Genomic DNA, 144,179 nt, shown 5'->3' on the forward strand with positions numbered 1-144,179 from the left:
TTGGAGAGTTATTTGTTGTCATAAACTTGCCAATTGTGCCATGTTGTGAAGGCATGGTTGGATTTTGTATCCAAGCGTCAAAGTCCTTCTTGATCTTCTCTTCTGTGAATGACGCGATTACTTTGTTCATCTCCAAAGCAAACTTTCCAAGGCCTCCATCTCCAACTAAGTCTCTTACTTTCATCGTCACAGTAGTGTATTGCACAGCGTTTCCAAAATAGTTGTCTGGTATTGGTGGGTGATAAATTCTGGATCTAGCAGCTATGAGGAATCTGTAAGTGACTTCTTCTTCTGGATCAAGATTCTGAATTCTGATCACAGACCTCCAAACATGGCCTAGAACAGCTTGCAAGGACGAGATTTTGCTGATCATGACCCCACCATCCTGTACCTCTGTGTTAGCTTTTGCTTTGAGTTCTGCAATTTTTTCCCTTTTAAAGTGAAAGATCCTCCTAGAGAATGAAGGCAGCTGAACCGAATTACCAGACCCCTTACTGTAATTCTCTATCATTTCTTTGAATGGGATTCGTATAGGACGTTCAATATTATCGTGAGGAAACCATCGCTCAAATGAAGCGAACTTTGAATCTGAAGCAATGTGGTTTAAACCATTTCGTGAGATCTCTGCCCATGCATTCCAGAAATCCCAAGCCGGCTTCACATCAAACAGACAATGGTTCATCGAGCAAGCGACGAAGATGCCGTCCACTAGCTCTGTAACTTGAACAGCCATTAATGGAACCTGAGTTCCTTCAAAGTTCTTGAAATTTCCAAGTGGGAAGAAGGAGTGGAGAATTGAAGGAACATAAGTGGGTTCGATGATGTGAGCAATTGATGTGTTCTCTGCAACTGCATGAACAAAGCTTACTCCGGCGTTGTTGCAAGTGATGAAGACGGAGGATGTGTCATCATCGTCGTGGTGGACGACGGTAAGACGGCCGGCAACGGGTGGGAAGAGGTCAACGGCAAGAGAAAACGAGTCCTTCAAGTGAAGGATCAATGTCTCTGTGTGTTTGAAAGATGATGATGATGAGGGTTTGTGAAAAAGAAGACCCTTCCGAGCATACTCATTTGCTAGAAACTGAAGATCCCATGGATTCAAGTCGATTTGTTTTGGTGAGTCACCATTATTAACGTCACTTCGTGCCTGGACTGAAGCTCTGGAGATTACTCGGATGGCTTCCATGGTATGATTGATGTGGTTTGGTTTCTTCTTTTCCTCTACAATTGCTTTATCTATGTCTGAGTATGTGTGTGTAATTTAACCAAACAAGACACACGCTTACACATCAAAATGAATAAAATATCTACTTGACTATTCCTTTCATTAATTATGGCCAACGGTATCAAGGCCCAGTAGATTTCTTTTAGATAAAGATCAGGCGTGAACAGTGTCAATTTCAAGGCCTGGTTGAATTTTTTGGCCGGCATGATTAATGATTTTTTCCCAGTTTCATATTATAAGATATTTTTAATTAAATTATATTTTTAATAAATTAGTTAGTTATGTTTAAAATTATATATTCTTTCTATATTTATTCTTATTATTTAATTGAATGTCTCAATTGAAAAATATTATTAATTACACCATTAATTAAGTTTATTTTTGAAAAAAGTCTTATTAGTTACGTTGCACCTTAAAATACAAAATACTTTATATTTTTTAACATTAAAATTTTAAATAAATATCTTATAATATTAAATGAAGGGAGTATTTATGTAAAAAAAATAACTTTAGTAGGGTCTAATTTTTTAAATTTAAAAAAATTAACCTTTTTTATATTATGTTTAGAACTGTTGGGCTTTATAAAAACAGTTTTGATTCATGATTTAATAGCAGTGCAACTCTAGTTAAACCTGACTCAATCATAAAATTGATTTTTTGGATATAAATCAAGTCGTTAACAGTTCAGATCGATGGTTCAACTGATTTGATTGTCCGGTTCTTAAAACAGTATTTGATCGCATCCTTTGTACCAATGGCTTGAGCATTTTTCACCATATTTCCAATTGGTGATTCTAGTGATTCCTTTTACCTCAACCAGAAAGAATTCAAATACCGCACCTCCTCGTTTCTTGCATTTTTATATTAATTGTTGAAATTAAATGGTCTCCATCACCTATCATATTTGGCTATATACCCTCCATTTTTATTTGTAAAAAAAAATATCAGTTTTTACTTTTTTCATATCAGCAAAATCACATATTTTAATAAGCATTTGTTACACATTTCTAAATCGTCCCTCATAATTTATATTAACAAGAAATAATTAACACATGTTTATGTTGATTAATATAGGGTATTTTAGTTTAGTTTTTTTTTCAGACATAATTATTATAGTTAACTAACTTCCTTAAATTATGTGGATAGTTTTTTTTCTTTTATATATAAAAATGGAAGAAGTACTATCAATATTTAATATAAGACAAAATTAACTAACTTCACTCTTACTAAGAAACGTTAGTTATAATCTTGAAATTGTAAAAAATATATATGCAATTTTATGTTTTTACTCTTCTTTGCAATAATAGCCATAATGAATTGTTGTACAAGAATTCAAATGACAATAATTAAACAAGGGATAAAATTGAAAAAAATTAAATACTATAAGTTTGTCTTATATTAAGGATAAAAAAAATCAAACTTCATCTTATATTAACAACATGAGGGAGTGTAAAATAGTATTTGAGAGAAAATGAAATGTGAAAATGGTAAGGTTCTCTCTTCCTATGTTTGTTTTTTTATCGCAATACGGGTGTTTGAATCCTAAGCTTTTATATACTTTTCAGTTTTATCTATAAGTTACTTTATCATGTTTTACCAAAACAAAACAAAAAAAAGCCTTAATTAAATCCTAGAGAAAACATAGCTGTTGATGGCCCCTGTAGTTTAAATGTTTTGGCATAAGTCCTGTAGTTTTTTCACTACTTCAAATTCCTTTACTTTATTCCACCTGTAATGTTAGTCCTTTTATTTTTAAATATGTACAAAAGAATGATGAGGTGACACTAATAATATCAAATATGCTGACATGCATGTTACTAACATCATTAATCTATGTTTAAGTACAATTTTAATTCAACAAATTGAATGGGGTGGACAATACCATTAATCAGCTTAATCATAATTCCACCTCAGCACAGATTAATAGCATTAGTCATATTTCATATATATTTAACATTGTTATTGCAATCTCATCATCTTATTGGCTTATTAAAAAAATATAGGAACTAACATTGCGGATGGGATAGACTAAAGGAATCTATAACAATGAGAAAAACAAACTTTAGGGACTTGTATAACAAAATACATTAAAAGTAGTTTACCATAAATTTATTTAGTTTACCATAAAATACATTAAAAGTAGAGGGACTAATACTTATATTTTTCCTAAAGCTTATCAACTTTGCCAAAGAAATTAATAAGTTTTTAACTTCATTCCTAATATATATATCTCTAACCAACATTTAATGCATGGGAGATAAAAATAGTTGAGAAACTTGTGATAAAAAGTTAATAACATAACTCATAAATATGATCAACAAAATTCTTATCTTTACTTTATAAATAGAAATGGATATATGGATGGGTACATAGCAACTCGACTTGCCATCTAAACTTAATTCAAGTGGCCTGAATTGTCGTTGTCCTCTATAAATGCATCATATTATTTGAGGTTGTTGAAATAAGATATAAATCTCACTCAGAAATTTGTGTGAATCAAACCATGAAAAGTCAGTGATTGGAAAATTGTCGACAAGATGTTAATTGGGAGTATGAGGAATGATCTTATAGGCACTAAAGAAAAAGGAATGATCTCAGTTTTCATGATATAATGAGCTGGATCAATAATGAATTAGTAATGTAATAATTAAGTAAAATTAAATAAAAAATAATATTATATGCATATAATATATAAAAGAAATAAATGTATAATATGTCTAGTTGTTAATGAAATTGTAATTTTATAACATATCAAATATATGTGAATTTTAATTAAATTAGGTGTAATTAAACTTAAAAGCACATATCTTTGCATCCATAATTGTCAACTTTTTCCTAAAAAAAATAGTCTCAAATCATATCATATACATATAAAGGGTCCAAAAATAATGTTATCTTTTAGTAGGGGTTTACTTTTTGAAGTTTTCTGATTTTTTTAAATTTTTAAGCTTTTTATATTATATTTATACGTATCTAGTTTTCTAAAAATTATTCCAATTTCCAAGTCAATATAGTGGCTAGAAATTTTCTTGGTCCAAATAGAGCCATTAATGACTTTGATCAATGGTTCAACAAGTCTGATAATCTGGTCATTGAAACAATGCAATTAGTATTAGTATAATTTTCATATATCATTATATAAATGTATATAATATGAGCTAAATTTCGTTTCAATTTGAAAGGTTATATAATTTTCTCCACTTTTGAGTAATGTGGCTTGTCTTAATTCATTTATGCTATGATCAATCTAAAATATAAAATAATAAGTCATAATAATCACAAGCCATGAATAGTAGTATGACTTATTTTGTCGTGTTAATGTAGTATGGAACTCAATTTTAATTATAAATATTCACCTCTAAAAGCAATTTTTTTAATAAATGGAGTACAAAAGTAGCTCTAAGATAGATATTTTCATTCTTAAAAGGACATCAAGGAATGCTGAAATTGTGAAAGAACTTTTAAATTATTTTGTTCAATCATAATCATGCCATGGTTGAGACTTCAAAGAAATTAACTTGAAAGGTTACATGTGGCCTATCTCATTTTGAGCACAAGCTGAAAAATTCAGCCCATGCCTATATCAGGCCATTTTTAACTCAAAAATGGGTTGGGCCAGTCCATATGGGCCCAAATGGGTTGGGTTACTCCATTTGTTTTATCCTGTCCTATTTATAAGGTGCCTAGGACATCTTTTTCATGATTTAAGAAAATTTATCATATTTTGCTTTTGTTAACTTTTATTCCAACTTTTTAATTATACTCTCATTAATAAAAATGAATATGAAAATGAATATGATACTGCCACCTAATTATAATATGTGCAATACCTTCTTACTAGAAATTATTTTGTGTAAAATGAAAAGTTTTAATTAGCTAAACATCTTATAAATAGGTTCCAACTTTTTGTCCAACATCTTATAACAAAGACCATTATTTTGTGTTAGCAAAACATCTTATAAATAGGTTGGAGTACACTAGAAATTAACTTTCGTTTTAAGAATAGCATTTGAGACCACGAACCAACTAACAAACCATGAACCAGATGGATCCATGGGGGACAAGCAAAATTTCTCTTAAAATGTTTTATTTTGTGTTTGTAAAAAAATAAATGTTTTGCTCCCCAACTTTCATGTAGAATTTTATTTTGGCCCCCCTTGAATGAGTTTCTGGATCCATCCCTGTGAGCCACTATCTCGACTAGTTTTGATTTTCATAACATTGGTTAATTAAATGGCCATAATCATAAATTCCATGACTAAATTAAATTAATTATTATGGGTATTGATAGTTTTAATTGGCTAAATCAATGATATATTACTTACTACTTGGATTGCTGTAAGTTTAACAGTAGGCCAAGCAGTAGTATTGGGCTTTTAAATTTCTGTGCTTGGATTGAGTAATCACTTTCCCTTTAGGCGTAATTACTTAAATAGGTTTCCATTGCTAATCCTTGGTTGTGCCCCTTACCTAAAGCTACTAAGCTACTTTTCTCCAGTTTTTCGCTTTTTGTAATACCTTGGTGATGAATCTTGTTAATGACCTTGATTTGTTTTCCAATTTTCTGAATTTTCAAAATTAATTTTAATTATAATTATTTTAAGGCTTTTCTGTTGGGCGTTAAAGAAATAAGGAATAAGGTTTAAGCAGCAGTATTTTAGGAACCCATTTGTCTATTTTGTTTTCATTTTTGTCTGTCTTAAACCTGTGAGGATGTTTTGTTTCCCCAAAAAAATCAGAAAGGAAGTGTCGAGCTTATGAACTTACCATGATAACTTGATGTTTTATTCCCATGAAATGCAAAAGAAAAGTAACAATTTAAAAGTTTCTTCAAGATTATACTTATTTTATTTCATTTAAACTCTATTAAAATGTACAGAAAAAACATTGACAAAATAAAATATAAGTACACGGAGTTTTAAAAAAATGTATGTAAAGAAAAAAAAATTGAAGTACACTTTTAGTCTTCTACTTTTTGCACAAGATTTTATTTTAATCATTTAATTTTAAAAAATTTATTTTTTAGTTCTTTAACATTAACACTGATAGTTTTATTATAAATTTTTATATTAAACTTTTAAATATTAACAAAATATTTTCAAATTTTGACTTATTAAGTTTAGTTTTTTTTAAATAATAATAATTGATATAAAAATAATAATTTAAAACTAACAATGTTAAGTTAAAGGACTAAAAATATACTTTATAAAATTAATAAACTAAATTAAAATATTATATAAAGTTGAGAATTAAAACTATACTTTAATCAAAGAAAAATTAAAAAATATCACATAGATTTGAAAATAGTCATATTACTCATGATTCAAGTAAATTTTGTGTTCGGCAAGACTTGTGCACTTCTTATATATTTAATATATTTTTATTCAATTAAAACAAAATAAGTGAATTTTAATATGTCAATAATATTAATAAAAAATTTGACATAGAAGAAATAATTTATAAAAGATCTCCACATGTATCTTGAATTAATTAAAAACAAGAACTTTAAGTATAAGTATTTAATTTTTTCCTATTTTTATTTTATACTTCATTCATTAGGTCATGTATTTATTTTAATTAATCAATTATATTTTTATGTTTAAAAAATGTACAAAGTAGCCCAACGATAAGGGCTATGTTTAAAGCCCACAAGCTTATGCATTAAGCCCAAGCCCATAGTTAATCCATCCAGCTCATATAAACCATTAAAAAGAAAAAAAAAAAACTATGTTCGATCTTGAATAAAAGGCACAAATATCTGCCTTCCAATATATACTAATAAAATTTATTAAATTAATTAAATTTATAAAAAATATAATTTTCCCTATTTACCTTTAATTATTAATAGTGGACATTCTTTCTTGTAAATACCAGATTTAATGAGAGGGTTTTAAATATAAACCCCAAAGAATTCTTCATATTGGATTAATATTCGATCGTTAGGGTTTGACAAACAATCTATGGTTTTAAATTATGGGTGGAGCTTCTAGTTTATGTGACGCATTATTATTTAATAATTTCTTAAGAATATAAAGACGCAATGAACGATTATTGTAAATAATTAAAGGTGGATCACTAACTTTTTTTCAATGAAAAAGAGAATAAAAGAAATGAAGAGTGGTTTGAGGAATATAAAATGGAATGTCAATGACCTATAGCCCTTGCAGATGGCAAATCAAAAAGCAGTGCCAAGCGTCCAAAGTATTTTGGAAACGGAATCTCTCCATTTTTTTATTATCATTTTCCTAATTATAATTAGTTATCAAATCTATAGTTAAAATAAATTGCGTGATCATATAAAAAAAATGGAGAAATTTTTGGTCACATTTTATACACACACGCACACTTGTGTGTGTTTGAACCATGGTGGAGACTTTGTTTTTGGTAAATCATTGTGGAAAATTTATTCATTCTTTTGGAATTCCTGCCTCATTGGCTCTCCTTGGCATAATACATTTACAACTGGTAATTTAGACGGATCGAGCTGATTGTGACCGAACTTAAAGTATCTTAACCTATTAAAAAAACTCATATAACTAAGTTTAACCTATTAAGCTTAGTCAAAATTACCCACTTTATATATACATATAGTTAAAAATTTTAAGGGTAAGACTTATTCAAGTCGAGTTCAATTTGGATTAGATTTAAAAGTATTATACCCCCTTAAAATATCCATATAGCTAAGCCCGACACTGATTTTTTTCAGGTGAGATCGGGTTTGATTTGAATTACCGACTTAAAGTACAATATATATTTTAAAAGAAAAAACAGTTAAATTATATATAACTTTCCTGAAGATTGGGTCAATTGTAAGACCCTCATGTTTCTTTTTACTTTCTTTTTTTTTTTTTTTTTTTTTTCCCTGCCTGTTAACACGCCTACTATTAAGGTTGTTAATTTAACATTCGTTTCATTTAGCTATTTTCCTTTAAAAAACATTATATATCATATCAGTTCAATTAAAAAAAAAAAACACACGGTAAGTCAGCTGGATTATGAATATTTTAATTATTTTATTTAGTCCCAAAAAACCGCTCAAGTTATTTTCCACGTGCATCCGAAAGCCCTTTCAATCATTTTTTGGTGAAGGAGTGACTAGAACAAATCAGCAATTTTCTCTCAAACAAAAATTCCCTGTCAAAAAAAAAAAACTCTCATTTGGACTCTCTCTTATATTTTCCCTCAAAATAATTATCAATGAGCAATTTTAAAAGAAAAGCTGAGAAAACTTGAAGAGCCACGTCCTGACAAGAAATGTTTCTCTCAAAATATTTCGTAATAAAAGCTTGACAAAAGTAAAAATTTAGAAGATAAAATTAATTAAAATATTATTATATGATCTTTCCCTTGAATTTTTTTAGAGAAACTTTCTCTCATAAATTTTTGAGGAAAGTTTGGTAATTTCTCTCAAAAAGTTATGAGATAGTTTTCTCTCAAATATAAATGATACATATGCCTTAATTTAATAGAAAACAAGCACTTCAAGCATATAGGATTAAGTATATAAATTTTGCCCACAAATATAAATTTTGCCCACAATTAAAATATTCAAAATTCCATATCATATGCCAAGTGTTTTTAATTGGAGTGAAATGGTATAAACTGGAAAATTAAACAACAACTTTAATGTTAAGGTAAGGCGGCCAGTTGTCAAAACATAAAACATTAGGGTCTTAGTGCTTGTTTGGTTTTTTATTGGCTAAAAGTCAATTTGTCAAAAGTTCATTTAATAAAAATTAATTTAATAAAAATAAATTGTTATAATAAAATTTATATTTAGATACATTTTTTTAAATGTCAGTTTAGTAAATTGAAAGCTGTTTAGATTATATATATAGTGAAATATGCTTTTAAATATACAAGCATTAAAAAGAACATTGATTTGTAATTATTTTTAATTTTTGCTATACAAATATAATATATTATAAATTTTTAAAAAATATAAAGAAAATCTTAAATAACATAAAATTTGATATGTTAAATAATAAGAATAAAAAATATAAAAATAAAATTCAATATATCAATGTTATTTTTTACTCATATAAAAGACCAAAATATCATCTTAACCAAATACTTTGACTCGTTAATTTAGCAGATAAGGATTATTTTGTAATCAATTTTTATTTTAAAATTTTCTTTTATTTAAAACCAAAAACAACATTGGACTTTTCAAAAGTACAAACCTACTTTTCAAACGTGGAACGTAGAGTATCCAAATGAACCCTTAATTTTAAACTTTTAAATATCAAGGAAGTTATGTAGAACTAGCTTAAAGTTTGGCCTAATAATATGTTTTTTAGCCAAAAAAATTGCAAGACTGTGTGACTAATCAACATAAGGAAATTAAGAAGATAAATGAAACGTTTAATTAACCTTGTCTTCAAATTGAAGAAGCTGATTCACAAGGCTGGACACAGATTCCCTATAATGAATTACCTATATATATATATATATATGAAACAAGATGATATGGTACAGATGGATGATGATGAATAATATTCTGCTTTTGAAGTACAACAGTGTCGTATATGAGGAGAAAAGTGAGAGGGGTGAGATAGCATTCACTGAATTGGGGAGATATGAATGCATTTCAGGGAACAGTGTGGGAAATGAAAGAGAGATTTAAGTGTCCGCAAATTTGGAAGCTTTATGTTTGTCTTCCTTACTTTATATATATATATATGTATGTATATATATCATTCACTCTGAATGCTAAACCATTATTATTTATGGTGCCACTCTTCACAACTGGCCATTCTAGTAGGACCTACCATTCTTTTCATTGCATGCATGGCTCATACATTATTACAACTTGTAAGCCACGTTCAGTGAAAGCAGTAACAATTATATGTGTGTGTATATATGTATCACTTTGATCTATCCTTTCTTAGGGCCAACAATAATTAGCGTTTTCATGGACCAAAGTGAGGGACAGGAAAAGACAGCATATCTCTACAAAAGTGACTAAATGATTTGGTTTTAGTTGGAAGTTGGTAAAAATTTCAATGATTTATTCTTTACACTTATAATTATAATTAATATCAGTATATTTATAAAAATTTTAAGTATCTGTAAATGCAACTTGTCTCAAATTCTATGGAAATGGACATGCACACACACTAACTACAATTATTATGTCATGCTATTTCTTCAGAAGTCTTAAACCAGACTTAGGTTCAGCTTGTCACAGTTTCTCATACAATCATCATGCTACATATCAAAATTTTTAAAGTAAATTTACCAATAATATATCTTTTTATAAAAAAAAACTCAATTCAACTTGATACCAATTTAGTGGTGGTATTGATAAAGGGTTGACTTATCATGGGCTTGTGGGGTAGAGAGAGAGAGAGAGAGAGCTACTTTTGCTATTTAAAGCAGGATGCTTTCGTTTCTTTATTACAGCAACTGTCTGTTGAACTTTGATTTGAAGACCACACGAGTGATTTAGAATATCAAAAAGTAATGTGTTGTTTATTTTCTCTGACCCACTTTGTTACTTGTGATTAAAAAAAAAAAACCAGCATGCAACTTCTTACAGTGCTTAACAAATGATTCTTAACTCGTTGTTCTCTCTCTCTCTCTCTCTCTCTCTCCATTTTTTTTTATGAAACAGAATAACCCCTCAGCAATCTATGATAGAAGGAACTTTTTTTTTCATTCATCTTTTGCATTTATCTTCAGTTGCCATACGTGTGGCTCCACTTTCATATATTCTTTCCTTTCACTTTGCATGATTGGCTCAGAGGGAAAAACTGAAATATGCAAACTAAGTTAATTATAAAAATATTCATAGCATCTGACAGATAACTTTTAATAAAGAAACTTATCAAACGATCATCTTGTCTGTTAATGATCACTTTGAATATTTATTACAGGAAGCATTTTTTAGTATTATTAGTGGCTCAGTTTTCTCACATCAGTTTGACATGAGAGAAACTTGAGAGTGAGTGCCATTCTGGTTCAATAACATGAAGAATGCTTGTGATTCCTCTTTCTGATGTGAACTTGACATGAACAAGAGCAAAGCACTGTTTCATTTTGAGCTGACTCTACCAATCAAAACCTTCTTTTGAAGCTTTCTTTGATCTCATAATCATCAGTTTCTTCTGAACCTTCAAGATGGAAAGAAGAGAAGATTTTTCTTCCTTTATTTTAGCTTTCTTCATCATCATCATCATCTTCTTCTGTACTTCAATTTCTGGTTTGCTTTCTCCGACAGGTGTCAACATTGAAGGTAATAAGAATTTTTCTCATATCTGGGAATTAAAGTATAAGCCATAAAACTAACTTCCCTGTTTATATATTCATACAGTGCAAGCTCTTATAGGAATTAAGAGTTCTTTAAAGGATCCCAACAAAGCCCTTCATAACTGGGATATGAATGAAGTAGATCCTTGTAACTGGGCTTTGGTATCCTGCTCTTCTGATCGTTCGGTGACTACCCTGTAAGTTCATACAAACAAAAAGTGTAATTTACATATCATTCTTCTTTCAACTTTGATTTCTTAAGTTTTCACTTACTTTTGATTCTTTCTTCTTTCTTTTTCTTAGGCAATTTCCAAGCCAAAACTTTTCTGGTTTTCTTTACCCAGGCATCAGCAACTTAACAAATCTCAGGACTCTGTGAGTTATCTGAACTCTGACATGAACAAATGAAGATCCAGGATGTCTTCATGGCTTTAATCTTATCATAACAAGATCTCTTGTTTGTTCTAATTTATGTATTTACACATTTTTGCAGGAGCCTGCAAGGTAATAATATATCAGGACCAATTCCTTTTGAGATTGGGATGCTACAAAAGCTTCAAACTCTTGATATTTCTCGGAATTCCTTCACTGGTCAACTTCCAGAGAGTCTCTCCCACATGAAGAGTCTCAATTATCTGTAAGTTGAAGAAGGAGAATGATTTTACATCCATAAGAAAATTTTCATAAATAATCTCTTTCTTGCTATAGAATCTGATCATTGAAATTTGAACTGTAATCAGGAGGCTCAACAATAATAGTCTCACAGGACCAATACCTTCCTCTTTGGCTAACATGACACAGCTTGCTATTCTGTAAATATCTTCAACTTCAAGCCTTCTTTACTATAGTATTCTTTCTTTCTTTCTTGTTATTTTTTTCACTTTCTGATTCTCCTTCATCATCTTCATTTCTGATTATTGTTTTGTCCACTTATGAACTATGCACAGGGATCTTTCTTATAATAACTTGAGTGGACCTCTACCTACAATAAATGCAAAAACATTCAAGTAATTAACTTCTTCTTTAGGCCTTTCTTTATCAGATTTTTTTCGCTTTCAACTTTTGTTTGTTGGGAAAATTACAATTGAAGGTCTCAAGATGACTATTGGACAAACGTTAAAAAATGTAAGGTGTTTTTTTTATATGAATTAGATATTTAAAAATATAAAGTATTTTTAATATTTTAAGGTGTAATAATTACGTTTTTTTAAGTGCCCTTAATGAATAATTATTTTATATTTATTTTAAAGTGAAATACTCTATCAAGTAGAGGTAAATAAAAAAAGATGGTATTAGTTTAAAACTAATTAATTAATTTATTGAGAAGTAAGATTAAATTAAAAATGTCTTATATTTTTGCATGAAGGAAGTGACACTTAGGTCCTAAAAGATCAATTTAATGATAATTTAGGTTCCAAAAAATTTTATTACAAGATGGGTTGTAAATATTAATTCACATAGTTGCAAATATGAAAGTTTCGATTACAATTATATTTAGATTTTTAAGTGTCTGAACCTTGAATTAATACTTGTAACTCATTGTTAAATAAAATTTTTTTGGACCTTCCTATCATTGAATTTATATTTTGGGACCTATGTATCATTTCCCTCAAAATATTATTCAAAAAGCCCAGAAAAATACAAATATATTTAACTTGAGATTCTGAACTGTAATTATTTCCTCTTGTGACTTAAGCCAAGAATAAAGTTTCAGTTAATTATTTAGTAAAAACTTTATGTCTTGAAACAGTATTGCAGGAAATCCCCAGATTTGTGCCACTGGAACTGACCAACATTGCTTCAGAACAACACAACTTTCAACCAATTTTAATAGCTCCCAAGGTATTCAAAGTTTCAGCATATTGTAGATCTTTTTTATGCATCTGATACCTCTTGATTTTCATCTTTGATTTTTTTTTTTGGTTATTGATATGCCTTTTACTTTCAAAGTTGTACATATTTTCTCTGAATGCAAGAATAAATTTTTCAAATTTTCTTGAATTTTATTGGACTTGCGCACATATTTTTAAAATATGCAAAATTTATTTATTTTTTAATATAAATTTATGTAGGTATTGTAGATAAAAGAGAATATGTCCTTTATAACTTTAACATAAATTAAGAAATATTATTGTAATTCAGGTTTTACCTTCAGTAAACTTTTAAATAATTTTAATAAAATTGAAAAAGATACTCCCTCTATTAAAAAATGTAAAGCATTTTTAACCGAATCTTAACTTTTAATAAAATAGTTACCTACTTATTAACTAACCCTATTTTTTATATTTATTCTTATTAAACACTTTACAATAAATATAAAGTCATTATCAATAAAGGCACCTCGAAAGATTAAAAATATCTTACATTTTTTAATATCTAACTCTTTAAAAAATAATTTATATTTTTGAATGGAGGGAGTATTTGTATTTCTGTATAATTTACTCTAAAAACAAATCATTTTTCTTTATCTATATATTTACACACGGACAAATTTCTATAGTTGCTTTTTATCTACATATCTTTCTTGCAATAATTTAATTTTTTTTTAAAAATAAAGTTATTTTTCTAACATTTGAAACTCATAACAATATGTAGAAATATATTAATTATATGAAACGAAAAATATTAAAAGAACAGAAATTTTGTACTGAATCCACCAAAACCAATTATTGTCCATTATTTTTAACTACGGCATAGAACTTAGAGCCATAAGGCATAGTATCTTTTTTATATTCTATCTAATACAGTAGCTTGAAATGCTTCTCCAGGGTCACCACCCACAAATAAACCAAAGAATCGCAAACTTGCCCTGGCACTTGCTTTAACTGTAAGCTGCGTCTGCTTCCTAATTCTAGTGTTTGGCTTCCTCTGGTGGAGGCAAAGATCTAGCAAGCAAGTTTTCTTCGACATTAATGGTTAGTGAATCATAATCTGCACTTCATAAACTTTGATTGCATTTTGTTTTTAGTCCCTAAAGTTTTATTTTGTTATTCCCAGTCCCTTTAATTTGATTTCCTTTATAACCCTTTAATTTGATCTGCTTGTAACATTAGTTTTAATTTTACTAACATGTACTTAACTCTCTTAACCTCTCTTTGTTGACTTGCACTTAATCTCTCACTCGTCAATATAGCTCCTAGTCTTTGTATACATTTTTAAAACTATAGGAACTAATATTCAAACGAATCAAACTATAAGGACTAGCGACAATGAAATAAAACTAAATGAACTGAAAACAAGTACAATCAAAATACTAGAACCCATTGCTTTATTTTCCATTTAAAAAAAAAAATGCGTCGAAGTTTGACATCACAGCAAGTTTTCTTCATTCATGTGTCTCTGATCTCAGAACAAATGCTAGAAGATGTGCGGCTCGGAAACCTAAGAAAGTTCCACATAAGAGAACTTGAGGTTGCCACGAACAAGTTCAGCAGCAAGAACTTGATAGGCAAAGGAGGATATGGGAATGTGTACAAAGGCTATCTTCCAGATGGTGGGGTCATAGCAGTGAAAAGGCTTAGAGATGGCAGTGCCATTACAGGGGAGATTCAGTTTCAGACTGAAGTGGAGATGATCTGCCTTGCTGTACATCGCAACTTGCTTCGTCTCTATGGTTACTGTGTCACTCCTACAGAGAGACTCTTGGTTTATCCCTTCAAGTCCAATGGTAGTGTTGCTTCACGTCTCAAAGGTAACACAATACGTACTTTCCTTTTACTCCTCTGATCCTATTTATGAGGTAAAGAGAAAAGATTAATTTTGGTCCTCTTTATTAGGAACTTTATTATTTTATATGATTATCTTTACTTTTTTTCTCTTATTAAATACTATAAAAATTATTAAAAATAATTCTTTTTGTCCTTATTATAGAGTGGAGATAGAAAGTGATTAAATTTTAAGATAGAGTTAATATCGTTTAAAGTTTTTTTTTATTTTGATAAAACATGTTGGAAGTGACTTATAAATAATACTAAAAGAGGTATGTCATACATGATTATCTAGTATGTCATATTGTTGAGTTATTTAAGTTTGAGTTATATTAGTCTCAAACATGAAATAACTCTCAACATGATAATTTTCATCCAAGTTCAAACTTGAGACCATACTTGAGGACTATCATCAGGTCCTTTTTATCTCTAGATGTTTGTGTTGAGCTAAAGCATAGATTGCTTATTATTCTTCTAGTTGGTGTAGTGAATATGGAATTTGATACCAAAATGTGGTTTGATTAAATCAATTCTGCCCAAAATCATGCTTATAAATCAATTTTATCCAAACTCTGTTCTACCCAACACTAATCCAAACTCATAATTTAGGTCATGGTTATAACATGATATTTGATACTGGTAACTATTTTTTATTTGAACTCTTTAAATGATAAGTAGCTCTCCTTCTATCCACAATTTTCAAAGTCAAATCCTTTCTTGAGGGTATCAAATCTCCTCTATTTTACCCAACAACTATTGGTGTAATACCAACTTTCTATTTTTATATATCTGTGTTGAGCTAGAGTGAAGATTGTGTATTATTCTTGTGGCCGATGCAGTGAAGCCTGCTTTAGAGTGGAGCACAAGGAAGAGGATAGCTTTAGGAGCGGCTAGAGGGTTAGTATACCTACATGAGCAGTGTGATCCCAAGATTATTCATAGGGATGTGAAGGCTGCAAATATATTGCTTGATGAGTACTGTGAAGCTGTGGTTGGCGATTTTGGGTTAGCAAAACTGCTAGATCATAGAGATTCACATGTCACTACAGCTGTTAGAGGCACTGTAGGCCATATAGCACCAGAGTACCTCTCAACAGGCCAGTCTTCTGATAAAACTGATGTCTTTGGCTTTGGGATTCTTCTCCTTGAACTCATCTCTGGCCGTACAGCTCTTGAGTTTGGAAAAGCAGCTAACCAGAAAGGAGCCATGCTTGATTGGGTAAGCAAGACAGAATCAATCTCGTGTTAGTTAATATACAGACGGTTATGAGTGATAAAAATTCTATGCAGGTGAAGAAAATGCATCAAGAGAAGAAGCTTGACTTGCTGATTGACAAGGACCTCAGAAACAACTATGACAGGATTGAGCTTGAAGAAATGGTTCGAATAGCGCTCTTGTGCACCCAGTACCTTCCAGCTCATAGACCCAAAATGTCTGAAGTGGTTAGGATGCTTGAAGGAGATGGGCTTGCAGAGAAATGGGAAGCTTCAAAGGGATCTGAATCAACAAGGAGCAGGGAAAATGAGCTATCTTCTTCAGAACGCTACTCTGATCTCACTGACGACTCTACACTGCCTAATCAGGCCATGGAGCTTTCTGGCCCAAGGTGATGCGCGCGCGCGTGTATATATATAAATATATAAAGATCAGAATAAGGTAAGGAGTGAAACAGAGTTATCACCTTGAAACATGAGGCATCAAACTAGAAGTCATGTTTGATATGTGTTCAACACAACTTCAGTGAAACCTTAACATTATACATGTTACTGTGTTTGTTGTACAGGAGCACCATATTAGCCCCTCAAAGTTGGCTATCTAAATATTTCTCTGTAAAGTTTCAAATGAGAATATAACGCTGACGCATAGATATGCATGTTGAGTTTTCTTGACTTTTCCTCTCGACCTAAGCTTCTATCAGGGCTTTGAATTTGAAAGAATGTTGTTTATGAAGCTTGCCTTAGATTTGTATTCAACTGTGATTCAGATCATGAGTAATTGCTTACATTGTAAATAAGTTTCTGATTTTCCTTTGGTTTACCCTCAAGAAGAATCAGAGTTTTTGATGATGTCAAAGATTATCCCTTTTTAATTTGGACATAATTGTCCCCTTGGTTATTGACTTGAAGTGTCAAGAAAGGCCAAGTCTGTAAGCTTTGCATTCTAATTCATATATTGAAATCAACAAGAAAAAGATATGATCAATCTATGTCTGCACTAAACAATACACAGTGACATAAAATTCCTTCGAAACTCAAAAGAATCTAATGGGAAACATAAAAGTAATATAACAAGATTCAGATACCAAAATGATGTTGAACCAAATAACATTTCATAGTGATAGGTATAAACAAACCAGATCGTGTAAGCAGGCGAAGAAGGCGGCTTAAATAGCATAAATGAAATTAACTTTTGCTTTTGGTGAGGCCCGATCTTTTTGTAAAAGAACTCGGGAAACTTCCAAGAGCTTAATAGCATCTGATCTCTTTTGATGAATCCTGAATGCAAGAATATCCAAAGATGGTGAAACAGCAATAGACATCCCACTAAACCCAGTACCATCTCACAGAGATCATTGACTTCAACAGTCACTGTCCCAAGCTGATGAAGAGAGCAGCCACTGCTGGTGAACTCCACAAAACAGTCCCACATCAGCTGCCGGTCCAGATTCTTGACCTAGAACAATCAACAAGTGTTTCACTAGGCAAAAAAAAAAAAAAAAAAAACGGTGATATTCTAACTAAATACACTGGAAAATAAACTATGAAGCAGGAATCTTTCTTGCATATGTTGACTACAAGTTCCTCCAAGTTAGGAAAATTTTTAAGCATGCAAAAAAGCAGAGAAATCTCCTGTGGTTCAAAGAAAGCAATCCCATTCAATTCCAGATGTTTTGAGGTGTATATCATCTTTGGAAGAAGCTTTGGAACGCTCCCCACAGAGAAATACTACAAATTCAAACAGCAAGACCATGTAAGTATCTGTACACATGCTCAACTAAAAAGCTGCAATTTTTTCGTAAAAGAATGACATTCACTTTTTGATTCAAAAATAACCCTGTATAAAATAAAGGCTTAGAAAATCCAGCCTCGGGGTAGATTTAGGTAACATGACAAAGTATGACCATGCTTAACAGAATGAATATCAAAATTTGAAAAACCAATGGTATTTTCTAATGTTCCCTTCTAAATTAGCCAGATGAGAGAACCAAATCAGATCCCATTGAATTGCATTGACTTGGTCACTTGTTCTAGCTCAAAATTTGTAATATTGTCTCACCTGAATGGAACCATTTACCAGACAAAGCTTCTCAATTCGCAGCAACGATGAGAAAATGTTAATCAAATTGCATGTTCTTCCTCCCTCCAAGTTTTCCAAACATCTACTAAGAATAATTTTCAGATCCGCTAGATTCTTTGATTTCTCAAAACAAACTGACTTCAAAGCCCGAGTCTCTGCTATGAACAAGACTTCTAGAGTGGGAAAAGAGATATTAGATGAGCAAAACCACGACAGAATGAAATGATCAGATCCTCTGGCAATGGACAACTAGAAATAAGACTCTCAAGTGTTGGTGATTCAATTCTAATCAAAGACATGTGAAGTTGCACCAGCCTTTTAAAGCGAACAATATCAGGTGGAGATCTCAGTGTAAAACTTTCGAGTTTCAAGCAACTCAAGTCCTTACATGAGAAGAGATGAGATGGCGATGGCATTTCAGATGTATCATCCTTTCGGTTTACAAGCTTAAGAGTCTTTATGCCTCTTCTTGATAAAAACAGAATCCACTGATTGAGACATCTACGTCTAATTGGGAAGCCACAACGGAAGTATAGAATAAACTCATGTACAGGGCCACTGTGCTGCAGAAGAACTTCAGAGATTACAGTAGGAATTTCTTGGTTTAAAAGATTTCCATGAATTAGGGTACTTCTAAAAAATGTTTCATCAAATCCAAGTCGGGGTATGGTAGTCCACATATACCTTCATTTCCTTGACGGAATACTGGTCTTAATTGCACCTTGGAGGGGCAAGTTCTCCATGATATAATCAATGACGTTTCTTGGCAGGTCACTGATGAGGTCCACATGAGTTCCCTGATCACCCCTCCAGATATGACAATTCAAAGCCAAACTAGACATTCAAATGCAGAGTATATCTCAGAATCAATAATACAATAAATTAAAGATTCCATCAGCTAGAATGTTGAAGAAAATAGATTCAAGGTTTTTCTGAACAAGCAAACAAAAAAGAACTCGTGTTCATTTCAGCCATACATAGAACACATCCCAAAGTTAATAAATACATGCTTTTGGCAGCTTGATAGTTTAATACCTTTGTCTCTTTCAGCATTTCTTTACTCTCTTTTAAATTTTTCTTAATCCTGGAAGCCCCAAATGTGTAGCATTATGCCTAAAACTAACAAGGTAATACACAGTGTGGCTACTAAAAACAATAACCAAAGTGATGTCCCTCAGCTAGGTTTCCAGGTTTGACAATGGTTTTCAACTAAAATCCTGTGTCTGAAAGCTAAGTTCGTTAATCGTAAGCCTGCTATTGTTACGGTGTAATTTGTAAGTTCTTAAAAGCCAAGAAAGTTGTTGTCAAAGTGATGGTACAACTGCAGTCTGAACATGCATCAGCATGGCATGCAATTATCGTCTACACTAGTTGGATTAAAGTGAAGTTTTGAAATTTTGAGCATAATTTGAAATATATATTAACATTCTAGTTCTTCGTAGTCTCATCACAAATTCACGCACTGAAAAAGAATACTATTGTTCTATTCTACGTCCAGTTTACCAATTTTCTATCAATTAACTCCTTGGATGACCGAAAATTAACAAGCCCTAATTGACATTAACACTTACTAATAGAGAACAGATTCTACCGTTTAATCTTTTCTCTCAATAATCGCCGTTGTCCTCATCTGATATTGATCCTTTAACTGAAAAATAATAATTTAAAAATTTATCATAATAAAATTATAAAATTAAAAATCAAAGTTTCTGAAATTTAACACTCAAGACATAAGTTGAATTAATTGACCTTCTTCAAATTTATCTGTCCTTTTCCCTTTAATATGTTCAGTTAACTGAAAAATCAATTAGTCCCTAACTAACTGATCTTTTTAAGATATTCATGTCATTCTCCTAATATTATACAGAACATCTTAGAAAGTTACATAAGAATTTAAACAATAATAATATTAATTAAGCATTCAAAACTATAGATAAACGCTACGAAAAAATATTAGTTTTTTATAAATAAAAATATTAGTTTTTATTTTTTACTTATGTAAAAAATTAAAATACAATTTAATTAATAATCAATTTGACCATCTATCGTATAATTATTAAATCATTATTATTCTCAACAACAACTATAAGTTATTAAAAATGATACATTTATATTAATAATATTTTATAAAAAATTTAATTTTCTTAAAAATAAAATTTTATTAAAGCCATAAAAAGATACAAGCTAAAAACTTGGGGCTAACTAAATTCTAGCATAATATCATAAATATAGAGATTCAAGCCTATACAAGACCAAAAACATAATTAAAAAAATCAGCCCATGAAAGGATCATCACAAAGATAGCCAAAAAATTGGAATCAATATCCCTAACTAAACTGTAACCAAAACAAAGAAAATTAAAACACAACTAAACCAACGAGCACATAACTTAATTGGTAAAGAAATTGCGTTAGCTTAACTAGTAGTTTTGTTTGAGTCATAAGTATATAGTTCTATTAAATACTTAAATGCTCATTGAGAAAGCCTTATCATCAATGTAATCCTATTTATAGTGAGAAATTGTATTAAAAAAATACAACCAATACAATCCAACAAAAAAAGTTAATATATATGCGATTATAAGTGAATGTGTTTTATACACTAATTACACATTCATAAGGAATGACTTATAAATTTTGGAGGAATTATAAATTATCACACTACAATTCAGAGCGCATTTACTTATAAATCTTAAATACATTAGTTGAGTTATAAATTTGTGAAGGAAACATTGTAAATTTTAGAGGGAGGCTTATAATTTAATATACTATTTTAATTTTTGATTCAACTATTACGAAAAACATATTAACCCATAAATTTCATATACATTAGTTAAGTTGTAAGTTTAAAAAAAATTGTAAACATCAAAAGTGGAATTATAATTGTGTTTTAAGGTTCATAATATTTAAGTTATTAAATATTAAAATATTAATATTTTCATTAGATACTATTAAAATAAATATAATATTTTTTTAATTACTTTCTTATCCGATAATCATCCCGTATTTGTTAAAATGATTGGTTAAATTTCATCCTAAAAAATGATTGGTTAAAATAGAATTTGGTCTTTTACATAAATAAAACATAACATTAGCCTCTTTGTATTTATTTATTATTTTAAAGACTTAATTGGTATTAACTTTCTTATAATTATAAGGTAATTATTGGTATTTTTAGGTTTTTCAAAAATATTTTCAATAAATTAACGATCAAATCATCAAACATTTATCGAGAATGGCATTGCTTCCTTTTAAATATATGAAGAGTAACATCGTACCACACTTGATTTTAAGCCACCTAATGAACCTTAAGAAAAATGGCTGGGAAAATATTAATGAATGAGTTGTGAAAGAATTTAATATTTGATAATAATTTTGAATAAATAAACATCAAAAAATAAAAAGTGAAGTTATTGTTTTGACAAGTATCTAATCTATCTAGATCCTTGTCATATATTAAATTCTTTTATGGTCCTTCATGAATATTCTCCCCAAAAAAATTTAGAGCAAATTAGACTTTAACTCTAGTTTAATTTTGTTTCTACTATCAGGATTAAGGAAAATTATATATTTTAGGAAAAACATAACTTTGGGTAAATCCACTTTGCTCACATTTTGATATTAGTCCCTACACTTTTCTCTATATTTTAGGTTCCTATACTTTTATTTTTTAATGTTTTAAGTCCCTCTATGAATAAATTATAGAAACCTCAAAGGAACCTAGAACATCAAAAAAACAAAAGTGTAGGGATTTAGAACACACAAAAAAGTGTAGAGACTAATAGCAAAGCACTAGCAAAGTACAGAGATTTAAAGTTATATTTTTCTTATATTTTACTCCCTCCATTGAAAAATATAAGATATTTTTTAAGGAGTTGGATGTTCAAAAAATGTAAGACATTTTTAGTCTTTCGAGATGTAATCATTGTCTTTTTTTTTAAAAGTACCTTTATTGATAATAACTTTATATTTATTGTAGGGTGTTTAATAGGGGTAAATATGTAAAGATAGGGTTAGTTGAAATATAAGTAATTATTTTATTAGAGAGTGAGATTTGATTAAAATTTTTTTATATTTTTGAACAGAGAAAGTACTATATATAATATACCATGTATTACTACATATTGGCGTGTCTTTCTTAATTAATTGGTACATAATTGGATCTCTTAAATATGTTGGGTATGAAAAAGATTTTATCTATTGTGTCATGTCTCGAATAGGATCGTATCTCATGAAAGGACATCTATGAGCAATTAAAAATGAAAAAGATTTTATTAGAAGAGATGTAAATCCATTTTAGTGACCTCAAAACCTCCTCATCAGGAATTAATCAACAGCTATCAGTTAGGAGACATACATACTTATAAAAAAACACAAGACCTCATGATATGTGTGTACTATCTCCGTACATTTATATCTTATAAACAGCTCTAGTAATACTGCTATATGGTGCATTGACTTGGGCAAGTGTCTAATTTTATTTGATTAAGAGAATTTAAACTTTGAAATTTCATTTGTACCTTTTATTATCCTTATTGCTAGGTCTAGCTTTAAGTAGCTAATAATACCTAACTTTTCCTTTTAAAAAAAGTAGATTTTATAACATTTAGACCTTTTAAAAATATTTTAAAAATTAAATAAAATAAGATTGCATTGAGCCAAATAAGATATGTAAAAAATTCAAAATGGTGAAATAAAAATGATAAAGCCACTAGCACTATTCATATTATTAACAAAGCGTAAACTACCATAAAATTCATATTTTATATTATTATTGAATAATAAAATAAGACCCCATCTAGTAAGAGAAGTTTTATTATTATTGCTATTGTATTGAATAATAAAGTACACATTTTACATACAATACATAAGAATAACTATTGCTCATGTTCAAAATTTGACTTATATTTAAAAAAAGACTATAGTTTTTGTATGTCAAGTTAAAATTCCCATAAAACACATGAATACGTGATACATACGTGTTAAAAAGCATGACACATGTTCCTTTTTAATTTTATGCCAAGACTTTATTTTTATCTTAATTAGTTTCAGTTTGATTTTCTTCACTTTTCTATCGTTTCCCCCTATTTTATTTGATTGTACATTTACAAATAATAGAGGTCAGGGTATTCATATTATACACTTAGAACTACATAACAGGAGGTTGTCTAATATTTTGATTAGCTTGTAATTTTTTCTGATTATAGATATGTTTTCATGAAAATAAAATATTATATACAAAGATGGGACTGAAAAGAGAGCATAAGACATATTTAAAGAAAGAATCGTATTTCCTTTATCTATTAAAGGTTGAGAATGTTATGAAGTGAACAAAAGTCAGAATTACAGAATCTGCAGCTGGGTATCATCACTGGCTTAAATTATATGTAAGAGTGTTTATCCCTATCAGTTTCTGGTCAACAAACCCTTCATGAAAAAGACCCCAAGAATCCCAATAGCCACTGTCATCATAACACGCACACCACGGGACTCTGATTCAGCAGCAGCCACGGTTTTCTTGCAAGTTCTTGTTTGCTTACATTTGTCTACCCTGCTTCCCTGAAGGAGATTATTCAGATTGTCCAGTTGGTGTATCATCTGACGCTGGCTCCTTGCAATACCTGATAGCTAAGCCCCCACAGAATAGCCACGTTAATGAATAACAAGAACAGTTCTTACCTGGTCTAAACAAAAACTCCTAGGTCAAACCAATCACACGTAAGCATATCAAACATACTGCACTACATATGGAGATCAGTGTAATTAATATTTTTGATATAGTTATCTAACTAGGTCAGATTTGAGTACTGTTAGATCCAATTAGGAGTAGCTCTCCCAAAGGTGTTTTATGAATTCATATCGACTCAAACCCAAAACTGTGTTTAAATGGTTGTAGCAAGTTACATTGTTTATAAGTAATAAACAACATGACCTATTTTTCAGACACCGTACAATGCATGGGAGCCCACCTAGCCATTGAAGAATTTCTCGTAACTACTTTAGGCGCAGCAGCACATTATAACCAAGGATAGTGTTGTTGGCAGAAAAAGCAAACAATTAACCAAAAATTGTCTTTCTAACACTAAAGATAATAGCTTACAGCTTAACACCACTGTTCTGATACTATACCATTCTTGGACAGTTGCTTACACCTAATTATTTTTTAAGTTCCCAAAATGATTGATTAATTGTTGCTCCTTCTCCACTGAACTATTCAGTGACAGATAGATCAAGTATTAACCATTGTTTGGGCTTCACCACTGCACTTTTAGGACGCTCAACGCCCATCTTAAAACAGAATCACTGACAAGATGAACAAGATCACCATTAACATAATTTTTTGAAAACCTTAAAATCAGACATACTAAAACTTTTTAGCTATCCAGAGCCTCCCAAAATAAAATTGATAAAATATAAGAATTTATATATTTTGAACAAATCTCCTATAAGCCAATGACCCTTTAGGAGCACCCATCCTTGTGATCTTACCTCCTGGTACAAGAGGTTAAAGGATCAAACGGCCATGTGATTAAAGGGGTAAAAATCTTGTGTGTGGGGGATTGTTGTGTTGTGTATGCTATGTGGGTGTGTGTGAAAATGCATGGGTGTGAGATTCCCTTTCCTATGGAAAAAGGTTAGATAGGATATTAAAAATGAAGAAGAAGAAACCACCTATCAAAGGAAATCTATCTTGAGTTTATATTTTATTATTTTTTTGTTTTTTCTTTATTTAGCAAATTGTAAGTTTACTTGTGAAAGCAGTATTACTTCTACATGTAGGTTTACTTGTGCAAGTTGGTTTACTTCTTGGTTAAGAAAACTCCTATAAATAGCCTAGGTAGATCCTGTAAGGAGACTTTTGCAAATGTGTGCGAGTGTGTTGCATCAAACACACATGTATATATTATATGCTCAAATAGTTAACAGGAATTTGATTAGTTTCACTATAGTAAAATTGCTTTTACAGGAACTTGTAGCTCTCAAAGAATCATATGTAGCCTCAAAATCTGAAGTTGAATATTCTGAAAGTAAGAAAAGATTAGAATCCGTCAAGATACCTCTTCACTTAAAGGTGGCTCCGTGGCTGATTGCAATGAAGATGAGGAATTTGGCATAATGGATCCAGTTAAGGAGCCATTGCCCAGACTCGTGAGGAAGTAAGAGGTAGGAGCAGAACCATTGCCGGCTTCAGCTTGGAGGGACATATTTTGCTGGCTGAGAGAATTTTTCTTCATGGCTAACTTTGAGTTCAACTCCTCAATACGATTTGTAAAATCGTCCATTCTATCATTAAGAGCAGATATTTGTTCGAAAAGCTGAGTGATGGTTGCCTGCCAAGCCTTATGGGAATGAAAAATAATTTACAGCAGATAGATATAAGTTCAGAGATAAAAAACAACAGAAAAATGTCTACAGGAACCAGAAAATTACTCTAAGAACCTGGTTTGATGGTGGTGTTGGCAAATCCTGATTTCTTTCACTAAACCCACGATTCTTGGAAGCATATATTGCAAGTTTGGCTAGATTCTTGTCCCTTTGATTTGTATATGATTGCGACAAGCTATTGAACATACATGTTAGTCCGTGACATGTAGGAAATATTACAAAGTAATTATTTATCTTTTTTCTTGAATAGAAGTACAATCAGATCAAGATCAATGGCAAAATAACTTTGGTCAAATGTCACAACAGCTTAAAAAAGGTTTATAACGTCATAGACCCAAAGTTCCTCAGAATAGCAATAAATGAATGAGAAGTATACACCAGGTTACTTTGTTGTGCCCTCTTGTGGGTCAAAAGGTTTTTGTTATTTTTTAAATTAGAGGCATGTGAGTTTAATGGAAGTCTTTGTCAACGAAGACTGCAACCTATAGAAAACAAATAACATATATGATTAGTTTCTACCTTCTGATATGCTTATTTCTCGTGGCGACCCTGTCTGCAGAGGCTCGAGAAAGTGCTTCTTTGGGGCTTGACACCAAATCCTCATCTAAGCTAAGCTTTGCCTTCAAATCATCTGGCAAGGCCTGTAGAAATAGTTAGATGAAGTGATGAAGCTGGAAAAGGTACTACTGAATCATGGGAAATCGTCATACCATAACTTCATTTACAAGCTTTTCAAGTTGAATTTGCTCGATGTAAGTACGAGGAATGTAAGAGCCATCCAGACCCAGCTGCTCTGCCACACATTTTACCACCATGCGATCTCTTCCATGCACCTTTTTATCAAGTTACTAATTAATTAGCTAGACACATAATATATCACACACCAAAAGATTTCAAATCATACAAACAAAAAAGAATGAAAGAACAAGATGCTAAACCAGAAAGATGGTAAACTAAACCTTTGTACTGGATTAAAAATTAAAATACAAATTAATATGGAAAAAATGTATTGTCATTATAAATGAAAACAACGTTTTCAATAACTTCTGTTTCTCTTATAAACATTTGAAAAGGGGAAAAAAAATCCTGCACTAGCTTTTATGACTAGGCTGGGGTAAGAAAAAGGGAAGAAACAAATTACACAAAGTATGAACTTGATATAAATTTTACATTTCTTGAGCTTTGACTCATACCTTCAAAGTCGTGGTCTACTCTGTTTGACACTTTATCTGTTAAGGATTTTTGTTTTTGAAAAATGTGACATACAAAAATGTAAGAACTCCTACAATCTCATCATGCCAGTACGATGACTTTATCAAAACCCATGAAGGATAGATTGTATAAATGTCTAAACATTTAGACAGAAAGAATTTGAGGGATTAACACAGTAAAATCAAACCAATCATTCAACAGTAATAAGATACAAGTTTTAGGTTTCTTTTAGCAGTACCTGAACATAATGTCGATTAAGTTGCTCAAGCCAATCAAGTTTCACACAAATCCTATCATCAGAGTATACATGGCTGTCCCTTTTAAGGATGGTAGCAATCGTGTATCCCAAGGCCATCAGTCCACCAAGAAGGCGCACACTGACCTCAAAAGTAATTCTTGGTGATATAACAAAAGGATTATCTGTTACCCATTCCTGAGAAGTTAAGCATAAGCCATCAATTAGTTTATATTGTGTAAGAAGTACATTATCCATGAGTCAATAACATGCACTTATGTCAGAAGTATGAGGAACGAAGCAAAATTAAACTTCCAAAGATATAAGAAACATAAATAGCAAACCAAATCCATGTCTCAAATATCTTTTATCATAGTCAAACAAAAAGGGGAAAAAGTCATCAAGCAAAAATTTTGAGCCTCGTAAATCCTACAATTTATGCAAGGGGTAAGCCAATCAGTTACCCAATATCTCAAAAATAATTCTGTTTACCCTCCTAACTTTAGGAAAACAAAAGTAACAACTTTGTCAACATATTAAAAATTTTCAATTTGAATTTTAAATGTGAAACTAGAACTTGTACTTAAACCTAGCTGTATTGCTCTAGAGAAGGGAAGGAAAAAACAATAAGCAGTTGTCTGATGTCCCTAACTGGAGAGAAATGCAAGAACTTTTACGTAGAAGGGTGGACAGCAGAAAGAATGATTTGGGGAGGGCTGGAAAAAAAGGTTGGGGGGGGGGGAGCAAGGGAAATGGAATGAATTACCTAAATTCCACCCAAAATTCACTTCAAGCTTGGAGAGAAAGTTTCAAAGAGGAAACAGTAGCTATTGCTTTCATAAACAAGAGAATGAAGCCCCTATCCAGTGAAAATACACGCATATTCAGGACAATACTTAATTCAAAGAAGCCTATTACATGCACAAGCACATTTATCCAGTCTTCAGCTTCAAACAAGAAAGATTGGCGGAGACATGAAATATGTGATGTCTCTCTTAAAATAGTTAAACAAGTGCATAATTGCATTTATGATTCTATTTCTGTTGGCTTAAATAACGCGAGACCCAGATTATACGAGGCATACCTCAAACATCAGACAGTATTTCCCATCCTTATTCCGCATCCGTAGGTACGATTGGCAAGTTTCTGGATCTTCACCAGGAGGTAGAAGATATATGTCATAAGTCTGCTCCGTTGTTTCCTTATAATCTTCAGAGAGAACAGCTTTAATTTTATCAACTGTTACTTTCCTTGCTGACTAGAATAAATTATACAGTTGATCACTATTCCATCACACAGTATCAAACATAATGAACTGTGCTGGGCACGAACCTTTAATATGTAGGTAGGACTTTGAAAACCAGTAAATGGATTGAACTTGTTGACAATTTTGATATGTGCTGTCTGAAGATCTGGCTCAATAAAGGCCTTGTACATTGGGTATACCTGCAAAAGATTGAATTTTAGAATTTCTGAAAATTGGAGAGCTTTACAATTCCAGTTAAAAGATGAATAGAACTTAAAAGTGTGAACCGTCTCAGATATTTGATGAATAATTTCTTCAGGTTCTTGGCCAGCACGTTGTATGTCACGAATAACTCGTTTGACAAGGTCCAAGTGAACTCCACCCGTGACAGATACTCGAAGGTCAACTAGGGGTCGCAACTTCTCGCTCAATGCATAGATGCCCTCTATAATCACAATGCGGGAGCTAGGGACTTCAACTGTTCTGTTATCAAGGTACATTTTGATGTGAAACATACAGCATCCAGACAAAATAAGACAAATGGAGATCCCAAATACAAGTGGGGACCCCAAATTTAATGAAACCATTTTTATTTAATTTAGATAAAAATTTAGCCGGAGACCAGAATGTTGAACAGAAGTTTAAAGGTCTATATAATGGCTTGTTTGGTAAAGCTTTCATTTGGATTTAAAAACAATAAAACAAAACAAAAGAAGATTTTTAGACCGCAAAAAAACCTGCTTTTGTAAAAGCCAAAATTTTAAACTTCTGACTAAATTACCAAACACACACAGTCCCCAAAAACACTTCTCTTTGGGGAAAAAAATCCAAAAGATGCCTGAAATTTTAAAATTTCTAGTAGGTTTTAAACTTTGTGCAGGTGCCTTCTTGTGTGTGTAAAGGGTGTTTTCAACTATGGGACAAGTGCATCAAAATGTATAGTAATGCTGCAGATTGCATATACAAAAAATGGCAGGGAATTTGACCTGTATCCTGTGCGTGAACTGGACTTAAAATCATAGATTGGAACCTCAACTGATTTTCCTGCCTTCAAATCATGGACATTCTGGAGCAAAGTATCATAGTCTGTTAAGCGTGGATCTGCACAAAGAGATAATAGAAATGACAGAAATAAAATGAGAATATTGTCTTAACTTCAAACTGTCAGCTACCACTTACCAGTTATAGTAATTTAAGCATGAAGGTGATAACCAAGCAAGATAATTCTGGATTAAAAAAAAAAAAAAATCTTTGTACTAGACATGTACTTGTAAGGAAAAGATTGGACTACCTGTGAAATTGAAATCAAGTAAGTCTTCTAGACACTCAATTGCCTGATAATATGGAATATATGCTAACCCTTTCAGTAAAAGGATGAAGCACAAGTTGAGAACTTATTTTCAAACACAGAAATGGGCTACAGGTTGGAAAAGCTAAGAAGTATTGTGGCAGCTCAACAAGGCTTTAATGAACCTAGAAGAGAACAATTGTAGATTTTGCAAATGACAAATACATTTCTAAAACCCTAAAAGGGGAACCTCTGTTAGCTCAAAATCACTTTGAAGATAACATGTTAATTTCATGAAAGTTGACTCTAGAAAAGAAGAGAGATCTTAAACAAGTGGACAAAAGAGGCTACCCTTGTACACATTCATTGAAATGCTTAACAACTCAGCCATGAAACTTTGATAACTGAAAAGCTAAGACGTGACCAAGGAGCTTATAAAGCCAGGATCTAATATACACAACGTAGTTTACATGGTAATGTTACAAACATAATCCCTTTATAGCTAGTCAGTTGTAGATATAACATAATTAGTTATGTCTAAGAAACCAACTTGTGATTGTCAGAAAAAGAAAGAATAAACCATGCACTTGCTGCTCTAAGAGAGGAACCATGTCTTGAATTCTATTATACTAATCCTGACAAAACAAATACACTTAAGACATAAATGCTAATAGCATCAAATAAGAAAACATTAAATGACAATTTACCATCAAAGTTCCCATCAACAATTCGACTGGAATCATTGTAATTGTCCATTGAAATGACGGCAATGCCAGGCATGAAGTTGAGTATTTTTTCTGTGAATATAGTCTTACCAGCCCCCGAAGGACCGGCCAAACCTACCAATATCATTCCATCATTTTTCTGGGCTAACAGTTGGCAAGCACGGATGACTATAAAGAAACCCTTGTCAAAGGATAGAAGATCCTGGATTGGAACAACCTCAAAGCGATCAGAGTCTTTCCTTTTAACCAAACGAACTTGATCTTTCAAGAGACCTTGGCGCTTATGATTTGAATCTGTGCTGGAAGTATCTTGAGCCATTGAAAAGCCCAACTTCCTTCAAACCAATAATAAAGCCATATTATGATAATTAAATGAACAAGTAACAGAAGAATACAACATGGTCTATAACATATCTCAAGTTTATGTGAAAGAAGAAATAGCTCTGTCTTTGTCACATCCAAATACAAGATAGGACTCTGCAGCATGGCTCCTTAGTAACCCCAAAGAAACCCCCTCCATACATCCTTTGTAAAAAGACTACATGCTGGCAAAATTCAACAAAATAGTTCTTAGATTTAGATTTTACTAAAAAGTTAAAAATTATCATTTGTCTAGGAATTGTGTGAACCAGCCACGATGACGCCAGAGGTAGCATACTTAGGTCCTCCTTTTTACCATAGATACATTCATGATTCATGTTCATAACCATGAGAGCAAGTAATTTCTAAACAAGTTGTCAGGCAATCCATCTTAACAGTTAGTACAGAAGCAGAGGTTTTCCAAGTAAGGAACAGTTCTCCTTTGTTGTGTCTGATCTATAAACTGGTGATTCCCCAGACAGAATACTGTTATCGGATGAAATTGTATATGTAATAGGGGAGTTAGAAACACTGCAAGAAATCATTAACGACAAACATGTTCAATAAGTTTAATGCTCATTCTTAATTAACAATCTTGTTATACCAATACAGAGTAACTTGAAGCCGTGCAGTTTAATGCTCATATTCAGTTAATGATCATGCTATGCCAGTGAACTCTGACTATCATTATCATAAATAAGCACAAATCGTAAGTTGTGTTTCACGGAAGAAACCATAGAAACAGTAGACTCTTAACAAACATGATGCAGAAAAATTCTCCAAGACTCTTTCTGCAGATAGCTTCATGGCTATCACTTTCTGACTATCAAAATTCAAACAACCCAGAAGACATGTTCCTCACACATCCTCAAGAGAAGCATAGAGTATTTTGATCCAAAAAAAAAAAAAAAGGAACAACAATTTCAAGAGCAACGAAAGAATCACCACAATAATTCAATCAACATAGCAACACACACCGGCAATGACAACCGACACAAACCATGGTCAAACAAAAACAGACCAACACAAGGTTTCAACCATGTTCAAGCGGCCAGTCTGGATCCATCGTAATGGTGACCGAGAGCAAACGACGCGACGGAAAAGAATCATCAGTAATCATATAAAGAAGGAAAACAATTTAAGCACTACCCGAAAATACAACACCCAGAAGAAAATGCGAATCAGAATCGATCCAATGCGCACGTCTGTGATGAATATGATCACAAGTCACAACACTCACCGAGGCTTCCCCAATAATTCTCAGGGATCCCAGTTCCAGCAATAACTACCCAGAAGCCTCGCCATTATTGAAGGTCGGTTCTGCTATTATAATCACTCTTTCTCTCTGCTCCCATTTCAGCGAAAAGAAAACGCTATGCAATTTTTCAGAGATTTTTTTCTGGGGAAGCGGGAATTCCAGAGAATCTGCAAACGGTCCAAAAGCAGAGCACAGTATAAGGAGAGAAATAACTTTTTTTTTTGAGCCAAATAAGGAGAGAAATAACTTGAAAAATTAAAGTCTTGATTTTAACTTTTAAGCACTATAAAAATATATATATATATATATATCTATATCTATATCACATTAAGTTGATTTTTTATTTTCCACCTCTATTAGCTGCCCACACCTTCAACATCATTACGTGTCAGTTGCCGAAGTCCCAGTGATACAGAATTAAAAATGAAGAAATTATATGCTATTGCATTGAAATTTAAAAAAGTTTTATATGTTTAATTTATTTAATATGGTTACAATTTCATTTCATACTAGAATGGGAAAACCAGGAAGTCCTCCACGACTGTATCATCCATCATATACAAAATCTTTGCATGATTGTGCTTCCTTTCCTGTTTCTGCATAACATATTATGGTTTTTTTTTTTTTCGTTTAATTATCTGTTTGCAGTAAATACTAAATAGTACAAAATAAAAGAAGAAAGTGTAGCCAGTATACGACGAAAATAAATTATGAATGTGCCCGTCGTTGGGAACACGTATGCCAATTTATGTCACTTTTGACGGCTCAACCATAATCCCTTTCACTTCCACTGATTCCACGGAATCTCAATTTCCTTCTTCCTTCTTCACTTCACCTTTTAATTTCCTTATTTAATCCCTTTTTTTTTTTTTGAGTTTGCCCCCAACCCCATCACTTTCTTCTTCTTCTTCTTCTACAACTTGCAGAAAACTCGGTAACGAAAAAATGGAGGCGTTGGAGACACGCAGGAAGAGGTGTAGTTGTTTTTATTATTTAATTAGAAGTAGTTGTTTCATAAAAAAAGAATTAAAAATGACTGATTTTATCAATTTTTTATCAATTCGATTTATTTCAAACTTATTTCGCTTTATACATTAATTTTATGCGGAACAGCACCAATCAATTTACTTTAATTTCTAAAATAAAAGTATAAATAACATCATCATGTACACTTTTGAAAATTGGGTCCATTTATGTTCTGGTAAAAGGTAAGAATCCTACATGTCATCACAAAGACCAACACAAAATCTCAATATATATATATATATATATTTGCAAAAGATATTATTGACTTATTATTATGGTTGAAGTGTTTCCGTGAAACTCAGTTGTTTTTTTAAAGAAGATGAAGGGTTGAACCCAGAAGAATAATATATATTAGAAAGAGCTACCTCCTATAACACTAGCTAACAAACTAGGAGTGCAGTAAGGCAAAGTAAAATCCTTGCCCATACCAGAACCCGCAATATTATAAACTCATTTTTTTTAAAAAAAAAAAAAGTTTACCCCCTACTTTAGATGTTCCTTTTAAGGAAGGAAGACACATACATAATCATGCCAATGTTAAATTTGGACCCAAGAACTCTTTTAAAAGGAGGAGGTAGTGTTGTCTCTAGGACAACAGACCAATGTTATAAACTCATATCTCTACTAGCAATGTGACGAGACCATTTTTTTTTATTTGCAATACAAGAACAAATATTTGGTAGAATTTTTCTAGTCATGTCCTCAAATCTAATGAGAAAGTAACTCAAATATCTATGGTCTTTGTGTTGAAGAACGGGTGCAGTTAAATGGAAATTAGAAGTCATGACAAATTAACCTTCCAAGGTGCATGATGTAAAGTTGGGGTTTGAATATGGGTGAAGAAATTGCAAATTAATTGATTGATAACAGGGTAAGAATTAATTGAACGGGTCATTGATCAATTGAGTAAAGGGGCCATTTGGTTCAATTCTGAACTCCTTAATGCGATGGAATATATATAATGCAATCTTAATTACAATATGGGTGGCTGCCTCTCTCTAGATGAGTATCATGAGTTGAGAAGGGCAAAGGCGAACAACGATGGCAATGGAGATGACAACATTGTGTTGTAAATGATAATATTATATTAGCGACGAAATAAGTTTGTCACACTATAAACCAAAAAAAAAAAAAGTTTAGCGACACTAATTTATTGATAGAATTTCATTGACGGAACATTTTGTCACTAAAAGTTCAGTGGTTATTTCGTTTCTAAATTGTTAGAAATAATTTTACCGACGGCATTTTCGTCACTAAAATTTTCATTACTATTCTATCACTAAACTGTCAAAAATAATTTAACGATGGAATTTTTTGACAAAAAAGTCTATTGCTAATTTTTAAAATACATTATTCTCATTTTGTGATAGCATATGCAATGAAACATTCCATCACAAACCTTTCTATCATAATTCAACTGCTAATTCTATCACAAATTATTTTAAATTTTATTGTATAATTTATAATATTTATTTACATATAATTTATTTAATGATATTTTATTATGCTATAAATAAATAGTTTAATAATTATAATTTATTATTTTAAATTATTTAGATACTAATAATAATTATAATTATAATAATTTAGATTATATATTTAATTATTTTTTATAACATAGTAACATACATAATTATTGTTATGTAAAAATAAAAAAAATTTAAAGATTAATTTTGAAATATAAAATATTATATATAAAACTTATAATATATACTGTCAATAAAATATTTTTCATTTTAATATAAATTTTATATCAAAATAATTTTTTAAAAATATAATATAATATAAATAAGTATTATATAAAAATTAATTTATTTTATTGATAAATAAAAAGAATGTTAAATAAAAAATATATTTATTGATATATATATACATGGGCATTTAAATATATATTTAATTTATTAATTAAAGATTAAAGATCATATTCAACTCAACTGGCAATAAAGTTAGACGCAAAGGCTTACGAAAGTGTAAGATTATGGGTTTAAACTTGACCAAGGCACATTTGAAGATAATACATACATGGAGGTGATGTGGTAAGGAGGTAGTGATGATGTGGTGGTAGTATGGTGATGAGGTGGCACTAGCCCACTAAGTGACATGCTAATGGTGATTTTTTATGGAATTTTCATTTGCGATGGATTAGCGATAAAATGCATTCTATCATAGAATTGAAATAGTTTATCCTTATTTGGTGATGGAAATTTTTCATTGCTAATTAGAGATAGAATTGCAATTTCATCATTAATTTCATCACTAATGAATTAATAACGATGTTTTTACGGGCAAACTTATTTTATCACCAATTCCGTCGCTAACACGTTTAGTGATGAAATTTGATTTAATTAGTAACCAAAAAATCCACTGTTTTTTGTAGTGTCAATAAAAAACACTATGACTAAGCAAAGATAAGTTATTTTGATTCCAACTTAGAGACAAAATGCATTCCTTCACTAATGTGTCATGTTAACATGTTGTTAGAATTTAATAATGTTGACCATTTTGTTTGACCCTAAATTTCTATACAGGCAACCAACTGGAATATTTTAAAAATAAAAAAAATGCTGGGAGATGACAACCCAGTCCCTGTTACCTTCCCTTTTGCCTTCTCCTTTTGATTCTTGCGCCCTTTGCTCCATCAAACCCCTCCATTTAGATCAACAACCTTTGTCGTCAAACAAATTAAAGAATCTATCCTCCATCGAACCACTCCATTCATATTGAACTAATTGAAGAGCTCAACCTCCTTCAAACCGCTCTATCCAAATTGAACAAATTGAAAGATACTAGGTGGGGATTCAATATGTAAAATCCCTTATCACAAGCTATAAGATTTTTCTTACTAATCCACAATTAATCTCGAAACCTAAAGCAATCATTTGGACTAATCTCATACATTGTCAAGTTTGTAATTTTGCAAAATTAAGATCTCTAGTTTTCATCTTTAAAAATTAACTCAACATCATTTAATAAACATTTAATCAGAGTAAAACATTGTTACAGAAGCATAGGATACCTTCTTAGAAGTCAAAAGATTCAAAATCAATTGAAAAAATGTTGAGGAATATAAAAAAAAAAAAAGAAATGCATCATAGCTTGTGCACATGCGTCATTGTCCTCCTTTGTGTCATGCGTCGCGGAATGTTACATATTATCAGACAGCATTCTATTATTAATGATAGCATCCAAGGGCAACTTTAATAGGCCCTATTTCTTTGTCTGATCTCTGAATGAGGTGATCCAGATGTCTATAAAAAGCTCTTTTTATAAACTAGCTCATAGCACACGTTTTGATCCAGATGTCTATAGCACACGTTTTGCTTCTAAATTTTGTCACACAAGGAAGATGGACACTGAAACACATTTTCACACTTTTTACACTTTTTACAATTCAAGAGTGTTCAAAACCCTACACATGTCCCAAAAGCTATCATTGACACCCAGAATGCACTCAATGGACTTAGAACTACCTGTATAACATAATATTCACCTAAACTTAACAATTTCAAGCTTTTACTTCTCGATTCCTTTAATACCAAAAATAGAGGGGGAGATTTTGGCATTGCATAAATCATTTTAATCTCAATTACCACAATATGATAATGTTTCCTATACTTGCATTAGTATGGCCCTATTAGAATCATTCAAACACTATTACAACAACCTTAGGGGTCAAAATACAACCATTTAATCACATTTAACACATCTTGCAAGTGCAACAAAAATGCATTTCCTAATTGTTAATATTCTAACTATTATAAAAAATTAAATGAGATTATAAGGCTTTAGAGTAGGAATACTAGATTCCTAAGCCTTTGGGTCCTTTTTTCTTTCCATACCTGAGCTGGAGCTTGTAAAATAGTAAAATAGAGGGGTGAGTATAATTACTCAGTAACTAAAGTACATATATCCTAAGCAGTTACATATCAACTAACCAAAAACATATAAATGAGACTTACAATGCCCCACTTACATGAAATCATATGTAACAAAATTTACAAATATGCCATCATCTTATATCAATCTTTTTTGCAATTTACATCACATAACACATTGCACAAAACAGACAATCATATGACAACGGTCCATTAAAAACATAACGATGCATATTTCCACAATACTATAAATCATGTCATAATGTATAATCAACTATCACAACTTACCATTCATATGACACGTCGAATAAAATATGCATGATCGATTCCTTTTTAGTTCCTCCGACTACAACTGTGGGCTATAATATCAATCAAGGCTTCATCCCATGATTGGACTACCCAAGCTCATTAATTGTAAGGAGTGACCTGGCCAAAGATCACAAAATAATTTACTAATAAAAGGTTTTCTGTCACAAAGTCTATCACAAAATTTAAATAACATATCCTAAAACTTAACGACGGATACTATTAATAGTAAATTATTTTGATGAATTAATGGTGGAACATTCTGCCACTAAATTCCTATAGTAAATTAACAACAAAAAATTATTCCATTACTAAGTCACTTTTATTTATAGTGAGGAGTGATAGCTTATAGGGTATGTGACATGTAGAGGTGTGACATATGGTGAAATGGTATATAGATTGTTAAATTTCATTATTTAGAAAGGAATTAATGAGGGAATAGCAAGAAATATGTTGCTTGCTAAAATTTAGTCAAGGATTAAGTTTCTCACTACCTTGCTTAATTTAGCGAGCCCTTGTTTGGCAATAAAATAGCAAAGAGATTTATCCCTTACTAATTCCCATTTAGTAAGAAAAAAAATTAATGAGAAATTTATCCCTCGCTAAATTGATATTTTCTAACAGTGTTTACTCATTAGAGAGGATAAGGTGAAGAAGCAAAAAACATTAGCTCTTAATGGTGGGGTAGTAGTGCAATAAGGGGTGGTGAACAATAAATGGGGGAAGAAGGAAGGAAGGAAGGAAGGTGAGGATTTAAAGACAACTACTTCTGCTTATATTGATATCCTTACATTGAGTTTTTTTATGAGAAAATTTCACTAAGAACCCCTTAACTATAGTTATTAAAAAAGGAGACCCAAAAATCATAATATTTTACTGCAAGGTAAGGGCTTTGATTTGATATTAAAATAAAAGCCAAATGACTATATTTTCCCTCATTGTAAGAAAAAAGAAAACTTGAAGTCTAAGGAAGGAACGCAGTGGAAGAAAATGACAGAAGCATGAGAACACTCTATACCTCTCATTCCCTCTCTCTCTCTCTCTCACTTCTTTCGAGCACTAAAAACTTATTTGACTTTGTCTAACACCTCAGTTTTATTCTTCAAAATGCTTTCACTCGTTTTTTCTCTTCATAATAGGATTACAAGCCTCATGAAAGTCATTTGAAGTGATTTCTTGATATGCAAGTGACTTCTCTGTAGTTTTCACTAGAGCCATCTTCATCAAAGAGTTGGACATAAGATTAGAGTGAATCATAAATTTGAGAGGTTTCCTATGTGATTAGATTGAGGATTTTGGTTAAGAAAGTGTTTAAGAGATAATCACGAAATGCATTTGATTTTGCTAAAGCAATGGTGATTATCGAGTTGAGAGAGTTTGAGTTTCATTTTGGTAGCATTTTGAGATATGGATAAGAATGAGACAGAGGAACCTCTTGTAACATATAAAGTCATACAAAAGTTTTATCAATTTACTAGTGTGAAAAGTAGGCATTGGAAGTAAATTTTAAATGAAACACATGAGATTAAAAGATCAAGACAGAAAAAACATACATGTCATACCAGTTTGTCTCTAATATACTAGTATGTATAGTTCATACTAGTATGTACTAGTTCTATCGGTATGTTGTGTGGGTTTCTATAATAGCCTTTATTATACCTATAACATCCTCAAACTTTAAACATAGAAATTTAAGTGTAAACAAGGGTAAAATTGGTAAATTCAAGTAATTAATGATTATTTTCCAAGATACTAATGAGACATTTGGATCATTAATTAGCCTTGAAAGTGGGCTAGATTAAATTTCAAGTAGATTGAGCACCATGTAAGGCCCAAAATTGGTTCAAGCCTTATAGTGCCATATGGTGTGACAGATGCACCATGTGCTATGGTGGATATGCAAAAATCAAAATTTATTTATTAGTCTTGCACATTCAAGACAAAAGGAGGAAAAGGAAGAAAACAAGAAGGACGATGGAAGAGGTGTTTGACTTTATTAGGGCTTCACTTTCAAAGCAATTTAAGGCATTCTAAGCTAGCAACACCTTGGGTAAACTTCCTATCCACTTCTTTTCATTTCAATGTGAGAATTTAGTATATTTGGGAAGGGTAGGTTGTTGGTTCTCAATCAAGTTTCTAAACCTTAGTTTAAGAATTTTGAAGTGATTTGAGTTTTAAGCTAAGGTTTGGACAAATCTTAAGTGAGTATTTGAGTTTTTGGAATAATGTGGATAGTGTTTTGGTGTTATTTGAACCTATGGGAGCTAGATAAAAATAATAAATTATGTTGAAAAGGTTGATATTGGCAAAGATTGGATTTGGGTAGTGTGGGCACCTAAATTTAGCCTAAAATGTGGTTAATTAGAGTTATAATTGATAAATAGTATTTAGTCTTATAGATTAAAGATTGATCAAGCAGTGTTGAGCTAGCAGAATTTAAAGGGGTGATTAAATTGCCTTAATAATCCTTTTTGTGAAAAAAGGGTTGAAGTAATCAGATAATTTAGTCCTTTTACTTATGTGTTTGAGCAGCTATGAGTTTTGTGAATATATATATATATATATATATTGGAAATTATTATTTATGTTTGAATGGTTGATGTTTTAGAAAAACTTGTATGAAGTGGAATTGAACTAAAGTATTGTTTTATGATTAAACGCTTTTTATGTTTATTTGTAAATGATTGCAAAATTGGATATAATTTAAATATTAGAACTTGTTAGATGAGTATTCCTGATGTGTAATATGTGTATGATTGAAATAGCATAAGCATGATCATTGTGAAAAAGTAGGAGTTCACCCTAGTATTATAGAGGCACATTGTATGAAATTCATATGATATACTAGTACTGTGGAGGCCCTGATGTTCATTCCTTATTGTTTAAAGTTTTAGTACTATTTTGGAGGTAGATTGGACATACGATACTCCAAATATTTTAGAAGGTAGAATTTATGGTCTAAAATGGGTGAAGGTATCTTTGGCCAAGGTTGACTCCCATGATTGGTAAGCTTCTGCTAGTTGAGTCATATGGATTTGGTCTTATTATTTTTTTACCCCATAGATTCAGTAGGAGAAAATGAAGAGGATATAAGATAGAGAATGTTGATCATGCATTGTATGAAATGGAATAGTATAATTATATGTTCGTGTATATCTAATGACTTGTTTTATTTTCCACTTCACACACTTATATGTTATTTTAATGCATTAGTGAATATATTAGATTATTTAACTATTGAGTCATCAACTTACCCCTATGGCCATATTTTATAAGTGAAGGCTCTGTTAAGGGCAAATGGAAGGACACTACCAAGGATTTAGGGAGCTAGTGTACATAGCTCTTTACTTGGTATTTGGTGTAACTAAATTGAATATTTATATATATTGCCAACTCTTCAAGTGCACTTGCATGATGAGTTATGCTATTTTAGGTGTATTTCAAACTAAGATATTATATATGCATTGGAAATTATTATAAAAGGTCAAAATACTAGTGCAAATATTGTTAATGTGATGATTGTAATTGTGTGAATGGTTAGGGTATTGTTTTATGCAATTATACCTACCCTTTGATTATTGTGGAATTGGGGTTTTATAGGCCAAGTTGTGTTTGGAATGTATGTTATGATATATGACTATTTAATTAGGTGCGTTATGGTCTATTTGAGTTGGTGTAAGTAGTCCCAAGCTATTAGTACTTGGTTGGTGGCTTTGGGCACCTTAAGGTAAGTTTTGAAAGAAAAAATGTCATTTTGTGTCCAGGTGTTTGACTTTTTAATGGTAAGGAATTTTGTGGTGAAAAACAATGCCAATAATTATGTGGCTTAAAAAGTTATATATGAACAATTGAATATCTCAAATCAAACATCAAATGGCAAAACGACATACTCTAGAAATTGGTCTAGAAGTGCTATCATGATAGCAGCAATGCACTATGGTGCAGGGCTTGTGCATCGTAGCACACTGCATAATAAGGGACTTCTCCCTCTGTGCCATTTACAGTGACGAATGACACATGTTCCATGGAAAATGATGCATTTTGGGCAATGTCCAAATTGCCTTATTTGATGTTGTATGTGATATTAATTTTGTCTACGCTTCTTAGTCTTTTCCTGTATGTTTTAAACTATTGGTTAAGCCTAGACATCTTTTCAGAAAGGGTTTCTTATGATCCTAACTTTTTAACTTGATTTTAAACCCTTATCTATTATGATAACCTTATTTAAGTAATTACCTAATCCTGGTTATCATAATAATATTGTGTGTTCTGTCTTAGTAATGTTAAGGAGGACATTACAATATCAGTATGTTTGATACAAGTATACTGATATGTACTAGTTCTACATTATAAGTTTGGGTTTCACCTAACTTAAAAAAGTTCAAGTGACTTGTCGTCTCCCTACCGCTGCAGTGCTGTGGTTCATCACCCTACGACATCTTATTAATTTTCCTACCCTATTTGTTCATTACAAGTGTGGGTTCTATAATAGCCTCTGTTATATTAGTATTGGTGTGTTGATATCGTTATGATTTATTCATATTGATATATACTAGTTCTACCAGTATGAGTTTGAGTCTCACCTAACTTAAAAATTTCAGTAACTTATGCGTCACCCTATAGTGTGTGATTCATTACCCTACAACATCTTGTTAATTTTCCTACCTCACTTGTTTGCTACAAGTGTGGGTTTCTGTAACAACCTTTGTTATACCAATATGAGTTATTCATACCAATATATACTAGTTCTACCGGTTTGAGCTTAGATTTCACCTAACTTAAAAAAATTCCAAGTGACTTATTCGTCACTCTACGACGTGTGGTTCATCATCCTACAACACTAAGTTGGAAAAATTCCAAATTGGTTTCATATTTGAATGGCTTGTTTGTCACCCTACTGTGTGCCCTACAAAATGTTGTTGATTTCCTTACCTAACTTGTTCATTACAATACTCTAAGTTTACATAGATTTACATATTTATAGTTCATTTTTCTTTTTAAACGCAATTGCAAATGAATATAAACAATTGATTCATTCCTATCTAATAACTTGTTCATATATAAAAAAACAATTTCAAATAATTTCATGACAACAATAACATGCTAAAAGTTATAACATTGACATTGTTAATAATTGGAATAAGTAATTCAACTTTACCTCTTCTTGGCGTTGTCACTTACAAAGAGTTGCAGCATGGCATTGTGTTTGGAGTTCTTTTAGTAGTTCCTATCCAATGGAATTGTAAAATCCCATTTGTGAGCTTCTCTTCTCAAGGTTAATTCTATCATTAACTCGTTGCTTTGTCCACTCATTGACTACTTGTACATCATAAAATCCGCCTTGTTCAACTAAGGAGAATTTTTGCAACAAAAAAAAGCTGCATAGAAACAAGTTAAACAGTGCCAAATAAATAATTGTAGTGAGGGGATCAACAACTAAACATTAGGGAATGAATAAGTCTTTATACATGCCACTAACAAGTACACACCGCCACTAATGTTTCTTATGCCCTTGGGATGACTTGACTTTAACAATTGTTGGTACTTCTCCATCTCTTTGGTCAACTCATCCAGCACAAGAGTTGCCCTATCAAATTTATCCCAACTGTTGCCAATGAACTCTAATACTTTCACTACCTCATTGCTTACAGATGGACTAGCAATTAGATAAAGCATATAGTACTAAGTCTATAAAGTACGAATAAAGCCCCAAATTCAAGTAGGCTACTTAACAACTATTGTTTAGGCAATGTACAACATGACTTAGCTAATTGTAACTACATTGATTTATAACGATACACCTCAATTAAAATTTTACTTAACTTTTGAACAGGATTTCTGACAAAAGATGATTTATAAAATCAAGAGATTAACTTTCACCATTTTTCCAATTTGAAATAGAAATTTCACCAACGACTATCAAAATCAAGAGATAATTAACTTACATGCATTGTGCTTCTAGCAATTTTCATAGTTACCTACGGCTCTTCTTCCGTCAAATGCTCAACGGAACCCTCTTCTACATCCAAGTTGAGGGAAAGAACAACACTAACCAAAAGAAGCTATGAGGTTAAATGAGATTCTTAAGTAGGAACTCCGGTGACAAAGGTGTCACTGATCTTCAAATTTAAAAGATTGAAAAAGCTACTACATGCCTTGTCGTCCTCTATGTGGTGTGTTTGCAATTAGCAAGACGTGTTTGAGTTATGAACAATTTTTCTTTTTTCTTACAATGAGGGGCAATATTGTCATTTGGCTTTGACATTTGATATTAAATAAAAGCCCTAGCCTTGCAGTGATATATCAAAATTTCTAAAGTCTTTTTTTTTAATATCTACGATCAAGGGGCCCTTAGTGAAATTTTCCTTTTTTTATTCCACTACTCAATACCTTGAAAAACTTAGGGGTATTACCATCATCCATTTTGATTAATCCAAATCCCCTATGTGGCATCATTATTACCAACGACATCTCACAAGTACCTAGAGGATGCTTGTTTAACATGATGGCATATCTCAAAACTCTATCTCGAGAGCTCAAAATAAGCTAGTTTACGTCTTTTGATCAATGAACCAAGTACCCTTCTCATTCCCTATACTAAGTTTATCATGTGCTTTAAAAATGCTACTAATGTGAAAATTCATAGACTTGAATTACTCTGAGCTTAGCATGACATTCAATTATTAAATCATTTGAAATTAAATAAGGAAAAATATATATAAAGATGGGTCATGTTGAACCTATTATGTGTCCCAAATGGGCAGTTAAATATTTTGTTTTATGTTGAAGAATGGGTGCAGTTGAATGGAAATTGGAAATCATGACAAAGTCAGATTCCAAAGTGACATAAAGTTTGGTTTGAATTTGGGTAAAGAAATAACTAATTAGTTGACAAAGGAAGAATTGAACCAGTCTTCTTCTTCTTGTTTTTTTTTTGGACCTGTTTCCCGACCACACTTTTTTCTTAAAACATTATCAATTTACAAGAAAGAAAAATCTTTTCAGATCCACTCTTTTCTTGAATCCCTTTTGCACTTTGCTTTGGGCTGTAAAATCACTTACTTGTGTTGTAGTAGTCCAAATTTCTCAGTCCACAGCCCAAGTGAACAATACCGAAGCTCATGTTCATGAAATTTGTCAATATAAGTTAAGGTCACGAGCAATGATTAGATTAAATTTCTGGTGGGAAATATGCACAGAAGTGCATGTCAACTGGAATATTTGAAGTCAAAAATCTGGAATACCGGAGCAAAATTAAAAATGAAAAGGCTTTGCAATTCGGCCGGGAAAAAAAAAAGGTGTTACAATATACCTCAGGACAACTTGTATAAATATTTAAATTAAATTGGGTGAAAAAGTAACAATTTTGAAGTTCATCTTTTCCGACTTTCTCATTTTACAGGGTCTTGCTAATTAATATCACCTCTCACAACACAGAAATAACACAAATAACATTTTTCTTTGTGGTTATTGAACAACAAACAAAACACGAACCAGTCTCACAAAATTTAACTTAGCTTCAAGTGTTAATAAATCTGCAATTCTTCCTGACTTCTCCATGAACAGAGCTTTCTGGGTTCAGAATATTCCCCATCTTCACCATCGAATCTGAGAATTGCTGGAAAAAAGCAAGAGGGTCCAAAGCATACTTCTTCACGAGCTCTTTTGTTTGAATCCCAAACACACTCGAATACAGTTCTTGATCTGAGTTAAGCAATCCCTGGCCCTTCAGAAGCAAGTGGTAGAAAGAATTATCAAAGAGGTCAGGGGTGACGTAGTCCATTGCTGTTACGTTATTGTCTGATGATGATCCCTTTGATGATGGTGGACATATGGATCTCAGATCTCTCAGGTGAGTCTCCGAGGTGCTGTCTTTCTCGGAAGTCGCTTCAAAGTCGCCATAAATCCTCGATCGGAAACTTGAACACCGTGCCATGCCGATTGTATGAGCTCCTGAATAAGGTAGGTTTTGTGATCAGAAAATAACAAGGTATGAAGAGTTTAGTGGTGAAGATTTGTGAATTCTCTAAAGTTACTGGATTTCTAAACGGGAGAATGAGTAAGTCTCTGGGAATTAATGAGAATTAGATCTTGGATAAAAATTTGTGAAAAATAAATTGTAAATATCGATTTAAATAATTATAAATGAGACATTTAATTCTAAATGTAATTCTTAATTTGCAATTGGGGTTTCTATTTGCAAGACTACAACTGTATGAATCGATGAAATTTTAACTATCATTAATTCTCTTTTTTGAAACTTGAAGTTGAGAATTTAACTTGGTGATCATTGGGTCGATGCTATACTCTGGTCATATTTATAAAGAGTTCTAGAAAAATGAAAAGTAATAGAAAAATATGAAACATTTTTTTAAATTTTACCTTTTGATTTAAAAAAGCATTTGCATGAATAATAAGGTGACTCATTATATTTCTTTAATTAATAAGAGTATAATTTAGAAGTTGTGATGTTTTTTGTTTTAAAAAAAATAAAGCAACATCATAATTTTTCTTAAAACACATGAAAAGTGTCTCAAACAGCTTAGAAATAAGACTGGAAGGAATACTTTCCAATCATGAAGTCATACAAAAAAAGAGCAATACAAGAAAACATTGTTAATATCATACTTTCTCATCATGTTACTCTCTATCTGTTACTCATAATGGTGATTGATATACACTACCTGAAAGGGCTACCATATCAGTGACTGAAAGGCCTTGATAGAGAAACTTGGAAATGATGGAGAGAAGGCTGTCATCTGGATTTGGAAGGTTAGTGTTGGCAAGTACAAAACTTGCACTTTTAGAATCTTTCCTTCCCACAGGAACATCCCAGTAAGGTCCACCAACCTACAACATCAATATTTTCATTTATTGAAACTATCAAATAAAAAGTGATGCTTATATATATGTATGTATGTATGTATATGTACCAGAATGACAGCGTCTCTAGCAGCAATGGTGAGAAGATCAGCACAAGAGACAATGCCGGGGCAGTCAGATTCGACCATGTTCTTGATTCTGTCAATCAGATCGAAGCCTTTAAGAGAGTGAATGTTGGTGGAGGCTTTCTTTTCTCCTTTCAGAGTCACTGTATCGTCAAGCAAAACTGATCCATCGCATCCCTATATTTCATTCCATTCCACCATATCATATATTCTCATTAAATTATAACTATATATATGTTTTTTATTAAAGATCGTGTGTTAGTTGTGAAGAAAGCGTAAACAATCGTCATCATGTTTGAAAGCCTCTTATCTTAGAATAGGCTAAAATATACTTTTAATTTTCTAACTTTATATTTTTTAATTTTATATAAAGTTTTATTTAATCTCTTAAATTTATGAAGTGTATTTGCAGTCTTTTAATCTTAATATCATTAATTTTATTATAAAAAATTTTTTACATTAAACTTTTAAATATTGATAAAATATTCTTACATGTTGATTTATTAAATTTATTTTTTGTAAAAAATAACAAAGATTGACAGGAAAAATAATAATTATTTAAAACTATCAATGATAGAATTAAAGGACTAAAAATATATTTTATAAAATTAAAAAATTAAATTAAAATTTTATATAAAATTAAAGAATAAAAAGTATATCTAAGTACGTATATAGAAACTCAATAACCTGAAATCCTTGTGTGCTCGCACCTAATCCTAGTACCGTCGTATGAAACATATATTCTATACCTATAAGCATGCATGAAGGTCAAAGAACGATATGGCTCGTGAAGCATAAACACCTCAATAAATACCAACTAAAGTGTGCCATATAATATATATATATATATATATATTTATTTATATATTATGTCTCACAATTAAATAATCAGATTACTATACTGTGGGGACCAACTTGACCGGCTATTGTTTCGTTAATTTATCGTAACAAAAAATCAACTCCTATCAATCAATCAAATTTGTTGAATAAATAATATTAATTAGAAAAATTGAAATTTCATATTAAAATCCAAATTCACATGTATAATAAAGGATGATCATCTTTATAAAAACACGAAATCAAAGTATTTTAGTCCTGTCTTATGAAATTTTTTTCATAAAGAGTCGAGATTCCGATATTTTATTGCTAGATTTACAGAAAGCTCGAGCATCAAAGTTAAGAAATTTTCAATTATTTATGGCTGCATCTCAAAATCTGTAACAAGGTAAACTATATATGAATTATGTTTGTGTGCGCGCGTAAATTATGATTATTTTTCACTATTTATAAAAAGGATGAAGGTTGTCTTAAGCCCTCAATGACAATAGTAGCAACAGCAATAACAAACATTTTTCAATAAGTGAAATTGATTATATGAATTACATGATGCCATTATATTCTGTCAACAACTAAGGCTTTGAAAATATTGTTAAAAAATATGTCTTGTCTAAAAACTTCTATAAATATCCTCTTTGGTTTTCTTTTCTTTTGTTTTTTTTTTTTAACTCTAGTTATAGGGTTCAAAACTATTAGCAATTAACTCTATAAGTTCTCAACAGCAAATATAAAATTTTATTGAAATCTCAAATGGATATGGAGAAAAGACCTTTTTTTTTTTTGAACGTGCATTCCATATAATCAATCTTCTTATATTCCTCTAGTCATGAACTTTATAGAATATAAATCTAGAGTGAATATATCCTAAAGAGAGTTTAACCTGATCTCTCCATATATCTTAACCCATGCATGCATGTTTTAAACATGCAATCTCTCTCTCTCTCTCTCTCTATATATATATATATATATCTTTCTGAATACACACTTACTAATATATACATACATATATATGTATGTATATTTGTTAATGAAATGATAAGCAGTGAAGAAGGAAGCAGACCTGGACAAAACAGTCATGGAAGTGAAGACGAAGAACCATGGCTGCATTACGAGGATCAGATTGCACAGCACACTCCATTTCCTTGCGAATAACATCAAACACAGTAGGGCAAGACGACGCATAGTAATCAAGTCTCAGTTCAGAAGCCTCAAATGATGATTTACTGAGAAGTAGAACAAGAAGTAGAAGAAGAAGGCCAAGAGTATTATTATTATGATTCAAACCAAAGGAACAAGGTCTCGCAGGTGCCATTGTTATTGTTGAAAACTAATAATAATTGTTCTGTTTTCTTGATAGAGATAAAAAAAATGGAGGGTGGTAGAGATATGGGTGGGACTGAGAGACTGAGAAGTAGGCCTTATATAAGAAAAGTCGAAAGAACAAGTAATGCGTTATGATTGATTGATGATGTTTTTTTTTTTTTTAATTTTTTGGGTCAGATTGATGACGAGTTTAAAGTATTGTGAAGAGTCAAAGAAAGATACAACTAACATCTATTCGGTTGGTGGGAATTATGTACCCAACGTAAACATTCTCTAGACCCTAAGTCGAAGTGATAATGTAACATGTAAATATATTATATGGGATAATGAAAGTTTACTGTCTTCTTTCTTAAATCTCGCTTTTCTTTTCTTTTTTTTTTTCCTGGTAAATCTGTCTTATTTCTTGAATCTATCTCTCAAGTTTAATTTTTATTGATATGACCTCTTGCAATTTTTTATTATCACCTTAGTCCTTTAAATTTTAAAACATAAATTGGCTCACAAAATTAATCTGACGTGTAACATTTATCAAGGAAAAAATATAATTATTGGTTCCTATAGTTTCATCAGGTTCTACCTTTAGTCCCTATATATTTTTTTCAGTATTTGCAGTATTTTTAGTTCCTGTAGTTTTATAAGGGCTAAAAACACAAAAAAAACTGCAAGAATTAAAAATAAATTTAAAAAAAACTATAGGAACTAATAATAATAATTGTATTTTCCTATTATTAATGACATGACATGTATATATGTAATTAAATGAGAACAAATTGCTCCTCAACTGAATTTAATTTTTAACAATTTAGTACAAATGTTGAGTTTTTGTTTTTACTTTTTAAAATTTCTAAGTCTATTATTTTCACTGCCTAATAATTACCTTGTTTTTCATTAATCATCATGGTTGCCAATTCAATATTCCATAACCTATTTCATAAATTTTAACAAACTTCTTCAAATAATAAGGATTAAATTAATAATTGAAGCAAACTTAACTGACCAAATCGATGAATAAGGCTTATTGAAGAGGCTAAAAATTTCATCGTCATTTTGTTATATAATTTAGTTCAAAGTAATATTCTATTATATACATATATAATATTATATCTTAATTTTATTTACTTTTTACGTAAGGATATTTGGGAAGGAGATCCTCTCCTAATCCTTTCTCTCCTTTTCTTCTCCTCATCCCCATCTCCACCTTTGATTAAAAAATAAAAAATAAAAGGTTCAGATTCAATTATTTTACAAAACAATCGTCATAATATTTTATTAAAAAATAAATAAATAATTTTAAACTATTAAAATTTAATCTAGATAGTTTATAACTGCAATAAAATAAATAAAAATGTTTAATTTAAAAAAAAATAATAACAATATACAACTGTGCAGGTTAAATTTTAACAGTTTAAATTTGTTTTTATTTTTATATGATAATATTCATTTTACTATTTCAGAGTGGAGATGAGGATGAGGAGAAGAAAATAAGAAAAGGGATGAGGAGAGGATCCGGGCCCGGATATCTGATATATCGACCACACCGTGCCCACAATGGATCGGCTCATGATATAATTTAACTTTCCCATATGGAAAACTAATATTAATAATTGTTTAAAATTCAAATTAACAGTTACAGTATAGTCTATAATACACGTATTTTCATGTATTTTGCACGGCCATATTATGAATAATGTATTTCGTATTATTGTATCAGTCAGAATTTTTCTCCATTCTTCTGCCCACTTTTCTTTGAAAAGGAACGGAAAAAGAGTGAAAATATTCTCCCTATGTGGGTGTATATTAAAAATCTTCCTTGAATTTAAAATTTGAGAGAATATTTGAAAATGCATGCTTCAAATTCATTTATGAAATTATTTTGTGACTTTCTAAACATAAAAGACTAATCTAATTAAAACTGATAAATAAAATTAAGAGATCAAATATTATTTTAACCGAGAATTCAGTACGAACAAGTTGTGCGTTAACTAGCCACCAAACCAAAAACTAATTACAGCTAATCTTTTACTATGTTTTCCCTAACTTGAAATTTTCTATTTGAGCTGAATGAATCGAAAGTGACCTTCGACCCTCTCCTTCTAAAAGCACAATTAGAAATTGTCACAGTAAATTTGATGTTTCAGTGTAGGTTTTATTATTTGTCTTCTTCTTCTTCTTCTTGGTTTTTTTTTATTATTATTGGCTTGTGACCCAATATCCAAATTCTTCCAATTTCGACTAATTTAGATCAAGTCTGGTCAGAAAACAAGATTTTTTATTAAACAATTAATGCAACTATGTACGCAAAACTTGAACTCAAGATCGTTAATTAAGCTAACACAGTCCCTTACTGGCTGAGCTATGTGTTTATTAGGGTATTATTTATAATTATTTGTCATCTTTCTGTCGATACCTAGAACTTCGACCAACGTAAAGTTCCATTTTTAAATGCATTAGTTTTAACTTTTAATCCACTCTCATTAATTTATTTTAACCTTGCATATACAAATACGCAATTCTATTTTGTTTCTTTCCTTACAAGTTATCCCTTCGATCGTGACTTTCTTTACAAAATACCACCATATATGAAAAAAGAAGCCCAAAAATTTACCAAGGCATAAAATATTTTTTTTAATATAATGTCAGCTTGCACGTTGCCTCTTAATTATGAGGTTTCGTATCTGTCCATGAAGAAAAGTTCATTAAGGAATTGATAAAATTCTTACCGGTTTTAACTAATTGTTAGAATGGAAAATATGTAGAGTGATTGAGTCCTGTGTACTCATTCATGTTCTTCTAAAGAAAAATACATAAGAGATATCTCCAAAATTAATTGATCTCTCAATTATCTTGACTTAATCGCATTTGTGTGTGTGTGTATACATAGACAATTTGAAGAGTCAAACAAGAAAATGTTGTAGCCTTATACTTGTGTTGATTTTGTTTCGTTTATATACTCAAAATTTAAAATAAAAATAGATGTGCTGGCACTTATTAAACTTTGACAATGCTTGAATCTGACTTAGTTAGATAGTTATATAAAATTTATCATATTTCAATTTTAAAAATTAGTAATACTTTCACCCAAAAATACTGGTATCATTATTATTTTCAAAATGATTAAAAAAATATTTTTAAAATTTAAAAATTATAATTAAAATATTTAAAATTAAATTCAAAAAGTAATTCATATAAAATAAGCCCAAAGTCACCCAGAGACATATGAAACGTTATTGTAGCTGAATGTCAATTTGCACGTTGTGTGTTTTGGTTTCTTATATCCATGAATAAAATGTTCATAAGGAATTGATAAAATTCTTATTGGTTTTAACTAATCAAGAAAGAAAAATCAATGCGCGGAGTGAAGGGGTATGCACGTGTAAAGAATACATATATGAGGATATAATTAAAATTAATTCTCTTTTTGTCTTTGACTTTAATTTTTCTCATTTAAATGCAAACGGACAATTTTTTTGGTGCCCAAAATGCACACACACCGACAATTTGAAGAGTCAAACAAGAAAAAGATTATAGCTTGATACTTTTATTGATTTTGTTTCATTAGTTACTTTTTCTTATCTTTGTGGGCATACTTCAATGACAAAAAGATGGGAGGTTGCAATTGCTTTGAAGAATAACTTATTAGAATTACAAGTATCGGCAATTGGAAGAAAACTAATCGATTTTGGTTTTGCCTTTTTAGGGCTCATTAATTTAAGATTAAAAAGTAAGTAATTTTTAGATATTTTAGAGATTGAAATTTTTTTATATTTTATAAAAATCAACCATTATTTTATGTTTGATTATTTTCATGAATTTTTATTTATAAATAGTAATTTTTATTTAGTTAATTTAAATTTTTATTATATCTTTACGTATCTACGTTTTTTATGATATTCTATTTCATTTATCATATCAGATTGTTTTCAAAAGCTATGTAAAATAACTCCTTAAAATAATTAGAAATATATTTAATTTTTAAAAAATTATTTCCAAATTTTAAATAAACATCCTAAAATTTCATAAAATAAGTATTTTTTTCATGAAAAAACTTAAACAACCAGGGCCTTAATAGTTGGAGATAAAAATATACACGTTTCTAGAACAAAGTTTGATTTAGACATGTTATAACAAAGTTCATATTATATATTTCACCCAAAAAAAAGTTCATAATATATATATATATATATATATCAAAGTCTTTTTTTTTAATTTTTGCCCCAAAAAAAATTCATTTAAAAAAAAGATAAAAATAACCAATGAATTTCTTTGGGTTCCAACAATTCCGTGGAAGATAAATGATTAATTAATTAGGAAGATGCATTTCACTTGTGCCCACTTGGACGGTCAAGATTGTTGACTTAAACAGGTTCATTTCATATTTGACAATTTCATTGAATATGGATCTTGCATAACAAAATAAGTACAGAAATTTAGGATAAGTGTTTAATTTGACAAGAACCAAATTTCCCGGTCTACCTTTGCATCTGCATGGGGTTGTTTTTTTGTTCATTCTTAACCAAAGTGGTATATACATCTCATCAATTATATTCATTGATGTTATGAATTTCATAAATAAAAACAATAAATATAAGAATAATTTAAGGCAATAATGAGTTCTCAGGGTCGCCTTGGACTAATCCTATAGTTTTTTTTATTTTGTGTGTGTATCATTTTATTAAAAGCAATCTTGTTCAAGACATGATTGAATGCTAAATATGTATGTGGGTACATATCCTTGATATGATTCAAATTAAATTGTGAATGATTAATTTCTTTTCACTAGACTCAATTTCCATTAGTAATCCAGTAGTTCTTATAAATTCTTAGCTTGAAGAGCTAAAATCATGGAACTTATAGCTTCTTATACCAATCATGGCATGGCGCACACAAATTAAACAAAGCAATAAACACATTGTGAAGGATTAGTTTCTTTCCACTAGGCTCAATTTCCATTGGTAATCTAGTCTTTCTTATAAGTTGTTTGCTTGAAAAGCTAAAATGATGGAACTTATAGCTTCTTATACCAATCATGGCATACACACGCAAACAAAGCAATAAACACACGTGTCTCTGTTTTTCCCCCCTTTTTGATTGATTTTTTTGATGGCGCACAAATATATTTTTATTGAAAAAAATCTTGTTTGAGGTTTGATCGTATCCATCTCGCTCTCTCTCATTTCAGGCAATTAAGTCATTTAAAAAAGAATTAATTAATAGAAATGAGTCACAAATGTTGACCAAGCACGAGCCACATGAAGAAAGTGGACCAAAGTGTTAAAGCAACTGGAGCTGCCACATATGTTGCTAGCAATATAACTGAGCATTCCTTCTCTCCAACTCCATTCAACTGAACTACCGTTGCTGCCAACAAATAAATATTATTCAATTCACAATCATTAATCAATCAATCATTTCATAGAAGTTGATGAAATTAGTTAATTAATTAATTTACATACTCATGTTAATGACTGGAGGGACAGAATGCTGAAGCAGCAAAACAAACTGATACAAAGGCTCATCTGATGGAATCATCCCAAGACGAATCCCACATTTCACAATTGCTACGCCAATTATGGGCATCATCATGAACCGAATCATCCCTATTGATACTATTGCTGAATACTTCAAATCTGACTCATTACTCAAACCTGCTTCATCAAATTTATATATAAAGTCATCACTCTCTGTTAATTCACTAGTACAAAAAATGTTATTTTTTAAACATGCACGATGAAAATGACTCTATAAACCAGTTCTGGAATTGGTTTAGATATCTATGGTTTAGAAAGCCGAACCAGTTCATTGGGACTGGTTTGAGAAGTGTCTTGGGAGAAACTTTCTAAAGCATATGATCATTTCTGCTTTCATTCTTCTATATAACACCAAAACGTAACAAAATAAGTAGTTTTGCATGATTACCCTTGAGAAGATTTGCTCCAGTTATCAAGGTTATAGTGGGAATGAAAGCAGCCCTGCAAGCAACCAAATAAATAAATAATTAACAACACCAAGGCCACATAACTCCTCGGGTATTTAATTTTTTTTTTGTACAAAAGGAAAATTTTTGATGAGTTAGGTTTCAGGAGCTCATCAAGGCTAGAGCATGCCTTCAAGTTCAATAAACACTTATAAAGATATTTACAAATTATTTATCAATAAGGTCCTCATATCAATAGCATGATTTGATCCCACAACCTTATGAGTTGTAAATCAAATCCTTGTTACCAACCAAATTAACTTTTGTTATAGTAATTTAAGTATGTTTTAATATTTCGTGTTATGTCAGCTTCTATCTAGCTCTTAATCAGATCTCACAAACATTGTATTCAATGACGGGAAACAAAAAGCTAGAAAGCATGATATGCATGCATTATTGAAGAAAAACATCAAGGTTAGATTAAAAATTAATGACTGAAAGGTACGTAACACCTCTTACACATTTTAATGCATATCATTTTGTGTTCAGCATGCGTATTCATATATATATAAAAGATAAAAGATGAGCATCAGGATGGTGTTTATTTAATTTCCAAGTTGAATTCAACATATACATACACTCAAACTCTATGAACTTGGCTTAGCTTGAAATAAAGAAAACATCATATGAGTGCTTGGAGCCTCTAATTAGTATGCCTCCTCCCAAGCCCCATCAAAAGTGTGTGGAAAACTTGCCAATATAACCCTTTGCTCATCCCTTTTTATGACAGGTCCATGGCGGCTTCAACCTTACTTGAAATAATGTTTTACTTACCCAATGTACTCAAAAAAAGTAGTGGGTAAAGCCTCCAGTAACACTAAATGAATTATTTTAAGGATAAATTATAATTACCCAAGCAAAGAAGCGGTGTCATGAAGAATATGGAGAGGAGCACTGGAACCAATGAAAGCCTTCCGAAGAAGAGGGGTTATCCCAATCGTTAACCCCACAATCTGCATATATATATATATATATAGAGAGAGAGAGAGAGAGAGAGAGATTGACTTATAACCAAATTAAATATGATATTCAGTTTTGTAATTGTAATAAAAATGCAAGGTATAATATATCAGCATTGAGTGGAGGAGGTCCTACAACTCCGATGTTTGATGGGGAAACAAGAGACTTGAGGTGTAAGCTCATGTCTTCTACGCATTTTCTCACCTATCATAGGAAAATTGCAAGAGTAAATAATTAATTTCATTTGCATGATGTGTTGTAAGAAAGTAAAGAAATTAATATATTTCAGGTGAAATTAATGAATATATAAATAAATAACCTTTTTTTTGGGTACTGAAGAAGGCAATATTGGAGGAGTAGGATTAGGACCATGGTCAGAATCAATGTTGCAGATCTTACTTGGAACTATCCGAACCACGTTGTATACATATGACCAGAAGTATATGCCCCCTATCTGATCATTCATGTGTTTTTTCTCAGTAGTAAGAAAAAATGTCTACACGTAGTCTTGTTTTTTTTTTTTTTTAACAAGTTCACATGGAGATATGCCTCATCATATGTATCTGAAATGCTATATGAATGCTAATCTCATAGATATTCATATTTGTGATGCCACACTAATTGATTTATTCTTTATACGTATGTATGTATGTATGTATGTATGTAGCTTTATAAAGCTATCTACGAGTAGTGATTAATTATTTACCAGTAACATCCTCACGTAAGAAGTGAAATCTGAATTTAACTATGATCTTATAAAATATACATAGATACACAAGTGCATGCATTTTGACATCTCAAAATATAAGACACTTAAAAAAATATTTGATTAATGATTCTATTTTAATAGGAAAAATTACATATAGGTCTTGTAGAGTAAATTTATTCATAAATAAATCTCACAAAATCTAAAAATTACAGCCAAGTCTCTTGGGACCTAAATTTAATTTAAAATTATGTTGTAAATATAATAATGCCGGTATAAAATATGCATTACGTTAGTCAAATAATTAATTTACAATTATAATTTTAACTTTTTACAATAGTAAGTACTCCACATATCATTAGATTAATTATTGAATATATGAAATTATAATTATAAAAAGTTAAAGTTATAGTTATAAATTACTAGATGAAACAGTTATAAATTATTTGACTCAAATTCGAATTATACTCAAATCCCAAAGAATCTAATTGTGGTTTTTGAATTTCATAAGACTTATTTGCAAATAAATCAATTTTACAAGGTTTTTATTTATAAACAAAATTACAAGTTCTGAAACACTTATCATGTTTTTTTTGAAATTATTCCTCATAAAGTTAATATTTATTTTCACTGGAAACAATTTGTTTCATTAATTACAGTGATAATTTAGTCCAGTTTTTAAATTTTTAGACATAATTATTATATTTAACTAATTTTCTTAAATCATATGAGTTATTTTTTTTTCTTATATTTAGAAACAGAGGAAGTATTCTCTATCTTTAATATTATTCTTTTACAAATGGAGTATTAAATAAATGATATTTTTTAAATTTATAGTTTTATTTTGAAAAAATAAATTTATAAATTATATTTAATAAACTTAATTAGTATGTGTGATTTTATTTAGAAATATATTATGATTTAATACATATGGACATTATAGATACTTTGTGAAGTAAAAATTACACAAATAGTATAAAAACACTAGTAAAAATTTGGGTAATGTTCTCTCCAGATGCATATAAAATATAGTAATTAAATATGACAGAGAACCGAAAAATTAAATTAGAGAGGGACTAATGTATTATTAGCTAATTAGTGAAATGAAGAAATTAAATTAAGAGAGAAGGAAGACATACAGCCAAAGATAGAGAAGCATAGGCCAAGGCTTGATCTTTACAAACGCTTTCATCTCCAAATGGATTCCCCTTTTCCTTACATATTGATGTGACTAAAACCAGCATTAACGTCCCTATGTTCCCTGTTTTATGAATCATATAGTGTGTGTGTATATATATATATATATGAACACAAAAATACAAAAAATATTAAAAAAACAAACTAACCGTTATGGAAAAATTAATCTGCATGTTATTATATTTTTTTAATTTTAAATTAAGTCCCTATAATTTATTTTGTTTCAATCAAGTTCTTATAGTTTAATCGATTAAATATGTTAATCTCATAAGGATAAAATTATTAATGAGTAATGATTAACTATCTAAAAAGAAATTTTAAAATTTATCTTTGATTTAATACTTTTGGAAAAAAGAAGAAATTAAAATTTGATTTAATAAAATTTATACATTTTTATTAATATTTTTATGAAAATTTTATATGTACAAAAAATTATTCAAGAGACATAATTTAATTATATAAATTTGGGTTATAAAAATCATGTACTTAATTCTAAATTTATTCTTTAAAAGGAAAGATTCAAGAATTTTTAAACTTCAGATATTAACAAATTTTTAATAAACACTTGTACAGGAACTTAATTCAAAATTTAAATAGAAAAGAATTAATTATTGAAACATTACTTATAGGTCTCATGAAGCAAGTTTATTTATAAATAAGTCTCACAAAATTCTAAAACCACAGCTGGGTCTCTTGAGACCTAAATGTAATTTAAAATTAGATTATAAAGATAATAATGTCTCTATTAAACTTATATATATCAATCAAATAATTAATTTATAAATGCATCATCAATAATTTATAAATAAATTTTAATTTTTTATAATTATAATTTCACACATCTAATAGTTAAACAATCATGTATTATTAACAAAGTTTAACATTATTTATTTATAACTATTTTATTAATAATTTAAAACTATAATTTTAAATTTTTACAATTGCAATTTCACATATTCAATAGTTAAACTAATCAATTTAATTATTAGATATATAAAGTTACAGCTGTAAAAAGTTAAATTTATAGTTGTAAATTAATGATAAAAATAGTTATAAATTATTTAACTAATGTAATATACATACATACATACTATATATATATGTTTAATAGGGATATTATTATTTTTTATCCAAATTTCAAGTTGCATTCAAATCTTAATAGATCTAATTGTGGTTTTTAAATTTTACAAGTCTTATTTATAAATAAATCAACTCTACAGGACCTGTATGTAATTTTTCCATTAATAAATGTCACAGATTTATATGTACATGTTTAGGTACTTAATAATCAAATTAAATAATGTATTACCGGAAACACAACAACCAAAGACGAGTCCTCTGAGAGTACGAGGAACTTGAACCACTTTGAGAAGCATCCAACCAAGTATTGACCCAATAGCATATGACATGAGAACATTGAGTGGCATGAACCACCTACACACACACACATACACATTTTTATTAATTTCACATATATGATCAAATCAAGTTAAATATATATAATCAATTATTTTAATTACTTAGATGAAATTAATTAAACAAGTTATATAAACTCACAACATTGCCACGTTTTTGCGTGTTATTGTTTCAGCTAGGTTGCTTACATACAGTGCGGATTGAACACATAGAATGATGCCTGTTGAAATCCAACACATATTAATTATTATTTGTTCATTGCATTATTACCATGTTTTCTCATAGAGTATTGCAAAATATTTGAAATGAATTGCACTTCATAATTTATGAACAATAGGAACCCATTTGTTTTAGCTTATTTCATAAAGAAATTACTTATTGTTTAAAAAAATTTATTTTGTAAGTTTTTATTATGTTTGTTTAAACTTTTTTAAAAAAACATATTTTTAATTATTTTAAATAGCTTCTAAAAATAATTCAATATGGTAAATGAGAGAGAGTTTTTAAAGAGATGGAATATGTGAAGATATCATAAAATTTTAAAATAATGTAACAATAAATTATTTTTATAAAACAAAAATAAGGAAGATATCATAAAATTTAAAAATAACTAACTAATAATTATTTTTTTATTATTGTAACTAAACATAAAATAATGTTTGATTTTTATAAAATATCTACAAAATAAATATTTTTTATAAAATCTATAAATTGCCTAAAAATTACTTTTTTAAATTTTAAACAAACGAGCCCTTAGGATTCTTAGATGTTTTTTATGGAGAATGACGTGAACTCATAAAAGAGGGAATTAATAATAATTAGGTCGTTGATAAAATTCTTTAAAAAAAATAAGTCATAAATACTTCAAACAGTTGTAGATTTAAAAGTTTTACTTATAAATAAAAAATTTAATTTTTAAATATATTCTCTTTATCTCTATAGATAAGATATTTTAACCAATCTCACATACCAATTAATAAAAGTTATTATTTAATTGCACATAAAACCACACATGTTTTTGTTTTTTAATTTTACCCTTAATAATATTATAATCTTATAATATCATGGTGGTAGATAAAACATACAATTGATATATTTTCTCCTTTTCAAGACAATAAAGAAAAAATTATATAGTTACTCAAAATTATCATGGCACTCCTTATATATAGTGACAAATAAATAAGCTTTTCTCTCCCTTTCTCCTCTCTACACATCCTCTCCATTGCTCATCTCAACCCTGGGTTTATTTTTAAATGGTTAACATTGAATGTTTCATAAAATTATTATTAAAATGTGAAGTTTATGAAAAATAAATAAATAAATTTCAATATAACTAATTTCATCTAAGCTACAATTCAAGGTTTAGGATTATAATAAAAAAATTAAAATAATTAAAATAATTAAAATATTAAAATATTAAAAAAATAAATTAAAGGGTTGAGTTGGGAAATGAAGAAGATAAAGACAAGAGAAATGAAGAAAAGTTAAGTTCTAAGTCAATATTTATAATTTACTTTTCAGAAAATTTTGCCCATCCACCTAACTGCTATCAATTTCCTTACTTGATTGTCATTCTCCCTTTTATATTTCATATCGATAAAGATTATTGAAAATCCAAAATAAATTAAAATAAAAAACAAAAAATGGTGTGAAGAAGAGGCCTACAATATTGATGTGCTTAGTTGCTTCAGGCCCGAGGATGTTAAAACGTTGGAGAGCTAGAATTGCACCAATTGCTGTAAGCAACAGAAAATTCAGATTTGCCATCAAAGAGACTACGAATAAATCCAATATGTTCCTCATAATCCCCAAATTTGCAGCTTCTGTTGATTATTGTCTCTGATCAAATTAATAATCTACAAAGCTGAAACAGTTATGAATTGATTATTACGTTATATAACATAATATTGCTTGCTTGCAAATATAAGAAATAATCAAACTCAGTATTTATAGCATAGGATGTTTAATCAAAGTGTGTGGACGTTGTTATATATAAATTAGATGTTTACTGATAAAAAATGACTTTTGACCCTTCCCTTAAATCACATTAAAATTAATTAATTATGAGTTGAGGTCGTTGAGATCAAAGTCACTCTGATCTGACATAATATTTTACAATTTAATATTTATATATAAGAAGTAACCTAAATAAATAGGGAGAAGATAGATTAATTCCCGAATATCCTTGTTAAGTCATGTATATTATTAATGAATAGTGTAAGGAAAAAAAATTAAAGAAACCAGTTATAGAAGTTAAAAAAATGTTGGGAAAATTAATAATTTAATTTGGTCCCTATAGCATATTATCATTGACTTGGCTACAACTTCGACTCTACCCACCCTGCCCATATAGCTTTAATTCTAAAATGTCAGTTCTTAAAATTTTAACAATAACTCTAGTCTTTATAATTTTATTTTATTTTTTTGAATATATGAACTAACATTTTAAATGACGTGGAATCAAAATTCAGGAATAAGATTTTAAAACAAGCTAAAATTATATGGACCAGTCAAACTAAGACAAAACTATAAAAACTAAATTATAAATTTATTTAACTAAATTGTCACAAAATTATACCCCTCATTTTAATAATAAAAATAAATTTTAACAGAAAAAAATTGTAAAAATAAAACACAAACAAAAAGAAAATTCATTTGGGAGTCCTTGTATCTAGGAAACAAAATATATACTTGGCAAAAGCGAATTACTCTAGTCCTTTCATTTTATTTTTTGAATATAAAATTGATTTTAAAATTAATAGTGTGTACGTCGGCCAAAAGATATTAATATTATGTAAAGGTAACATATAATTATATTGGGTATTCAAAAATTTTAAAATAATAACACAACTTTTAAAATTCGATCATGATATTATTTCTTCAGAAAATATTTTTGAACGAACTGAATTTTACTTTCCGTTAATAAATAAAATTATTTTTAAATAGTTTTCTTCTTTCAATAGCTTAATCTAAACTCAGTGGACCAAGTCACCACAAAGACGGCTCGGAGTTAGGTTGGCAATTCCAACCCATTTAAAAAAGATAGGCCAATTTATCATTCCTTGCCTAACCTGCCAAAAAAATGGCTGCTCTGCCTAACTCACAAGTTGGTCCTTTTATGATTTTTTTTATTTCACTTCTAATGTATAAAAAGTCATTATAATTTTACATTTATTTGTATAACATTTTTTTTAGGTTAAGAGCTAAGTTTCATTGTTTATTTTTCATTTTGTATTAATTTATCATTTTTATATTGATAGAATAATTATGTAAAATATGTTGCACACTTACATTTGTAAGTTTTGAAGTTGATTTAATCATATAACTTCATAAAACTATAGAAACATCCTAAATTTAATTTAGAAAAAATTGTAATTCAACCTAAGAATGTTTAAAAAAAAAAAAAGAAAGTGGGCTGACAACCCAACTTGTCAAAAGGCTAGCTATATTACCCTAGTCATTAGGATTGTTTAAGTTGTCCAAAAGCTCAATCAATCCAACCCTGCTTAATCCATTTGGGCATATCAGGTCAAGTTTCAGGCCAAGCATCAAGTAAAGTTCAAACTCTGCCCTACCCAACTAGGCCCAAAGGTGTCACTTTTTGTTTTTTTAAAATATTTTTTGTAAATAATATTTATTTGGAAAAAATATACATTTTGGTCTTTGTACTTTTTTCAGTGTTTTAGATCTCTCCACTTTTATTTTTTGATGTTTTACGTTCATTCAAAGTTCCTACACTTTGTTCATTTAGAGACTTAAAATATTAAAAAATAAAAGTGTAAGGATCCAAAACACCGAAAAAAAGTACAGAAACCTATAGCAATACACGAACAAAGTACAGGAATTAAAAGATATATTTTTCCTTTATTTTATGATATTGAGAGTTATCATGAACTGTATTATTCTTATGATCTTTTTAGACATTTCTTATCATTACAATTTTTTAATCTGTTTCAAAATTTAAAACTTGTTTTTAACTTAATATCATGTAAAAAATAATTGAAAATTTTTAATCATACGTAATTTTAAAAAACTTTTGATTCTAATATTAGTTTTATAAAAAAAAATATATTTTAAAATATAACAATTATATTTTTTTTGTAAGACAATATTTTATATATTTTTCAAAAAAAAAATTCATGAAAAAGATTTTAATATCAATCAAGCCAAATCCTATCCAAGCACTTGGGTATTGAGCCATCCCAAACTACACATTGGATCAAGCACCAACTAAGGATGATGTCCAACCCATATACCACCCTACCGGCCACACAATCTGCAACCTATGACAAGCCAATCTACATATACAATCCACAAACCTACTCATATAATCATATTACCAACTTTACGTATTAGATTTAGATAGTGAACCCGAATAAGATTGAGCTTAGGTGCATTTTGCAGTTTGAGAAAGAGTGATAAGTTTAGGTGCAAATGGTGTTTGCCAATAAGAAACTAAATAAATTACCTCCAATCCCACCATTCCAGCCAAACGCTTTCGATCAGCCAAAGAGCAAGGAAGAGCTTGGTTGAGAAAATACCATCACCAAATTTTTTTTTTTCCCTTTTTTTCAGTATTTTTAAATCCAGAAACACCATATATATATACACACACACACGTGCGTGTAGAGCCTTTGGTACTAACCAAAAGACACAGACAGACAGTAACACTCTTATTGGTTGGGTGAAGGTAACTTGTATCATTTAATTTGTTGTGAATAAATAAATAAATAAATCACATATAGGTTCTACACAAGAATTATTCTGATTATTAAAAGATCTCATGAAATGCAAAAATAACCCTGTAATCTCATGGCTTTTAGTTGTGTACTCGTGTGCGCGTAAGTTTTGATGTGCATTTACCAAAATGCCCTCTGACTCATGTGCCATAGTACTGATGGAAACCAAACTCCTCTTCAGCTTGCCTCAGGATGAATGAGTTTAAACTTACGATCGCCAGACCTTCAGATACTTGATTCCTCCGGCGGCGTTTCCGGCGAAGTCGATCTCGACACTTTGCGAAATAGGGTCTTCTCTCCCTTAATAATCTGATGACTATGTCCATCACAGAGTCCTCGTCCGAATGCCCTGAACCGAAGAAACTTGCTTCTGCAGAGAGGAGTTGCAGTTTCAGCCTTGCAGGTTGTGAATGAACGAGGGCATTTTGATAATTGTACACTGAAAATTAATTATAAATAAAATCCACGAAACTTTAGAGTCATTTATACATTTCATGGGATATTTTAGAAGTTAGAGTCCATATGTGGGATTATTTGTGGGTAATTTTTCATAAATAGGGAAAATCATGTCGACACTCGACACCCATTTCGGCTTGTCATTAATTTGCATGAATTACTTACTCGTTGACACTAATGCCATTTTCTCCTGGCATTGAAATTTGAGTTAACTCGATTGATTGAATCGATAAACAATTAAACTATTATCTTAACCGGTTTAATGAAATGTCTTGTTCATGTTTATCAAAAAAGGAAAAAAAAAAAAGAAAATGGTTTGTTTGTGATAGGTCTAATTACAATTCAATTATAATTTTGACTATTAACATTTGAATTAATGTTTTGACCTGATCTAGTTTTTAATACAATGTGTTTCCTACATCATTGTTTATACAAATCATTTCATTCTTACAACTAAATTATTTAATTTCAAGAACATGTTTAACACTCTAATAATATGATAAAAAATATGATTGAATAAAAACTATGTAATCTATATAAATATATAAACTCTAGCAAGTTACTCTAATTATTGGTAAGAAAATTATTTATTTGACATGTTTAAAATCATACATTTGTCATACTTCAATTGGAAAAATCAATTATTGAAATAAGACAAATTATTCCAGACAAAAAAATTGTATTTTTTTTATTTAAAATATTTTTCTTAGGATGCGTTTGGATTTCAATTGAAAAATTTTAATTATAGAAACAAATTTATTAACAAAATATGCTGATATTTAGATAATTTTTTTAAAATTGAATTTGATAATTGAATATGTTTGGATAACTTTTCAGAATCAATTATAAAAGAGGAGAAAATGAAAAATATTTAAATGCTAAGAATTGATTTTCAAATGGAGAAAAAGCATAGCTTATGCCAAATGGAGTTTTAAAAGACAAATAGAGTTTGAAAAAATTGAAAGTATTTGGAAAGATTTTCTTAAACCATGATTTTGGATCGAATATTTGTTCTGGATGTGTATCCAAACAAGCTCTTAGTTGAAATTATTATAATTTTTTTACAAGCAAATATACCAAATAGTATCTGGCCTAATAGTATCAACTACCAAATAGTTATATATATACGTTGGCCAATAACACACACACACACGCATGTATATATATAACACAGAAAATTATATCATCATACTTAAAAGTTAAAATTAAAACTGTTGATCATTTAATCTTTAAAAAATTAAAACATAAAAAATCCCAAAATAAATAAATATAAATTCATTATCTCAATTATAGATTCCCAATTGAAAAACAATGTCCAGCAAACTTTTAATGTGCCTCTTGCTTTCGACAAGAGCCATAAAGCAGATTAGGGTGTTTCTGTAACGCACAAAAGCACGCATAACCTGCAATAAGAAATTTGGTTTCATTTTATTTAATATAAAAACGTCTTTGTCTTCCAATGGGTGTGCCACATACTCTATTTATTTGGCCCATATATATATATATATATATATATATATATATTCACTAGTGTGTTCGCACATATGTATGCATGTTCATTAGTATCAGCAAACATGAATGGATATGATTTTGAAATTTGTAATTTTCTCCCAAGCTTTTCACTATAATTTAGGGTATCAGGTTGCTGTTAACAATAATAACATTTCACGCGAAATGTAATCCAATGAATTAATTCTTTTTAACATATTTAGTATAAGGTTTTAATGCCAAATTTTGAGTACAGGGATTATGAACATGAACTAAATGTTTAAATAATTTAATGTATGTTTGGTTTTCAGTATATCAAAAATTCAATTCATTTAGTAAAAGTCAATTATTGAAATGATATTTGCATTTGAATAAAAAAAGTTAATCTAGTAAACTAAAATTGTTTAAGTGATATAATGAAAAGTACGTAGTGTTAAATGTATAATTACTAAAAAAAATACATAAAATTTATTATATGTAATTATTGTTATATAAAAATTGATTTATCAAAAAAAATATATATAAATAGTATGAAATTTGATATGGATAATAATATATATAATAAAGAATACATAAATAATATAAAATTTTATATGTTGAATATAATAACTATAAATAATTTTAAAATGTTAAAAAATATGTGAGAATTTAATTTTCTTTTTTAATGTGATTGTTATTGACCTCTTATTTCCTTATCAAAGTACTTTTATATAATTTTGCATTTTAACCAAGAAAAAAAAAAGTTCATCTGTAAAGGCTGAAACCATTAATTATTCATAAAGAAAAAATAATTAAATAGATACGAAAGTAAAGGCTGAATTGCTGAAGGGTAATATAGAAATTTGATAAATTTACGTGTCTCATTAAAAGCTCAACCAACTTTTCTAAATGCAAAAGTAATTCTAGCAATGAACTTTCAGCTACATTTGGGATGCACATTAAGAAAGTATTTTCATCCACATTTTCCCACCCAAACAACATTAATAATGTAAGTTATCTCTATAAAGTATTCAGTTTACTTTCACAACCCTCAATTATTAAACAAACAAATGGACATGCTCATACAATTCTGGGGAATGGATTATATAAAGTTCGGTATCCATGAACTTCCAGAAGTTTATCTTTTAAAAAAGAGAGAAAAGATTTTTTTTTTATAAAAATAATAATAAAATGAAAGAAAACATAAAAAAAGCTTCACAAAAATTTATGACCATCAATTTTAGAGTATTTGCTTTCTACATTGCATCGAATTTTATACTCCTTCCATCTCAAATTATAAGATATTTTTGAACAAAATCTCACATGTAATAAATCTCATTAAATATACTTAACAATCTTATTTCTTAAAAATAAAAATATAAACTTTTAAAAATACTCTTCATTTAATATATTAAAAAAGAGAGGAATGGGAATTATATAAAGAAAGAAAGAGTAATATTAAAACAAACATATTTAATAAAACTTTAATCTTTTTAAAATATTTTATAATTTGAGATGGAGGGAGTAAATAACAACAGCCATGCTTGCCCAGTTTCCTTGTTTCACCTAGAATCTTTTAGAAAATAAATAACTATGTTTTAGGACTCACACCATGCAAATCTCAAGCTTGTTGGATGCACCTACATATTATTTGCTTAGCTACAAATGGCAATCTCACAAAAATAGTTGCATATAATCAAGTCAGAGGAAGGTAGTGATAAAAGAGATCTAGTCAAATAGGGCAATCTCACAAAAATGGTTTCATTTAATTAAGTGATGGGATGATGTACGATGACCTGTAGAGTCATGTAAGAATCAATTTTCTCCAAACACAAACTTCCTTATTGGGCCAAAATTTAAAAAAAAAAAGAACAACGAGGAAGACTTTTTCATTGTAGTTTCTTGGTTGAACCTTTTTCATTATAACTACAATCCTCACATTCACATGTTCAAATTGTACAAGCAACTTTGAAGAGTCTTAATTGCAACCCCTCTAATTATATTTATAAATTATTTCTGACATGCTAAAAAAATTTTAAAACTCATTAACTATTTAAAAATTTTACAAATTTTTAATTTTACCTCCATTAAATATATATCCTTTAATAATATATTTTCTCTCACTAATATTTAACGAATAGTAAAAGGAAAAATCTATAATAAAAAAATTAATAAAATAACTTATAAATAGAATTAAAAAAATTCTTCTCTCTTCACCTTATAAATAAGACAAGAAGGAATATAAGAAAGGTTTATCATTGGCCAACAAGTCTTGCCACAGTGGTTTTAACTTATAATTACAAACCAGTGCACCAAATTCGAATTGAAAGCACAAAAGATGATAGTACACAGAACACATATGATGAGCGAGACATGGAACATTGACTCAGTATTGTAGTTCTCTCTTGATCTTTAAGTGTTAGCATGAATTAATAGTGGAAATAATTTTGCATCTCGTGTCTAGTTTACAGTTGCACTATCTTGTGGGGAACTTCATATTATACTCCTACTCCTACACAGAACAACACAGTAACAATAAAACAGCTAGTCTCAAACCTCACTTTTGCCTTCCTTTTGCGTTGCTCGCGCATATATTGTTTTTCCGCTCAAAGACAAAACAGCTAGTCTTCATGTTCATCTTCGCCTTCTGAATCTGCATAATGTAAAAAAGATGCAGAGAAGCACTTTGGATCAGATAAACAGGTAAGGATATTTCATATTAAGAAACAGGCATAGAGCCCCTTAATGTGAAATTTATACAGATTAAAACATTTACTAAGATCATGGTTACTTCAGGTATCTTGATTGGAATTGAGATGAAAACTTATCACAAGAACAATCAAGTATCATCTGATGCTATGATAAACATGCTGTTATCCTCTTTGCTTCAACTCACCAGATCGAACGTCTTCGCTAAGTTTTCCTCTAGCTTGGATTTGTCTAACAAGCATCCGGTACATCAACACCCACCAGTAAACGTGCATAACAAGCAAGCAGATCAGAAGGCTATTGAACAGATAATAACATATTGGACCATCCACCGCATGCTTTTCTTTATCCAACGTCAGTAGAACTTCATAGCTGCCAGAAAACAAGCAAAAACGTTAAACAAAGAAATAAAAATATGTGATCAAAGAAAATTACAGGGAATATTTTATGCTAAATGATTAAACTTTCAGCTAACACAGACAATTTTATGGTGTTTTCATGCTCAACGAAATTTAGGCACAAACTTTGTCCAGAACAAATTATATATTATGATTCTGCTAAGACTTGACAGTTTTAACATTCCCCTAATATAAGTTAAAATGCTTTTAGATAAATTCTTAGTCAACCCCATGTAAACTTGGAAACCTATTAACTCTTTCACATGACAGCTCATCAACTTCCAAATTTTAGTGGCGCACAAGTCTGGTAAAAAGTAATATTTCTAAACTTTAACTGCTTTGCAAAAGTAGGCAGTGAAACGTTGCTGTCCATCAATGCATAATTGATCACTAAAAAGCTTCTCCAGTCTTGAGAATTAATTTCTAAAAGGCACAAAAATACATTTTGAAAAAAGTATAGTTATCTTCAGAAATTAAGGAGGTTGGCAGTCTTGTAGAGCTGTATAGCAGTTTAGTACAGTTCCATAGTATCAAGAATGTATGAAGAAAGATCATAAATATTCTCTGGTTGAACATTTTTAATACAAATTGAAACTGAAGAGCATCAGCTTTTCAGATAATTATCATCTTCAAATCCTTAAATAATTACTTCCATATTATTAGTATTCATCAAATGCAAGCAAATAGCAGACGCAACGGAAAGCTATGAACCAGAAAAATTGTAAACTAATACAAACCTTGTACTCCTAATTATCCAGAATGGGAAGAAAATGAGGCGCAATAGGACCCAAGATAAAACAAAAAGAATAAATGTAATGCCAGCAATCGTTTCAGCACCACGGTACTTGGACATTTTCCCTGTCTCCAGAAACACATCACTAGCATCATGAAGGGCTAAAACAACTGATCCCACACGATAAAACCTGAAATACCAAACACGGTAGACAAAAAGAAATAAAAAATCATCAGAAAATAGAAGCAAGAGACAAATGAAGTTCTTGAAAAAATTAACTCTTGACATGGAACCTATGGCAAAGTAAATTCAAATACATCAGACAATCGCAAAGTAAGTATGACCCAATCACAACACTTAGCAGAGATGGTTTGATAACAACACAAATGAAAATCAATGAAAGAATACCTTAAAATGTAGGACAGCACAATGAGAATGACAGAAGCCACATGATGGCTCATGGACACCCCAAAATCAGACCGCCTTGTTTCCCAAATATTAAAGCAAATATGGAATAAGTATAAAATCCAGCAGCATACATGTAGAGTCCTTTTAATTTCAACCTGAAAAGTTCAAAAGTTATTACTATTAAACATTTGAAGTTCACTTAAAATCATTATAGAAAGGACAAACGATTACAAGGGGAAAAAAAAAAAAGATGAATCTTTGGAACTGAATAACAACATTGATTTGGCTTTATAATGGAATCTTACTTAATCTTTTGATCTGGCCAGACCTGATTTCCTGGCCCCACCCAAAAATATTTGTGTTAGTAAACCAAGGCTCATCATAAGTTACAGACAGGGCAAAAATCTCCGCTGATAGAAAATAAACACATTTCCATGCTGATTCTTTGAATTTCTTAATCTTTTTCCTTCTTTCATATGTCTGAAAATCCAGCATCTCATGCCCCTTTCCAAACATCAATCGTCTGGCCACTTTCTGTTAATAAAGCTGAATTCAGATTGGTAAAATATAACAAAAAGTTTGAAGGAGTAAATAAAGTTTAGAGCGTGACAGTATTCTAACAAACAGAGGTATTTAATAAAATTTTACCATAGCCATCACGCCTTAAAAGCAAAATAAGAATTTAACATAATCAATTTATGTTGCAGGCTCAACCAATTGCAGAGAGGCTAAAAGAGTAAAAATGCTGATAAAAGCTTATAGAATAATAGTTATGGTATTTGTGGGCCCAAGATCCACTTGAGTTTGTAATCCTTAAGCATATAGCATTACATACTTGGTAAGCCTTAAGTAATTTCACATCATATGGCGTTTGAACCATTTTGTTTATGCACATGGCACAGCTGCAAGCAACAAAGAGATAGAATGTTTTCACCAGCATAAGGTGTTGGCTCTCTTCAATATAAAAGTTTTACATGTTAGAATAATTGCAGAAAATAACTGGACTTCCAACAACATCGGTCATACATAAGAAATGTCAGAATGAGCATCAAGATCTGCCTTTTCTCAGTTAAACCGAAACCAAGTTGCCTAAAACAAAGTTACAAGAATATGCTTGCTAACAACTTCAGAAACTATTGCTAACCAACAAAATAGTGGGCGGGCATACCTGAACTGCACAAAGATTCAAAAGCAATTTTAGCTTAAGAGTTACATTCCGTTGGAGACATAATGGTCAACAAATTAGCTAGAAGAATGCAACTCCCCCCGCCAAAAAGAAAAACGTTACCAGCACAAAGGGCAGCAAATATCTTCTCTTAAGTAGTTATTTTTTTACCAAACACACAAAAAAGGAACAGAGATAACGAATCGCTGAACACCTGTGCCTCAGCCTTTACATTAATGGTTCAAAACACTAACCGCAAATCCATTTACCAGCACAAAAGGAAACAATTTTTGTCTTAATCAGCTCGCTATCGATCAAATACAAAGGAAAGGGAGCGAAATAATGAACCGGTAACAAAAGCATGCCTCATTAAGTACCTCGAAAACATATATATCGAGACAATAGCGAACGGAGAGGAAGAAAAGTGCGAACAAGGGGATAGCGACGAAATCCCAAAATGCAGGGTCGGATTCTTGCTGCCAGTCGAGAGAGGTGAGCTGCTGAGTCAAAGCCATAGCATAATCTGACGGAACGTTCAGGGATTTTCCCGGAACAAGCAAGAAATTGGAATAAAAAAGCTTGAGAAATATGCAGAGAAATTCAAAGGCCTAAAAATAATAAGTATTGAATGGAAATCGGACTATAGCTTGGTCTCTTACATGGTCGTGCGTTCATTTCGTAGATCCTTCCCCTTCTTCATCAAACTAACCACTTTGGCGACTGCAAAATTTGATTTTTCGTTCATGGTAAGTTTGTGAGTTTATTGTAACTTGTAAGTTTGAGTTAAAGTTAAAAATACTTATTATAAAATATATTGAAGTTAAAAATTATCTTTTAAAAAAATTAAACTTTTAATCTTTCAATTTTTAAGTTACTTGTAATTCAATTCCTCAATTATAACTCGTCTATAACTCAGCCTCTTAACTATGATTTGCCTATGACTCATTTCCTTAATTTTTAAATCACTTACAAATTAGTTTCTTAACTTTTGTTAATTTTTTTTTCATATTAGCCTATATGTCACATCAATGAGTAGGAGAAGTGTATTTTAAAATAATATATAAACATTTTTTATCCCTCTTATTTGATAAGAAATCTTTTTAAAAAAATTAAAAAATAAGAATTTAGTTATAGGTAAATCAAAAGTTGAGGGACTCAGTCGCAGTGAGTTATAGTTGAGAGAATGAGTTACAAGTGAATTAAAAGTTAAAGGATTAAAAAATTAATTTTTTTTAAAAAAATAAAAACAAAAACAAAAATGTGATATTTTAATAATAAATAATCATCATTTGACTGAAGAAAGAATATTTAAAAAATAACAAATCAAGATCACGAAATTGCAAAATTAAATTTTAAAATTTTAATCTATTTTGTGGTTTCAAAAATAATAATTTGACTAAAATAATATTATATGAATTGCAAATTTAAAATTTGCTAATATTGATATTATTTTAATTGAAAATGTTTATTTGATCTTAAAATGTTTTCACTCCCAAATTTATAAGTCAAGACATGGGTAGGTGAGCTCGGCCTTTGTCATTTTTTATAACTCAATCCTTATTTAACATACTTAGGGTGAAGCTTATAAATTTGCTTTTTATTTTTTAAAATTTTTAATTTTAAAAATTTTAATTTTTACATTATAAATTTCATATTTTTTTTCTAAAACACAAAATATAATATTCAAAAGTTAAAAATAAATAATATAAATTTCAATTTAAAAGTATAAATTTAGTTTAAAAATTAAAAAGTATTATTTTTTAGAGGTAAAGCAAAAACATACTTAAATGAGCTACTTGTGTCCTTTTTAAAAAGCTTAAATGGAGTTGAGTTTAGAAGTTCAATTATGTTAAATTTTTTCATTTTTCAATCTCAAGCCCTTAAAAGATAGCTTAAACGAGTGGCATATTAAGCATGACCTTTATTCTTAATTTTACCAATCTTAAAATTGGCCAACTTAAAATTCACTAGTACATAAATCAGTTTAATTGGATTGGAAATTTAGTTGAAGGGGATTATAAAATTATTTTATTTAACTTAAAAAAACTTTTATTCCTATACTTGCAAAATTGACCAACTTAAAATTCGCTAGTATTGGAAACACTTAATTGAGTTAGAAATTTTGTTGAAGGGGGTTATGAAATCACTTTATTTGAGTTAAAAGGTTTTTTTACTTTTAATTGTGTTGGAAATTTGTGTTGGTTAATTTAAAATTCGCTAGTGCTAAAATCACTTTTAATTATGTTGGAAATTTTGAAGGGAATTATGAAATCACTTTATTTGAGTAAGAAAATGTTTTACTGTCACATTTATAAACTTGGTTACCAAACTTGTAATTGATCAATTTAAAATTTATTGGTGTTGAAATCATTTTAATTGAGTTAGAAATTTAGTTTATGAGATTGTGAATAACTCCATTTGAGTTGAAAAAGTTTTTACTCATAGGTCAACAAACTTGGCCATAGGATAGGAGTACTTTAATTAAAAGTATTAAGATGCAAAAATACATACAAAGTGATCAACCAGAAACATTCAGTAGCCTAAAATGAGAAAAAAGAAAAAAATTACCTATAACATTACCAGAATTAGTGCAAAAGTGATCAAATTATTGACTTTGCCTAAATGCTATTAGCTTTTTGTGTTAAATGCTGATTGTGCTTGTCACATATCAGTCTTTGTTAATATTGACTAAAAAAAGGGTAAAAATATTCATGAAGTTATCTAGTAGCCTAAAGTGAGAAAAGATAAAAATACCCATAATGTTACTAAAGTTGGTGCAAAAGTGACCAATTCATTATATTCATTAAATGTTGATCATTTAGTTGATACTTAAGTAGAAGTTGATCATTTTTTGTTGATATGGACAAAAAATATTCCTAGATGAAATTCTATGGAGGTTGATCGATCATCTTATGAATATCATGTGGGAAAATGTTATTTTGACCTAACATTAAGTTAAATAGCTCACTTTTTTGCAGTGGTGATGAAAACCATTCGAGAATTTTGAACTTATTATAAATGAAATTGTTTAAGGTTGTGACAATGTTCTTAAGGTAAGCAACATAAGATGTATGCTTAGTTTTAATCTTCAATTGTGTACAACCTATTTTACTGTATTAAATCTCAAGTTTTACATATGAGAAAAATGAGTAGAGAGGGAGGGAGGGAGGGAGGGAAGGGGATGGTGTAATATTTCAAAAAATTAATCAAGGTTAAGACAAAGTAAAAGAGAGAAATTAAGCAAATTAAGTAAGGTGTGTGGCCAAAAAGGTCTAACAAGCATGTTTGGTTGTAATTTCAACTTTAAATTCAAGTCTGAAGTGAAATCGGGTCATATAGATGTGAAAAGGGAGAGAAATCTAAAGGAAGTAATTTTATGCCATATGTCATGGCTTGTGACTCATCTACCGCAGTGTATATGTAATAATCAACAAGACAGGCCTTTTTATGTCATACATCGTGACCCTTGGTTCGTCCATCATGGTGCATGGCTAGTTTTTTTTAATACATGACTTTGTGTCAAAACTCAAAAACAAAGAGGAAGGAAGAGGAGAATAAGGAGCACGTCTTTTGCTCTACTAAGGCTCAAGGATATAGATCTCTAGGGACATTATGGAGCTTCTGATCACTTAAGGTAAGGTTCCTAAATCCCTTTCCTCTTTTTCTCTTTCATTTTAATGAGGATTGAAATTAAGGTTTGAGTTAAAAGAATAATTTTTATTCCATTTAAGTTATGGGTCTAAACACATGGACTTAAATAGAGTTAATGAGATTTATTTATATTATTTAAACCTAGTATTAATAGTTTTGTGAATCATTGGTTGGTGGAGACCATTAATATCTAAAATTTTCGCATTTATGAGGGTTGTTGGTAGTGTTTAATGACTATTAATGCTGGTTGTTGATTCACTAATGACAATGTGGGTTATTAAAACTTAGTAAACCCATTGGGTACGATTGAGAGTAAGTTTATGATTTTGATAAAAGGAAGAATGTAGAGTTAGAATGTTAGAAATTGTCCAAATAAGCAAGAATGATGATATCCTTATGATTTCATTATAATTTATCTAAATTGGCACCATTCAAGCTTGAGGAGAAGCTTGGGAAGTTGTATTTCAAAGGGTAAACATTTGACATTTTAAAAGTTTGAGGTAACTGGGGGGAAAAATCTAGTTTGTATAATTGTTTGTTAATCAATTATTTGTTGAATTATATTATTTTAAAATTTGTTGGGTGTTTGAATACCCATTGATGAAAATTTTGGCAATGTGACGAATTATGTGTGTAAAATTATGTTGGATTATTGAAAACAATATACATGATTATACATATGTGATTAATGATGATGACTGATAGCATGTTATTATGAAATTGATGAATATGTGATATTTGGCATATGGAGATTAAGGAAGAAAGAAAATCGTGTGAGTATAATATGATATGATTAATTATGCTAAAATGACATGTTAAGTGTCAATATATACATAGTATGAACATTTATAGGAGTTTCGCCTAGGAAGAGAAGTAGTAGTGTTAAATTCACGTGGTAATGGCAGCTTACTATTAAAATTGGAAGCTTCTCTTGGCACTAACTATTGAAATTGAGAGGTAGCCATTATCCCATGATTAATTAAGGATTATCCCACTTGTTCTTATATGGACTCGAATCTAATTAGTCTCCACTGATTCATAGGGAGACTAGATCAGGAGTATGACACCTCATAGTTGTCAATATTAGGAGAAATCGTGGATCACAAGTGAAAGGGTTCACCCTGGCTTGGCAACTCCTCATGAGTGAAAGGCTAGGTTAGTTTGAGTTATAAACGTAGCCTTTAAATAGCCACTAGTTTCATGTCAGAGGTATCATGAGGGTATAAGGTTGGCATTAATCATACATTTTACTTTCAGCCATATCATTGTTATTATTATGGTCCGGCGTATTTTTATTAGGGGCATATGTTTGTTATTATTACGATTCCAATATGTGCATTTTGAGATATATTTGATGATATGTGTTATAAGCTTGATCACATGGTTTTATTTTTATGGCCAAGGCTATATTTGACATATGTGTATGATGATTTTGAGATTATTGCCATTTGCATTGAAAATTAATTAGTGCACAACTACATGGGTTAGATTAACTTTTAATTACTAAGTGATTATATTCACCCCTCATTTTTTAATATCACAAGGCCTAGCTTATTAGATAAGGATTAGGGAAAATGACTGGAGGCCTTAGATCATGTTAAATCCTATCTATAGGCCTCTAGATTTGCTTTTATATGTATTTTGATTGTTAATTTGCTAATTAGGATAGCATAATCAATTTTTGACTACTTACACTAATATTTTGATGTTTTGAATGTAATTTGTGCCCTAAATTTGTTTATGTTAGAGTTGTAAAGCTTAATGGGCTAAAATACTAATGCAAGTAGGATATTGTGTAATCGGTTTAACATGGATGAATGTTTGATGGCTTTATGGAAAATTAATTCCCCCTCATGTCTTTGTAAATCAAGGGGTTGAAAGTTAAAATTATGAATTATGTGTATTGAATTGACTTGGCTTTGTTGCACGAGTCTGTAATGGTCTATTAGGGTTGATCTAAGGATTAGTGCAGTCTTTTAGCACTTGAGTTATGATTTGGGCACCCTAGTTATGTGTTATGTGAAGAAAGGTGTGAGTTTTGTAAAGGATGTCCAACTTTTGATAGAAGCATAATTTGATTGTGAAATCAATGCTATTAGTTAAAGTTAGGAAAAAGCTCTCAATAGACACCTAGATCACTGTAATCAAATGTTGAATAGAGGGATAGGACATGTCAAAAGTTCATCTTGGGTGCTATCATTTGACAGCAAAATAATGTCAAATTCATGCAATATATCACGATGCATGGTACAGTGGTAGGGAGTCATGGCACAGGAGTAGTATGATGTGGCATATATGTTGGGTTAGTTGAAAGTTGATGTTTTTACACTTCTTTTGCAAATGCATTAATTTAAATTAGATTCCATACTTTCGCATATATTTAAAAGGGAGAATTACAACTAGGTCCTGCACAGGAAAATTAATTACTGCAAGGTTGATTGACAACAAAACTAAACTGTATATTGACAACTGGTTTGTGTTGTTAATGCAATTTAGTTTAGTTGTCAATAGACCTTATAGTAATTAATTTTCTTGTGTGGAACTTCAATGTAATTCTTCCTATTTAAAACTTTGATTTGTAAATATTGAATGTGTGTGGGAGTATTTTAAATTGTAAAAAGTTGGGATTTCCCTTTGTACTTACCTTGATGTTTGGAGATTAGAGTGGATTAGTAAAAGTGACTTTACTTGTCTAACCCAAAGTTTACAAGTGGGACACGTTAGTAAAAAAATGAAATTTAGTAGAATATGTCATTATTCAACCTCTATAGAAACTATCTTGGGAATTTTTTTATCTACATCAACAAAAAAAATAGTCAACGTTTGCTTGTGTGTCAATTAAATGATTAACATTTAAGAGGTTTGATGGATTTGTCACTTTTGCACTAACTTTAGTAATATTATGGGTATTTTTGTCTTTTTTTTCACTTTAAGCTACTAGATACTCCTAGCCAACGACTTCATAGATATTTTTTTTCTCTTTTAGTTCATATAAGCAAAGACTAACACGTGATAAACACAGTTAGTAGCACAATCAGCATTTGACACCAAAAACTAATGGCATTAGGGCAAAGTTAATAGTTTGATCATTTTTGCACTAACTCTTGTAATGATATGGGTATTTTTATAATTTTCTCACTTTAGGCTACTAAATGCTCCTGACTAACCACTGGGTAGGTATTTTTACACCTTAACCCTAGTTAAAATATTATTTTTAAAACTACAAATAGAACTAATCATCCTAAATTTAATTCTATAGTTTTGTGATACTGATTAGTTATTTATAATATCCAAAGAGGAAATTACCTCAATAGCCCTAAAAAATACAGTTCCCATAAATTATAAATGAAATTTTTAAATATTTTAGAATATAGCCCATTCATAAAATTAATTAGATGTATTTTATTTTTGTATCCTTAGATTAAATTTATTATTAAAATACAATGTATTTATTGTAATTAATCATTAATTGATTGAATCATTCCTTTTTTCCCTAAATATAAAATTGGCGATGCCTTTCTTTATTGCAGAGCTTTTTTTCTTTCTTCCTCTCTATTTTTCCCAAGAACACTATAAAAAGGACATTAGACAGTGAAAAGGAATCTTCATTTCTAGAAGCAAATGATTAGGCTGGAATTTATTATCAGTCATCAAATTTTTGCCATCTTCACATCTCTTGGTAACATCAAACTTATTATGAATTGCATTTGATTCATTTTAGGCAAATGATTATGTATTTTTTGTATTACTAATCTGCGATACTACATCTTTGATATATGTATTTATATCAATGATAAATAAGTTTATGTTTGATTGTCTAGTTATATTAATCTACGATAGTATATCAGTGATATACAACAGTATATCAACAATATAGTATTGCAAATTAATAACACGAAAAATACATAATCATTTGCCCAAAATAAATCAAATACAATTCATAAATATTTTTGGACTCTTAGTTTATCCCAAAGAGTTAAATACCTAAACTAATAAAATCAAAAATCATGAATCTATAACTCCATTTCCCTACCGACATGCGTCGTGCTATCAATGTATCTCACCTTGTGTTTGTCTCTTGCGGTCATGACTGTGGTTCCCTCACACTGCTTTGTTGTCTCGCATTCGTCTCTCTTGCGTCCAGTTTCATCTTCTCTCTCGCATTCATCTCTCTCATTCTAAAGATTTCTTATGTTTTGAATCTTCTGGTATTTGTAAACAGCAAAAATTGAAAGGGCAGTTTTGTAAATTAATTATAAACTAAATATTAAAAAATTCATTTTTTAAATTAAAAAAGGATAGACTATTTTTTTCACTTGGCCTTATGAAATGGGCTTTATATGCAAATGCCCCTGTCCAGAATATTCCTTGAATATTCCTTTTTTGAAATTTTTCCAAGAATATTCCTTGAATATATATTATTTTAAATTACTCCCTTTCATTACTTCAAATTTAACTGTATTTTTTGTATTAAGAAAATAACTTTGATCTTTCAAGAAAATCATATTTACCTCGTCTATGCTTTTATGTTTTTCTCCATTTGATTATAAAAAATTTGAAAATCATATTGTTTTTTTAAACATTCCCTTATATAATTGTATTATGTGTGTGTGTGTGTGTGTGTGTGTGTGTGTATTTATTAACCAAAAATTCTAGCACTTCGTTGTACTCTATTGCTTAGTATCCTAGGAAACTCAAAATATTACCACCTTCTACCTAGACTGTAACCTCCTCGAGGTTATACTGCAATTAACTCCAAATCATGGTAATTCGAGATTTAACCTTCAAAGGATTACTAAGTTGTAAAAGTTCATAAAAGAAATTTCTCAAAATTTCTTTCAAAAGAATCCCAACCTCAATAGTTCGAATCTTAAATATAATTTAATAAATCCCAATTAGAGTTTTGAAAGTAAAGTGGAAGTTTGAAAATCAATTGAGACCCAAATAATAAGATTTAAAACTCAATAACATATTTTGTATAGAAAATAACACGTGTGCGGTGGCTTACGGCTTGTGCACTGTGGCATGTCCTCTCTGTCTCATGCGCCGTGGCGTAAGGCACCATGCATCACGATGCATTACATGAAATTTGATAGACCAGTGCTGTCATATGACAGCAAAGGGTGTAAACTTCCGATGCCTCCCAAATCTCTATCTGATGTCTGATTGAGGTAGTTTCAATGTCCATAAGGAGCTTTGTCTTAGCTCTAACTAATGGCATCGGTTTCACACTTAAGATCATTTTTTATAAAAAGTTGGACATCGAAGCTCATTTTGACCACTTTTTCACAAAATCTCACAAATAGGGTGTCCTAACTCAACCACATGTGCCAATAGCTTATACCAACCATCTGACCATACTCAATGGACTCTCGCGGATTCGTGCAATGCACCACACACAATTAAAAACACTTATATAATAAAATCATCACTCAACCTCAATTTTCATAAAGCATAAAAGGGGAGGAAATGTTGCACAAAATTAACAATTTCATTCTAAATTTCTCAAAATACATATATCTTGCACAAGTATTTTAGCCCTATCCACAAGTTCACAAAAAAAAACTCACTAACCTAAAGCACAAAATACACCATTTATATACAAAATCATGCAAGTAGTACATAAAGCATGCCAAATAATCCTAGTTGGCAATTACATTAACAAATACACATGAAAGTAACAAGGAAGAGGCATATAGAGGATTACCCCACAAATCCTGGGCCTCTGTATATTTTTCCTACTCGGATCCGATGAGTTAGGTCCTTAAAATATTGAGGATTAAGGAGTGAGTACAATCACTTAGTAACCAAATTTCACTTAACATATATAGTTGCATATTAATTGTAAATATATGCAATTAGGCAAATAAGCACATATATCACATAACACTAGGCCACGGTTCACAAAATTAACAACCATGTGACCAGCTTACCACAAAACCTTTTATCATGTTATTAAACAAAAACATAACATAGGGTTGCAAAAGTAACAACCATACACCCACAACACATGCTTGACCACAAAATTAACAACCCTGTGGCCAGACTTATATGCATGATTAGATCCTAACCTTATATCCTCCTGTTACCTCCAACATGAAATCGATGGCTATCATGTGATTATATCATTCATGAACTAACCCAGTCATTCACTTGTAAAGAGCTACCGGGTTAGGGTAAACTCACTCATTTATGTAATTTGGTTTTCCTTAATACTAATAATCATAAAGTGTCTTACCCCTAATCTAGCCTCCTCATGAACTGGTGGAGACTAGTTAGGTTTGAGTCCCTCATAGAATCAGTGGGACAGTCCTGAATCAACCATAGGACAAAGGCTATCTCCTGATTCCAATAGTCACTGCCAAATATCACGTGGATTTCAATCAATCTACTTTTCACCTGAGGCGAACTCTCGCTAATGGTCATGCTATACACATGTTTCACATAATATGCATTTTAATAATTATTTTTTAACACATGAACTCGCATAACACAAATACTCCACAATTCAATACACAATTCATCAGAATTCTTCACCCATAGTAATAAATCACAATCAATTTCATAAAATACCAAGGGTGGCAAAATCAAGGTTTTCTTTCCAAAAAACCATTTCACAAATCAAACACTTTGCCAATATACATCATCAATTTAACTCATAAATCACATTTCATAAACACAATTAATATTCAACTAGAGAGATTAAGTTTTCCATGATTATCTCAAACCTTTAAGAGATTAAAAGTTTACCCCTCATTATACCAACTTTTCAAGTTTCAACAAGCTCGAATGGTGTCAAAATGAACCTCTCTACATCCATACCACAAGAATTCATCATTATCTAACTCTTGAAACTTTATCAACATAAAACTTTACACACTCTATTTTATCAACTCATAATCACTACCTATTGATACCCAATGGGCTTATAGAATTTTATTAATGCACATTATCACTAACAAACACCTCAAACCATCATTAATGCACATTAACCTCTCCCAACTACCTCATAAATATCAATTTTCAGATAATAAATGCTCCCACAGGCCAAACACTTCCAAAATCATCAATGTGATGTTCCAACATATTAAACAACTTCCATTATACTTACTTTAACTAATGGAATCGGACCTATACTCCTATGAACTAAAAATCCATCTCTCAACTCAAACTCTACCATAAATAATCATAAATGAGGGAGAGAAACAAAGAATGAGGCTTAGATTACCTACCTTAGGTGTTTGGGAGCTTCAAAATGTCAACAATGAGAGCCAATATGTGTGCCCTAGTAGAGCCTCAGCGTTCTCTTTATTTTCTTCTTCCTCTTCTCTTCTATTTTCATGCGCAGAATGAATCAGATATATATAATTTTTGGCCGTCTATCATAATGTACGATGCCCTCCACCATGACGCATGATACAGAGGAGCCCGTTACATTTAAATTTGTCTCTGTGCGTCATGGCGGACCAACCACACACTGCAGCTTATGACATAGAAAATAATTCTTTACTTTTTCTTCCTCTTTCCTTGCCCGAGTGGCTTGACATCGATCTAGACCCACTTCTAGGGCTGAAATCACAACAATTATGCCAAGTTAAGCCCTTCTGGCCATACACCTCATTAACTCACTAATTATCCTCATTAGGTTAATAAACTAGGATTAAGTTTTCTAAATATTACATAGACTAATCCGAACCCCCACTGTATAAGATTATTATTATTATTATTACTAACAACGACCTCACGGATATTTTAAGGATACCTTTACCATATTTATTTAACATGACCACATATCATAAATCTTGAACTCGAAACTCTATAATAAACTTATTCAATTCCTTTGATCAGCTAAATCAAACAACCTTCAATCACTCTTGGCTGTCTTTTTTTCTTCTTCTAGGAATCCACTCCATCTTACCTTTAATATAAAGCAAAGTTTAAAAGCTTTTTTGGGTCCTCAATATAAGGTCAAGTTTGAAAAATCACTATATTTTTAAATTTTATCCCTTGTTTATTTATTATTATTTGAATTTTTAGACAATAATTTATTATGATTATTGATTATAAAGAAGTATAAAATTAAAAAGTTACATATTTTCTTAAACAATTTTAATGATATAATTACCATTTCTTAATAAGTGAGAATTTTATTAACTTTGTCTTATATTAAAAATTTGTGAAAATAAATACACACACACATCCCTTTTAGAAATTTGGTTCTTGTTTGAAACTGTTTTTTTTATTATTATGAAAATTGGTGTTTTATAGAAAATGTTTTGAGAAAAAAATGAAAATAAGTCCTTTCTCATTCTTCCTCATTTTTCATAACAATAATCTCAGAATATCTAAAAAATGTTTCCATTTTTCTATTCTTCATAATAATATTTTATTTTTTTGTTCTCTAAAGAACTTTTTAAAAACAAGTTACTAAATAAATTTTTTGTTTATTTGGAGAACAAAAAGCTATTTCCAAAATCAATTATCTAACAGGCCCTTGGATTCTTTGTTTTTTTAATTGTATTTAAACTCTTTGCATTCAAAAAGAAATTTTCATGATTGTCATGTTCATTTTCTTGTCCATATGGTCAACTGCAAGCAATTATAGGGAAGAGAGACATAATAAAAAATACTCTAACTCTTATTGTTGTTTCACACTTAAAAAAAGCTTTGCCTTACAACATCGCAACAACTCTCTTTTATAGACGAAGGGAGGAAGATAAGGACAGCATACCATTATTTCAGAAGAGCCATATGCTTATCAACTTTAATTAAAGTAAAGTAGACATGACTAAAGGCAAAGAAGGACTTGACAAAAGTAAAAGCAGCTTTTTTAAAATCAGACTAAAATAGAGACAACTTTCAAAAAGCAAAAGCTACTTTGTACAAAAACTACCTTTCTAAATATGACTTTGACAAAAGTAAATTCCCATCCATGATTAAGGTTCGATCATTTCAGATGCTTGTAGATGCTTATTGATCTAATGACATGTTCGAGCACCCACTCTCTTCTTTTCTTAAGAGCCATGTCGAAGTGTCATCTACCTACTCTGTTTCTTTGTCTTTTTATTCATTGGACTATTCCAAGGTGAAAGAATCTTGCACTTTAAGAAATTGTTGATAATTGAGACCATATTTCATATGGATCTTGATTGTTTAGAGGAGGAAGAGACATCTAAGCTTCATGGGTTATGGAAGCATATTCCATCCATGTGGAATATTCCTTTTGGACAACAATATAAGTAACCATTCTGGCATTTAATATTGTAGGGCCAAAAGATCATCTAGGATGATAGGTTGGAATGGTATTGGACAGAGTGAAGTGTACTTGAGATTTGGATTTATGCCTGTAAGATTGTTTAAATCACATAAAAAATGTTTTAATTCAATTAAGATTTCTTTCTTGTGCAATGGCCATTTAGTAGAAAATTTTCATAGATAGTTCTAATTAGCAATAGAGTGATACCTATAGCTATCCAAATTGTAAGGGTAGTGAACGATAAAGAAGGAATAAACCTTCTATCTATTTAATGGTATCCTCTATAAGCTAAAAATCTTCAATCACTTTGTATAGTTCCTTGTTCCACCTAGGTAGTGGTCAAAACTACTCAAAGAATTTCTAAGGTTAGAGTCTTCATTACCAATGTCATAGAGTTAATGGTAGATAAATTAAGGTAGGATAGCAAATGCACATGCATACAAGGCTGTAAGGGACTAAATGTGCCATGTGGCTTCTACTAGTATAAGACTTCAAATATAGGGAATAGCTAGATAAGGAGTATGGACATCAAAGTATTTAAGCTGTAAGTATAAAATCTCCCTTACTATTCCTTGATTAACTCTAAATCTCAAGTAATTAAGAGATTATCTCAAGGTAAGAATAAAAATTTTGTCAAATTCCATAAATGGGATCCCAAGTTTTCAATAATTTAAAACATCCCAAAAGAACTTTACAATGACAAATCAAAGTTTGAATAGTACGCAGAAGCATGAGATTTTAAAAAGAATCGGTGCATTTGCTTAAAATTAGAAAATAGTAAATTAGTGCAAAAATAAAGGCATGCATCATGGCTTGTTGAACTTGTGCTGCAGCGCATTGCACGCTTTTTGATAACAGAATTCTACTGTCATTTGATAGCATTTGGGGCAACTTCTAATGCGCCCCATTTCTTTATCCAACGTCCGATTGATATGATCTAAATGTTTATAGAGAGCTTTCTCTTACCTCTAGCTATTAGCTTTAGTTTCACAATCAAATTATCTCTCAATAAAAAGTTGGACACTCAAAATTCCCTCTTTTCCACCATTTTCACATAACTTGAGTGCCTAAAATTCATACCAAAAGCCAAAAGCTACAAACACCACCAGACCATATTTAATAGACTAAAATGAACCTGCGTAACACACGATGTCTCTATCAATATTCATGAAACATATTTTCATTGCTTGACCCCTTAATCTCAAAAATAGCAAGAGGAGCTCTAATCTTATAATTCATCAATTAATCAATGTAATTCACATGTCATACACGATTCTTACTTGTACTAGTATTTTGACCTCGCTACAGATCTCATAGTCCATACACTTACATCTTGGGGCCCAAAATACACTATATAATTTAACAAAACTCATAATGCAAGTCACAATTTGAATTATCTTTAGTTGGCATTATCATGCAAAATATACACATAAATACTTAAAAAGTAAAGGAGGCTTACTAATAGGATAACAATCCTATGCCTCTGGCTATTTTCCTCTATCTAGTACCCTTAAACTAGTTTATGTAATACTGAAGCTAGTAAGGTGAGTATAATCACTCAGTAACTAAGGTCCATCTAACTCATACTAAAGCATGTCAATCAATTTAAATGCAAGTGGTAAAGATAATCAATTTTGAATCATTTAACATGTTCAAGAGTATAATTCAAATTCTCATTCATAGTACATATGCTCATGAATAATGATTGAAATAATACTTTTTCATATAGAAGCAGAACTTATCACATGCTTTATTTCATTAGGGTTACAATACAGACAACCATGTGCCCTTTTTTAACTATATTCATGATCATGCCTCCTTTATATTCTCTTTATTTCTCTGACACGAAACCATGAGCTATAACACATTGGGATTGTCTACATGTTGAGACTACGCTAGCCAAAACACACGTTAAAGGTTACCCGACCAAGATTTCCCAACTCACTTATGGATCACGATTTTTTCAATTTCTCTTACTATTGAGTGTCACTCTCCCTAGACTAGTCCCTCACTTGGCTAATAGGATAGTCTCTCATTAAACAAGTGAGACAATATAAATCATAAATCCAGACTAGTCGTTAAGCTTTAATAAAAGCCTTACCACGTGAATTTAATTCCCTACTCCTCTTCCTAGACGAATGTTTGCCTCTCATGATCATGGAATGCATATTTATATAGTAACTCACAACATACAAGTTTTTACAACCCAAATATGCATAATTCTCATGTTTACATTTAACACATATCATTGAACTCCACAATACATAATGTCATTAAATTCCTTTATACATAATCGTTGAATTCCACTTAACACATAGTCACATCATTGCATTCTACATTATAAACATTCATAAAACTCCCATAAAACACAATTTTTATTTAAAAGTCATTGGATTTCATCCAATCACACAAAATCATGAAACTCCATTACACATAATCATAATTAATTTTCAAAATGTTTCATGCCACATTGCAATTTAAATAATTTCACATACTCTAAACATAACATTTTTAAATAATAAATTAATTAACACATAAAAATCACGAAAAAGAGTTTCTTTCAATTACCTTAAACCTTTGAAGGGTCAAAAATTGCAGCCCTCAAATACTCACTCCTAAAGCTTCCATGAAGCTTGAATGGTGCCAATATGATCACTCTATAATTAATTATAATACAATTCATCAATATCCCCTTTGTGATAATTTTCACTTTTAATTAAACACTTCTTCACTCCTAAGATTCAAACTATTCCCATAAAAGGATGCCTATAGAGTTTCTTAGCTTTTCCTAATTTACATTAACTTTATTGAACTCTTATATAACCATTAATGGAGCCATATTACTCCAACTACCATATTTATGGTGGAATTTTTAAGTATTTAATGCCCCCTAACCACCAACACTCACAGAGCCATAAAATGCTAGGTTCTATTAGCTTAATCAACTCCTATTAACTTTATTTAAGTTAATGAGTTTGGATTTATAGCCTCAATAGATCAAAAATCATCATTCTCTACCAAACCCTAACTTCCAACATCAAGAAAATGGAAGAGGAAGGTAGAAATGTACTAAAAAACCTTGCCTTAAATGTTTTATAGCTCTAATATGTTTCTAAACCTTCAAGGAAGCAAGCCCTAATAGAGAAATTGCGTACCTTTCATTTCCTCATTTTCCTTTCCCTTGATATCTTGAACAAACTGTAACTATATTATGTAAAAATTTAGCCTTTTGCTACGGCATATGGCACAAAGAAATCTTTTTCCATGTGCATCAACTCACATGCGCTGTGGAAGATTATCCACAAGCCATAACATGTGGCATAGAACCTTACCCTTTAAATTTTCTTCCTTTTTCATATTCGAATGACCCAACTCTACTTCAGACTCATATTAAAGGCTGAAAGTATAACCAAAGATGCCTGTTAGATGTCTTTAGCTTCATACCTCACTAATACACTTAATTATTCTAATTAGGCTTAATTAATTAATTTTAAATTTTGAGGATGTTACAATAAGAGGATTTAGGTTTTTTGAAGGAGAAGGTGGAGCCAAAAGAACAAACTTCTTTTAGCTAATTGATATACCTCAATGACATATTTAGAGTGAGAATTAGGAAGGAAAACTAGTTTCCTAGATATAATATTAAGGATGAAAAGAGGTTGGTGGTATGAGGGTATTATGAGCTAGACTCGTTTATGAGGTCTAGCAAGATAATCTACAATGGTATTATGGTTCCTCTTTATGTCTTGAATTATGAATTTATGGTAAAAAAACTAATTTTTTCACCAAAGGAGTTGAGTCTAAGGGAGTACCTTTTTGTTTTTATCAAGAAGTCTTAGAAATGACGTGTTCTCTATTCCTATTAGAAAGTGGTAAGGACTAAGATGAAAGCTAAATTTTTAATGTCACATTTCACAACTAAGATTTCTTTATAAGTTATGTGATAATGCTTTTTAGAGGGTTGGAATTCTCTGCTAGCATAACCATAGTAATATCTTTTCCCATCTTCTTCTTCAATGAGTACTGGCCCCTAATGGTCATCACTTGCATCAGTTTGTAATATTCTTTGTCCTTTATCTGGAATCCTTAATGGTAGAAGATGCTAGGATATCTTTTCTAGATATTGGTCAACTTCAGTTTGTTTGATTCCCCAAGGTGGTTTTTTTGCAATAGCTTGGACAGCTAATATGATGAGACACATAAAGAATAAAGTCTATGATATAATTCACAATCTCCAAGAATTATTGGATCTGAGTCACATATAAGTTTTCATTTGAAAAGTTCAATAGTTCTTGAGTAATATGTGGACTAGGCTAGTATTGTCTATCTTGGATAATCATACCCAAGAACTCTATTTGGGACCTTTGTAGGCATAAAGCATAACCCTATATGTTTAGATTATCTTGAAGAATTGGGCAAACAAGTCTTTATGATCTTATTCAGTCTCTAAGAGTAGTAGTATGTTATCAATGTACACTAAGGTGCTTTTGATAATGGGCTCGAAGATGCAGATCATAACCTTTTAGAATAGTGAGGGGGCTACCTTGAGCCTAAATGACATGATCATCCATTGGTATTGTGCATTAAAAATGTAGAAAGCTATTGTATAATAGTCTACGGGCTATCAAAATCCTACTTTAAGATCAAACTTTGAGAATATCTTAGCACACTTCAGATGCACAAGTTGAGTGTTGATTTTAGAAGAAAAAACCTGACATCTTGTAGAAAGGCATTAGAGGCTTATAATCAATTACTAGCTTTCTTTTTTTCTCTTTGTTTCTCTCAACTCTTCTTAACATTAAATGCTTGGCAAACCTAATCTATCTTACTTGGTTCTATAAACCATTGTTTAAATAAAGCTGCACATTCTTCACATGTTAAATATTTTTTACATATTTTATTTCTTAGGCTTCCAATATCAGATAGCTCACCCCTTAAAAATACCGTTAACGCCAACATTTTTTTTAAAGTCATTGTCTTAAAAAGTTCAAAAGCTCAAATCTAGAAACACTAGTCAAATTCACAAATTTTTAATTTTAGGATAATAAAACTTCTATTCTCTCAAATTTTTTCAATAATTGATTTAATCCTTAAGGTTTGATTTTTATCAAACTAGTCCCTTAAATTTATCTTAATTATCAATTTAATTTTTATTTTTATTGTTTAAAAAGAAAGTAATATTTAAAATCCTTTGACATGAACAACAAAATATTAATAGTAACCAAGTATATTAATATTTGCTCAAAAAGAAAAATCCAAGTATATTAATAGAAAAAATTATAATCATTTAGACAGGAAAAGAATAAACAAAGAAATTAAAAAAAAAACAAAAGAAACAAAACATAACGTAGAAGATTAAATTAATTGAGAATTAGATTAATTTGAATCAATTTGTATTTCAAAAAAAAAAAACTAACATGATAATTTTAAAAAATATTAATAACTAAAATAAACTTAAAAGACTAAAAATTTTTTGGTAAAAAAACTAAATTTCATTATCCTTTTAATTTTTGTGGTTTTCTTTTGCATCAAGAAGAGGGCCGGGCCCTGCATATTACAACAAAAGATAACAAACGAAAACAGTTACAGAGAGCCAACAAAGCTAAATCGTAAAGTGGTATCTTTAAAAGGTTCAAGTGTCCAAGAAAAAAGGAAAACAATAACAGAAGAAAAAAGAACTTAACAAATTTCAAAAAGTCAACAGTGACTACATCTAGAGGTTGCATCCGAAATTTGAGGCAAGTCGGCAAGAGATCCCATTCTGAGTGATTGATAACGAGCAAAACATATCATATCCAGAAAATAACATAACATGTCGAAGACAGTTGATTTCAAAAGACTGGCCGGCAGAAATTAAGGTCACATTTGCTTACTATATAAAATAAAATAAAATAGATTAAAAAATAAAAATAAGATAATCACATTCATAAAGAAAAAAAATAATTTAGTTCATGAGATTGAAAATTATAATTCATAAAATTTTTAAAGGTTATAATAATTCTTATATTTATAATCTATATTAATAAATTTCATTATACTTATCTTTAAAAAAGGTGATTTACAACATTTTTATTTTAGTTTTGTTAACCATTTTATTTTATTTTATTTTTTAATAACCAAACGTGATCAAGCTCTTGTCCCATTGAAATTCTTGTACAAAATCTGACTCAACCAGAAATATGAACCAACAACATGCTCTGAATGCCGGCTCTTTTTCTTCTTCGTCCATAAACTCCAATCAGGAGGTGGAGGACTTGTTTCTGTTTGTCTTTTTCTTTTATTGCTCACGATTACGAAGCACAAGACCCTTGTGAACCATTTCATTTCTGCTAAATTCTTTTGAATAATGATCTCAACCCAACATATTATCCCTGAATGCTGAAAATCTGTTGTTCAAATTCCTAAACAGTCAAACCGGATAGGTCTTGCGTAACTACAGTTGCTAAACAGATGTTCGAAAGATTCTGATTCATGACAACCAAAGCAACAAAGGTTCGAGGAAGTGGGAGGAAGGAAGGAAGTCAGAATAATTTTGTCACAGAATGGTAATAGATGGCAATGAAGATTTATAGATATGTTTACCAATCATAATATTATTATTTAAGATATTAAAAATTGGAGTGATTATTAAATCAATCATTTAAGAGTCAATGCTCCAACAAGAGGTCAACCCAAAATCTAATTGGTCATAATTAAAAAAAAATATTTTAATTTACAGATACAAAAATATTCATATTAAATATGAAAAACAGTAATACTAAAATAAATAAGTCTTTAATTCTCAAGTAAACAAAAAATCTATCCATAAAATCTTATACATGTACATTAATTATAAATTTTTGACAATAATAAAATAAAAACAATAAAAATATTAATTAAGAAATTTAGATTGATTTACAGTTCAATATTTAGAAGAGGAAAAAGAAGGGGGGGAAGAAAAAATGAAATGAAATGAAATGAAAGTAACTAGGGTCAACCCATTAATCTGTGCCGGTTGACCAGCTTGGAAGCTCGAGTTCACCAGTTCCTGACCTCCCTAGTTCAGCTCCTCAATTGGACCAGCTTGGTGACTAATTCGCCCGGTCTAGTTTTTTATACCATCCTATTATCAGTGTAAAATGCCTACCAAATACATAGATAATGACACCATTAAGGTTCTCCCACAATCTACATCTTGTTTAGCTGAGCCAAAATCACTTTTTGTAAAAAAAAAAATTAATAACAAACAAACAAGTCGTGTATTTGAAAACTAGTTGATTTTTTTTTTTAATACAAGACTATAATAAAACTACGTCAAAAGATCAAATTCAAAATCAAGTCATGGCAGAAGTAAATAGACTTAAAACTGGTTGATTTTGATAGAAGAGTGATTTTGACAAAAATAACGTGAGAATAGCTTTGTTTCAAAAAGTATAAAACCCCGTCCATAAATAAAATAAGACAAAAAAGGGGAAAACATTTGAGGGGAAAAGAAAAGGTGCTATATAACATGAAATGAAAAAAGAAAAAGGAAAGGAGCTAAGGTAAGGAGTAAGAAACATTAGGTCCGAGGCTATTTAGGGAAATGTTCATGGGAATTGACCAGCTTGGGGAGATGTTGGACATTGATTAAGGCCTATCTGTGCTATGAATAATGGAACTAGATGATGGACCACAAGTGAAAGAAAGATATTCTAACTTTGCGTATTTTCATGTCCGGTTTCTTGTGGTCCATTTCCCTTCTAATTACCACTTTTCTTGTCCTGTTTCTCACTTTCTGTGACTTCCTAGAAATGTTAGAGCCCCATGTCTCAACATCATCCCTCTTTTTCTGATCTACTTCTAGCTTCCCATAGGCTCTGTCACTCCTCAAACCTTCATTCTATCAAAATAGTATATTCTTGGGCTCATACTTCAACCTTGATGTAGAATTTTGAGGAATCTTAAAATCCCTGTCTTCTCTACATTCTCACATAAAGAACAATTCAGAGTAATTTTTAAAAACAAAAACAAAATGTTACAAAAGAGTCACTGATTATCATGAGATACTTGTGAAAAAATGTTTAAAAAAGCTTTTAGCGCCGATTCATAGTCATCTAATGGACTGGAATCTTGAACATAGACATAAAAAGAGACTTAAATGCCCTTGCAGTCATCTCTCTCATTTGTTTACCATCATCAATCCATCAAAGCAATTGTCTAGCATTACACATGATTTTTCTTTTGATTAGTATGTTGTTTCTCTACACAATAAATAAATATATATAATATATATATATATATGCTCATTATATATTATTATTATTATTATTATTTAAACATGCACTCCAAAGATCTCGTAAACTTTCCTTGTTTTAAAGGGACAGAGAAAAAGTAATAGACAAATAAAATGACAAAAGGAACTAGGTGACACATGAAATTGGTAGAAGAAGGGAACAATGTATTAGGTGAGGACAAAGAAGGGAAATGAAAACCTGATTTCGTCCACCACCTTCGTTATCTGAAGGGGGTGAATGATAAATGATTTAGCTCTCTTTCATCTGTTGACTTTGGTGTAATTCAGGTTATGAATTCATTTCAGCTTTTTTTTTTTTTTTTTTTTTTGAATCAAGCTTTGAAGTTCCTCTCAATAATTTTCTGTGTTTGCTTGCAAAATTAATTTTCTTAGCATTCACACATAAGGATATTTTTTAACTTAAAAAAAGTTTTTTTTGGAAGATTTATGCATTTCAATAATACTTTTAAGAAATTGGATGTGTAAAACCCACATCTTATTTTTCACTTTTGATATGTTCACTTGAACCAAAAGAGAAAATTGTACGGACACACACACACACACACATTGATGGATGATTTGATTAAAAAAAAAAACATCTTTTTGACCTAACAAAGCTTAATTATATATATACATATATAAACAAAGCTTAATTTTTTATTAATGAGTGTTTAGTGTCATCAAGAGTTATGTGTACCCATTAACTTTTAATTGTCAACACACCTATGCTTAGTGAAGATGGATTGAACTTAACAATCAATACTTGAGATGAAAGCGTAATTATTCAATTGAGCATATGTTCATGCATGACACACCATCTTTCACCAATTTTTTTTCACAATATCACAAAAGTGCAGAATCTAATCATCGCTTAAGTAAGGCCAAAATTTAAGAATCAAAAGTCGTCTATTGAGATTTTTGATATTTTGGTTAAGATTTGCTGATTTGTTGAAAATGAATAGGAAGCAATCATTCAAAAAGAGAGAAATAAAAAGGTCTCCAAATTATAGAATTTACAAATTCAGATGGGTGATTAGACTTGATTAATGCATTAACTGTGCTACATAAAAGGAAAGGGACTAAAGAATATAAAGATACAGCTAAATTGTCCATAACTCAACTATAAATTATACATCAAATATTATTTTCCTGTACGATAGATAATAATTTCTTTTAAAACGATTGTACTGTTGTTTGTTTGAAGTTAAAATCCTTTACAAAGTACAGAAAGAGGTTGAAGAAATAAAAAAAAAAACTTATAATAAAAAAGAAAAAATGATAATAAATTTTTTTTTTAAATTATAATAAATAACATCATCTTTCGAGATTTCATAATTTTAATAAAGTACATAAAAATTTGTGTCAATAAATTTTAAATCAACAAGACCATTTTTTTAGATAAATAAATTCATAAAAATTTAAGTAAAATTATGATATTTGAGAGATTAAATTATCATTTATAAATTCAAAAAAAAATTATTATCATTTCTCTTAAACAAAATCATGGTTTTGATTTAAACAAGTATGCTATCATACAAATTTATATTTTGGCTAAATTATACAATACTCTCTTGAACTTCAAACTAGTATAAATAACCTCCTTTTAACTTTTGAAACTTTATAATGAGCCCCCCAACTCTTATATTTATAAAAATAATTTTATATAATTAATTTTATATATTAATTATCTACGCATAACTTAAAAAGATAGAAACTATCCGTATATCAATCAAAATTTAAAGGCTTAAATGTACAAAAAAAATAAAGTTTAAGGGAGTACATACATAATGACCAGGAGTTATTTGCATAAATCTAAAGGTTCAAGAAAATTTATTATTAAGTTTAAAGGGTCAAAGAGGTTCTGTGTACGTGGTCTAAAGTTTAGAAAAGTTTTGCATAATTTAACCTTATATTTTATATTCAAACTTTATTTTATTTTTAAATTCTGATCATGGACTCTACTTTCTTATCATTAGCTATTCAGCTACCTTACACACTTATATGTATATATACTACGTAAATAATTTCTTAGATTTCAGGCTAAATAATAAATCCTTTCAATTCTAAATTATGCATAAATAACTTTAAGTTACATTTTCATGAATGAAATAACTACTCAATTAATCACAACAAAATCATTCAGGAGAAGTTTATTAGTGTTAAGAAAATTGTGACAAGCATTGGACATTCTCACAGTCGAAATGAAAAATAACCTTACAATATGATTTTTTTTTATTTAATCCACCAAGTTTAAACTTTGTACTTTGTCTATCGAGTAAAAACTATGTGTGTATATATATATATATATATAATTTGAATTTTTTACTAAAATTTATCAACAAGTAAATTCATAAGAGAAGTAAGAAGACAGAGCAGCATATATGAAATACAGGAAGAGGGGGGAAAAGGACATGGAAAGAGCAGCAAAATGGCATTCACATCTAAAACAAACACCCATGAACTAAACGCCAAATGACCCCAGTTGGCTTCCCTGTTTCATGCCCAGCAAAAAGTTGTCCTTTTTCTTTTTTATGACATGACTGAGATTTGAAGCTGTACTAAATGACAAAATATGCTAATATTCACACGTCCTCTTCTCTTTTGATTTCATTCTTAGGTATACTATTATTATTATTATTATTTGTAGCATGTATTAAATAGATGCTCCATTAATTATCAGCAACTAAGAAACATATTGTCATAGTCCCATAGAGAACTAACTCATTCACATCCCCGATATTTTGGAAAACTAATTTAAATCAATCTAACATCTCAATGAAGCAAATAATTAAATTAGTCTTAAGCACTCAACAAAAACAAAATACCATAAAGTTGGCAAGGATAATATAGAATACCAGTTGATATTTATAGTTCTGTTAGCTATTAATGAAAAATCCATTAATTTACTAATTAATATTTTTGGCCAAAAATTAACTAATTAATTGGGGGAACATAAAGTGAGCAGGTATTTTTGGCTCCCATGATCCTAATCAGCAGATCTTTCCCGAAAGTAAGGCAGACAGATGTTTTTACCCAACGTAATAGCAGATAAAGGGGGCATTTTTGCTTTATTTGTAACCAAAAAAAGATAAAAATCCTGTCTTCTAGCGAGAGAAGGGATGATAGCAAGTCATGGTGCTAGGATTGCCAGGTAACCCAGACGTACACTGGCGACTCAATAATGATGGTTAAACGTGCACTACTGTTGTGATAGGCCTCTTGTCCTGTCTAAAAAACTAAAATTTACATAACTTACCAATACAGAAAATAATATAAATTCTTTAAAAGGAATATTTTGAGAATAAAATCAATACATTGATATATCAACACATAGTGAAATCTGCATCAAGTCAATATTAGGACTTGTCCTAATCCTTTGTTGATTGAGAGGAATGGAGGGGAAATAGAGAAGTAAGATAGAAAGTTTTTAATTGATTTTTCTTACATCTTCTCTCTACTCAAATTTTATAACTTCATTTGTCCATTTTTATATAAATCAAACTCATTAAAATTTGGGAAGAATTACTCACAAGCCAAACACAACACCCTAAATTATTCCCAGCTCCTATTAATAACTTGAGTATAACAAATTAACATTATATTTCTTGTCAATTTACAATACTCATTTTGTAAATGAATTTTATAGTATTTTAGGGTGTTATGTAGGACCGAAGACTAATTCTCTCTTAAAACTTTTCCTCGCCTTCCATCCCCTCCATTCCGTGGATCCAAACAAAGAGGTAAAGTTCAAATTGAGAATATGTCTTGAAAATCGATAAAATCCATTTTTAAATAAATAAAAAACTAAAAAAAAGAGGATAAAAATTAGTTCAGGTGGCAGTACACACACACACACACACAGGGAGAGAGGGAGGGAGAGAGATGTTTTGATGAAAGCATAAAAAGTCTTACTTGCTGGCTCTTCTTATGCTCCTGAAACATCTCCATGGAGCCTCCCCAAGCTTCTGGGGAATCTAGTGAAAATAATGAGTCTGGATGGACTGCTTATATTGGTTCTCACATTCGCACAGAAACATGCTACAGAGATGATGGAGATGTGAAGAGCGTACACGACGCCGGTAATGATGCCCATAACGATGATGGTGAAAGCGATGATTCCATGGCTTCTGATGCATCTTCTGGTCCAGGTCACCTGCAATATTTAGGCATAAACAGTGAAGGAAGTCATGGCTCTGATCAGTTCACAAAGCATAAAGACAGTGATCGTAAAAGCCTATTCTCAGGCAAGATGCCAAGCAAGCAAGCAAGCAAGAGAAGATATGGAAGGAAAGTTGAAGTAAAAGAAGAGGAGGAGGAGGACGAAGACGACTTGCTGGTGGAAGCCGATAGTGCTGCTAGTAGTCATGTTTGAAAGGCAAGGAAAATGTTCCTTTCTCTTTGAAACTGGTTAAATTAACAGTGTCTTGTCACATAATTTAGCCACCAAAAATAATGACAAGCTAGCCTTTTTTTAGGGGGAAAAAAATATTTATTTAGTTGTTCTGGCTTATTACTGGTCTTTAAAAGGGCATCACATGCAAGGAATTTAACCCCATCCACCATATTTTCCATACCCATCCATTTCACCTGAACTATTCAATTCCTATAATTGCTCATGTATTAACTGTTCTATAACTTTCATTCCTCTAAAGGATAAAAACCAAAAATTGCAGAGTCGTGAATTAGCATCGATTTTTGGATTTAAAATGATTCCTCAAAGCATCAGCTCGAACTTCTTAAAAGCAGATGAAGTTGGGAGGAAATGAGTGTGTCAGTAATTCTTTGATCATATGCTGTGTATCAATGAATTTTGAATCTAAAAAATTCCATTCAAAATGTGCTCGAGCTCTCTTATTTTAGAAGACTGAAATTCTGTTCTGATGATAATAATACTAGTTTGAAGGGTATAAGAATGAGTAATAAACTGGACTTGCACAAGACAACTGCAGAAGAGTAGTTCTTGGAATCATATTAAGCTGGAATAAAAGGAAACAAACAAAAGTACATTGTTAAATTGTGCAGTAATTGCCTGGTCTAGACAGGACCAATAATTGGATCTAGAATAGCTTTTAAATGTTTGCTTTGTGTTGCTATCAGTTAAAAACCAGATCACTCATATTTTAATTGTACTGAAGTGCGAAAACCAAATACCTCGTTGACCATATATCAAGATTTTTTGTGAAGTATTTTTTCACCTAGACAAAGTAAAGGAATCTACAGACCAATCTACAAACAAAAGTACATTGTTAAATTGTGCAGTAATTGCCTGGTCTAGACAGGACCAATAATTGGATCTAGAATAGCTTTTAAATGTTTGCTTTGTGTTGCTATCAGTTAAAAACCAGATCACTCATATTTTAATTGTACTGAAGTGCGAAAACCAGATACCTCGTTGACCATATATCAAGATTTTTTGTGAAGTATTTTTTCACCTAGACAAAGTAAAGGAATCTACAGACCAAGTGCAACTACCGGAAGGTAACAACATCTTTGCAAGCAACTACAATAAATACGTAATAATGAGTAAGACTTCATTTTGTCTTTCACAAATGAGATATTTATTATGCAGTCACTTAAAGAATTATCCTTTTTTTTTTTTAATAACAGAGGTTGGTTCTTCCAAACAAATATCTTCGCGTGTCGCATATTGAATAGCTTCATAATCAAAGAACGGCAATTTAAATTGCCTTTTAGTTTCTTTTTTTCTCCTGATCAAATTCCTTTTCAAGAGGCAACTGCAGGGAATGAGTTTAATTTATCATCACTATTGCTAACCTAACCCTGACATCATCAATACCAAAATCTATCTCTAAAGCAAGCCATCTTTGAAAATTTGGAGAGAGAAATTCAGGAAGTCATTGCAGAAAGTTCTCCGAAGAAGACAAATTCTGAGGTCAGTCAGCTCTTTATAATGCTCGAATAAGAATTGCCTTATATAACAGATTCAAGACATTAATGAGGATAATTCTCTTTCCATGGTAAGCATTGAAACAACTGCACATTGGTAGAAAGAGAACTGCATAAGTGGACAATTGAAGTTATGAGGTATGACTAATCAGAACATGTGTCATAAACTTGGATCTGCAGAAAGCAGCAAAAGCATTTACTGATCTATGGCAAATGAGGGTCAGTGAGTTTAATGTGAGTCGTCATAAGTCATTTTCAACCCTTACAGACAGCCAATCAAAAAATGCTAAGCTATCTGTTGCTTTTTTTTTTTTTTTTTAATTCACACCAGGAGGGGGGTAAATACACGGATATGATGAAGCGGGGAAGCAAAATTTACACCAAAAGCAAAAAACCACATTTACATGTAGTTGTAACCGACAACAAATTCAAGTAAACATCAAGAGTTTTTACATAAGTATTGAACTTTTGGTTCTTGAGTTCTGGCTAATTTCTCAATTTGTTCCTTGTAATTCTTTAAATTTATTTCATCAATGTATAGCCAAAAGATAAAAAAACGAAAAGCATCAATGATTTTTTTTCCCCCTTGAAAAAATAGTTTTTTCCTTCCATCAAGGATAGTCGCGGACTAAATTTTTAATCCGGTCCGCTCTAAAGGGATGAAAAAGACTGAAAAAACATTGAATTGCTAAAGTAAAAAGGTTAACATCTTTTATGGACAAAACATGAACACTTTCTTCCCTAACTACTTGGTTAGAGTAAAGACAAGTAGAATAGAAAGAACAATCACCATGAAATAGATGTTCAAATGTCATGATTGGTCATAAAAGTAGAAAAGTTAGGCAAAAGCTTATGACAAAGAGATAAGCGTGAAACTCAAATCTCGGATCATTCAATACTAAATCTCGCTCATACGTATGAGCACCAAAATACTCCAAGAGCCGGCACCAAATTAGCCAGAAATCTTTTTTTCCTTAAGTGTAAAAGAAAAACAAAGAAAGAAAAGTAATGGAAGAAGATATTACCTCTCCTTTGCAAACTCTGGATCGATAATCTTAAGATGAAATGTCAGGCTTCTGTCATGCGCTTCCTTCAGATAGTCCATAAAGCTCCAATAATGCAACTATTTTACACTCTGGTACTGAAAAATTAATGCAAATATGGTTCATATTTTGACAGTAAAATTTTGTGAATGATTGGTAACAATTTTTCCAATAGACACGTATATGAGCTGCAAACCTTTCACTTGTCACATTTTACAGAAAACATTATATATAAAGAAACTGAACTCGTTTGCAGCTTCAAGTCTCAGTCTTTGTCAATGCTTTTTGGAGGCCCCAACAGACAGCTCAGCAGCAGCTTCTTTGATTGTCCATTTAACTACCTAAACCTTGTCCATATTATTCTTTCGTTCTTTTTTAATTTAAAATACATCTGTGATTTTTTTAGTCAAGAAACTCGTAACTAAACTTTTCTACTATTAAAAATGATATTAGAATCGGATAAGAGTAAAGATGCCAGAGCAACTCAACTACTATGGGTGTTCTTTATTACTTAAGAAAAGAACAACATAATTAGAAATGAGTAGCAATTAGTCATTAGATCAAAAAGAAGAGTCAGAAAAGTTAAACTGTATACGTCCTCAATTTGAAACTAGCGGCATATTCAATCACATAACTTAGATGATTGAATTAAGATTCAGTCTCACACAAAGCTAAACCATACTTAATGTCAATTTAATTGTTAAGACAAATTTAAATATCTTCAACAAAAATATTTTTTCATAAAGTTTTGAACGTACAAATAAAAATTTTCTAAAGTAGAATACAAAACAAAAGTAAGTGAACGAGTGGGGCCACCAACTTCCCGCCAATCAGTGTACACACGTACCAACGGTATTATCTTCACAAATGCTCATTCACAGCCACAACTTGCACAATAACACCGAACTAGCTTCTTCGAATTCACGGCTTTACCTTATTCCTAATCCGATACCACAGAACAAGGATCAAAGCCCCCAAGCTTCAATGATGAACTTACGCGCCATCTTCGCCACTCCTGTCCCTTCCTCACTCCGCATCAAACCCTCAATTCACCATCCCCGTAGAAGCCTCACCATCTCAGCTCAACTCCCGACCGCCGCCGCCGCGAAGTTCTCGGTCTCCGACGAAACCCTAGAATCCCGCGGCTTCCTCCTCCGCCGCACCACCGACGACCTGAACCTTGACCAGCTCAACGCCATCTTCGTAGCGGTTGGGTTCCCGAAACGTGATCCGCAAAAGATCCGGATCGCGCTGGATAACACGGAGACGGTGCTGTGGGTAGAGTACAAGAAGACGAAAAAGCCAGTGGCGTTCGCGAGAGCGACGGGAGACGGTGTATTCAACGCAATCATATGGGACGTGGTGGTGGATCCGTCGTTCCAAGGGATCGGATTGGGGAAGGCGGTGATGGAGCGGTTGATCGAAGAGTTGTTAGGGAAGGGGATTTGTAACATCGCGCTTTATTCGGAGCCCCGAGTTCTCGGGTTCTACAGACCGTTGGGATTTGTGGCCGATCCGGATGGGATCCGAGGAATGGTGTATTCTAGAAAGCAGAAAAAGAAAAAATAGCAATGACATTATTATTATTTATTCTTTGAATAATTTTTTCCCCTTGATGAATTTCTTCTCCATTAAATTAATTATAAGTCAATCCTTTTATATAGACATAAATTATAAACAATGGTTGATTGTTGAATTTATTTAGTCGGTGTAAATTGTAATTTTATTTTCATAGTACAAATTAAGTAAATAACAAGATTTTAAATATGATAAGAGTTAGTTTAACTAATTCATTCCAATCAACTTCTATAGGTCTTTTTATCAAATAAATATGCCTTTATGTATTCAAATATAATTTTATGTTGATAATAATGCATTCAAAATTAGTATCAATGTCCTTAAAGTGCAAAAAATGACACTAGTTGAGCAATTAGCCAGCATTTATGTTAGTAGATTTGGATTTTAAATCCATATATTTAAAATTCTTTATTTAGATAGTTCATATGACAAAAGTTATTACTATTGTATAGTGTGATAGTGTTTTAGGGAGTGGCTCTCACTTGAGCCTAAGTTTTCTCTTTAGGAAAAATTTGTTCATCACCTCTAATGATAATTAGTAAAGAGTGTCTCCTTTATGCCTTATCACCCACTGCAGTAGTGATATAGTGTGAGTATTTGTGTGATTTGTCTTCTTTCTTTTTTTCCTCCTTTCTTCTACTTATTTTCTTTGTTTTGTCTTATTTGTTAGGGTTTTATAGGTTTGGCTGATGCATTTGAATCATGGCTGAAAGGAGGGAAAACTCTTGAGGGTTAAAGACGAAGATGAACCTTGTCTGGAAATTGCCAAAAAATTCCATTTAAGCTAGTGGTGCTTTGATTGGAAAGATTTTAATGGAGAGAAAACATAACCATTCAACAATTATCTACATAACTCAAAATAGATAGGGTTTGAAGGAAGGTTAAGATATTGATGCCATTGATACCAAATTGCCCAACTTGTCTATTTTCTGATTTAAAACTTTGGAGAATAGGGAACGAGTCTTACAAGGCCAACCATGGATGGTTCATACTTGTATTATTAACTTACAATTGTGGGATGACTTTATGACTATTGATGATGTTGTTTTTCATCTTGTTCCTTTTTGGGTTCAGTTTCATAATCTTCCTACTCTTTTCCTAGAAAATGCTATTCAAATGGGGGCTCTAGTTAGTGATTAGTTTAGATTGAACACCCTGAGTTTCATGGCAAGTTTTATCAAAATTTTCTTCAGGTTTGTATGCTTGTTGATGTGACTAAGCCTTTTCTCCCACATGTTGGGTCTTCGAAAGGCTTTAAAGTTTCTACTATGATTGTGGGATGATTGGTCATGATAGTAGGCAATATAAAAATCCTACCCTTATCCTTAATGAAAATGAGGAGAAATACGGATATGGGCTCTGGCTATCAATTATGGTTGGAAAGCTAATCAATGCTACTTTGGTTAAGAATGATCAAGGATGGTCGAAGGAAGATAGCCAGTGGAAGATGGTGGCACATGGACATTCTAAATGTGATTGGCACATCACTGATGAATCTAAAAACCATCATATGAATAGTAGTGCTTGGTTGTCTGACATGACGAGGCACAAGAGGCATGATGAGGAGGAGAGTACGTTAATGAGAAGGCAAAGCAAAAGTGGACAAAACTTTTTAGTCCTATCTTTGGTTCTCGTTATTCAGAAGCCCAACTCATCTTCTACTATTAATAAAGCTCAACTAGACTAGATTTCTGATAAGGGTCCCCAAACTTCTCCTACTTCATCTCCTAGGCCCAATAATGATCTATCAAGCCAAAATAATTTGAATACCCTTTTGAAGATGTGTTAAGGTGTTATAAAGCCCATGTGACTATCTTCCTTCTATTCACTCTGATAACATGGCACCTTCTCAAATTATGGTTCCTTTTGCTCTATTATCCCTTTTGTCGAAAGTTTCTTTAAAGCTTTGCAATATTGATCTAAAAAGCATATATGAAAATACTCCTCTTAATGACTTACCCAAAAGAAGGAGACTATTTTCTAAGGCTCCCAAGGCTGATTCAAAACTATGTAAAGCCTCCTCAACACTTAAGATAGACAAAAGAAAGATTTGTCAAGCGGAAAGGCATCCAAGTAGAGTCAAGAAAAAGGATGCTCATGATTCACAAAAGGAAAAGGACACACCTACAAGTAATGACACTCTTATTGATTTTCCTATTTTCAGTTGAAATTGATTTCTTATAGGAATAGTTTAAGTTTAATGCTACCCCTGAAGGATCTAATGTCTCTTCAAATGCTAAAGGCATTTGTGGCTTGCCCCAAAAGGCCACCAGGGAGCCATGAATCTACTATGGTGGAACTGTTTACGGACTTAGAATGACTCTGGCAATCAAAAATCTCAAGGAGGTAATTTCAATAATAAGCCATTTGTTTTTTTTTCTCATGACAATGAGGTAGCATGTATTAAGACTAAAAAATTTAAAAAGGTATAGTATGGTAAATTCCAAGTATGTGGATCCTATTTGTCTATCAAAAGGGTTGGTACTCTGGTTGACCAATAAAGTTACTATTCATATTCTCATTTCCTATAAGAATTTTATACATGTTCATCTTAACTCTTCTTTATAGGCTACCCTTGAGTTTGTCACTTTTATCTATGACCCTCCAATTGAAGCAAATAAGAGTTATTTGGAGTGAGACTAGTTTACTTGTGAGACACATTAAGGAAGCTTGGCTTTGCATTGATTTTAATGATTTCCTTTCTCTTACTGAAAAGTTTGGTGGTGATCCTCAAGTTGTTAGAAGAATCCTAATTTTCAGAGCTTTATTTCTTACTGTGACTTGTTTGACCTTGAAACCAAAAGGTCTTGCTTCACATGGTGTAACCAGAAGATAGATGATGAATGTATTAAAGAGTGAATTGATTGGGCTATGGCTAACTATATTTTTAAAGTTAAATTCCCAAAAGCGCTTTCATTCCATATTGACTTTATTGCTTTTAACCACCACTTCATCTTAGTTAGTCTCTACTATAGTAACACATATACTCCAAAAACCTTCGAGTATGAAATTTTTTGGGCTTCCCATCCTAAATTTAAAAGTCTTGTCTAGAAATCTTGGTGTATTTAGAAATTTTTTGCTGAATTTATTGTTCCTCAATTTGTCACTTGCACTAAGAGGTACAGCAAGGAACTTGTATTTTAGAGTAAAAAGACTAACCCTAACCATAGAAAAGTAATTGATAGCCTACTAAGGAAGATTGAAGATTGTAAAAAAGGGCCCTATACATTTGATAGCAAGCATAGGGTGCAATCTCTCACTTTAGACTTAGAAAGAGTTTGGCAATAAGAAGAGTTATACTGGTGGTAGTACTTCTGAGTTAATTGGGTCTTAGTCGGGGACATGAACACTCCGTTCTTTCATGCTTCAACTATGATTCAAAGACAGCGTAACTAGATTATACATCTTAGAGATGGTAATTGGTAGTGGATTGAATTTGATAATGACATGGCATACTTAATTTTTGGTTTCTATTATGATCTTTTCCCAAAAAGTGATACTAGTAATCTAGGATATGTTTTAAGTTATGCAACTCCTCAAATCTTGGATGTTCATAATAGTTGGCTAGTCTCTCCTGTTGCTAAAGAGGAACTTGAGCAAGCTATTTTTCAACTAGGTGCCATAAAAGCCCTTTGCCCTGATGGCTTCAATGGTCATTTTTACCAATCCTCTTGGATGAGGTTAGTGACTCTCTACTACTACTAGTTAATAATGCCTTATTTAAGGATGAACCATTAGCAATCTTGAATTTTACTAATATAGTCCTTATTCTTAAAGTTGATTGCCTGAAGATGGTTACTTAATTTAGGCCCACAAGTCTTTGCAACTTTGCTTTTAAAGTCATCTCTAAGATACTAACCAATCGTTTTAAGGGGGTCTTAAATGATTGTGTTTCCTCTAACCAACATGCTTTTGTCTAAGGGATACTAATTCATGATAACATCACATTGGTCTATGAAATTTTTCATTATTTGAAATTGAAGAATTCTAGTCATGACTATGAATTTGCCTTTAGAATGGATATGAATAAAGCATTATAGAGCTTTATTGAGGCTGTCTTACTCAAGATGGGGTTTAGTGTCATTTGGGTTAGATGGATAATGAAATGTGTCAAATGCTTGATGTTTAATATTCTTGTGTTAGGAAAATCTATACCAAGTATCATACCTAAAAGAGATGTGAGACAAAGGGATCTTCTTTCCTCATATTTGTTTATTATTGCTAGTAAAGTTTTGTCGTTGATGCTGAGTACTCATTCTGCTAATGGTGATATCTAAGGCATTCAAGTTGCTGAAGGATGCCATATGCTCGCCTACTGTCTCTTGTTGATGACACCATGCTTTTCCTTAAAGTTGGTAGACATAATTGTAAAGCCGGTAATTCGGGCCAAACTTAACTGGCCAGCCTAAGAAAAGTTAGAGTTAGGCTTAGCTATATGAGCTTTTTTAAGAGGGTAAGATGCTTTAAACTTGACTTGAATTGAGCCTGATCAGAATAAGGCCAACTGTTAGAATTTCTCGCCCTATATGTATATAGAGTTGGTAATTTTGGCTATGCCCGAACTCAACCTAAAAAAGTTAAAGCCGAGCTTGGCTACATGGACTTTTTCAAGAGGATAGAATACTTTAAGCTTGATTCAAATAAACTCGGCTTGAATTGATCTCAGTCCGAATAAGCCTGGCTCGTCTAAATTACCGGCTATATAATTGTAATGTTGTTAAGGAAATTCTTCACTCTTACTATAATGCTTCTAGCCAAAAGGTGAACTTTGATAAATCATCTTGTTCTTCTCTGCTAATACATCCTGGTGCAAGACATTCAAACTTTATCAAGTTTTCATCAGAGAGTTATTAGCTTAGTATAATCACCTTGAAATGAAAGGAAAATAATATTGAAAGTATATGAGTGAATGTGTGTGTAACTTAAAAGTTAAATAAAAGAAAAACTCTTACATCATTGCTTGAAAATTACCAACTATTTACAAGAACTGTAAAAAAAAAATCTTTACTAATATTTACATTCCATCAAAAGATATATATATATATATATATATATAACTTTAATTCCTTGCTTCTTCTTTCCTTGCCCATCTACTGTTTGACTTGTAACACAAAATTCTTAAAAAACCAAAATACAAGTGAAATGAAAATTCTAGTATTTTAATGAATTAAATTATTAACATATAACCAACACCATAACACAATTGTTTAGAAGAAATAAGTAAGGAAGTACAAAAGAAAAACCGTTTATACACAAAATGGATTGCATCAACAATCCTGCTAATAGAATAGCATCAACGACTCAACTGAATTGCATCAATGATTTCTATAACTAGGCATCAACTAAGGTTCTTATTACTAGATAAATCTCATCTACTAATGTTATTTAACTGTTTATTATATGACTAAATACATATATCTACAACTTCACATTTCATAAATACAAGTAATCCTCATGAATGTAATGTAAACTTCTACGGTTGCAATGAGTTTGGTAAATAATCATCAATATTAAAAGATCCAATAATAAAGCTTATTACCTTTTTCTTCTCAAAATACTTCACGAGCTTCCACAACAATCCACTAATCCTTCTTGCTATTAAGAAAATAAGTTTGGCAACACATAAATGAACAACGAGGCACTTAAAATAATAGTAACTTAGAACATATCTTAAAAAAATCTCTACTATTACTTAGCTGATAGAGATTTAAAATTTTCAATTGAGACAATACTAATGCTTGCACTTGATCAAGAACTAGAGCAATGATAGCAAAAATGATAAAAATAAATAACCAAGTTTTATGATGTTTAATTCCTAAGACAAAATTTTGCAAAATCATTTAGAAACTTTATCGTACTTAAAATATCATCCGATTTATTGCGATAATGTCTCCCTAGTTTGTTATTACCTGTCAAATTTCTTCTTATATTCCTTAATATAACCACTCAAATATATCAATATTAGCCACCTTGCTTAACAACTACGGCTCATACTTCAGTGTTTTTAAATTTACCACAACATAATACCAACATAAGAGAAAATTATCAATTCCTAGATATAACAAAACCTCAAGTATAGAAAGCAAACCACAAATTCTACATGCAAACATTAGGGGCAACACATGGAACTATTTCTTACCCATTTACTTTGCTATTAGCCAACACAGTAAAGAAAAAAATAATTAAAAAAAACATCATAAGGGAATAATCTCCCAAATAACAAAACAAACAAGCACAAAATATATAGTTTATTTTTTTAACCAAAATTTCAAGTTAAAAAAAATTAATACAAATACTCAATCTGATATTCTATCCATCTATATTTCCAATCACAATTTTGCTTTTTCATTTTTTATTGGCCTTTTAAAGTAACTCCAAAAAAAATGCAAAATCCTTCGCCCCAAAATCCAAGCATTTATTTTCTTAAAATAATTCTAAATAGAAACCTCAAATCCTATACCATATTTAAGAGCCCAAAACCCTTCTTTTCCTACCAAGAACACAGGGAAAGTATTGTCCATAATTTGCAAAATCATAATAAGCCTTGAATCAACTTTGTTTTCTTGTGTGTTGCGGAAAAGTAGAGAAGGTGAGAGCACAAAATTTTGAAAAACATACCTAAGAAATTTCAACCCCAGATGCCATGCCACGGAAGGGAAAGAAAGAGGAAATGAAAGCCATAGTTCATTCTTTTCTCCGCCTCTGTCACGCAAAGGGTGATGGAAGAGGCAAGGTTTTTGTGCATTACAATAAAAAATGAATATAATAAGTTAATGTGCTAAAATTACTCTAATAGACCCCACTGCCTCAATAGATTTAAAAGATGATCATTACATTATATAAAACATATTCTTAGTTTTATTTTGGGATAATTTATTTATTATTTTTATTTTTTTAGGAAATTAATTAAATCCTAATCAATAATCAAAAATAAAATTTTGAGATGTGACACTTTGTATATCAAGGAGAAGGTTTTTTCCTTTCTTAATGTTATTGCTGTTGATAATCTTGTTGTCTATTTTGGTTTACTTATTCTGTGGGATCGATCTAAAGTTGCGGCCCTAACCCATGTTAGGGATAAAGTTGGTCAACAAGTCCACGGATGGAAAAGCAAATTGTTAACTTTTGATTTTTGCTAGCCACGGGATTATGATTAAATCAATCATAAACACCATTCTTATTTTTCCCATGACTTGTTTCAAATTTCCTAAACGTACTTGTACTCAACTCGATAGTCTTGTTGCAAAGTTCTTTTGGGATAGATTGATGTTAAAAAAGGAATACACTGGTGCTCTTGGAGCAAGCTTTGCGCACCCAAGCAAGATGGCGGACTTGGATTTTATGAGTTTCAATAATGCTTTACTAGCCAAAACTGCTTGGAGAATACTCAATAACCCGAATCATTTATGGGTTCAACTACTTAAATTAGTTTATTTTCCCTCTAAATCTTTCCTACGTGCTTATGCATCTTGGGCTTGGAATAGCTTTTTGACTGGCTGAGATGTATTGTTAAAAACATATTCTGCAAAATTGGTAGTGGCCAAGACATTTTTGGTTGGAAGGATCCTTGGGTTAATGGTATTTCTGATTTCAAAGCTGTAAAACTTGAAGGTGTTGCAATTAATCGCCACCTCAAAGTTGCTGACTTAATTGTGAATGGTAGCTGGGATTTGTCTTCTGTATCTTATGCCATGACTGATGAAATTGTTTATTGCATTGAGCATATGCATGTTCCTCTCAATGTGCCTGCTGATAGGGTTGTTTGGATAGGTGCAAAGAATGGAATTTATTCTCCCAAGGTGGGGTTACTGGGTCATTTATGCTAGCTCTCGCCCAATAGATCCATCTAGTCCAAGCACCACTTCTGCTATTACCCAAGAACTCTGGAAGAGTATCTAGAACTTGAAAATCTTCCCCAAAGTTAAGCACTTTCGGTGGTGAACACTTAATCGTGCTCTGGCAACAAAAGAGGCTCTCGTTGCCCATAAGTGCTCTCTGGATCCCATTTGTCCAATTTGTAAATCTTAATCCAGAAACAATTGAATAAATGTTACTTCTCTGTGATTGGGTAAGGAAAATTTGGTTCGGCTGTCCCTTATCAGACCCCTGCATATTTCTTCATTTGGAAACTGGTGCTCTACTTTTTTGCTATCTAATAGCCCCCTTGATGATTTTGGTAAATCATATATACATTTACTTTGCTGGAACATATGGAAAATCAAGTCTGTAAAGGTTTTCTCGGTTGCTAAATTGAATCCAATCAAGATTTGCTGAATTTTGGCTAATCAACTGTCAAGAAGAGCTTCTGGGGATTTCTCATCCCATTTTCCCAATGCATTCAGTGGTCGCCTCCTAATAGGGAAGCATCAAAATAAACTGTGACAATGCAGGCTCATCTACCTCTGGGTGTGCAACGATTGGGATATTATGTCGTGGCCATTTGGGAGATTTTATCAAGGGTTGGAAGGAGAGAGTTCTTTCTCCTTCTAGCTTTATGTTTGAGTTCCTTGCTTTTAAGAAAGCTTTACAAATTGCTGTTGATGTTGAGAACGCTAGTGTCATTGTTGAAATGGATTGCTTAGAGCTCTATCGAGTTGTCACCTGTCTTGACGTCACCTACTGCCATTAGTCTTATCACAGTATACTTGAAGAATTGTTTACCAACATTCATTTGAGTCCTTCTGTTTCCTTCTCTTTTGTTAAGAGAGAAGGTAAATTTGCTGCTGATTGGCCAGCAGCCTCTTCCTTTAAGCATGTGAAACCTTCAGGTTGGATTCTTCATCCTCCACTCCCTCTGACTACTATTTTGGCCAAGGACTCAAATATTGCTGTTGATTTTTCTCCTCAACTAATGCTTAACAGAGATAGGGAAGGCATTGGATGATTTTTTTTTTGCTTTGGGTTAGTTGGTTTTCTATTTAGGCCTTTGCCCTGTGTGGCTTATTGCTGTTGCGTTTGTCTTTGTTTATCTCTCACTCTGTTAGATGACTAACTTCCTTTAATGGATGAATCCTTCCTCGATCGAAAAACCAAAGATAATGTTTTGGGGGTGCATGTGAAAATTTGAAATAACAAAAGTTTAGAAAATATTTGAAATTATGAAGGAGTTAAAATAAAATTTGGATTTGAATTTTATCTAAATCCATAAATTTTTTAATGTCCAAATAAGAGTTAATCCAAATTTAAATCCATATATATCCAAGCACAGCATTTTCTTTATTTAAAGACTTGAATTGCATGATTTCTCCACCAAAACTCCACCAAAAGACATTCAGCTACATGGATGGCATAATATTATTGTTTTCTATCAACAATCAAACCTTTAAGAAATATTATGAATTAAAAACTATTGTTCAACAACTTTATTAAATAAATCGGCCTGAATATATATGCAGTGAATGAATATATAGCAAGGGTAATAAGTTGATGCAAGTGTAGATTCTACATCAAAATATATATTTCTGAACATATTCATTTGATATTCATAGTGAATGATCTTACAAGAGAGGGAGAGAAATAAAATCTGACCAGTGAACTTTATTGACTAATATATGTTGAACAGAGACTACATTGCTACTAAAGGAAGCAATATTACATCCTTAAATTTTTCAAAGAATCTGATGTTAACAACAACATGGCTCCATTCTGATAATGAAAGGGCGGAATTCCTGTGACCAAATTGAGCACGTTGATCAACCACATCTGATCCAAATACAAAAATTAATATCTGAGCCAAACATTTTAGAGAGGCTACCAAGAGAAACTATGGAATAGTACAACAGTATCAAAGCCAGATGCACTAATTAAAACAACCACACAGAATTGAAACAAAATAGCCAAATGGCCTTCTAAAATAATGGCACATAAGCTCCCTTATAAGTGGGATATCGCCGGTTCAATTCCGCTCATAATTTCAGGCTATTAGTGCCAGCCCCTCTAATTTTTTTTTTTAAAAAAAATTGAAACAGAATGCGAAATTATGCAGATTCTTAGTACTTTCTGATATAGTTTTGCGTGTGTCAAAAAATAAATAAATAAATTCCACATTGTTCAAATGAGGAGCTATATACTAAGGAGCAGCCGGTTGCTGCATTCAACATGTATGGGGGAATAATTCTTAAAACAATGTCCTTAGGCATAAGGCTACAAAAGCTTTCTACAATTTTACAGTTTTGGTTCATGGCACATCATCTGTTTGAATTTAAAAACCTCACTATCAAATCTCAGGACAATTCAGTAAAGATGGTATTTTCTACTTTATAACTAGTGTGCGTTCAACAAGAGGGAGTGCTTGTAATATGAAAATATCCTCAAGGGCTTATCTCTGCTATTTAAGATAGACATTCTCACAAAAGAAAGATCCATAAAGATAGCAACTGTCTGTATCTACACAAACTCAAAAAAGATATACACATTATTATCCAATGAAACAAATATCCAGAAACAAAAGAGCATAAGTATGAATTCTATGATTAGGAGTATTTCAGGTATATTCACATTCCCAATGACAAGCAGCCGAAAATCTAAAGGCATGAAGAAATTGTAGGAAGTCCAGATCGTTTGCATTTAATGAAGGAACCAAATGCAAAGCTACAATTCAGAGCAGGCTCTGAAAGCTATTCATCTGATGCAGTTCTGGAATCCAGACAATAATTACAGGAGTGCCTATGAGTTCATGAATGGACCCATCATGTGAGAGAGAATTAATGCACAGTCCTGATTGTGTAAACAATACTAAGCTAAATGTGGAAGAATATGGCAATACCAAGGAGGCAGCTAGACATTTTGTATGCACTAACGGTTTCATGTGACTTCTAACTAAAAATTTAAGAGCAGGCTTCACTTCTAAAATGTACTGCTTTCTGTCATGCTCTAGTGGCTAAGATAATCCCAATCAACCCCTCTCAATGTGGAAGAACAGATAATTACCATTTATATCAGAGCGAATGGTTATCTGGGTGGTTCTTCAGAAAATGTACAGGTAAGAAATTTCTTGTTATGTGCTTACTTAAACATGAATAAATAAATTACATCTTCTACCAAGATATTCACTCGAAACAGAGGCCTTTTTGCTATTCAGGAACAGATGAAACTATGTTTACTTTGCCAACACATCTTTTAGAAGTGTATACTTTCCACGATACGAATGAAGCAGTGTTTTCTCTCCCGTTCATTTTGTGACTCAAACACCAGGTGTCAATCTTTCTAAAAGGCAGTTTTATCATGATGGAATTGTCAGAATCATTGCCCTGCCCTCCCCAAATCTCCTTCCTTTTTCTCTGCACAGAAACTCTTACCCCGTCCTTAAGTTAGCAAAGAGCAAGTGTGAGTAGAAGGAAAACTGATTCTTCACTAAACATAGCTGATGGTTCAGAAATGTTAAACACAAATTTCAAAAACCACACCGTTTCTTGCAGTGATGAAGAGTTCTATTATAAGCACAAACATGGGCAGTAAAAGTTAGACCATGGCGTGTGACATGTAAATCAAGACACTTACAAAGCTAAGAAGGATTGAAAATTGACAAAGTGCTTAGAGTTTAGTACACCACAAGAGGAGGTTACATCAAGAAAACTGCTTGACAATATTATTATCATCAAGTTGGGCATCAATATAATGACAGTATAGGGCAAATAGCAGGATAGTTTAACTCTGGCAGTAGATAAGCTTATAGCATGTTAAGCATATTCTAGAATTTCTATCTTGCATGATCACCCAAACAAAACATTTTTGGCCATTTAAGTACACAAAATTGGATTTCAATTGCAAGCCATGTCTGGCCCAAAAAAGAAAAAAAAATAGTCATAAAGATCGATGCACGGTTCAAATTAACCAAATATGATTGATTCAACAGTGATGCACTTTGCCTAAGCATATGAGAATTCCACACGGAAGTAATCATAGGCAAGAAATTCACTGGACCCTATATTATATATGATGATCACTTTAGTCTTCAGATTAATAACATACAATTAGATCATTGCAAGTGCACCTCGCTTAAGCATATAAGAAATCCACAGAGGTATGGGCAATAATCACTGGACTTGTAGGCTAAACTTTCTCAAATGTATGGGTGCACTTTTGCTTAACATATCAGAAATCCACAGAGGTGATCAATTCATGAGTAGCGAATGCACCGGACCCTAAATAAATCATCTAAACCAATCAGAGAAAAGATTATAAGGATACTACAACTGGTAATATCAAAGTTCGAGCTCTATTTAAAACAATATCAAAACTCACGCAGATATTAGATTGAGTGTGTTACTGTATACCAATAATGCAAGGATTTAGGATAGGTCCTTGGAATTGAGGAAGAATGCAGCAGAGCATAGAATTGAAGCAATGAAAGCAAAAATTCCCAAACCAATCATCAGGGAACCCCAGCCACCACGAGATCCAACATGCCCAGCACGCTCAAACCCATCATCGTCATCATTATTTCCCTCTTATTACTGAACTTGAATAACTCAGTGGGTCAAACAAGAAATTTCGACAGATGGGAAGCAGGAAACGGAGCAATTTTAACGACAAAGAAAGTTAGTGAGGATGAGACATGGTAGATCTTCCGGTGTCAGTACACAATGATGCTATAAGAGAAGAGAATCGAGACAGAAAGAAGAGCGGTGAATGTCAGAACCGCTGAAGAGAGAAGACATGAAATTTCCTCGATTTTGGATCGTTGGAAAGCAGAAAAGCTACTAACAGTTTATGGGGAACAGAGAATCGTTCTGAACTTCGATGCAAGAGGTGACATGTCCATTACTACAGGGGCAATACGACACTTCGAATCAAAAGCAGGATAGAAATGAATGATACTAGGAACCAAAATTTTAAAATGCGATTACGACCTTCATCAAGCTGCTATTTGACATCTGGTCACAAAAAAAAAAAAAAAAAGCTGCTATTTGACATATTCGTCCAAATCCAACTGTATAAGTTTGAGGTGTTTGGTTTTTACGTCAAGTCAAAAATTAATTTGATAAAAATTCAATTAGTAAAAATTGTTTAATTATATATAATGAGATGTACTTAATGCACTATTGTTAAAAAAAAAGCATTGATTTATAATAATTTGTAATTAAAAACTTTAAATCATTAAAATTTCAATAATAAATTAAAGTTTTTATTTGTAATTAAAAATATATGAGCTTAAAATTAATAAAAGACACTATTAAAATTATTATTATTATATGTTGGGACTATTATTAATCTCAGTTGAAAAAAACTAGAATTCATACTTGCGAATGAGATTAACAATAATCCTAATTCAAAATAGTAATTTCATATTATCAATTCATAACACTTGGAATTTTAGTTTTCTAATTAAGATTAACAATAATCTCAATCTATTATAGTAATTCTAATAGTATGTTTTCTTAATTTTTTAAGTAATTTACCTATATAATGACAAATATAAAAATTCACAAGTAATTAATTTCATATTCAAAAGTGATTTTACTAAATTTTCAAGTAATAACCACATATCTACAAGTGCCTTTCAAATATTTTCACAAGTTAATTTTAATTTCATATTGAGAATAACACATTTTCAAGTGTAGATCCTACTTTTCTTAACTGATATTAGCAATAGTTTCAATCCATAATAATAATATATTAACAAGCATAAAAATTCATAAATAATTGATTTTATATTCAAAAGTGACTTGGATAAATTTTCAAGTAATAATCATATATTTACAAGTGCTTTTTAAAAGTTTTACAAGTAAATTTTAGCTTGACATTGGGAAACAATACATTTTTAAGTGTGGATCTTGCTTTTTCTAACTAAGATTAACAATAATTTCAATCCATAACAGTGATTTTAGCAGTATCTTTTCTTAATTTTAAACTTATTTGTTTTTAATTCCAAGGGAGGACAATGATCAATTGGGATTTCAATAATTCAGGATCCCTAATTATAATTAATAGGCTTATAGGGTTCTTAATTGCCATTTTTCCTAATTTTTTTAACATCATTGTTGTTGAATAATATAAATAATACAAAAAATTTATGTTGGATAATATAAATAATAAAGATGCATAAATAATTTTGAAATATTAAAAGATATATAAAAATATTTTTTTAATATGATTGTTATTGAGCTCTTTTTTTTTTGACCAACTTCTTGACCTCTTATTAACTGATTAAACTTTAAAGTACTTTTTATATTATTTTTCATTTTAACAAAAAAAAGAGCCATCAGTAAAGGCTGAACTTATTAATTACTCACAATTTTTTTATAAAAAAATAGATACATTAGTAAAGGTTAAATCGGTCAAGAACAAGGATAATTTATGAACTTAATCTAAACTAGTTTTTCTGAATACAAAAATAACTTTAGTGTGCTTTTATAAAATGGACTTTCAACAATATTTGGATGTGCATTGAGAAAGTATTTTTATAAAATGGACTTTCAACAATATTCGGACTTTCAACAATAACATTTGGTTTTAGAAAATGCTTTCTACATTCCAAAAGCTAAAGGTAGGGAATCTAAATAGACCCTTAATTAAATTATATTTTTAGTGAGCTAGTTAATTATCTTTATAGTTACATACTCTTTCCTTATTTTTTTTATTTAACAAGATATCTCAATTAAAAAAATTTACTAATTACATTCTTAATTAAGAGTAATAATTTTAGAAAAATCCTATTAATTGAAGCTTAAAATACTTAAAACATCTTTTTTTTTTAGGACAAGGGATAAAAATGTTTAGAAATTTTTTTAGAGCGTTTAATATGAAAAATTTGTTTTCGTGACAAATGACATGATGATATTAACTTTGACCATTAGATATTTTTTTTGACTAATAAATGCACACGTGGCAAGTTTAAAACGTTGAGTCAGATGTACCCTATCATCTTCACTGGCTCCATTCATAAGCGGAAGGAGAAGTGGGTTCGCGTCTCTCTCCCTTCCTCCTTCTCCAAGGCGTAGGTCCCAAAGCCAGAACGAACTTAAAGCCATCAATAACCCTCTTGGTGCTGTCATTATTGTGTTGGAACAGACAAACCATACTCAACAACACTAAGTCCCTCCGAAAGTTTCTCAGAAAGTGTATGGAATAGATGAACCCAAGTGCAAACAACTTAAACCAAATTGATCACTATCGACCAAATTGAAATAGGATGAATTAGTCACAACACCACACCACACCATATTCGATCAATGAGAAACAATTTACTAGGGAGCAAGGAGAATGGAGAAGAAGGAGAAGAGGTGGACTAAGATTTGGGATTGAAACAGATATGGAAGATGAAGCAGAGGGATAGCATTAAAGCATGGTGAGGACGTTGAGGGGGGAGAGAAGGCCATGATGGGGAAGGTATTTTGGTCATTGCATGTCTAATTAAACTTATTCACACTTTAAAAACTTAGGACTGCATAAACATTTTTATATTTTATGGGAATTTGAAGTATTTAGTTAGTTTCTATGGGTTTTATGAGTGATTTTCTCTTTTAACTTTTTTTAACATCCATATACTCCCTTATATTTTTTATTTACTCTTTATAGCATTTATTATTATTATTATTATTTTCTAAAAATTTAATTCAAAATTTTATCCTACGTTAAACTACCAATTATCTCATAATTAATTTCTTCTTAAATTTTATTAATTCTAATTAATTTAAAAATTTAAATTGAGATATTACAATTTTTTCCTCCAACTAGTTGATAAGGATTATCTGGCATCGACTAAGTTATTTAAACGAAGAAATGTTACACTTATGTTAAATATATGGACATTGACCATTTAGTAAAAAGTGAGAGAATGTAGTTTGACTTTCAATTGCATACGTGGCATGCCACGTGGATTTGAGTCATATCTCTCCCTGGTAAAACCCTGTTTCGGAGTTTTAGCCTTTCCTTGCCATCTGTTATTGGAAGGTGATTTAATTTGCCAAATCAAAAATTGCACTTGGCCTCCAGTGTTCAGGATGTACCCACTCGATGGATTTAAAGATTGCTCAAGACCCACACTCGATCTCAGGAAGCAAATAAACCAAGATCCGATTGAAGACCCGGAACGAGAGAAGGATATATAAGAAGAAACCAGTTCTGCACAACTTCTTGCTCATCCATGTCCTAGCTACTTATGTTGCTGTTGCCGTCATCATCGACAACGTCGTAATTAGGCTGGTCATCAGGAATTGCTTGCCTCGTTGTCGCTGAGTATATGAGACAGACAGTAGATGAAAGACAACGAAGCGTTCTCACAGGCCACAAAGCCACACTTTATGGCGGGGCCAACAAGGAGACCCCAATGTGTGAATTTGTCCATTGTAAGAAGAACATAGGTATGTTGAATCAAGGTGGCAATACAACATTGAAGCTTATCCAATTACTGGGGTAGCCACCACCATAGCCCATTTTCATCGTTCTAGGCTAAAGCTTAATTTTTTTTGGAGTTGGGTATCTTTTTTTTTTTTTTTAATGGTTCATGTATTGAGTGAGTAAGCAAGCCAGCCAATAATGTAAGTAAAGTTACAAAAAATAGAGAAGAGAACCCAAAAAGTGAAAAGCATTCAAGGTTTTCTGTTGTCGAGAAAGATTGGTCTATGATAATCTCGTGGTTAATTAGTGAGTGGGTGTGTGCTCCTTGCTTTTTGCTCTCAAATCTTTCGAAATACAAAGAGGCAAGTTTCGATTTAGAAACTTCAATCTTCTTCAGGTGAGAGATGGTGAGGCGAGGCTGAATTTGAAAGTGGGCTTTGCGAGGGAGTGTCGTGACAAGCCACATTTGCTATAAAAAGTCAGCCTACACCCTCTCACTTCATGCTTAACAGTCACGTCAATGCGTTTAATGTTAGGGATACCATTGCTCTTTTTTGATAACTTTGCGGGAAACATTACTACATTTGAGAGCTTAGGATGCTAGGTAATCATCCATGAATAGTTAGAGGGAAAAAAAGATACCCTTTAACCCTAAGGAAAATACCACTATCAAATTTGAGAAATGAGGATAAACTGAGATGAAGAAGAAAGAAAAAAGAATAATGGCATTTAAGCTCATCTCAAGAGAATTTATCACAATAAAAATTCATCAATTTTATATTGGATATATATTATCTTGTAAAAAATATGTATATATTATTGTTAAAAGTTGAACCTTAATTTGTATTTTTTGTTAATGGTTTAGAGTTTTGATAACAAGTTAAGGTTCAATTTTTAATAATAATATATACATGTTTTTTTAATAGAAGGCACGGATAAACCATGTCAAATGACAGGTTGTGTCATGTCAGCATACAAAAGATTTCTACACCCAAAAGGTAAGGTATAAAAAATATGAACGTTTATATTGTTAATAGAAACTTGATGAGCCAATTAATCTGTGCATTTATTTGCCTTCCTAAAGATGTAATTAATAATGACCGTCTAGTTTCTCATAAAACATATACGTGCTTTCACGAGACAATGTGCAATTCAAAATTAATAGACTTTTATTACGATAAATTCTCTTGAAAGGATGTTGAATGTCATTCTCCCAAGTAAATATGGCTGCTATGAAGGGAAGGTTGGGTATGCTGCAATCAGAATGAGGCCCAAACATTGTGTGTGTGTGTGTGTGTGGAAAGCATTGTGCATGGTTATAATCTTGGTAATAAGGAAGTGGTTCTAGTAACTGATGATTAATGATCATGAAGTTCTGGCTAAATGTGTAAAGGAAAAAAAGGTGAATACTTGTACATGAGGGAGTCAAACAATTATATTGTTGAAGATGTTTTGAGCTTGTTTGGAGTGAATAGGAATGTTTCAGTGATGCTTGTTCCTTGATCACAAAACAAAACTACAGATTGAGTGGCAATGAGTGGCTTCAAAGGGAATGTGTCTCTGGAATTGGGTGGCAACATCCCCATTTCCTTTTGCTAAGTTGTTGTTGGATGATGGTCTGATAAGGCATGTTACTGATACTGGTTGTGGTGAAAGGAGTGTTGCTGGTTGGCGCGCGCGCGCGCGAGCGTGTGTATTTTGGTTTTGCTGCTGTATTGTGACTTTTAATTTGTATTTTTCTGTTTTTTTTTAAGTTGTGTTAACTTGTACTAGTAGGTTTTTTCTAAATATTTTTTTTTAATTTTGGCTATTGATGTTTGTAATCTTTTTTGGATATTAATAAAATTAACCTTGTTTTGGCTAAAAAAATTAATTTTTTAAACCAAATTTTAAGGGAAAAAATACTATTCAAACAACTATTCATCTACAATAACCATTCAAGGCATTTTGCAAACACAAAAATGATCTGTGTTGAAGAAAAAATTAGAATAATTTTTTTCATTTTTATCTTTACTTAAGAAAACATTGCCCATAAAATTAAGTGACCCACCGTTTTCTTCTCCATTTTTATCAAAGACATAATTGAAAAGTTGGGATAAAAGTTAACAAAAAATAATAATAATAATAACATAACAAATTTTTTTAAAACATATGAAAGGTGTCACAAACACCCTATGAATAACATTGAAAAGAATATGAAACTCTCTTTCAAATATTTAATGAGAGTATAAAATAAACATTTTAATAAATATATTATATTTTTTTCTTATAAATATAACTATAAAAACTCTCTCAAAATTCTCTTAAAAAATAGCTGAGGAAGTTTTTGAGAAATGGAACCGAATTTTAGCAGCCGGTCAGCGTCTCAAAGAGCCTCGATAACATAATCGATGCATTAAACACCGAGACGGAACCAAATGTTTTAATAATTAAAGAAGCGTGCTTTATCTTCTGACCTTTATCATATTCATATATTATATATGCATATAGTACTATATCTTCTCTCTCATTTTTAGTATAAGGTACATTTTAAAAAATTTTTTGTAGTATAATTTTTTTATTTTTTAATATAAGGTACTTAATGAAATATTAATTATATTTTTAATATTATTTTTATTTAAATTTATTAATTATGAGAGAGAATGTAATGTAAAATTAAAAATTTTTCATCTAGAAAAGGTAAAATTAGAAGTTTATTATATTTTTAAATGGTTAATAATTTAATCATATCTTCATAAATCTAATGAGATAATTAGAAGTGATTTATAATAAAAACTGAAGAGAGTGTGTGTATATATAGTTATATCCATATAAGGAATTACTCCTTCCGTCCTTATATATAAAGTGTTTTTTAGAAGTATATTTTATCCTTAAATATAAAATGTGTCATAATATTTTTAAATAATTAGACAATTTTACCCCTATTGTCTTGAAAAGGAAAGAGAATCATATATATTAACTACATGTTTTTCCCACTACAATAATATTAATTGTGATATCATTAGAATTAAAAAACTGTCGTGGTTTTATACACTTTCACCTAAATGATAAATTTTTATTGATATGGTCCGATTAACTTAAAATACCTCATCCATGTGTGTGTGTGTATATAAAATATAATATGAGGACAGACGGAGCAGGAAAGATTGGACTTTGGCAAGTTATCGACCACCAAGACATCCCACAACATCAACAGGTGTCCACCACATGCATGCAAGCATGTTAGTAGTATTTTACAATTTGCCAGTACAGCTAGTTTCTCATCATCACACAAGCAGACTGAACAATAAAAATAACTTAACAAAACAAAAAACAAAGAACGAACTTCTCAGCATTGTCTCCTAATTAAACATTGTTGTTGTTGTTTCCTAGGAAGCCAGAAAGTATAGTAGATCTTTATATTATAATACTGGAGGGCATTGAATTTGTTTTGACTTTCTGGTCGCATTCATTTCAAAGCCCCATTATTGTACCTTCATAACCCTTCATCCCCATAGAAAAAAACAAAAACAAAAAGCTTCATTCCCCACAGCCCCACTTCTCTCACATCATTCCATTTCCATAGCCTACCGTCTTCTTCTTCCTACACTTCTTTCAGCTTCTTCACCGATTCTCTTTCTATTTGCTGCAACCTATATGCGTGCCCATTTAAGAGCTAACAAAAATGGCTAAGTTGGTTAGTATCATGATTATCTGCCTTATTTTACTCAGTGTTGCAGAAGGCAGAGTCATCAGTCCAGATTCTGATTCTCACAGATCAGTTCATCATAGTCCTTCCCATCTAGCAGCATCACCTGTAAGTGGGTCACATATAAGTCTTATGGGTTATTTTGTTCAATTACGTATACTTAATTTGTGTTTGTATTGATTGTTGTGTCTCTTTGGAGACTGAAGCATAAGCTAATGCACAGTACCTGTTTGTGTTTTTGCCTGTGACTCTGTGTATGTCGGAACAGTCAAGGCTCAACGATGATGATGATGATCAGTACTGCAAAGGAATTGGCAGGGAAGACTGTTTGTTTAGGAAAACTATGGCTGCCCATGCGGATTATATCTATACACAAGATAAAAATGGACCATGAATTTGAACTTTACTGCTGTTATTTGCTTTTTTTATTTCTTTATGTTCTTAACCAGCATACTGTAAAGTGTAATCAATCTAGAATATTATAACATGAACAATTTTCAAATATGGGCCTTCTGCCTTCTCTTGTGCCTGCTAGTTATCATGCTGCTTTGTTGTTGTTGTTGTTGTTGTTGTTTTCTTTTCTTTTCTTTTTTTTAATATCATACTGGCAAATTGATAGGCGTCCTTAAGCTTGAAGTTGATGCCCATACTATATTTAAGTTGTTCACTTGCTAGAAACTGCTATCCTCCTCAAAATATCGGTATAAAGCCATTAAATTTAAGGTATAAATATCAAAACATTGACTTTTCACTGAAGATTCTTGTCTAGAATCAGTTTAAAAATCACGGAAAGTTGAGTTTCACATGTTTACGTATTTATTTATGATTGGTTGACTCAAACTCCATCTTTTATATTGAGTCTCCTTGATAATTCCACCCCTCTCTGTTGAGTTGATTCTGTGTTCTTGAGAAAGTCATTGTCTTGTATTGAAGTGTTGGACAGTAGTCTGAAAATGGTAGACATGATCAGAAATAATCACAAGCCCTCATCTCAGGGTCAAGAATGTGAAAGGAAGAAAAGGCAAAGAAAAGTGGGAAAGAAACTGATTTGCTTATCTGGTTTTGACTAATTTGAAATCCAAACGATATTTGCTGGCTGCAAATTTCCAACAACTCATTTAGTCATTTCTTTAGGCAAAAAGGATAAATGGGTAGGTGGATTTGGATCTGGGCATGATAAAGAGAACAGAAAAATTGAGTGTCCATAAGCATGAGACTGAGGAATCATGTGAAAGTGACAATCAAGAACGTGTGTGTGGTTGAGATACAACCAGCGGCTGGACTTTTAGATGTCATCCTCTTTGACAAAAGTGTATTTATTATCTTCTTTGACTAAATGTGCTGGGTTTTATTGCGTGATGAATTATCCAGAACCAATTTTGAAGTTAGTTTTGAAACATATTTGTGCAATCCCAACATATTCTATCTGATTAACTTTTAACTTTTCCACATTGAAAGGTGAATCATGCCATGCATATTTATTTGTCTTCAGAGAAAATGCTTACTTTATGTCTCTACAGAATATCCATATGCATGCATAATCCCTTACCAGTATACACCTCATAATGAAGTGTTTTTCTCTTCCTTATCTTCATGACAGATGAAAGAAATGATGCATTTAAAAAATATGTTTTCTAAGAGAAGCTCAGGATGGAAGATGAAGAGTGGAAATAGCCTAATCCTAAGATGAAGAAAGAGGGGGGAAAAACAGTGGAGTGCATACATGTCATTTTCAAGAGTGACTCATGCATGAGTCCTCCAAAAAGTTAAAATGAAATGTCATCATTGTGATTTATATTTTATGTTAAATAAATAAGCATCATATAATTGTTTGCCTAACATCACAGCAAAGTAAATTTTGGATTCCACTAGGTCCATCTAAGTAATAACAGCTGAGCACGATACAGAAAATCCGAAAAAGATTCATCAGCAAGATCTGGTTGAAGTAGGAAAATGAACAGGGGAGGCAGTTTCAAAGACAAACTTCTCATGAGATTTTGATGTCAAGTACAGCTTTGCCAATAACACTATTTTAAGAGTAGCTTTAGTTGGAACAACTTTTGCTGTTTCATTTCATTTGAATTTTCACTGATAATGCTTCTTACGTAGATTCTCTCTAGATATCTATCCAATATATAATATAAATTCATAGGAAGCAACATTATTCACAACTTATGAAGAGTGTAGTAATTCATTTCAAACTCTGTTCAAAATACTGGACCCACATTCTAGTTTTAAAAAACTAAGCAAACCAAATCACTGAAAGTTGAGTTGGACATGCTTATTTATGGTTTGTTTAGTCAAATCATATCTTTCTAAAATGAGATCTCAGAATTTTTCTTGGCGGTGGTTGTCTGACCTTGAGAAAGTCATTATCATTCATTGAAGTTTTGTGTAGTGATCTGAGAATGGTATACATGACCAGTCCGTGGATAATAACCACAAGTCCAAATAGGGTCAAGATTGTGATAGGAAGAAAAGGAGAAGAGAAGTGGGAAAGAAACTTCTCATTTTCTTATCTGATTTTGACTGGTGTTGTTTGCAAATTTTCCAAATAGTTCATCAGTGTCATTGCTTCAGAGAACAGGAACAAAAGGAAGGACGAATTTGGACAGGCACATGGTAAAGAGAACGGGAGAATTCAGGAAAGCATAAACATGAGACTTAATTATGAATATTTTGAAAGAGACCTTCAAGCTAAGTATGCTGTGTGGTTAAGATAAAACCAGTGTATGGTCTTATAAGTATTATCCTCTTTGACAAATTTGCATTTGTGATCCTCTTAATTTGACAGATGTGCTGGGTTCAATTGTTTGTTGAAGTTTTCATATTTCTCAAGCTAGTCATGATCTTGAATGAGATGAAAAATCAATTTTGATGGTTCTGTTTCTTCGTTTGTTTTTCAGGATACAGTATCCGATATCTGATACAATTTGGTCAAATTCAAGTAATGTCAGGCCCCAAATAGGGATAACTCTCCCAAAAGCATTTTTTACATTTACACCGACTTGAATCTAAAATCTTATATTTTACGTGTCATAGCCTCTTCCACTAGAAATAATGTCTTTTGGTGGTTGTGTTCCTTTTTTTTTTCAATTTTTTTTATCTAAACGTGTCAGTGCAATTCCAGCATGTTCCATGCCATCATCTTTTTAACTTGTTGCATGCACTGATTTTCATTCATTTATGTCACTTTCTTACCTAAAGCACATTTTGCAGTATTATAGAAAATAAAACCAGATGATGCTGACCTAGATCAACATGTATCATATTTGATCTGGACAACTTAAATTTAAATTTTCTTGTTTTTTATTTTGAAGGAAGTAAATGCATGGTGAATTTATGCTTCTCTCTCTTAAACATACGTTTGTTTATATTCGAATGAAGTATTTTGAAGGCCCTCATCCTTTGTTTTACATCTTTCAAAATTAATAATCAAAACAATACAAATATATAACTGAGATAATTAAAAAATTTTAAAAAATAAAATCTAAGCAGGGCAGAGTCATACCTTCAGAGAACCTTCTGAATGCTATGCAACATTGATATACCTCAATGTGAAGTCATTGTCACTTCTTTTTCTTATGAAATATAAAATGGAATGATGCATTAAAAAATATATTTTGTAAGAGATCCCAAGGAGTTAAGAAGTGAAAACACCTAATCATAAAAGAACAAAATAAAAATAAAATTCTATTCATGTCACTATCAAGAGTGACTCATGTATGAGTCCTCCAAAGTTAAAATGAAATGTGATCATTGTGGTTATATTTTATATTCAATGAGCATCAAGTAATAGTTTGCCTAACATAGCAGAAAAGTTAATTTTGGGTTCCACTTGATTCAACTAAACAATTACTGCTGAGCACAATACAGAATATCTAAACCAGATTCATCAGCAATCTCTGGTTAAAGCAGACAGACATGAACAGGGGAAAGCAATTTCACAAACTTTCTGATGAGATTTTGATGTCATGTACAGCTCTTCCAATAACACCATTTTAAGAGTAGTTTAAGTTTGAACAGTTTCTTCAGCTTTATTACATTTCATTTGCCTCAGAAAACTGTAATACACCTAAAAGAGAGAGATAGGCAGAAATAATAGAGAGAATGACATTAAAGTCCTAAAATAGGAAATTAATGACAGTTATATTCTTGACAAAGTTTTCTAAAAGTAAGCTGTAAATATTGATTTAGATAGTTACAAATAGGAATCTAAATTGTAAATTGAGGGTTACATTCAAAATTTAAATGTCTTATTTGAGATTGAAACTCTTAAATTTGCAACCATTTTTTGGATTTTTTTTTTGGTTACCCATAGGTATCCTCCTATTAAAAGTAATCATTTTTGAAGCATGGTCAGGCATTAAATGTGGGCATATCTCCTAATGAAAATTCAAATCTTATTTTGCCATGTTGTGAGGGACTATCCTCTTCTATTAGATTCAACCCCCCATTGGTATTTTTTCAGAAAATTTTATTAGAGATCTAACTGTCGTTAATTCCCCATTTTGGGACTTAATTGTCATTCTCCTGAAATAATAAGATTTCACTGGTTGCTCAGAAGATCGCACTGATTGATTGAAGAATAACTTTCTTTTCCTATGAGCATCAACGTCAATTAATTTGGCCTTAAAACTTATGTATTTCTACAGTACACATTTTCCATCTAGTGGAAATGACTGACTTTATTTAGCAGATAAGCCTTGTTGAATTCATTGAGCCTATGCAGAAGCAGATTTACTTGTAGTAGTGCAGCTTCTTTGACATTTTGGAAATTCAGATAATGATCTCAAGAAAAGATCAATGTCTTAAGAAATCTGTACTATTTCATCCTTAGATCAAAGTCTCCAAATTCTTCATACTTGGGTTGACATAGAGAGAAACTAGGAGGGAAGAGAATTAATTATTTATCTGCAGAATATTGGCATGCCAAACCTTATGTTCAACGTTGGAGAATTCTCATAAGATATGCATTTATCTTTCAAAAAGAAGCAAAGTCTTCCAATTGGAGGAAGCATATATGATTCAGCAACAGAAACAAGAGAAACTTCCTTGAACGTGTTGGGTTTTGAACTTTTTTTTTTTGGGACAAAGTTAGGCTGGCATTGTAATCCAATTTGACAATTCTCAAAAAAGGAAGAGAATTTTGATGCTCTTAAGGTTTTTGAAGATTACTTTTTGCAGCAACACAATCATGATGCTCCTTTCCACCTATATCAACCTATGTTTGTTTCTTGTCTGATCCATTTTTGCTCCCATACTTCAACACTAAAGCAAATTCTTTATGCAGATAATTCCTCTGCATGATTCTGAATGATTAAAAATTTTTTAAATGACAATTACCTTGAAGTCAAACCCACAACACATTTAAGTTGCCAATGGACTTGGTGATATTAAAATGTATCATGGGGGACTTGTGTGTAATTCTCCCATTTTTTTATTAGGAAGAAAAACATGCTGCTCTTGGTAGCTATTAAGATGATACAGTTAGATTCTTTGCATAAGACAAACTCATGACCCATTTACATATATGTTTGTTTAGGAGAAATCTATGTTCATGAATATAATATATTACAAACGCACACATTCATACATATATATTTAGACATAATTAACACCATATGAGTTTTGAAAACTCCATATTATGAGCCCTCTTATAATCCAATTTAACGAGAAAGATAAAAGTTTAGGAATGCTTTTCGTGTCCCCAGAAGACTAGAAAGGGAAAGACTGAGTTGTTTCAGAACATATAATTTTCATATGTCATATTCATAGAATTTGGATCTGCTGGAATTAAAAATCTGTGATTTCTTTAAGAATAGAAGAGATGAACTCAATGCAGGCTGATATTCGATATTTTATGATTCCTTTATTCTAGAGTTCCTTTCCAGATTTAACCCTTCAAAATATATAAATTATGTGCTTGTTAGAGTAACAATGGATAATATAAGTTTTATCTTTCAATTATCAATTTAGTTTTTCAAGAAACTATAAGAATTGAATTGTTTTGAGTCAATAAATTATAAGGATTGAGTTGTTCTGATTTAAAGTTGAGAGATTAAATTGATGATTAAGGAAAAATTCGGGCGCTAAAAGTTATATATTTTTTAAATAACAATTTGTATGATAAGGCACAAACACCAGCATTTGTCTTGTTGACTCTAGCTGCTATGAACACTCTTTGGTGCTTTCTTTTCAATTTCCTATGGGCAAAGACTTCTTTATCCTTTCCACTAGCATGCCTCATTTCTCAATGTTGTAAATAATGACACAACATGACACACCATGAAGTATATATACAATTTAATATTAAGTGGTTTTTAGAAGTTGAACCCGACTAATTTAAGTTGACTCAAACCAGGGGACACGAGTGTAATAGGTTTCTGGTTGTAATTTTCTTGGCACACCCTAACTCAATCATTACATAAAGGGAACAAACGCGGAAACAAGTTTCAAACATTTAAAAATATTACTTAAAATTAAAATGTCATACCACCTTCTATACAGTGTTAAAGGTTTATCTAACTCAACTTGATATTTACGGTAAAGGTAAAATACTATCGCTGTTTAAACATAAGATTTCAGGTTTAAATTTGTGTGAATGCAAAAAACATCATTGAAAGAGTTGCTTCTAATGGAGTCCAACAATGCTTGAACAACTGAGTTAGATAACCATATAAAAAAAGAGTATAAAATACTTTTAGACAAATTACATTTTTAATAAATTTAATTAAATACACCTTACAACCTTATATTTTTAAAATAAAAGTATAAATTTTTAAAAATGTTATTTATTTAATACTTCATCTATGAAATAATATTAAAGAAAGAGAATATAATAAGAAGGAAAATATTGAAAAATCATCATTAATGAAACTTTAGTCTTATCCAAATATTTTATATTTTAAGATATTAAATCTTTCCAAAAATATCTTATGAATCAGACGAAGGAGTCTTATTTTTGTTGCAGTGTTCAATTTGCATTATGTGATTTCGTCACTGCCAAAAGTTGGAGGACTGTGAAAATGATGCAAATGCCACTATCAGTGGGTTTGGTTTCATGTTGACATTAAAAGAATGCAAACACAACGCACTTACATAAATCATATGCGGCGAAAAGCTGCACACAATGAACAGTTATTTTTTGTGCCATTAAGTTGTAAACATAACCAAAATTTGATGGTTTCACTGAGAGACCCAGAAATTACAAAGAAAAAAGATCAGGGAAAGCAGAACACGTACATGGAGCTGTTATTGGATAACCTATTTGTAAAACTCATTCAGCCCAAAACAGTTCAGAAACAGAGTGATACTGATACAGATCATCATCATAGACACGACATAGAAACAAAATACGAAATTTTGATGCATTTTTGTCTCTGTGGTTGTTCATGTTAACGTTCCTAGAAATCTGAGAAGTCATCAAAATCCGCGAGGGTGTTGGCAAAAGGAGAGCCAATCTGCAAATCTGCGACCATTTGGCGAAGATCAGAAGCTTCTTCTCTTAGCTTAGCATTCTCCTGAAGAACCCTATCATGGGACTCAGACACGTGGTTGAGTCTATGAACAAGGTTATGGTTCTCTGTCCTGAGCCTGACAACCTGCGACCAAAGCTCGTCTATGTGTCTCTGTTTCCTCATCCTCGACCTTCGAGCTGACTCTCTGTTGGATATCATTCGTCTCTGCTTCCTCTCATCGATCATGCTTGTCTGCTTCTCCTCAGCTTCATCGGAGGTTGAAGAAGAAGGAACAAGATTATTATTAAGCTCACTCAGCAGAAGATGATGATGATGGGTGGACCCAAGGAGGCTGGTGATGTCGAAGTTTGAGAAAAGGTTGTTGGGAAGAAAAGTGGTGATGTTTTGTGGGGTTAAGAATGGGTTGTCTGATGTTCCTCTGATCTTAGTAGGGATCATGGCTGCAAAATTTACAGGAAGATGATAAATGATATCTGAATGTTAAAGAAGGATGATTTACTGGAAGTATTTGTGAAGCCTGAGGGAATGATGATGGGAGATTGGTGCGGCGTGAATTGGGAGGGATTTATAGGAGCTTGATGGCTCAAATTCGGTGCTAATCAGTACGCGTGCTTATCAACCCAGGGGCTGATGTGCCCATCAATTTACTTCAAAATAATCTCTGCTGTTAATTATAAATTAATTTTTAAATATTTTTAATATTATATTTATTAAAAAAAAGTTTATAAGAATTATTAAAAAAATAATATTAAGTTTATACTATCCATAATATATCTAGGTAGTTAATTTATAAAAATTATAAATATTTTATTATTAAATTAGATTATTCAAATTATATTTGTACTTCCTAAAATACATTTAAATAGTCAATTTAAAAAATTAAAAAATTTTAATATTAAATTAGTCAATCCAAACAAAATTTGTACTGGCCAAATTGATAGTGAACAAATTTATTAAAAAATTTAGATTTGATAAAAATAAAAAGCTTTAAGTTTGAACAATTCAAATGTTATGATGATGAGTAATAAACTAGTAATTCAATACTAAATTTTTTATAATTTTTATTTTAATAAATATAATATTAAAAATGCCTAAAAATTATTTAAAATGAATGGTATAAATTGTTTTGAAATAAATTGAAGTATCCTGATTATCTCTTGGCCTGATGAGCACATGGAATGATAAGCACTGAATGCAATTGCACTCAAAAAAATGGAAATGTTTGCAAGAGAGTTTGATTTTTTTTTTAGGAAACAATCATGTTCGAAATAAAATTGAGTATTAAATGTGGTTACTTCTTTCAATGAAATTCAAACTTTTTTATTTTGACATAGCTTGATGGCTAAAAAAAGTTAGGCCTAATGGAACATACTAATTTCTTATAAAGTGGCAAACAAAAGTTCAAATCTTCACAAGGAGAGAGATGTTTATATTTAGTGCCTGACCATGATTTAAATAGGATTATTTCTATTAAAAGAATAAATGTAAACAACAAAAAATTTTATAAATTCAAGTATTCTTATTGGATCTAATTGGATTGCTCAGGTTCTTTTTTCATATAATTGTTTAGTGTCTAGTATTTTTTTAAATGCAAGTTCAATTACTATCTTGTCAAATTCAAGTGTTATCTATATGTACTCAATTACGAGTAGCTCTTGTGTATCCAGTACTCAATTTTGGGTTGAGTTGAATGTAATTTTTTCATACATAATATTTAAATCATCAGTCTAACTTAAGGCTTTGTTTGGAATGTGAACAAAATAGAGATGATAAAAAAATATTAAAAATTATACCCAAAAAAAAGACATTTTTTCCTTATTTTATATTCATTCGCCTAAGAAATAAATAGAAAATTTATAATAAGTCTCATACTTGGATAACCTACATGAAATGCGCAATGTAAAATAGTATAAGTGTGGTGGGAAAACCCAAGTGGGGTTGAAATTAAAGAAAGCGTCCAATTATTGCAGAGACGAAGCAAATAGAAGCAGATGCATGAGAAAAGCGGAGTTAAAGACAATTGGTGAAGAGTTATTTATTTATTTTTGAAAAAATCACAATTAAAGACCAGTGAAGATTAGTAATATAACAAACATAAAATGTTGAAATTAAATTTTAGGACCATAGTCTTTTTTGCAATTTAAAAAATAATGTTTTGACTCGAATACCTCCATCTGAAATGCACATTTAGTCACTTACTTTTAGGGATATTTTAGTCATAATAATAATTTGTAAACTTTAGAAAGGATCTTGGTATTTAAATTCAATTTTAAGATTTCACATGGTCCTCAATAGTTATTATTAATTTTACAAGTTCTTGTTTGTAATTTTCCTTTATTTTTCTGTGAAGACATATCCAAAGAAGCAATTTTGAGAATTTGAAACTCTTGAAGCCAATAAATTAACAATCCCCTGGTGAGAGATACGCAATGAAGTAGAGTTTAAAAGGTATGTGAGAATTGGACTTGCAATTATAATTATAATTATAATTATAATTATAATTATAATAATATTATTTTTTAATGTTTGATACCTTTTGCAATTATGATGAGTCATGTGCCACTCACTTAAATATTACATGGAATATGGATTAGAGGGACCATTAATTTAAGCACCATTAATTGATCAAGTTGTTAACATCTTGTACCTAAATCTTTGCCCATTTTTATTATTTAACTATTCATAGTTCAATTATGCTTACTCACTGATTTTGAACATCTCTACTACTTGAACACCGTGTTTGTTTTTTTAAATACAAGATCACGGTAAAAATCATATAAAATAATTAATAAAAGATCATGTCTAATCAAATAACAAGATTCATATACCTTGTGAGTGGGTCGTTAAAGACAGCATCCTAACTATATAATGATTGGCCTGATGAGCAAGTTAATCAATATAGTAAGTTTTCTCTCTAAAAATGTGATCTAGCTACTGATATAATCCAATCATGGATGATAAAATTCCTAATTCTATTGATCATAGGATTGAAGAGAGGATGGTTCCAAGATACATTGAGATTTCCTCGTGATGAGTGAGTAAATTGTGGTTGTCAAGGTGCTAAGTTAGTGGACAACGTGTTTATTATTATTATTATTAGGGGGAAAACCCAGCCAATAACACTTAAATATAAATAATAAAAGAGCTACCACATATTTCGATCTAACAATAATCAATGGTATAAAAATATTGCTTGATCATTGGTTTACATTTAATTTTTATAATTTTGACTCAGTTATAATAATTTAATCCCTAAATTTTAACTCATTATAATTTAGTCCTTTAAGTTTTGACTTAGTTATAAATTAATTTTTAAATTTTAACTTTACAATTTAGTCCCTATAGTTTAACCACTTAAATATTGGTTCCTAGATTTTAAAAAATAAAATTATAAAATTAAAATTATTTTAATATTTACTACTAATATTTCAGATTACTACACCATTTTAATCTTTATAAATATTAAAATTTTAAAATATTTTTAATAATTTTAATTTTAATTTTAAAATATAGAGATTAATATTTAAAATTATATGGACTAAATTGTAAGAGAAAAAATTTAAAAACTGAGTTACAATCAAATTTAAACTGTAAGGACTAAGACATAACGAGTCAAAATTTAAGAATTAAATTACAACTGAGTTAAAAAAAAAGGGATCAATAATTAACTTTTCCTTAGTTTATTCTCCATTAAGAGACTGTATTAAATCAGGGTATATTTGGAACGTTAAGAATATATATATTTTTGGGTAAACATAAGGGGTTTGTTCTGCCAAAAATAGAGAATATCTCGCTAAAATATATTGGAGGGCAAATGATAGACGTAGGACCTCTTCTAACTAAATGTTAAAGTTAAAAATATTTGATGGACATTAACTAATTACATTATTTTGTATGAGTTTTTTTAATTTTTTTTTGGTAGCCATAAATATTTGAACGATAAAGTTTACGTTATTTCCTTAAACCAAAATAATTTGGTGGCAGAAATGGATAAGTTTGATTCATTGGCGAATAGATTCAATGAACTTTATAAGTTATTCAATCGAATATATATATATATATATATATATATGTATGTATGTATGTATGTAGAGTTAGACGAAATGAAATAAAGTATACCATTATGAAAAGTGCAACAACTGATGTGGCAGAACACAACCACAAAATCTAAAACCATCCTATTGAACCTCGTTTTTGTGTGGTTGAATAAATTATTCTGACCACCTCATATTTTATCTAAAATATAAAGGTCTCTTCTTCTTCTTGTTTTTTTAAGATTCTAAAATAAAAAACGTTTATTAGTTAATTTTATATAAATAGTGTCTTATTTATCAATGGCTAAATGAGCAAATTACATTTTAAATTTTATGTCTAATAGTATTATATATCCTGAACTCATTTATTTTATAAATTATTTTCTCAATTTTTAAAAACGGTGCAATTTAGCTTCTACTATTAACAAAAGTTAACTCTGGTAATTAATTAATTAAAAAATAACAGAAAATGATATAAAACATTACAGAAAAGGATAAAAAATTTCCCTTTTCTATAATTTTTTGGATCTTTTCCTGTATTTTTTAATCTTTATTATAATTTGTTGTCATTTTCTGGAATTTTTAATGTTATTTTCTGATTAACTAATTAATGATCAAAGTTAATTTTTGTTAACAATATAGGTCAAATTGCACCCTTTTTTAAAGTTGAGGGAATAATTTACACAAAAAATGAGTTTCATGTCTATAATACTATTGAATTTAAAGTTAGAGTGTAATTTATTCATTTACCCTTTATTAATCTATCCCTCGCTACTATAATCGATCCCTAATTCATGATGTAATCTGAATGGCTATACAAGTTTGTGTATGTATTTAAAATATAATAAAAGAGAAGTCTATGTAATTAATTAAGAATATAGAGAAGGTCGATATAATTTTTTATTCTTTAATTTCTATAAGTATATATGCCCACTATATTTTTCCACAGATCCTCTCTAATAATCTACCAGCTGCTGGAATAATAGTTGTACTTTAAACCCATTCTATGGATTGCTTTTAACATGGTTTTTCCCATTCCCTTTGATATACTATATATAGAGAGTGTGTGTGTGATCTTTTTAACCAAATCAGAAGAATTAAAAAATAGTTAAATTAGTTATTAGAAATAGATGTGCCAATAATTTGGACTCCCTCTCCCTCCTATCCAAAATATAGAACAATTTTAAATACTTCACAAAGATTAAAAAAAAAGTAGTTAAAAGTGATTTATACCATTAAAATGATAAAAAGTTGTCACTACTAAAAAAATTACCCTATGATATTAAAACTAACCTATCTTAATTACCCTTAACATTTATTTTTTATATAATCTCTCCCTACAATACAATTAATAAAGATATTTGTGAAAAAATTAATATTATTGACTTTTTATAAAGGTTCTTACATTTAATTTGGATTAACACACACTATATGATAGAAAATGTCTTCTATGTACATTTGGTTCAAAGAGAATGCTACTTTTTCATGAGAGAGAGAGAGAGAGAGAGAGAGAGAGAGAGAGAGCTATTTTTTCAGTTATCCCCTAAGATTTAATGATAGATTTTAACTAATGTCTTTTTAGCATATTTAAATTTGAGTATTAATTAAGTTTATTTTGGTGCAATAGATAAAATAAATTCTTTTTTTATAAAGGACCAAAGCAAATTATTGTAAAAATTTATGGCTGAGAACGGATGATTTATAGCTTGTTGAGCTTTCAAAAACAGTTTAAAGTACAACAAATGTTTAAGAAAACAATTGAAAGGCCTTGTTCATTGTGTAAAACAATTTTTTTACATTTTCCATTATGATTCCTTTTCTTTAATTTCTAGATGTCAAAGACACAAACACACACGCCTTGTCATCTCTATCTTTCTCACTATCAACTCAAAAGTGAAAGTTTCTTGTTACTATATCAATTGTCCCTGAAAGTTGCTCAGTACAATTGCTAATTTGCCAATGATGTGTCTTTCTAAATCTTAAATAAAAAAAAAATTAACGTTAGAATAATGCCACTTTGTCTTATACTGTAAATGACGTATCTCCTTTTTTGGGGCTTCTTTTTGTTTCGTTATGAAACAAAATAAACTTAGGGGGTTCTCCACTACACGCAAAAAATTAATAGATAAGGGTGAGAAATTCAAGATACTAAATTTAAAAAAAAAAAAAAAGAGGGATATAACGGTGAAGTGGAATTGAAGAACATTTATTTGATGTGAAAAACCAACCAAACAATCTGTGGGAATGTAATTTTCTGGAAAATATATATGTGCTTTTCAAGTCCATCTTGCTATGTTATTAATATATGGAAAATTTGTGGGAAATATCTACCATAGTGATAAGAACATTTATGATGGGGCCTTCTACAGAATATGTATAGAGCCAACAAAGAATTGTCTGATTGATCATTATAAAAAATTGACTCATAATTCTCGAAGATTATGGGTTCAAATATAACTGTTAATGTAAAAATATTGTTGATGAGCGATCAATAAATATTTCTCTAACAATTTTTTGAGCCCATAAATATATCATGATCTTTTCCTTTTTTGAATTGCTCACAAGTATTATCTTACTATTGGAGGAAACTTTATTCGAGACATAATCAGGTACTAAAAGTAGACACTTCTCTTAGCAAGGAATTTGAACCTTGGTTCACTGTGAGAGACTAGCCCTTTCTACTAGATCTAAATTACATTGACATTTCATGATCTTGATAAATCTAAAACACAACTCACCTAAACTTTTTATATTAAAAAAAGAAAAGAGTATTTATGGAATTCAAGGGTCTTCGATTATGAGCATATCCTCCCAACCCGTTTACTTTCTTTAATGAGAAAATATAAATCAATTTTTTATTGGATAGCACGTGAAAATTTTAATGTAGTTATATATATATATATATATATATATATCACTGAATGATTTTTAACATAAAATGTATTAAACATAACTAGCCTACTACGTACCTGTGAATAATATTACATGAGACTTTCAAAAAAAAATTTAAAAAAATTATATTCTCATTAAATCTACATGTAATATAAAAATCCAATAAAACATACTATTTATAAGTCATGCATGAGCAATATGACTCATTTTGTATACTTCATATAACACATGATGTAACATCATGAAATTTAATCTATGGATTAAGTAAATTAATCAAGGGGTAAATAAGTAGTTTTAAGCTTCGATTGATTTGAGGATGTTAGAGACAACTAATGAAACTATTGGGCTTTGTCTATAGCTCTTGGGTTGGGCCTAGACATATACTGGGTTGCCTGGGTTTAGCTATTGAACAGAAATGAGTTGACCATCTTTATCATGTGCCGTGGTGGATGGTTGAAATTTTGAATTAAATGAGCTTCAAGCACGCAAGAAAAAAAGAGGATTTTGGGGGAAAACGAAGGGCCCTGGCTTGCTTTACTAAGGCATAAGTTCTTAGAGTCTTGGGGAAGATTTGAAGCTCCTAGTCATTTTGGGTAAGTTCACTCTAACTTCCTTCTCCTCTCTACTCTAATTTTGAGCTAGGGCCTATAGAGGAGATGATGATTTTCAAATCTTAGGACTTTAAGTCTAAACTCATTGATCTAAATGGAATTAATTGGAGTTGGTTAAGCTTCCTATACCTAGATTTCAAGCTTCTATAAGGTTGAGATATTGGGTCTTGGGTTTGGACAAACCTTAGACACTTTAATGATAATTTTGAGTCTTTGGGCATTATCATTGATATTATTTAAGTTAATGGAGCTAATGGGAGATAATGTACCTATTAGTTGTAAGAAAACCTAAGGGTTTGGGATTTTGGAAAATGAAAGTGTGAAATTAGAGAATTTGAAGTAGGTTAAATGATAGTAATGTTGACAATTACATTATTAATTATAGATTAACTATGTTGCGTGCCATTTAAGCTCCATTCTGGCTCAGGAAACAAGTTTAGTTTAGGAGTAACCTTTGGTATCCTAAAAGTTTGAGATGACAGGAAGAATCTATGTCATGTTATTTGCTTGTTAGTTTAATTGTGGATGTTTGTGAATTTTGAAATTATATTTCCTATATATCTCAATGAATATATTGTTTGTGTTGAAAATATGCAAGCATGGCTTTGTACATTAATGAAATGATAAAACATTGAAATGGCAATTAGCCATTAAATGATGATTGAAAATTTTTGAAATTTAATTTGGAACATATTGATGAATGAGTATAATGACAATGAGACATGCTATATGTTGTTTAGCTTGTGATATATTAATATGATCATAATGATGGCGGGAGTTCACCTTAGTAGAGAATAATAATTTGAATCCATGTGGATTACATTAACACCATGAGGCCTTAATATTTGGCTCTTGACTTTTCCCTTAAACCCCACCTAACGAAGGTAGTAATAGGGCTTATCTTTAAATTCCAACTAGCAAAGTTGGTAACAAGGATTTGTGACGCCCCTATATTCGAGAAAGAGGAATACATCTTGGTCCATATATGTGTTAATGATTTGCACAATTTGATTAGGCCTAAATATTTGTGCAAATATAAATATGATTATTTTATTGCATATGAAAGCTTATTTTGGAATGTAGTATCAAAAACCTCCCCCTCTTTATTTTATGAATTTTAGATTGTGGATTGACAATGAGATTAACAAGGGTTTTGCTTGACATGGTGTATTGCACAAGTGGTTCTAAGTCCCTTGAGTTTGATCTAGTTGTGGTTGTAAACTTTTGGCACTTTACCTTTGAAGGTTAAAATGTAAAAAAGTGGTTAATGTAGTTATGTGTGTCCAATTTAGTAGTATGAATTAATTTGGAAATGAAATAAGTGTCATTAGTTAGTTTACTGAATAAGTGTTTTGTGGACACATATATCACCTCATTCGGACATTAGATAGTGGGATTTGGGGTAAGTAGGAAGTTTGGCCATGGATCAATCATGATAACAAGTTGCTGTCATGAGTTCTGTATAGTGCACCACAACGAATGTTGCCTTTACCATGATGCATGTTACAGAAGGTTCAAGCCATGGTGAATAAGTAGCTTGGCCATGGAAGATGACCTCTGTGTCATAAACAATGGCACAAGGATGGTTCGCTGTGGCAAATGACCTAATTTTTGAGAAGATGAATTTTATTTAATTTAAAATTATTTTTTTGACCACCATTGGTATCCCATACTTTCAAATATTTATAAACTTTGATATTTCCTTATTTTTGCTTTAGAAAGTTGATTTAGTCATTTTAAAAGTTGGGATCCCATATTTATAAAAGAATTTATGACATACATGAGTCTCAAACTATTCTACCATGGTAGAATGGTAGGGCTTAATTGTATGATTATGAATGGTAAGTCAAACCTTAACGACTCTAATAGGCTTTCAAATTAAGTCTTTTCCTTTTATGCTATAGTTAGATATTTTCATAACTACAGTTAAAGGATTTGCCATGGTTGGTTGCTTGGGATAGCTTATTCCCTAATTACCATGGTAGATTGTAATTACTATGGTTAAGTATTTCGATAATTTTGGTGATATTACACATGAGACATACACTAGTTTTATATGTCATAAAATTAAAAAAATAGTCTAACACAAGTCAAATACCTTAAATTATAATATTATTTTTATATGTCAAATTAGTAGTTGAATTGACTTCTGATAGACATTATCATCTATTAATAATTAAATTTAACTACGTGGATGAGAAAATTAATATAATTAGACCAACAAGCATTGGTTCTAATAGAAGGGCCTGCAGCCTCTTAAACATAAAGTCTTGATGACTTTGAATTTGTGCGAATGTATAAAACATTTTTAGGAGAATTACCTTAAATTTAGGTCGACAATACTTGAACATGACCTGTTAAATAGACACATAAAAACAATGATATAATTGGATCAACAAATTAAATTAAAAGGCTATAATATTGGGTGTGTGGAGCACAAACCTTAATAATGCCTCCCCCCTCCATCATTATTCCTTCTGATCTCACACAGCTGCTTGAATGCTTCCGTACCAAACATGCACTGCTATCTGGCAACCAATTGCAATGAGTGATAACAAGTGACTCAATATTTCAAAAAATAATACTTGAGGATAATATTAAATCCATTGGCCTTATAAGTCATGAAATGTGAGAATTGTTTTGTCTCAAAAATTATAAAAAAAATTTTCAACATGCATGTTTCTAAACCTAGGCGAAGCCTTGCATAGCAAATCTAGAAAAAGTTATATAGAGAGATTTTTTTTCAATTGCCGTCCATGGATTTTCCTTATCCACCCAACCCAATAATCATTGCTTCCAAGGTCTCATTTTAAGGTTTCTTTTGACACAATTAGGTTTGTTGGAAAATCCATAGTATCAATTGATGTTGGAAGAAGTACATAGTTTCTTTTTATGAGCTTCAAAGTAAAGGACTTGTTGAATATAGGTAAATTAGTAACGTAATATTCCCTCCCTTGATCCTTAATATAAGGCAAAATTTGAATTTATTGTCCTTAATATAAGATAAATTTAGAGTAATTAACTTTTTTCTAATTGTATCATTTATTTATTTATTATAATTTAAATTTCTAAGCTACAATTTAATATGGTTATTAATTGTAAATAAGAGCAAAATTAAAAAGTCACATATTATTTTTAAAATTTTTAGAAATATAACTATCGTTTCTTATGAGTGCAAATTAAAGTTTATTAGAAATTTAATGTCCTAATAAGATGTTGGAATGAGATATGATATTGAATTCATATCTTAAAGATGTTCTTCCAGGTCCAAAAAAAATTAGAGGAAAAATTATGACATAAAATTTAATCTACATAATATTTATTATAGTTATATTATTACTTCCTCTGAACCTTAAATAATGTAAGATCTGGATAAGAAAATTAATTAAGTTAATTATATGTCAAAATATTGTTATTTTTCCATAAAATAACCCCCACAATAATTTTACACTGGAAACTACCCATGTTATAAAACAATTATAAATTTAGAAAATAGATTTGGGTATTACTCTTATATATAAGACGAAAGCAAGTCCCTCAACTAGCTAATACATTTAAGATCGGATGAAATATTGAATAATAACAATCTTTTGAAGTCCACCCAAATCTATTAATTAATCTATTTCATACCTACTAATTTATATGCTTAATATATCCCAACTATATTCCTCAACCATGCATATGGCAGAATACTAACTATATTTTGTCTTTTTGATTGCTCATAGGTGTTTTTCAGTTGAAGGTAATTTTATTCTAAGGCATGGTTGGACACTAAATATTGGCACCTCTCCCATCAGAAATTCAAAAATCTTAATTTATCACTTTATAAGGGACTAATCTTTTCTACTAGATCCAGCTCCTGTTGCTTTTTGTCTTGCTTTTGTATATTGTCTTCATCAATAGCTGAGCTCACCAATTTTTGATGTTATTGGCTTAAACATGATAAGCTCTAAGTTAATTAATAGAGACGTCCTACCTACCAATATAAAATGTTTCCATTGACAAATCCCCACATTTGGTTTATTAATTAATTTAATCATAACAATAACAACAACAGTATATATAATTATAATGATCAAAGTCTACATATAGGCTATGTCGCACGGTGCCTTGTGGAATAATTCTTCACGCAACACTATGTTACTATATATGTTTATTAATTAAGGCCATAATCCACTGACCTTGTACGCACGTTGATTCTTAAATTCTTAAGTTGTTTTCCCGTTTTGAATTTTCTTTGCTGAATATCAATAAGATAAGACCATTTGTTGGTTATGGACAATATATTGACATGATTATTTAATTATTCAAATAATAAAATTTAAAAATTAAATATTTGTGATATCAAATCTATTATCTATTAATAATATTTGGTTTTAATATATGTTTCGTAGAAATTTAAATGCTGTGGGATCAAATGCCACCTCTGATATGAAACCCTTATTAATGGATAATCTGTAAGTACTTTTGTATGCGTTCTTTGAATATAGAAGCATGTCCTGACCCTAGTGAGATCCTAAAATCCAACTTGCACCTTAACTTTACTTAATCTAGCTAGCTACTAACTAATAATAATGTTTTTAGTATATAAATTTGTTTAGAAGCCAAATTGTGTAACTTAAGTTGTATATTTCAGACACTGACCAGCCAACTCATGTTGATATGAGTAGCATGAATTCTCATCATTTAATAAGTAGTTGGCAGGTTTTGTCTTAGTACTTTAAAGGAACATTAGCGTACGACTCAAATTTTTTTTTTTAAGAAAATATGTTAATTTCTTTAGAAGGCTTACAATTGTCATTATCCTATTTGGTTTAATTTGTTGTGTTTAATTATTTGCTTATTATTCATGATTCACGCAGGCTGAATTAATGTTTCTTTCTACGTTTTTTTCTCTCAATATTTTATTAATTAGAACCCAACTTCAACCTTCCTTGCTATTGTCGGGTAATTTGACAAGTGTTAGTATATTAATTTTACATTATAAATTATAATACCAAACCCTAACCATCATCCAGTGTCTCCTTTATATGTTGCCAAACTTGAACCTACTGAACTATCATCAAATAGACGTGAGACATGCACGCTGATCACGAATCTCTTTTTCTCCTCTGAGGGATTAATTTAACATGAAAAATCCACGACCACAAATTTGCGCTGTGTGTGTGTAAACTTGTTACGTTGAATAAATAAGTTGTAGGGAAAATTATGTATAGACCCTGTGGAGTAGACTGATTTAATAATAAGTCTTGTGAAATTTGAAATTACAGCTAGTTCCCTTGAGACCTAAGTGTAATTTAAAATTAAGTTACAAAAACAATAATACTCTTATTAAATATATATTATGTTAATAAGATAATTAATTTACAACTACTTTATTGGCAATTTATAACTATAATTCAACTTTTACAACTATAATCTTATCTATCTAATAGTTAAATAATCATGTGTTATTAACAAAGTTTAATATTAATTATTTATAACTATTTTATTAGTAATTTATAATTATAACTTTAACTTTTTATAACTGTAATTTTATATATCTAATAATTAAACTGATTATAATCATGTGTTATTAACAAAACTTAATATTAATTATTTATAACTATTTCATTAGTAATTTATAATTATAACTTTAACTTTTTATAACTATAATTTCACATATCCAATAATTAAACTAATCAATTCAATTATTAGATATATGAAGTTATAATTGTAAAAAGGGAAGAATAACTGAGAGGTCCTTTCTCAAAAGTACTAATTAATTCAAGTTAGGTCTCAAGTGTCAAACTTTAAAAATTTACAACTCAATTTTTTAATTTTGTAACTTTTATTGTGATAAATTTGCAACTTATATTCTAAATTTTAACAAAAATAATTTTTTTATTCTTTAACCATGTTAAAATATTTGAAAAATAAATTACAAATTCATTACAACACACTTGCGAAATTAAGAGATTGAGTTATAAATTTTTGAAGTTTGACACTTAAGATCTAACTTGAATTAATTGATCCTTTTGAGATCTCTATCATTTTTCCTTGCAAAAAATTAAAATTATAGTTGTAAAATACTAATGCAATAGTTATAAATTATTTGACTGATGTAATATATATATGTTTAATAAGGTTATTGTTATCTTTTTATCCTAATTTCAAATTACACTTAGGTCTCAAAGGACCTAGTTGTAATTTTTAAATTTTTTAAGATTTATTTATAAATATATTTACTCTACGAGATTTATATATAATTTTTTCCTTAGTTAAATGTCGTTGGAAATTAAAACAGCATATATGATCTTTGAGGAGATTTTGGTTGCCACCTCAATGACACGCATCACTATAATTAAAATAATGTTTTCAACAGGGAGAATGATATTAATTAAAAGACCAACATATTGAATTAAATCTAAATAAGGATCAAAACATTTGAAAATATGAAATAAGGTTGACCCAAAGTCCTTTAATGAATTAGTGTAAAAGTTTGATACTCTCATTCCATGATCTTAAGGATTAAAACATTTGAAAATATGAAACAAGGTCGACCTAAAGTCTTATATTGAAATTCATATATTTTAAATTATTTATTTGGATGATATAAAAAATTTTAAATTATAGTATTAAAATTTTTTGTTTGGATTTAAAGTAAAATTTTAAATTTTAAATTCTATATTTGAATTTAAAAGAAACATGGATGACTGGTAAAAGTTGATGGTTCAAATGACCAACTTTTATCGGGATCAAATAGTTAAAGCCAATTGAGACTGTAGCACTAATGACAACCAAAACGGGATGGTTGACTTCGATGGGGATCAGACTGACACAACAATAGGGATCGCAAGTTGACTTCCACAAGGATCAGATCGACAGCGACAATCGGGAGTGAACAGCCAACTTTCACTAGGATTGAATCGACAACAACGACAGGAACTGAACGACCAACTTCCACTGCGACCGACAAATGGCGATTGCCAGGAATGGACTGACGGTGAGAAATAGGATAAGATGACTGACTTCCACTAGGACTAGGTGAGATTAGACTTGATGGAAGTCTACTATCCGAACCCAGTAAGAGCCATCAGTCTGATCCCCGATAGAAGTTAGTCGTTCAATTCTCATTATCACCTTCAGTCCTATCCTGGTTGTCATAATAGATTTGATCCTGGTGAAAGTTAGTCGTTCAGTCTTAATGGAAGTCAGTCGTCAGGTCTCAATCGTCACTGTTTGTCCGGTCCCGATAAAAGTCAGCTATTCTATCCTTGTTGTCGTTGTCACTGCTGGTCTAATCCTAGTGAAAATTGACCTTCCCATCTATGTGGTTGTCGTCAGTCTGGTCCTAATGAAAGTTGGTTGTCTGGTCCTTATTACTGCCGTTGGTTCAATATCGATGGAAGTTAGTCGTCCCTCATTGGTTATTACCATCAATCTAGTCCTTGTTGAAGTCAACTATTCAGTCCCAATCAATAGTGGCGGCTTGTTTTCATCAACTTTGGCTGTCTGATTCAATTACCATTAGCAGGCCAATTAAGCCTTCATGAGGTTAGGTCAAATTACAAAAAAGATTGAGTTAGGATTTGAAATAATAGAGGTTTAGAAAGGATTTCAAATTATGAAGAGATTGAGGTAGAACTTGGATTTGGATTCATATGTATTCAAACATAACATTAAGGGAAAATTTTAGTTAGGGACCTGGGAAGACACATAATTTTTAGTGGGTCCCTAAAGATTTTAAAACTTTAGTTTAGCCCTCCAAAATTAAATTGAAAATAAATTACCCTTAGTTAACAACTCAAGCTGTGTAATTAACAAGTTAAACTATGCAATTAATAAGTAAAGTTACATGATTAACAAGTAAAACAGTTCAATTAAAGGATTCATGCATTTGACAAGTAAGTTCAAGTAATTAACAAGTTCTGTTAAGGTATTAACAAGTAAAATTATGCGATCAAACAAATAATGTAGTTCTATTGCATTAATCACAAACTTAACAAGGAAAGTTAAGTAATTGATAAGTCCTACTAAGGTATTAACAAGTATAATTACACAAGTAACAAGTAATATAGTTCTACTACAAGAGTCATAGGGTAACAAGGAAAGTTAAGTAATTAACCAGTCTTGTTAAGGTATTAACAAGTATAATTACACGATTAACAAGTAATACAATTCTTCTATAGGAGTCATGGGGTTAACAAGAAAAGTTAAGTATTAACAAGTCTTATTAAGGTATTAACAAGTAAAGTTACACAATTAATAAGTAATGTAATAATCAAATGGTTTGGAAACAAGGTTTATTATATATATAATTTTATATATTATATGATTGAATGGGTTTAATGAGTTGGTGATCCATAACTTTTTGGTGAGCTAAGGGTCATGGGTTTTACATTCACCTTGGCTGCTTTTAGAGAATTAATTCTCCATAATTCTTGAGCCACCGCCAGTAGTAGTTCAGCTGGTGATCAAAGTTCTGGTAAAAGAGGTCCAGTGGCTACCATCATTGATGAGACTTCAATCACTGGTGGTGGTGCTCCAACAATAGTGGTTGGTGATTTTTTAATATTTGAATTGAGGGTATTTTCATCTTTTCTGTATTCAATTTTTTTCAGTTTAATATTGGAGAATTGAATTGAAGTTTCATTTTTTAGAGACCCATCAGAACTTGTCTTCTCAGGT

At 30.7% G+C, this 144,179-nt stretch overlaps 8 protein-coding genes and 2 pseudogenes across 12 annotated transcripts in view; 3 read left to right on the plus strand and 7 right to left on the minus strand.

Annotated features, from left to right (window-relative positions):
• Positions 1–1,186, minus strand: part of LOC129322568 (uncharacterized acetyltransferase At3g50280-like) — a 1,431-nt gene extending 245 nt beyond the window's left edge. Inside the window, exon 1 of the mRNA XM_054968867.1 lies at positions 1–1,186. This exon is cut by the window's left edge and continues 245 nt beyond it. Within this exon, the coding sequence (XP_054824842.1) occupies positions 1–1,186 (1,186 nt within the window).
• A 9,909-nt stretch (positions 1,187–11,095) lies between these two features.
• On the plus strand, positions 11,096–17,211 carry LOC129321475 (protein NSP-INTERACTING KINASE 1-like). Its single transcript, XM_054967244.1, has 11 exons — positions 11,096–11,462; positions 11,541–11,673; positions 11,780–11,851; positions 11,970–12,113; positions 12,217–12,288; positions 12,424–12,483; positions 13,227–13,318; positions 14,245–14,391; positions 14,826–15,167; positions 16,023–16,402; positions 16,474–17,211. The coding sequence occupies exons 1-11, from the start codon at positions 11,348–11,350 to the stop codon at positions 16,792–16,794; spliced, it is 1,878 nt and encodes a 625-aa protein (XP_054823219.1). The 5' UTR covers positions 11,096–11,347; the 3' UTR covers positions 16,795–17,211.
• Positions 17,212–17,398: 187 nt separating this feature from the next.
• LOC129322569 (F-box/FBD/LRR-repeat protein At1g13570-like) lies at positions 17,399–19,178 on the minus strand (annotated as a pseudogene).
• Positions 19,179–23,752: 4,574 nt separating this feature from the next.
• LOC129321641 (inorganic pyrophosphatase TTM2) lies at positions 23,753–32,398 on the minus strand. 5 transcript variants are annotated; one of them, XM_054967486.1, is made up of 12 exons: positions 32,173–32,395; positions 30,555–30,907; positions 29,546–29,660; positions 28,847–29,042; positions 28,646–28,759; positions 28,398–28,571; positions 27,317–27,511; positions 26,577–26,699; positions 26,386–26,507; positions 25,921–26,041; positions 25,539–25,811; positions 23,753–24,108 (listed from the first exon to the last, which is right to left on the minus strand). In XM_054967486.1, exons 2-12 carry the CDS (start codon positions 30,889–30,891, stop codon positions 23,887–23,889), a joined length of 1,992 nt encoding a protein of 663 aa, XP_054823461.1. In that variant the 5' UTR covers positions 30,892–30,907; positions 32,173–32,395; the 3' UTR covers positions 23,753–23,886. The 5 variants fall into 5 exon arrangements, with proteins under 5 accessions (XP_054823461.1, XP_054823460.1, XP_054823458.1 ...); XM_054967485.1 differs by having other exon boundaries at positions 25,912–26,041; XM_054967483.1 differs by having other exon boundaries at positions 25,539–25,820; positions 25,912–26,041.
• A 12,322-nt stretch (positions 32,399–44,720) lies between these two features.
• On the minus strand, positions 44,721–48,562 carry LOC129323016 (peroxidase 11-like). Its single transcript, XM_054969527.1, has 4 exons — positions 48,243–48,562; positions 46,331–46,522; positions 46,082–46,247; positions 44,721–45,350 (listed from the first exon to the last, which is right to left on the minus strand). The coding sequence occupies exons 1-4, from the start codon at positions 48,492–48,494 to the stop codon at positions 44,917–44,919; spliced, it is 1,044 nt and encodes a 347-aa protein (XP_054825502.1). The 5' UTR covers positions 48,495–48,562; the 3' UTR covers positions 44,721–44,916.
• A 19,095-nt stretch (positions 48,563–67,657) lies between these two features.
• Positions 67,658–71,590, minus strand: LOC129322826 (ASC1-like protein; annotated as a pseudogene).
• A 28,235-nt stretch (positions 71,591–99,825) lies between these two features.
• LOC129322998 (serotonin N-acetyltransferase 2, chloroplastic) lies at positions 99,826–100,534 on the plus strand. Its single transcript, XM_054969495.1, has one exon. The coding sequence runs from the start codon at positions 99,929–99,931 to the stop codon at positions 100,511–100,513; it is 585 nt and encodes a 194-aa protein (XP_054825470.1). The 5' UTR covers positions 99,826–99,928; the 3' UTR covers positions 100,514–100,534.
• Positions 100,535–109,961: 9,427 nt separating this feature from the next.
• On the minus strand, positions 109,962–113,341 carry LOC129321292 (uncharacterized). The gene is given in 3 exon segments (XM_054967011.1): positions 109,962–110,224; positions 112,766–112,904; positions 112,907–113,341. Coding segments are annotated over 2 exon segments (147 nt in total). The 5' UTR covers positions 112,962–113,341; the 3' UTR covers positions 109,962–110,224; positions 112,766–112,812.
• Positions 113,342–120,319: 6,978 nt separating this feature from the next.
• LOC129321400 (phytosulfokines-like) lies at positions 120,320–120,977 on the plus strand. Its single transcript, XM_054967145.1, has 2 exons — positions 120,320–120,599; positions 120,760–120,977. Exons 1-2 carry the CDS (start codon positions 120,468–120,470, stop codon positions 120,883–120,885), a joined length of 258 nt encoding a protein of 85 aa, XP_054823120.1. The 5' UTR covers positions 120,320–120,467; the 3' UTR covers positions 120,886–120,977.
• A 6,674-nt stretch (positions 120,978–127,651) lies between these two features.
• LOC129284626 (basic leucine zipper 43-like) lies at positions 127,652–128,488 on the minus strand. Its single transcript, XM_054920151.1, has one exon. The coding sequence runs from the start codon at positions 128,408–128,410 to the stop codon at positions 127,898–127,900; it is 513 nt and encodes a 170-aa protein (XP_054776126.1). The 5' UTR covers positions 128,411–128,488; the 3' UTR covers positions 127,652–127,897.
• Between the last annotated feature and the right edge of the window lie 15,691 nt (positions 128,489–144,179).

The sequence above is a fragment of the Prosopis cineraria genome, unplaced genomic scaffold, assembly GCF_029017545.1.
Source record: "Prosopis cineraria cultivar Desert tree isolate PC_DT_omini unplaced genomic scaffold, ASM2901754v1 PC10, whole genome shotgun sequence".
NCBI lineage: Eukaryota > Viridiplantae > Streptophyta > Magnoliopsida > Fabales > Fabaceae > Prosopis > Prosopis cineraria.

What these genes read in the sequence shown, in the direction of transcription:
- LOC129321641 (XM_054967483.1), bottom strand. Translation starts at nt 30,891, where the DNA reads ATGGCTCAAGATACTTCCAGCACAGATTCAAATCATAAGCGCCAAGGT. An exon ending in TTCATCAAATATCTGAGACG is followed by an intron (nt 28,760 to 28,846) that starts GTTCACACTTTT and finishes AATCTTTTGCAG; the next exon opens with GTATACCCAATGTACAAGGC. An exon ending in AGCCACCTTTAAGTGAAGAG is followed by an intron (nt 24,109 to 25,538) that starts GTATCTTGACGG and finishes GTGGGGGCTTAG; the next exon opens with CTATCAGGTATTGCAAGGAG.
- LOC129284626 (XM_054920151.1), bottom strand. Translation starts at nt 128,410, where the DNA reads ATGATCCCTACTAAGATCAGAGGAACATCAGACAACCCATTCTTAACC.
- LOC129321400 (XM_054967145.1), top strand. Translation starts at nt 120,468, where the DNA reads ATGGCTAAGTTGGTTAGTATCATGATTATCTGCCTTATTTTACTCAGT. An exon ending in CCCATCTAGCAGCATCACCT is followed by an intron (nt 120,600 to 120,759) that starts GTAAGTGGGTCA and finishes ATGTCGGAACAG; the next exon opens with TCAAGGCTCAACGATGATGA.
- LOC129322998 (XM_054969495.1), top strand. Translation starts at nt 99,929, where the DNA reads ATGATGAACTTACGCGCCATCTTCGCCACTCCTGTCCCTTCCTCACTC.
- LOC129323016 (XM_054969527.1), bottom strand. Translation starts at nt 48,494, where the DNA reads ATGGCACCTGCGAGACCTTGTTCCTTTGGTTTGAATCATAATAATAAT. An exon ending in TCCATGACTGTTTTGTCCAG is followed by an intron (nt 46,523 to 48,242) that starts GTCTGCTTCCTT and finishes AATGAAATATAG; the next exon opens with GGATGCGATGGATCAGTTTT. An exon ending in TGATATGGTAGCCCTTTCAG is followed by an intron (nt 45,351 to 46,081) that starts GTAGTGTATATC and finishes TACCTTATTCAG; the next exon opens with GAGCTCATACAATCGGCATG.
- LOC129321475 (XM_054967244.1), top strand. Translation starts at nt 11,348, where the DNA reads ATGGAAAGAAGAGAAGATTTTTCTTCCTTTATTTTAGCTTTCTTCATC. An exon ending in GATCGTTCGGTGACTACCCT is followed by an intron (nt 11,674 to 11,779) that starts GTAAGTTCATAC and finishes TCTTTTTCTTAG; the next exon opens with GCAATTTCCAAGCCAAAACT. An exon ending in ATAAATGCAAAAACATTCAA is followed by an intron (nt 12,484 to 13,226) that starts GTAATTAACTTC and finishes GTCTTGAAACAG; the next exon opens with TATTGCAGGAAATCCCCAGA.